This window comes from Phyllostomus hastatus, unplaced genomic scaffold (assembly GCF_019186645.2).
Source record: "Phyllostomus hastatus isolate PE091 unplaced genomic scaffold, TTU_PhHast_1.1 phas_scaffold_1066, whole genome shotgun sequence".
NCBI lineage: Eukaryota > Metazoa > Chordata > Mammalia > Chiroptera > Phyllostomidae > Phyllostomus > Phyllostomus hastatus.
Window position 1 is genome coordinate 28,736,687 of NW_025334004.1, and position 133,025 is coordinate 28,869,711.

At 47.0% G+C, this 133,025-nt stretch overlaps 1 protein-coding gene across 5 annotated transcripts; it reads right to left on the reverse strand.

Moving 5' to 3' along the window:
- Nucleotides 1–11,704: 11,704 nt before the first annotated feature.
- On the reverse strand, nt 11,705–119,981 carry ATE1 (arginyltransferase 1). Of its 5 annotated transcripts, none has more exons than XM_045854110.1 (12): nt 119,156–119,981; nt 116,150–116,213; nt 113,275–113,337; nt 110,857–110,960; nt 108,713–108,964; nt 105,736–105,965; nt 102,701–102,829; nt 79,902–79,934; nt 66,676–66,857; nt 63,379–63,478; nt 42,653–42,773; nt 11,705–14,835 (listed from the first exon to the last, which is right to left on the reverse strand). In XM_045854110.1, the coding sequence occupies exons 1-12, from the start codon at nt 119,235–119,237 to the stop codon at nt 14,657–14,659; spliced, it is 1,539 nt and encodes a 512-aa protein (XP_045710066.1). In that variant the 5' UTR covers nt 119,238–119,981; the 3' UTR covers nt 11,705–14,656. The 5 variants fall into 5 exon arrangements, with proteins under 5 accessions (XP_045710066.1, XP_045710062.1, XP_045710061.1 ...); XM_045854106.1 differs by lacking the exons at nt 102,701–102,829; nt 119,156–119,981 and adding exons at nt 103,762–103,890; nt 118,636–118,849; XM_045854105.1 differs by lacking the exon at nt 119,156–119,981 and adding an exon at nt 118,636–118,842.
- Between the last annotated feature and the right edge of the window lie 13,044 nt (nt 119,982–133,025).

Consider the following 133,025-nt stretch of genomic DNA (forward strand, 5'->3'; position numbering starts at 1 on the left):
GTTTCTGCCCTTCAAGGTGGCACTGGGCTATTCTGCGAGTTCCACGTGGTTTTCAGATTCGCTCGTTCCAGACGCTGAAACGCACCTTCCCGAACCAGCCCAATGCACAGCCAGGCTGCTGCGTCATAAGGCAAGCTTCATTTAAAACTTTTAAAAGTTGTGATAGACGCATAACATAAAGTTTACCATCTTCACCAGTCTTAAGGGTAGCGTTAGGTGTATGTACACCGTCGTACAATCCACCAGCCGATCGCCGGAACGATTTCATCTCGCAAAACTGAATCTCCGTCCCCACAGAACACCTGCCTGTTTCCTCCTCACCCCCCGCCCCCACAGCTCCTGGCAACCACTGTCCTCCTCTGCCTCCACGAATCCAAAGACTTCAGATACGCACGTGCACTCAAACGGTACCTGTCCTTTTGTGATGGGCTTATTTCACTCAGCACGAGGTTCCCGAGGCTCGCTCAAGCTGCAGACCGCGGCAGAGTCCCCTCCCTCCCCAACCAAGGCTGTACACGGCTCCACTGTATGTACTCCCACTTCGTGCGTGCATCGCGTGTGGGCACCGTGCCCCCGGCTACGGTGACTCATGCCGCCATAAACGTGCGTGTGCAAATATCTTTTTGAGACCCTGCCTTCATTTCTTTTGGATGCACACCCAGAAGTAGAACTGCTGGGTCATATGCTAAATCTGTCTCTAATTTTTTGAGGAACCACCGTGCTGTTGCTAGCAGCTGCAGCGTTCTACACTCAGCACAGCCACTGTGGGCAAGGGTTCCGATTTCGCTGCGTGCTCACCGGCACTTGCTGTTTCCTGTTTCTTTTCTTTTAATTTAATCTTTATTGTATTTTTTCCCCATTACCATTTAATCCCCTTATACCCTCCTACCCTCAGCAATCACCACACTGTTGCCCATGTCTCCGAGTCCTTTTTCCTTTTTGCTCAGTCCCGCCACCCCTCACTCCCTAGCCACCCTAATGGGTGTAAGGTTAACAATTTAAGTTTAGTATCGAACTGTGTAATGCAAAGCTGACTCAGTCACAGAGATGTCAGGAATCAATGAAACGGTATAGAAGGCATTATGTTATTTTAGGAGGAAATGTCCTTTGCCTACGATTCAGCAAGATGTTGGCGGGATTAGCAGCCAGCCCGCCCGGTTAGGAGCCTGTCCTGCTAGCTGTGCTGAGAGCTGATGCGCAGGTGAACCTCACGGGCATCTGTCCATCCAGCCACGGCCAGTTCCCACCTCCACTGAAAGTGCATCGTGGGGTTGCCAGGGGTGTGTTCCTTGCACACTGTACAGGCCCAGCCTCCGTGACACGCCCCGAGGACTGACCTATCCAGCCACGTCACCCACGATTTTCTTCCAAGTTCTCTGCATTTCGGCCAAACCATGCTGCACGCCACTTGCTCCCTAAACACGCCCTGTATTTCTGCCTCTACCCAGGGTCGTCCCCCCTTCCTCCTGCTAGCAACGCCCTGCCCCTTTCCTACATTTCACTGCGGGTCCGACATCAACTCTGTCAAGAAACCGCTTTGGCTGCCTTCAGCCAGAGGCGAGCTGTCCTTCCCCAGGACACGCACGGGGCTTCCTCTGTGCTCTGAGACGGGCCGCGTCCCATCTCACGGTTCGGGGTCTGCCCCCCGAGACGGCAAACCCCTTAAGAGCCAAGAACATGACTGTCCATCCCTGAATCTCCACTAACTCCGTGTGTCCGTGGGTTCACAGTTCTGCTCACACTCAACCCACATCTCCTGCCACTGCTTCAAAGGAGCCGCTGATTCCAGGCAGGGGCAGGTCCGAAGGGCGGTCGGTTGTCCAGGAGGGTCAACTGGCCGGAAGGCGGGCTGAAAGGCCTCTGCGATAATCCGGGTAAGAGGCACCCGAGCCCACACCAGCCCAGTGAGGCCGGGGAGAGGGAGAACACGCAGGAGACACTAGGGTGCTGTGCTAGGCCTGGGGTTCGAGCACCTACATCACAAACTGGCAGAAAAGGCTACAGATGAAATACCTGCATACTCCCCCCACCACTGTCTTAGATGCAGAAGGAAGAATTAATTCAAAGACAACCCAAGTGTGAAGTCAAGATATGCCAAATGGCAAATACAATTGACATCAAAAACATTGGCCTGGATGGACCAAAAGAAAGGTTTACCTTTCCTTGTAGAGTTAGAAGGTTTTTGGTTTTGGGTTTTTGGTTTTTTTTTTTTTTTAGGGTAAGGAAGTTTCTTTCTGCCCCCTGGTGGCTTTTGGGAAAACTTCACGGAAAGGGCAGAAGACGGAAAGGGCCTGAAGTCTCCAGGCTGCACTCAAGGTCAACTGAGCAAACGCCGTTCTCGGTATTAATGAGGACGGCTCCGACTTGCCCCAGCACAGCTCGCTCGGAGCTTGGCCACTGGCTGTGAGGCCACCGCCAGTGTCCTCTGCTAAGGCGAGCAGGTGGCTCTGTCCCCTCCCAGCCGGACAGGGGAGTCGGTGCTGAGACTCTGACTCCAGCCGCACCGGGCTCTGGGGCTGCAGCTGGAACAATTGCCAGGAGACAGCCCGCTGGCCTCCGTCACTTCGCGCTGGCCCGGGCGCCGGCACACAGCTCTACACCCTCACATACGATTTTTTTTTTCCGCTTAAAAGCTAAAAATTTATCTCCAGCTCCCACCGTCCACCTCTTCCCCAGCAGCATTCCACAGCCCCACATGACGTCATCCCTGATCCCATCAAAAACGTGCGCTTCCGCCGCCCTGGCCCTTGGGCGGTGCTCGCTGGCTAACCTGGGACCCTGGGGAACGCCGATTGGAAGGCGTGGTGCCCCTTCAGAGTCTGCCGTCCCGTGGAAGAACCGTGCAGGGGGAGGAGGCGAGGCAGGAGGCCTCCTGGACTAGCTGAACCCGCCCTCCCGGGCCGGGTTGCTCTGTGGCCGGATCTGCCCGCCTGCTGCACCGGCGGTCAGCGAGCCTACTGCCTGCGCTGGTTTTCCAGACACCCTGTTGTTCAGCTTCGTCTGCAGCAAACCAAACAGAAATGTGCATCACGGTGCCAGGCAGGCCTCGAGCCCCGTCTTTCTCTGCCGTTATGCCAAGGGAAGCCTGAATGGCGGCGTCACCGGGGAGGGGCTCTCTCCCAGGGGGCCCGCGGGTCACTGTTTACCCGCAGTCTGTTAGCAAGGCCGCCATTTGAAAGTTGTCAGCCTTCTAAGATTAAAAGTGTCCTTTGTGAATGGGTATTTTTTAAATATATTTTATTGATTATGCTATTATAGTTGTCCCATTACCCCCCTTTCATTCCCCTCCACCCTGCACACCCTCTCCCACCCACATTCCCCCTTTAGTTCATGTCCATGTGTCATAAGTTCTTTAGCTTCTACATTTCCCATACTATTCTTGCCCTCCCCCTGTCTATTTTCTACCTACCATCTATGCTACTTATTCTCCGTACCTTTTCCCCCTCTCTCCTCCTCCCACTCCCCTGTTACTAACCCTCCATGGGATCTCCATTTCTGTGGTTCTGTTCCTGTTCTAGTTGTTTGCTTAGTTTTTTATTTGTTTGTTTTAGGTGTTGTTGTTCATAATTGTGAGTTTGCTGTCATTTTACATGTTTTTTATCTTTTTTTCTTAGATAAGTCCCTTTAACATTTCATAAAAGAAGGGCTCAGTGATGATGAACTCCTTTAACTTGACCTTATCTGAGAAGCACTTTATCTGCCCTTCCATTCTAAATGAAAGCTTTGCTGGATAGAGCAATCTTGGATGTAGGTCCTTGCCTTTCATGACTTGGAATATTTCTTTCCAGCCCCTTCTTGCCTGTAAGGTCTCTTTTGAGAAGTCAGCTGACAGTCTGATGGGAACTCCTTTGTAGGTTATGGTCTCCTTATCCCTTGCTGCTTCTAGGATTCTCTCCTTCATTTTACCTTGGCTAATGAAATTATGATGTGCCTTGGTGTGTTGCTCCTTGGGTCCAACTTCTTTGGGGCTCTCTGAGCTTCCTGGACTTCCTGAAAGTCTATTTCCTTTGCCAGATTGGGGAAGTTCTCCTTTATAATTTGTTCAAATAACTTTCCATGTGTTGCTCTTCCTATAATTTGGATGTTGGAACTTTTAAAGATGTCCTGGAGGTTCCTAAGCCTCTCCTCATTTTTTTGAATTCTTATTTCTTCTTCATTCCTTTCTGTTTGGTTGTCCCTTTCTTCCTTCTGGTCCACTCCATTGATTTGAGTCCCAGTTTTCTTCCCATCACTATTGGTTCCCTGTGCATTTTCCTTCATTTTACTTAGTGTAGCCTTCATTTTTTCATCTAATTTGTGATCAAATTCAAACAATTCTGTGAGCATCCTGACCACCAGTGCTTTGAACTGTGCATCTGATAGGCTGGCTATCTCTTGATCACTTAGTTGTATTTGCTGTGGAGCTTTGATCTTTTCTTTGGGCCATTTTTTTTGTCATCACACCTGTTGCGTATGAGGGGTGGAGCCTCAGGTGTTCACCAGGGCGGGACAACACGTCACTGGGTTATGACGCTATATGTGGGGGCGGGGTCCGAGAGGGAACAATGGCGCTTGCTCCGCTCTGTTGAATTTCAGTCCCTTCCACCTCTCCCCCCAAGCAAACTGGGCCTTCTGGTGCTGATTCCCGTGTGGGTGGGCTTGTACACATTCTAGGACCCCGTGGGTCTCTCCAACGAACTCTCCTGTGAGGCTGGGAGTCTCTCCCTGCAACTCACCCCCCACAGGTGTTCTCAATCAGTGCCCTGAGGCTCCTTTTCCCGGCGCTGGGGCCCTGGGTTGTGCGCAGTGCCTCGCTCACAATCGCTGCCTTGCTGGGTCTGCTGGTTACCATACCGAGCCCAGGGTCTGCCAGCCGCTGCCTGCTCACCCAGGATCCACCCGCTGCGGCCTTGCGCACCCGGGATGCCCTCTGTGCCCGGTCCCACCGCTCTTTGTGCCTCCACCCCTCTCCGCCTGGCTGCCCGACTCCGCCCCTCCTCCTGGTCTGGGTGAATGTGTCTATTTTAACTCCTTGGTTGTCCGACTTCCACACAGTTCAATGTTCTGTCAGTACTGGTTGTTATTATTTCTCAATTGTTGTTGTCCCTGTCTTGGTGGTGCGAGGAGGCACAGTGTGTCTACCTACGCCTCCATCTTGGCCGGAAGTCGTGAATGGGTATTTAAACTGACTCTGCCCTGGCCAGGTGGCTCAGTTGCTTGGGGCATTGGACTGTGCACCAAAAAGTCGTGGGTTCAATTCCCAGTCAGGACACATACCTAGGTTATGGGTTCGATTCCCAGTCAGAGCCCTGGAGTACACAGGAAAGGTAACCGATCGATGTTTCTCTCACATCAAAGTTTCTCTTCCTCCCTTCCTCTCTCTAAATCAATGAGCATGTCCTTGAGGGAGGATTTAAAATATTAAAAACAAATAAAATAAAATGGATTCTAATTCCTTGCTCTTGAAGACCTGTTCCAGTATTGCCAATCTACAGATAACTACCAGTAGAATCTCTTTTTAAAACAATTTTGAGTGGAAATATTTAAACACCTTCTACATTTTCCTATAGGAGACAGTAGACTGGATGTGTTTTAACTGCTCCCTTAACACTTCAGCTAAGACAGCGTCAGCATCTGCTCTGTCCACCCTGCAACTGCGCTGCGCTCAGGGGCTGTTGAGAAGTTCAGGGTTCTATAGCTTGCATTCCTAGGGTTACTCTTTCTAGACATTTTGTTAAAACTTGATCCCCTTTCTTTCTGCTAACGCCTGGAGAACAGGGAAGCGGTTCTTTCTTTCTGCTTGGGGCCGGAGAACAGGGAAGCAGTGAGACAGTGAGCTATGCCTTCCACACAGGCCACTGCACCAGCTCCGACCACAGGGGCCCCACCAGCCCACGTCACCACTCCTGATGAGGATGCTCAGGTCTGCTGACCTATGGCCCTTGTCCAAGGTCACACACTTAGAAAGGGATCCTCAGACTTGAACCCAGTCCAGCTTGCCTGGAGCTGGGTCCAGGTTCCCCCCCTTGACTGTCTTCCACTTGCAGTTAACAAAGGAACTGGCTGCGGGCAGGAGTGGTCAGCAGGTTGCCCCAGGACCAGGTCTGCTGCCAGCACCCTGAGCCCACAGTCCACCTGCACCCCTCAAGCCCAGGCTCCCAGCACAGCTGTCCAGGGGGCAGCGTGGAGTGTCGCTCTGTGTGCACAGCAAAAGCTGCCCAGGAGCTGGCGTGCACCCTTCCGTGAGTGCTTTACCCCTCACTTTGGCCGCACAGCCCTAGCGGCTTTCCCATGCGTAAGACGTGAGCCTTTGTGCCTGGATTCAAGCCCCTGTTAGCTGCTAGGAGGGCAAGTTGGCTTCTTTCCTTTTTAAAAAACCTAACCTTTTGATATTCCATTTATGTTCCAGATGGTGAAGTGGCCGATGAGCGCCCTGCAGGTAGGCGAGGCCCACGCTGCATCGTCATGCACCGGTAATACTGACACGTAACAGCGTGCGCATCTCAACAAAGGCCTCGCAGGGGTAACAGACGAGCCGCCTGCTTGCCGCAGTCAGCTCCAACTGGGGTCCGGATTCTGTCCTTTCGAACTCAGCTCCTTCGCGCCCCACCTTTCCCACCAGCATCTTTGGTGACATTATCGGAAACATTAATGACCTCAGGCAAGAACCACCGGCCATTGTGGATGAAGAACTCAACTGCACACAGGTGGCCACGCACGGTTGTTTTTCTGGCCTTGGGAGGCCACGGGATAGTTAGAGCACAGTGTGGCTCTCAGGCAGAGTGGGGAGACCGGAGACAGGCCTGGCAAATTCCTGCAGCTACTGCCCCCCTCGCCCTGTTGCAGAGCCCCTCGCAGCCGCACTGCTGGCTCCGCTCACGGGCGTCGGCAGCCAGTGCCGGTGAAACGACCACACTAAGGTCTCCCTCACCGGCCACGGGCCTCTAGTGAGATTCCCCAGGAGCTCCACGTGGAGGACAGGGCCTGAGTTTGGGTTAGAAGTTGCCCACATTAGGTTAAAAAATCAGTTATCATAATTACCCATAAAAATACAATTACGGAATAAACATTCTTTTAAAAGCAGAGCCGTAAACCTGATCTGTCTTTGGACGGACTGATGCCAGAAGGCAACCGCCAGCTGGTTCTTACACAGCAGGAGGGAGAGGGTGCAGTGAGGATTCACTGTTCCCACTTTTCTTTTCTTTTTTTTTAAAGATTTTATTTATTTATTCTTAGAGAGGGAAGGGAGAGAGAAAGAGAGAGAGAGAGAAACGTCAATGTGCTGTTGCTGGGGGTTATGGCCTACAACTCAGGAATGTGCCCTGACTGGGAATCGAACCTGCGACACTTTGGTTCGCAGCCTGCGCTCAATCCGCTGAGCTACGCCAGCCAGGGGACTTCCCACTTTTCTTTTGCAAAGGCAGCTCACTGCGTGTTTTGGGGTAGATTTCCTTTGGGAGCAGCATTTAAATCCTTTTGTCGCTAAAGATTTATTGATACATTTATACATTTTTTTCTACTTGATGACAATAATCATGTAACTAGAATTAGGAACCTGAAAAGTTGTTGCCCTGGCCAGTGTGGCTCAGCTGGCTCGAGCATCTTCTTATAACCGAAAGGTGCCGGTTCGATTCCTGGTCAGGACACGTACCTAGACGGCAGGTTCAGTCCCCAGTTGGGGCACTCGCACGAGACAGCGGATTGGTGTTTCTCTCACATCGAGGTTTCCCGCTCTCCAATGAGAATAAAAAAATCAATGTTAATAAAAAGAAACCTGAAAAGTTCACGATGCAATGCAAAAATGGAAATAAGGAAACAGCAGGAATCCCGTATAAATATTTCTGAATTCATCAGTCATTCGGATTGTTCTTTAAAGAAGCATTATCTCTGAATGTAGTTCACTTCCGGATCATCACGACAGTGACCTCAGGAAACTGACACGGCCCCATGGTCGTGAAAGGACAAACTCACATGTGTGCTTTGCTGCACTCACGCCGGAGATTAACTAACGAGTTGGCGCAGCGGAACGACAGGCAACCAGAAAGTAAGTTGCCCAAATGCTGTGCTGTAACAATTCCATAGCGTCTTGCCATATGGAAACTTGAAACAAGCAATGGCACGTTTACACTTTCTACAACCACCTCACCGCACGCAGCGCGACCCCAAAACACGCTGTGATGAAGGAGCTGTTCCAGTTTGTGGGGGTGGAACTGTGCCCCTTCTCCCCATAAAAATACGTTGAGCCCCAACCCCAGATGTCTGGGACTGTAACCTTATTTGGAATTAAGGTCGACAGAAGTATCAAGTTCGGGTGTGGTCGCACTGGACTAGAGTTGGCCCTAAATCCAATACTACGGGTGTCCTGCTACGATGAGAAGACGCCGAGGGAAGACCTTGGCCGTGGCACATGCAGGCAGAAAACGGAACGACAGAGCCGCCAGCCAACGCCAAGGATTGCCAGCAACCACCACAGCGGGATGCAGCAGAGGAACAGGGCCCTGCCAGCACTTTGATCTTGGACTTGAAGCCTCCAGAATGGTGAGAATGAATTCCTGGTGGCGGAAGCCGCCCAGGCGCTGGCCACTTGCTAGGGCAGCCCTAGGAAGTTAACACAGTGGCCGTGGCCACATGGGGTCCCTGGGCACTCAACTCGTGACTAGTGAGGCTGAAGGACTGAATTTTAAATTTTAATTAAATTAGGCACATGTAGCTAGTGGCGGCCTTATTGGACTGGGCTACTCTCTTGGTCTGAGTGACTTCTACCATAGTCTTGTAAATCCAAATGTCTTACGGGGCTGGTTCTCTGAATCCAAAGTGAGAATAAATCATACCGTTACTAGCGAGTTTTAAGCCACACACACCTCATACACACACACACATTTGCTTTAATGGTCAGGAAAATAACATAGTAACAGTTTCCAAGTTACAGTCTGGTCATCTGTCAGTCTTTTAAATGATGCTGGAAAGGTACACAGCACTGTCCACACGCAAACGAGCTACGAGTCTTAAGCTCTGAATCCACAAACGTAAAGTGCTGTTTTTCTCCTTTCATGATCAGAAAGTTCCATTAGTTAAGACTCACTGCTATTCAGACTCGCTGAATACTGAATTAACAAAGTGTGATGAACTGGACTTCATGAAGTATTCATGAGTTCTCATTTCATGCTGATGAGTTGTTTTTTTAAAGGCCTATGTGCAATGATGTTAAGACTCTGGCACAAACTGGACAAAAACATGAAAAAGTAGGGTTCAGGGGAAAATATGATTCAAAATCATATGGTTGAATTACGCCCATTAAAGAGCACCTTTATCCCTTTTCTGTGTATGGTTCTAGCTGGCGAACATTTAAATAAATAAAATTAAAAAAACACTTTTGCATACCAGCTTTAATCAAACTACAGGGATCCAAGAAACAGCTACTTCTGCCGGTCATTAGGAGTCTGCGGTACGCATGCCAGACAAGCAGAGAATGTCACCTCTCCTCCAAGGTGGCTGAAACAGTCCTGGTGAGCGCCATATGAAAGGGCAGTTGACTAGTAAAACTCCCAAATGCCGCAGAACGGTCAGATTTGCTATGCTGGGTCTTTTTCAACAGCACTTCTGTTTGGAACTGTTTCTTCACGTTGCACGTGAGATCTGATGAGGAAACCAAGCCATAAAAATCTGCAAGCTGTTTTCAAGCTCCAAGAAAATAAAAATTTGGCATGCACAACATATTCATCAACTTTGATTCTTGGTCTGATTGAACAGTTAATGGGAATGTTTCCTAGATTGGACTGAACTGAGGCTATCAGCTGTGACAGCCACCTGGATACAAAAAATGCAGTTTTACTTGGAACTAAATCTCAAATATTTTTAAAAGCAAAAAACAGCCCTGGCTGGTGTGGCTCAGTTGGTTGGAGCATTGTCCTATAAACCAAAGGGTTGCGGGTTCAATTCCTGGTTGGGCGCATACCCACACTGCGGATTCAGTCCCTGGTTGGTTGGGATGTGTAGGAGAAGGCTCCCTCTCTCATCAACGGTTCTCTCCTTCTCTCTCTCTTTCTCTCCCTTCCCTCCTCTCTAGAATCAATGGCCATGTCTTCAGGTGAGGATTTAAAAAAAAAAGCACAAATGTATTTTTGAAAGTAAAATTTAGCTACATTAACAACAGTGGTGGTCCAGTTACCCACCGTCCTCACCACACCCATGCAAAGGCCTGTGTTCTATAAAGAATCAGTGAATCAGAATCTCAGTTCAGTTTAAATAACTTCAAACTCTTAAGACACACATTTTCTAACCGAACATTTTAGAGGTGTACAAACTGTCAGGTTAGTAGTGTAGGTCTCCCAGAAGAGAGTTAGTGGAGGGAAAATGAGAGGAGGTGAACACACTTTTGAAAGCTAGACATTTTCTGAATCGTCAAGGAAAAGGAAAATGCCTCCTGTGCAGTGAAGCGCAAAGGGAACCGGACAGGAGGAGTTAAGAACGTGACCAAGTTTTACAAGGAACTGACAGAAACAACTGTTGCTGGTCAGTTACAATCCTACATAGTAAGGGGCTGACGTCTCAGGTTCCCTTTCCCAAAAAAACAATAGATGCCATGGAATATTATGCAGCCACTAAAATGACATTCTTTCCTCATTTATTTGCATATTTGCAACATAGTAAGGTGCTCAAATATATCAAATAGCTAAAAAAGTAATGAAACAATATACATAGCATGGTTTAAATTTTCTTTAAAAGCAAAACAAAACATATATATACGTGCGGACAGAAAAGAAGTTTGAAAGGATACACACCCACACCGTGAGTGGCTGTAGTAGCTGTGATGGGAGTGGGACTTCTATTCTTCTGTGTATTTTTCTGTATTGTTGAAATACCCTCTGGTGAACACCGTCCATTTCTAGAAAGCAACTAGAAAGCTATTTCTATTCTGGAAAAAATGCCAGTGGGAACTGTAACTAATATTTAAATAACTTAGAAAATTGGATTCATTTAATCACAAACCTACCAGGATCCTTTTCACCATAAAAAGACAAACACTTGTAAATGTAGTCCACCAATATACTGTGGGCTACAAACAATTAAAACACACTTTGCATAAAAAGGCACAGTTCGCTTTATGAGATATTTATGAAAATTACTCTGCAAACTAAACTTTTTAAGAGACATTATATTTGAGTTTGTAAATGAAATTTTAATTCAATCCCTCTGGGTAAAATAATGTCTATTTCCTCACTTGTGGAAATCCAGACTTTTTGCATAAGGAGACATTTATTTTACTTGCATTCATCCCTGAGAAAGGGATCCATCATGCGTTGATTTAAGTAGCTAAATGATCCGGAACCCCAGGCACTGAAAGTCAAGGATCACGAATCGGACGACCGAGGCTTCACCTCTGCTTGCTGCAGCCGCTGCAGCTGAAATGCACACAAGAATCCCAAAGGTGACAACCCACGTCCTTTACATACTGACCAGCAAGAGCCACTGTGGATAGAAACAGCTTTATTTTTTTTCCATTTAAGCATTACTGACTGGACTGTTCAAAAAAAAAAAGCACCTATGAGAGCAAAAAATAGAGCATGCAATGATAAACCTGTTTGGACTTACACTTACTGGTCTTCTCTTGAAAAAGAACACGTCTGAACAACTTCCAATTTAAACATCTCCCAGTTACATCCATTTAGTTCCCTCTTTTGCTTTGAAGTCAGCAACCAAGAGATTCATTTCAGGCAAATGGTCATCATGTCCTTTTTCACCTTTATTCACACTGCATATAAAGCCCATAAAATCAAACTGTACATTGCTCAGAATTCTGAAAAGGTTCGTTTACACAAAAGATGCCAATATGTGAAGCAACCACACACAACTGATATTTTGCAAAATGGACAGAAAGTAAGATAAGCTGTTTGCAAGCAAACGTAATTTTAACCAAATGAGTAATGTATTTATCTGATAATAGCTTCTACTTTTTAGAAAATAGAAAGTGCTCAGAGCACACTTTTTAAAAATAAGAGAATAAAAATCTCTCAACGGAACTGAAATAATTTCAATAAAGATGGTAGCATGAGGAATCCCTATTACATTTCTGCCCCGAGACAGGAGCGTAGGCCTGGGTTTATCTGAAATCAGGAAGGGCCTACAGCGCTAAGATTATGAACGCAAGCTTCCGGCTCTGCAAAGCTGTCAGCTGTCCTCGAAAGGGTCTCGAGTCCGTCTTCAGGTGACAGCTGTTAACCCACGGCCAGATGCCTGTCAGCTGCCCAAACCAGCTCGCTCCCCCCAATTGTCCCCCTTTGGCCCACTATCAACACTCAGCTAGAACTGAGAAGAACTCGAGTCCTTTCAAGAAGTGTTGCTTATTAGGATCAATACAATATCTGTTCTCAAGAAATAAAATAAAATAAACAAAAACCCAACACGTGAATATAGCAACCACCCAAGCAGAAGAATCACCGTGTCCCACCCTCCCTGGAGCATCACAGGAACCGACCAAATGCCACCTGCAGGGACAGCACCACGGTCCCCAGACAAGGGTGACCAGTCCTTCTCCCCTGAAGGAACCCCAGGGGGCATTCTGCAGGAAGGAACGAGCACTGCTTAAGACGCTAGCTGTCTCTTCACTGGCCATTCGAGAGCTGTGATCTCTGAACGCCACTCCACACACTGCCCGCTCAGATGCAAGCAGCTGCCACGCCAGCCCGGCCCACCCCCACGCCGCGGACCCCACGGCCGGACCCTGTCTCACTGTGATGCTGTTCGTTCAGGTCGCTCACAACACTCCTGAAATGCTAGCTCACACTGCTTCCCAAGTTCAGGTGTCTGTAACTTACTGTTGAAAAACAACACAGCAGTGTTTTCTCTCTATAGTGATTCTCTCTATATTAAAATTATATATATATATATGTGTGTGTGTGTGTATATATATATAGTGTGTGTGTGTGTATATAGTGTGTGTGTGTGTATACAATTCTCTCTCTGTACGGCAGGATTTCCGATTATTTTTACTTTCTTACTTATATTTTCTTAATATTGTAATTGCCTAAAGTACCATTTTTGTAATAAAAAATGTAAGCTATGTTCATTTTAGAGGGAAAAAGAAAAACTTTTCCACAGATTCTAAAGGCAACTCCAAATAAGAGTCAACTGAATGCTCCTGGGAGACTACTTTGAAAAAGAAAATTCCAGAAGTAGTAAAATCCACACTATCAGAGAAAACGGCTTTGCTCATGGCTCCATCCCCAGTCGGCCAAGTAGGTGCACGTGGCAGGTCTGAACGAATGGTGTATTTGGATGCTGGACTTCCAGACACTTGACTTTTAAAATCATGGTTTTATGAGCCTTCCTTTCCTTCCAGCTGCCTGCAATTATTTTATGTTTCATTCAGTGCATTTAGAAGGACAGTTTTAAATCAGCAGGGAGATTCAAACCATTAGGCTTTATGATCGGCTCCAAAGAGATCCACCCAGACAACAGACAAGTGGGCGAAATGGGTGAACCGGCTGAGCAGCCAGCCAGGGCACGGTGGGTGGGGACCCGCTGAGAAAGCGCCCAGGGAAGGAACGCTCTCTCCGCACTGCCTCCAAGCAGCCCACCAGGACTTCCTCCTGGCACGGTGCCTGCCGCCCGGACAGTGGCGGACAAGGGGCATCTGCTCGAGGGGCGCAGAGCTGAACAGAAGGAGGTACGAGGAGAAGGCGGGCAGCTTCCGCTTCAGACAACCAGCGTCGCACCTCCTCCACACCCACAGGCGTCGAGCTCCACCCCACCCCCGGAGCAGAGGCCAGGAGGACTCCCCCCTAACTGTGACTTGTAGCACAGGTCTAACTGCACGCAGTCGGATCATTAACCAATTCTTAATCACCAAAGACAAGTGTCCTGAGTTCAAGAAAAGAGGCCCAGGGGCCAGCATTTTTCTTTATAAACCTCCCTTTCTTGAATTTTTTAAAATAGGGCAAATTCTGTAACGTATAACAACTTGGGCAAACATGTACTGTACTGTCCCAATCGGGTGCTGTGAGAGCACGGGAACACCAGCGGTCGTCCTCCCGGGAGAAAGCCAGGCCGGCACGGCAGGCGTGAGCAGGGCCGTCCCGGGGGAGCGGCGGCCGGCGCCAGACACCGCCTTGTTCCAGGGGCAGACCCTGCTTTTCCGAGCTCTCGGGGGTGTCAACCACCTGACACTCCGCAGCGGCCCACTTCTGCGCGCGGGGTGACGGCGGTCCAAGCGATGAAACAGGCTTGGCCACTTTCTTCCCCACACTTAAGGGTTGTTTTTTTTTTTTTTTTTTAAAGCATAAACCGATGTTTTAAATGGATCTGAGGAAACAGTCTGTTTTGGTTTCTAACAGAACAAAAAAAAGCACAACTGTAATCTGAGTTATTTGAGATTTACATACTGATTTGACTTTCCAGGTATTAACAGTAAGAGCAGTTTACCATTCTTTGTTCATAAAACAAACTTCTGAAGCGATGCACCCCAATTCCGAGGCTAGGTCATATATATTTTTAAATATATTAACCATGAGATTCTCACAAATACATGGCCACAAACAGCTTAGAAAAGCCATGTAATAGTCAAAATAAGAAAGTCCGATCTGTGGGTGGACACAGGGCTTCCCCCAGGGACGGACGCACGGGGCGGGGGCGGGGCCACCAGGCAGCGGGCGGGTGCGGCCGGGCAGGGGTGGCGGGCTCAGCTCCGGAACAGCAGCATCCGCTCGGAGCACGCCTGCCCCACCAGGCTCGCGTACTGCAGCACGTCGGCCTCCTCGCCGGCGTCTCTGCGCTGCTTCCTGTAGACGCCGTAAGGCAGGATGGCTTTCCGGTAGAACACCTGCACGCGGTCGGGCTCCGTGCTGCGACCTTCGTCCACTGCAACGACAGAGAAGTGCCGATGAAAGAAGTCACGTGCACGGTACTTTCCGTTCCCTGGTTTAAAAACACTTACTTGAAAGACAAAAATCCAGTGCTAAGATGTCCTCCTTGAGCACAGGTTCGGACGGCGTGCAGCGTTCACAGTAAGACAACCTGAATGTGCTGGAAGGCAATGAATTAACACCAGGGAGAACACAGAACTGCATGCAATGAAAGAAACGGGCCCTCAGCACCGCTGTTCTTTCCTCACAGCAGTCAGGTTCGCGGCTCTGGCGTCTGTCCTGAGTCGGCCTCAAGTCTGCTCTGCGTCCCCTCCAGCCAGCACTGTCGGAGGCTTTCACCTGAGCCGCGCTCCCTGCGGCCTTGGCTGGCCCCGGGCAGGCTGGGCTCGGGCAGGCGGGCAGATCCTCACCGCTTCCAGGGAGGGCACAGCCCAGACCGCCAGTGGCTGCTACTAATGCGGACCCCCCCCCCCATCCCCCATATAAAAGAATGTCGTTTTGAGCAGGGCCTCCGGGAGAAAGCCTGCTTCCCAAGCAGCTACTGGGTGTGGCCCTGTGACCAAGCTCTGGCTCAGAGAGCCCAAGCTGGAGTTCCGGTGAGACTGCCTCCCCTCTGCGGCGTGGTGCATGGGCGTCCTGGCAGGAGACCGAGCTTCGGTCTTGGAGCTTGAGGTGAGGAGCTCCCCGGCCTCCCAACCCCTGATTATACTAACAGCGGCTAGACATGTTCCGGGCAGACCTGGGCTAGTGTGTTCTTACAATAAACTGAGCTAGAGGAAAGGAAGCATTATCAATAAGCCGGAGGAAGAGGAGGCGCACCCACAGCACTGAACTGCATCAGCACCGTGAGTCTGCACCACCTGCTCACCGGGGGCACGGCCAGCGCCCACACCCACACCGTCTCACAGAACGCAAACGCTGTGGATTTCGTGTCACTAACACTAGACGTCAAAGAAAAGACAACGTAAAAAATTCATATTTTCAGGCCAGACAGTTCACGTATTGCTGACCAAAAAAAAGCAGCAATTCGGCTCTTCCATGGTATCCTAGCCTACACACTGATGAACAAATCATTATAAACTTTTTATGGCACCCAGTATTACAGCTATATTCTTATGTAATTCTACCAGAAACTTAAAACACTGAAAACAAATTACTTGTTACGGTTTACTTATTACTCAAGTTTAAAAAGCGCACCCCAAGTCCTCACAACAGCCTTTCGTGGCCGTCCCGCATGGCCCGCCCGACACACGTCCTCGGGGCCGAGCGGCAGAACCGGCCCGGCTGGGCCCGCACAGCGCCGCAGGCCCCTGCCCGGGCGGACCGCTGAGACAGCAGAACACAAGCCGCTCTGAGATCGAAGGCCACGCACCAGCCCATGGAAGGGAAACCGCCAGCACACTGAGACGCCTGGGAGAAGGGCGCCAGCAGGAAGTTCCCCCGTCCCCCCTTTTTCTGACGGACCCCAATGAACTTCACAAAGTGAAACAACGGAAGGCAGCCCTGCCAAAGCTCTTCCGAGATGCGCACTGGATACAAATGGGCTGTCGACTCTATGACGTTTTAATCTTCGAGAAAAACCCTAGCCACCAACAACTGCTTGATTTCCCCTGAACTTTTTATTCCCGGGGCATGCGCTGTACACCACAGGTGCTTTCAGAGGAAAAGAATCTAGAGATTAAAGGTTTATGCCTCCTTCTTCGGGGAATTTAACTCATTCATTATTCTCACGGAGACTTGGTAACTTCTAGGCTTTCCAGAAAATCATGAAGCGGTCTATTTTCTTAACTTCATTATTTACTGCCGCAGCATGATTACAGAGCCGTGAGAACCAGTCACGTGCCGCAGAGCGTCTCACGAACACGGCTGCAGAAATGGCAGCGCGGTCATGTCAATGAAGCTACATATACTTGGGCAAAAGTGTGATGTGACGAGAGAACGTGAAATGCGGAAACAAATGCGTGGTTGGAACGAAACTCAGGAATCAAGCTCGGCTCTGGGAGACCCAACGTCGAACAGGATTTAGAGCATTGTACAGACGGTGCTCACCCGTGTTTCCACGGCCGCGAGGGCAGGAGCGGAGGCGGTGGGGAGAGAGGGAGCCCAGTGCGGGGCAGCGGAGGGCTGTGCAGAACAGAAGGGCACGCGCAGCAGTTACGACGAAACTTCTTTCACGCCCGTTCACTCTGGGAACCCACCCCGGGAATCACACATTGCCCCACTCTATAAAGAACACTGCTGTCAGTCATCTCACACAGAGTATTTTTTGGTAAAAGTGAAAACTAAAAAAAACCCCACAAATCTAAATTTAGGTTATTTGTAAAATACCGTTCAACAGCAGCTTTTTTGAGCTATAATTCCCACACCATACAGTTCAGCCTTTTAAAATACACAAATCAATGTTTTTTTTTAGCATAGTCACCGTTGTTCAGCCATCGTACCCACTTTAGAGCGTTCTCCGCACCAAGAAACCCCAGACCTACCTTCTGTCACTCCTCCTCCCCCAACCTCCCGAGTCCTCGGCAGCGCCAGCCCACTGTCCGTGTCTGTGGGAGCCCATGGCGTGTGACTGGTCTTCTTCACCTGCCACACTGTTTTCGGGGCTCATCTGCGTTGCGGCACACACATCAACACTCCGGTCCTTTTAGTGGCCAAGTAGTATCCTACTGTGTGACTCTGTCACTTTGATTTACCATTCAGCAGCTGGCAGGTACTTGGGTTACTTACACTTTTCAACTATGGCAAACCATGTTCCAAACACCTGTGTGCAAGGCTGTGTGTGTTTTCACGTCTCCTAGGAGTGGGGATGCTGGGTCATATGATAACCCCATGAGGAACCTGCTGAAGAACTGCCAGTCTGTTTCCCACCGCGGTGCACGCACCGTTTTACATCCCTTCCAGCAGCGTGACAAAAGCTCCGATTTCTTCACAGCCTCATCAACACTAGTTATTATCTGTCTTTTTTTAAAAAATATTTTGTTTATTTGTTTTTAGAGAGAGGGGAAGGGGAGGCGAAAGAGAGGGAGAGAAACATCAATGTGTGGTTGCCTCTCGCACACCCCCTTCTGGGGGGTAGCGGGGGTTCCCTGGCCTGGCTAGCAACCCAGGCATGTGTCCTGACTGGGAATTGAACCAGCGACCCTTTGGTTCATAAGCCGGCGCTCAATCCACTGAGCCAAACCAGCAAGAGCTGTCACCTGTCTTTTTGATTACAGCCACCCTAGTGTAAACTCATAGCTTGTGGTTTTGGTTTGCATTTCTCTGACAGCTAATGGTGTGAATTTCTTTTCATTTGCTTATTACCCATTTATTTATCTTTTGTGAGGAATGTCTATTCAAATCATTTCCCCGTTTTTTTAAACTGGGTTGGCTTTTCACTGAGTTGTAATTAAACTGGGTTGGCTTTTCACTGAGTTATTTAAATGTTCTGGACACTAGATCCTTACCAGACACACTGTCGGTAAATGCCCTCTCCCATTTTCTGGGGTGTGTTTTTACTTTGTTCATGGTATACTTGGAAGTATAAAAGTTTTTCACTTTGACAAAGTCTAATTTCTTTCTTGTGTTGTTGCCATATCTAAGAAACCAATACCTAATCCAGCATTTTCAATGGGTGTGCCACAATAATGTTTTAAAATTTATTAATTTTTAGGGAGTGACAGGAAGGAAAGGAGAGAGAGAGAGTGATTTGTTGTCCCCCTCACTGATGCACGCACTGGTTGATTCTTGCATGTGCCCTGACCGGGGACTGAACCCACAGCTGGGACCACATTCTAACTAACTGAGCCGTCTGGCCAGGGCCCCATAAGAATTTCCAAAACATGTGATTCCTGACTCTTTAAGTCAGGGGTACCAACTTCTTTTCGTCAAATTTAAAACAATAGCTGTTTGGTGTGAATGAATCAAAATTATACCTATTTTTCTGTGTGTGAGATCAGCAAAAAATGAGGTATTTTTTGCTGTGCTGCAGAATTTTAGTAATTCATTTACGTGTGCCATGAGATGACAAAGGTTGAAAACTGCTGGCCTAATCCAAGGTCATAAGGATTTGCTGCTGCTTCTTTTTTTTTTTTTTTTGGTAAGAGTTATGATTTTAAGCGCTTACATTTAGTCCCAATCCATTTTGAATTAATTTTTGTATATAGTGTGAAATGGAGAAACAATTTCTTTCTTTGCATGTGGATATCCAGTTGACCCAGGACCATTTGTTGAAAAGATTATTCTCCCCCCATTGAATTATCTCACTATCATTTTTGAAAATCTGTTGAACACAAATATTAGTTTATTTTTGGACTTTCAATTCCAGTTTGTTATACGTATCTATGTATATGTGCCTGAACCACACCATGTTAACTTTATTATTCTTTTTCAAGATTATTTTGGCTATTCTGTTTCTTTTAATTTTGATGTACATTTTAGGATCAACTGTTCAATTTCTGCAAAGAAGTCAGCTGGTATTTTAATATGTCTTCCAACCCACAAATATGTAACATATTTCCATTTATTTAGGTCTTCTATAATTCCAACATTTTGTATTTTTCAAAACATAAGTTTTATACTGCTTTTAGATTTATTCCAAAAAACATTGTTTTTATAATAAAATTATTCACTTAACTTTTTATTATAAGTGAAAGTGTTTATTACTTAAATTCATTCTCAGATGGCTCATTGTAAGTACACAGAAATAAAACAGATTTTTATGTGCTGACCTTTTACCCAGTAACCTTGATGAACTTGTTCATTAGTTCTGATAATTTTTGGTACATTCTTTACAATTTTCTACATATGAAGTCATGTCATCTTCAAAAAAAAAGTTTTATTTCTTCCTTTTCAAATTGGATGTCTTTAATATCATTTTCTTGCCAAACAGCCCTGGCGAAAATATCATTTTTAAGGGAAAAAAACTATTTAATTTTGTTAAACTAGTGATAATGAGGATGACGAAGAAGAAAAACTTCTTGGCTCCCAGAGACCATGTGACCGAATGCGAACCACAAATCACCAAGGTAACCCTCACCAGAAAGAGCCCCAGACTAGTTGCCGCGGTGTGGGCGCCGGCATCGGAGTCCTGAAACGGGAGACCGGAGGAAAGCAGGCCCGCGCCAGAGCCCCGGCCGAGGGCACGCAAAAACCACGCCCCTGGCCTCCCACCTCCGCACGGCTGCCGGCTGGACTCGTCCTTCACACTGCCGATCTGCGTAAAATGCTAATAAAGTCCCTTCTGACGAGGAAGAGGGTTGGATTCTCTCAAATTTCTACTCTTGGCACTCTGACCCTTAAATACTCTCTTAAATGCTTCTTACATCACCATTAAGGTTACGTTTGAACACTGACAACAATGCAGTGAGAGAAATGTAAATTCAGCGTGCAAAACGTGCCCCTACAACCTCCCAAAGGCGAAGGGAAGTGGTTTGCACAGCTGCTGTGTGCTGTGTGCTGTGTGCTGCGTGCCGGGGCCGGGCCCAACGAGACAGCCTGTGGGCTCAGACATCTGTGGCCTGTGTGGGCAAGACATGAGCTACATACAAGGGGACTGATCACATACATAAATACACTGGGAAAGATGAGAGTCAGGTTTCTCTGTCCTAGGAGGGAGGTACAAGTATACAAAAGGAGAAGATAACACAGCAAATTCTGTTGTGTTAGATTAGAACTGGAGGTGCTGGTGAAAACGCATGGTTTTATGCGCTGCACAGACATGCAGGTATGAAGGCAGGTACGAGCGAGTGGGTGGGTGACTGGATGTGTGTGCGTGTGTGTGCGTGTGTGTGCGTGTACAGTCATGTATTTCCTAGGTCTGTCCGCTGCAGGGCTTGGACGCGAGGTAGCCTCGGGGACAGTGAGCGCTCGTACTGCCCAGGCCTCACTTTCCAAATACTACCCTCGGCGAAAAGAAACTTGAGCTCCTGGGAGAAGTGCCTAATTGCACAGCTGGGTCAGGGAAGGTACAAGATGAGCCTGGAGTCCTTTGTGCCAGAAGGTAAGCAAACGCTCAAAGAATGATGGGACATGTCAAAAGAACACAGGAGTCACCTTGAAAAGGTTCCCGCTGGCCGAATCTGAGACAATCTGAGCATTCAAAATAAATAATGCGAGTAATGGATTACAGTGCATAGGCTAGAGTAAGATTCCATGAGTCCACACTGACATAAACAAGCAGGAAGAAGGACCGCTCTCTCCTGCAGCAGGATGCCAGCACATGAACGCAGGCATGGGGAATGATGGGACTGGGAAATCCTTCTTTGGCAGCCACCTCAGCAATAAATGACTCAAACAGCATTACCAACAGATGTAAAAAAGTAGCATATGTTCGGTAAAAAAAGAATATTTACCTTGTCTCAAAGTACATCCCTACAAAATACTTACTGATTATTTATTAACAATTTCAAAATACTCATTGATTGTACACTTAGTATATATTACTTTACCAAGGGAAACAAATTCAAGCCCCCGGCAGTGAGATGAATTGACAACATGTGTCTCCCCAGATGCCTCCTCAGAAACGCAGTGTTGGCAAGAATGCCCTAGGAGGGTACCTCTGTATTTGATTCATAACCTGAATCAAATGATAGAGAAACGTTTATTTGGAAAGATACGCGCAACTCCTAGGCTCACTGCAGCATTACTCCCAGTGGCCAGGGTGGAAATAACCCGAGTGTCCTTCCACGGGGGACAGGATGACGACGACGTGGCATACACACACACACGACCCAACACCACCCCTCAGCCGGACGAGAAGATGGGACGCTGCCACTTACAACGCAGACGGAAGCTGAGAACATCACGCTAAGTGAAATAAGTCAGACGGAAAAAGCTAAGAACCGCATGGTCTCCCTCACACGGGGGACATAAAACTGGAGCTCACAGACACAGTCAACAGCGTGGAGGTTACCAGAGGGCAGGGCCGGAGGGAAGAGCAAAGGGGTCAAATGCATGGCGACGGAGGAAGGTTTAACTTCGGGTGGTGGGCACGCAATGCAGCGCAGACGTCACAGACCACAGAAATGCGTTCTTGAAACCTATGTAATCTCATGACCCAATGCTGCCCCAATAAATTTAATTAATTAACTAATGTTTAAAAGTTCTAGGATTCTAAACAAATTATAGGGAACATTTCATGAAATGAGGACACACTCTACAAGGTAACTGGACTGTGCTCTTTAAAATGTGACGGTCATGACACTAAGAGAAAGACAATTACAGGCCAATGTCCCTGATGAACACAGACGCCAAAACCCTCAACAGAATACCAGCAAACCGAACACAGCAATGCATCGAAAAGATCACGCACCATGATCCAGTGGGATTTATTCCAAGGGCACAAGGTTGGTGTAATATCCGCAAATCAATAAACATGACACACCACATAAACAAAACGAAGGGTAAAAACCACAGGATCGTATCAATTGATGCAGAAAAGGCACTTGATAAAGTACAGCACCCATTTACGATAAAAACTCTCAGCAAAGTGGGAACAGAGGGAACCTACCTCAGCATAATAGAGGTCATGTGTGACAATCCCACTGCCAGCATCATACCCGATGGGTGAAAACTACAACCGTTTCTTTAAGATCGGGAACAAGACAGGGATGTCTCCTTTCACCACTTTTATTCAACATGGCCCTGGAAGTCCTTGCCACAGCAATCAGACAAGAAGAAGGAATAAAAGGCATCTGATTGGAAAGGAAGACGTAAAACTGCCGTTATTTGCAGATGACATGATATTTTTTTTGATGGAACCCTAAGACACTGAAGGAAGAAATTGAAAAAGACACAAATAAGTGGAAGCATATACTGTGTCCATGAATAGGAAAAATTAACAGCATTAAGATGTCCATACTACCCAAGGCAATCTATAGATTCAACACAATTCCTATCAAGATACTGTAACAGGGTGCAGCCAAGAGGGGAGCCCCAAACAGGGATTTGTAACAGGGTCCAGAAGAGCTTGGAAATAATCGGCTCCACACCACAAGCCACACCTGCCCAGAATGCGGGCAGCTGTGGCCAATTGTGAGAGGAGGCGGAAATGGGGCTGCAGAGGAAGACTGGTGCTGGGATTTAAACGGAGGCACAGCAGCGATTGGGCATCTCTCTTTTTGGGACCACGCGTCAGTTTAGGACCATGTGGCTTTGGCGTCTTGGCTGGGACCATGAGGCTTGGGTGAGAGTCAGGACCACAAGGCTTTGGAGGTGCTCCCTTTTGGTACGTGGAGGGTGCTAGGAGGACTGTGTGCCATGTGAGGAACTTTAGTTTGTGTTATTTCAAATGAATAATCAATTCCTTTCCTTTTCATGAATCTCGGGCATTGAGAGATGTCTTTCCTTTGGCCGCGGACATAACGAACCTGGGGGGTTCCTTTCGGCTAACAGTATATTGCCTCGGCTGCCCTTGCCCCCCCCTTTTGTAATGTAACAATACCAATGGTATATTTCACAGAACTCAAAAAATATTCCAACAATTTATATGGAATAACAGATTCTGAATACCAACAGCAATCTTGAAAAAAAAGAACAAAGTTGGAGAAATCATGCTACCTGGTATCAAATTATACTACAAAGCCATAGTAATCAAAATTAGCATGGTAGTGGCATAAAAAGACATTTAGGTCAGTGGAACAGAATAGAGAAGCCAGAAATAAGTGCACACCTTTATAGTCAATTAGTATTTGATAAAGGGGGCAGAAACACACAATGAAGTAAAGACAGTCTATTCAATAAATGGTGTTGGGAATGTTGAACAGACATGTGCAAAAAAAATGAACCCAGGCCACCTTCTTACACCACACACAAGAATAAACTCAAAAGAGATTAAACTCTTAGATGTTAGATTCGTAACTATAAAAATCCTAAAGGAAAATATAAACAGTAAAATCTAGTACGTTTCTCATAGCAATATTTTTTCTGATATGTCTCCTTGGGCAAGGCAAACAAAAAAATAAACAAGTGAGACTGCATCAAACTAAAAAGTTTTTGTACAGGAAAGGAAACCATCAACAAAATGCAAAGACAACCCACTGAATTGGAGAAGATATTCACAGATACATCTGATAAGGGGTTAATATCCCAAATTTACAAAGAACTTATAAAACTCAACACCAAAAAAACAAACAATTCAATTTAAAAAAAATGAGCAAAGGACCAGAATAGACACTTCTCCAAAGAGGACACACAGATGGTCAATAGACATATGAAAAAATGCCTGACATCACTAAACATCAGAGAGATGCAAATTAAAGCCACAATGAGATATCATCTCACACCTGTCAGAATGATTGTCATCAATAAATAAATAAATAATAAGTGTTGGTGAGGATGCGGAAAAAAGAGGACCCTGGTGAACTGTAGGGAATGCAGATCGGCGCAGCCATTGTGGAGAGCAGTATGAAGTTACTTCCTTTTTTTGATTATTTTTGTCCACTTAATTATGTATTTTTTTTAATTTTATTTTTTTATTGTTGTTCAAGTACAGTTGTTTCCATTTTCTCCCCCATTACTCCGAGTAAGAGGGAGAAAATAGTAAAGCAAAGGCGGTTAACACGTTATCACATGGGTAAAGGGTATGGAGTGGGCCTTTGTATTATTCTTACAATTTTTCTGTAAACTTGAAACTACTTCAAAATAAAAAATTAACAAATGAGAAAACTATATTCTTCAGACTCCCATTGTATTCCCTCACGTTTGTGTGTGGTTTTGTAGTCCAAGCATTACTCACACTCTAGACTTGGTTACATTTTGTTCTGACAGACTTCCCACCACTCCAGCCTGCTGAGGCATTCTCACCGTTTTGTTTCTTCTGCTATGTTAGAGCCCTTACCAGCTTCACAGCCTGCAGAAATTTAGTGATCAAAATAACAACGGGCCTAGGAAAAAGTAATACTATATTTAATGTAACTTAATACGTGGGTAGTCGATGGTTGTATTTAGGATCAAACGCACCAAATCAGTCCATCGTAGTACCTATGGTGCCAGCTGGCTCCACAAATTAGGGTCTTTGAATCAGTAGCCTTAGATCTCCGCATGTGTGACTGCTCAGAAAACCCAGTAACACGTGGGAACAGGTGATCTCATCGGGAACCTCCCTGGAAATCACACTCCCGACAAAAGCTGGGCACAATACTACTTTCCAAAGAGTGAATTCGGCATTGGGATGACTGATTCCTTACAAGGGAATCAGACTAGAGAAACCTCCAAGTACCTTTAAGCAGTAGAACCTCTGGGCATTCCCTGGGGTATAAAATGAAATGAGAAACCACGGTATTCACCGCAGGGGCAAACACAAACGGACTTTTCTTTGCCGGGGGTCTCTCTTAGTCCAGAAGTCTGTTCTCCCCCCCATTCTCGGTCTCACGGCAATTTGCACACAGTCTCTGCAGGTGACAGTTGTCTCCTGTGCCCGGTTTCTCCCTCGCATGGTCCCTGTGCGCCAACTTCACGAAAGTCTACTGAGACGGCCGTCTGGCCCAACCACACACCACTCCCTGTAACCTCCCCCTTACCCTCCATTACCGCCTGCTGCACTTCCTCCCCTTGAAAGAGTGTTTACTTAGTGGCCTTTACTGGCCATTCCCTCGCCTCCCACTCACTCCAGAACTGACCGCAATGTGTGTCTCGGCTCCGTCACCTTCCCTGTACCCACCAAGGTCGAGGGGCCTCCTCCGTTAACACAGTGACACGTTTCATCACCCTGAGCAGAGTGTAAACCCGCAGGGCCACTCCCTCCTCCCTGAAGTCCACTCCGCCGTGGCCTTTCCTGACCACTCGCCCTGGTCACTCTCTCTCTGCCTGGGCCGTTCTTTCCGTGGCCGGTCAACGGTGGAGCCCCACCGCGTCCTCTTCCAGGTCGTCCTCTCCTCTCGCTCTGTACTTTCTCCTGAGGAAATTTCACCCATGTCTGTGGATTTGTATCTTTTAGTTTCACAGGTTTTCTTTACTTATCTTAGAAGGGAAGAAAGGGAGAAAGAAGAGGGAGAGAAACATCTATCTGCAAGAGAGACACAGACTGGCTGCCTCTTGCACTCCCCAACTGGGGCCCTGGGCCGCAACCCAGGCACATGTCCTGACTGGGAATTGAACCAGTGACCTCTTGGTTCACAGGCCAGCACTCAATCCACTGAGACACACCAGCCAGGGCCATGTCTCTGGGTTTTTAAAGTCGGACCTACAGATTACAGTCTTTAAGTCTGATCTACAAATCCCCAGGTCCAGCCTAAATCTTTCTGCTGAGCCTAGGGAGACTTGGTAATACTGTGTGCAGCTGAGGGTAGTACGCTAGGGCTAATTCACCTTTTCTCAGAGTAATCTCACTTTTAGGAATATGTCCTATGGAGACTGCATGCATGCAAAAGGATGTGGTATATTTAAAAGTACGTTGTAGTATTATTTGTAATAACAAAAATAAAACTTCAATGTCCATCAGTGGGGGCAGTTATTACCAATAATACATACTGCAGAATGCAACCATTAAAACAGAACAGGTACACACAAACTCAGCCATATGATTCAGTAACTGTGCTTCTTCATATTTACCCTAAGAAGCTGAAAACTTATATCTACACAAAAACCTGCAAACAAACATTTATAGCCGCTTTATTTTGTAACTGTCAAAATACGGAAGCACCCAAGATGTCCTTCAATAGGTGAATGAATAAACAAACTGTGGTACACCCAGACAACGAACTATTATTCCGTGATGCAAAGAAATGAATTACCAAGCTGACACGCAGGAACCTTAAATGCACATTACCAAGTGAGAGAAGCCAGTCTGAAAAGGCTACATACTCCATGATTCCAACTACTCATGCGTAAGTACGTTTTGGTCAACAAAAATGCACATGTATGTCGTTGGTCCCCTAAAATTATACTGGAACTGAAAAAGTCCTGCCGCCCAGCGACCCTGCAGCCACCCCAGTGTCGCAGCACCACACACCCCTCACGTGTTCGTGGCGATGCCAGCGCCACCAAACCTGCTGTGCCGCCGGCCGTACAGAGTAGAGCACATGTCATTAGGGACAATGTGTACCTGATCACAATAATCAACGACTGTTACTGGTTCATGTATTTACTATACTACACTTCTGGTCGTTATTCTCGAGTGCGCCCTGCCCACTTACAAAGGAGGCGGGCTGCAGAACAGTCCGCCGGGTTACGCTGGCAGCAGCCTCCCGTGTCTCGTGTTCACTGCACCTGCTGACTGCGCCATGCTACCGTGTGCTTGATTTGAGCTCGTGTCGTGTGCACAGGAACACGCAGTCCAGGCGTGCGGCCCAGCACGGCGAGGCGGACCACGCAGTCCAGGCGTGCGGCGGGCCGACCCGTCGTGGTCTGTGTAAGGGCGCGCTGTGATGTTCGCGCACGACCACATCGCCCCAGGACACGCTTCTCTGAGTGTGTTCCCTCGTTAAGTGGCACATGACCACATACAACATTCTGAAAGATGCAACACTGGAGGCGGTGAAAAGGTCAGTGGTCGCCAGGAAATTGGAAAGAAAGGTAGGGATAAATAGGTGGACCACAGGGAATTCTTAGGGCAATACAATGACTCTGTGTGGTATTACAGTGACAGATACCTGTCACTATAGGCTTGTCAAAACCCACGGAATGTACACATAAAGAGTGGATCTTAATGTAGACTCCTGACTTCAGTCCATAATAATATATCAATATTGACTTATTAATTGAGCAAATGTATCTCACTAATGCAAGACGTCAGTCCCAGGGAAAACGGGGGCGGGGGGCATGTGAGAACGCTCCGTCCGTGCCACTCGGCCCCTCTGGAGACCTGCCACTGGGACAAACAGTCTGTTAGTAAGAAAAAGAATGAGAAGTATAAACCCTCGGGGCAGAAACTGGGTGTGGGGTATATTCATTCAAATGCTCTACGTTATCTCTGCAATCTTTCTGTAAATCTTCAACTATTCTAAAATAGTTTATTTTTTTTAAAGAATGAGGAAGTTTGTTACGCAATGATAAAGATTTTCAAGATATCCTAATTTTAATGTAAACAAGCCACAGAATGTTTATTTAGAATTTTATTTATATGTAAAATTGTTTAAATATGTGATATAATTAAAAATTGCATGTTATCAAGTTAAATCGTAAGAAACTAAAACACACACGACACGCACAGAAAGGACCCGACAGCCTTCCTCAGCGCACGCCCCCCCAGAGCCAGGGCTGTGAACGCGCTCGAGGGCGCTGGGACGTGCGAGCGATTTTCACCTTCCACGTCAGTTTTAGCAGCAGGCACACAATCCATCATGTCTCTAGCAGAAAAGTTCTTACACAGGAAGAAGCCGTCTGGGGAGTTACCGGGCAGTGAACAAGCATGGCGTGCCCAAGGGGCCCTGTAACGAGCAGCTGCATCAACGCCGATCGCAGCCCAGGCAGTGCTGCTGTCTCAGCGCAGTGAAGAGCTGCCCCTCCGGCCGTGGCCCCAACCCCACGGGAAGACAGTGCTGGAGCTCCTGCTGCCTTCACCGGTGGCCGCGGTGGGCCGGCGCTGGGCGGAGCAAACGGGGCAGCCCCTGTCAGGGCCCTGCCCCTGCGGTGTCCTGGGCTCATCCCCTGCTTGGGGAGAGAGAGGAGGGAGCTGCTGGGCCTGATCACCACGCCGAGCCCCCCAGGGGGTGCTGGTGGCCGGCCGGGGCCTGCGTCTGCCTCTGGGGATGAAGTCACCTCCGCAGGCCTGTCTGAGCACCGGCACCACGGGCCTGGAGGCAGCTGCAGAGAGCTGTGCCGGGTCCTCAGAGAGGACGGTACTGAACACCTGACCAGGCCTGCGGCCGGGTTCCAGCGCCATGGGTCTCGACCTGGGGCGCACTAGAATCGCGTGGGAAGCTGTAAGAAATTCCGGTGCGCAGGCTGCACGGTGGGGCCATCCGTCTCTGGGAGGGGGGCCCACAGACGATGATGTAGAAATGGACACCCCTCATCACGCAGACAGACAGGCACACGAGACCTTAAAAAAATGCCAGCACACGAATGTAAGGGGGCGTTGACAATTTCTTGCCATTCTGGCTATAAAACAGTGCTTCAGGGCTGAGAATTACGAAAACCCACAGCAACACACACGAAGATGTAGCACAAAAACTCCCGCGTTGCCACGCACACACACGGCTCCTTTCACTTCGGCTCCCACTGGAGCTTCACGGCAGACGGCGGCACTCGGCAGCGCCCTCACCACGGAGCAGGTGAGAGCGCGCGAGACGGCCTCGTCTTACATCTCAGCACAGCCATCTGCACCAACGTGTACAGATGTTCTCAGTGCAATCATCTGTTCCCCATCACTGCTTCTACTGTGGAACTCAGCAGACTCCCATCTCACGTGACTTGTAATTCGATAAAGTGAATCTGTGGAGAATACACAACCTGGTATATTAACCATAGATGACAGAGAAAAAGAAATGGGAGCGAGAGATTGATGGTCCCTTAAAAATCAATTTAAGAACATCAAACCCTCAGGAGGAAGGGACTGTCAGAGTGGTATTATCTGTTACAACTGTGCTCTGTTACTGTCACAGCTTTACCCCTCGAAAACCTGGCTTTCTTTTCTGGAGTTTTAAACCGCAAACTGGTTGCTGGGATCTCTCTGAAACAGTGCAGATTAGTAAGTAACATCAGAGTGACACGAAAAAGCCTTTCATAAAACCTGAATTAGATTCTATCACACTGGATTTTGACCAGGCAGTAAACTAACTTCAGAGTTTCTCAATTACCCATTTACTATAGATTAACCCCCTATGACATCTATAATTCCTTCACAATATAGTCAGAAATGCACAGCGAAACGAGTGCTAGTTTACATGCTCCCCACTAGTAAACAACAGTTCTTTGAGGTTTTTGTTGTTGTTTTTTAATGAAAGACAGGACAGGAGGGCTTCCGGGAAGAGGAGAAAGGCCTACTTTTCCCTACCGTCCCACCGCCCACACCAGCGTGTGTCCCCGACACTGCGTGTCGCGACCTGAGACGCTGAAAGGGGGCCGAGAGGGCAGCCCCGGGCGCTCTGAGCCTGGAGGGAGCACATGGCGGGACGTTTTCTGGCTCCTCCTTCCGGCCACCCTGCGGAGCCAACACACACACACCGAAAAAGAGAGCCACGAAAGGCCTTTCCCTTCTAATCAAAGCATCAGGAAAGGACAAGCCTCTCAAGAAAGAAAATGCTGTGGCAATAACCTTGAATGATACAAACTGCCACAACTCACCCAATATGAAATAGATAATGTAAACAGCCCTACAACTAGTGAAGACATTAAACTCGCAGTTAATCTCCAGACAAGAAATCTCCAGGTTCCAACGGTTTCACTGGAGATTTCTATGGAACATTTAAAGAAGACTGAGCCCCAATTCCACACAATCTCTTTCGGAAAATGAAGGAGGGAACGCACACCAGACAAAGAGAGTACTGAAAAGGAAAACCACAAACCAGTCTCCCTTATAAACGGGAATGCAAACACCCTTTACAAATTATTAGCGGAGTTCAGCAGCTGCATTTATTCCAGGATACAAGAGTGATTCAGTATTTGAAAACAAATCAATGCAGTCCACATATTAACAGTATTTATTTATTTGAGAGAGAGAGATGTAAGAAACATTGACTGGTTGCCTCCTGTACCTGCCTGACCAGGGCTCAAACCCACAACCTACGCATGTGCCCTGACCAGGAATCGAGCCTGCAACCTGCTGGCTGGTGCACAGGACGATACTCCAACCCACTGAGCCACACCGGCCAGGGCTCAGGAGTTAACAGTTTAGGGAAGAAAACTCACATGATCACGTCAACTGATGCACAAAGTACAAGTGACAAATTCAAAAACCATGTACGATGAAAACTCTCAGAAAACTAGGAATGGAGGAAATCTATCCGAAACTGGATAAAAAATAAATGCTCCCCTCCCTCTAATACCAGAAGCAGGCAAAGATGTCGGCTCCCACCATTTTTACTCAAACGCTGGAAGTGGTCAGTGCCATGTGGCAAGGAAAGAAGCGAAAAGAAAAGGTACACATACTGGAAAACAATGAAACTGCTCCTGTCACCAGGCAACACGACAGTCTCTGCAGAGAAGCTCAAGGACTCCACAAAACGAATCCTCCCGAGTAACACGCGAGTTCAGCAGAATCCCAGGATTCGAGGTCAACATACAAAATCGACCATGCTGCAAATCACGTATCTCATAGGGATTAATGTCCAGAATATAGGAGGAACTCCTAAAACCCAACCACAAAAACACCAAACAAGTTGACTAAAAAACAGGCAAAAGACCTGAAGAAACTGTATTCTCCAAAGATATACAAACGGCCAATAAGCACCCGAAAGGATGCTTAACGTCACCGACCACCAGGGAATTGAGAACTAAAACCACGATGAGATACCACCGCACACCCACTAAAACGGCTACTTTCAGAAAAAAATAAGTGTTGGCAAGGCTGTGGGGAAACGGGAATCCCTGCCAACACTGGCCACTTCTTGGCGTTTCGATGTCGGCCGTCCTGAGTGGGGTGACGTTCACAGCTCCCGGTGGCCTGGACACGCACCCTGATGCCGGTCAGTGATGCCGGCATCTCTCGGGTACCCGTTAGCCTGCTACACGTTTTCTTCGGAAAACACCCGTTCACATCTTCTACTCTGTTCAAATTGGATTGTTTGATTTTTGCTGTCGGGTTGTACAAGTTCTTTATATGCTCTGGGAATTCGCCCCGTATCGGATGTATGACTGACTGGCAAGTGTCTTCTCCCATCCAGCAGGCTGGACACCCCGCGCTTCAGTAAGGTATAGTTGACAAATAAAAATTCAAAATGTATACACTCCAGGTGTACAATGTGATTATTTTGATACACGTACACATTGTGGAATGATTACCACAATCGAGCTAATTAACGCCTCAATCAAAATGGTGCTTTTTAATGAAAAAAAAAAAACAAAAAACAAAAAACATTCTTACGGACAAAATTCTGGCTGCTCTTTACCATCTCGCGTGTGGAAGGAAGCCTTCCCAACCGACAGCAAACCACGTGAGGAGGCCGATCTTCCGCTGCTTTTACTTGCAGGGGCCAGGCCCCGCCTCCTCGGACAAGACGGGACAAGACGGACAGCGCAGCGCTGGGCAGGCGTCCAGTGAGGGGCGGTGGTTCTCGGTGCCGACCTCACTCGCAGACTCTTTGGAGACGGGCATTAGAAGGCGTATCTTCAGAGCTTTCATCGGCTGGCTTGTTAATTAGTCCCAAACGTTTATCACTCAGTGTCTGAATTCTCAATTCACATCATTCTTGGACTATTTTCCTTCGTTTCTGAATGTGATACAAATGTTGGAATTAATCAGGTCATAAATAGCTTTAAGTTGTGCCGTGCTGATCCATCTTTAGGACAGGGATGGGACCTAAAATCTTCACAAACTCCGGTTAACTAACCACAGTGAGACGTAAGGGAATGATACCAATGCAAACAACCCACCGCACCACCCTGGGCTCATCTAGGGTGGACGGCTCTGCCTCAGGCCTCACACCCCAGACCAGTCTATGTCTGCTTCTCCAGAAAGGTCAAGGACTCCAAAGTCAAAGACATGGCGCGGAGAACACCCACGCTCCGGGTCTTCCAGTAACTGGCAAAGCTCAACCACCGGTTTGTCTGAAGAATCCGGGCCCAAACCCCACAGCGACCACAGCCAGTGTCACCTGCGTGAGCTGAATTCACAGACGGCTTTTGGAGAGCCGCGAGCCACAATCCACTCTGCAGCTGCTCCGAAGCCTGGTGGTCACCGGTCCCCACCTCCACGCACACAATCGCCTGAGTGCTGTGATTCTGTCATCTTCGGAGTGTTTACTCCTTCCACAGAGCAAACTCCCCTTCCGAGATGATGCACAGACGTGCTGAGTAAGCCCTGCCATGCTCCTCCTGCTGCATCCTTCTCCTGCTTAGAGGGAAAAATGCTTTCTTTTAGCCCCTTATAGCCACAAGAGGATTTTACATTTCTGCCTTAATCTTTATTAGATGCTCCCATCCCTTTCTTGTACCCCAGTCCAGTGGAATGTTCCATGTGGTTCCAGAGCTGCTGCTGTGCTTTCCTTAGCTCACACTGGCTCATGATGGAATCCACTTGTGACCTGCTGACTCAGATCTCCCCAGATGACATCATGCTTTTGGTTTTTGTTTCCGTTTCATTACACGGCACTGAAAATGTCTCCTCGGAAGCACCATGTTTCGGCAACGAGGAGGTGCAGGGGACGCTATCATGAGAACGCTGGAACCCCTTCTCATCATTAAACACGCAGGCTCACCCGGAGCCAGGCCAGCTGAGACGGAATTTTACCGCGGACACGCCGACCCTCGACCCTCGGGAGGACAGCAGCAGCCGGAGCAACTGTTGTGCTCCTGGCCGCTCCCGGGACTCTCCGCTGCGTCCCCATCGGCACTGATTCCGGCACGGAAACCAAGTCCTCCTCATGGTGCTCGCCAGTGATTCAGTCACAGGTCCCTCGATGAGACTTTCTAAATTACAGGTCTTTAAAGTTTAAAATACGTCTTGAAGAACTCTTCTTATATCCCGAGTATTTCTTCATCATCGTGTTAACACGGTAGGTCTGGCTAAATTGCTGGGGAGCAGGGAAGACCCCAGTGCGAGGGACCCCAATCCTGCCAGAGAGGCCCCTCCCACCCCCAGGGGGAAGAGACGGGGAGGAGGGAAGCCCCAAGGTGGCAGGTTGTAACAGCAGCCCGTGAAAGGCCTGTTTCCCCCGGAGGAAACGGAAGGGTCGCAGAGGAGGCTGCTGCCGCCTCGGCCAACTGCGAACAGCGCAGCACCTCTCAGGAGGACAACCGAAGGTCATGGGACCGCAGCTCCAGTTTTATCTGTGCACACAGACGCCTGTCCGCGGAAGCGCTCCCTGTCCTCTCACACCCCGGTCCCGTCTGGTGTAGGACCCCTCCTCCAGGGGGGCTCAAGTGCACCTTCTGTTCCCCCGCCCCCTCCCCGCGACGCCACTTGCCCCGCCCGACTGAAACGCCTCGGTAACGTCCGCGTCCTCCGCTAAGTTCCCCGAGGGCTGCGGTGAGTACTCTGCCACCCCATCTTACGGCGTAATACCTGGCTTTATAAATACTTGCTGGGCGAGTGATTTTACGAATTCTTCAAATTTATGCTTCCCATTCTGGGTTGCTCCTCGGACTGTATCAAATGAGCCAGCGGGGTCCACTGCGTTTCCGTGTCCGGAGCCCTTCCTCTCTCTGCCCCAGTGCAAGGGACGTGGTCAGCTGACACCAGGGACGTGCTACCTCATTCCACTCCTTTCCTACATTAGACGCCTCATCCCCTTGGCCCCGCTGCCGACGCACGACACGGCCGTGGTGCGGGGTCCCGCGAAGGCCAGACGGACGAGGTGCGGCAGCTGCTGTGCCCGGAGGGGCCTGCTCCGCGTCTGCACGCGCACGAGTCCCAAGGGCAGAGGCCCGAACACCCCACCCGAGGAGACACCCGTCAGCTAGGGGAACATGGAAGCCGGTGGACACGTGCTTCTTCCTTTGTCCCCAAGGCAGCCGTTTCTGAGTCCCACGTTCCTAAGTTTCTAAACGGGCCTGAAGTCCAGCCCGCAAAGTGGTGGGACGCCACAACAACACATCTGTCTTATACTGTCTCCTCCTCCCCCCTCCCTCTCCCCAGCCCCCCGCCCCCCACTCCTGTTCCCCGGGACCCTCTCCCAAGCAAACTGCCTGAATGAACGCAAACCCGTATGTTGGGATCCGCTTCTGGGAAGAAATCAGGCTAAGACAGTCTCTGACATGACGATCGCTCAGATTCTCACTCTTGTTTTCTTACTTTGACAGGGGTCAGTAAAGAAGGTAACTTTAATTCTTTCCCATTGTCAGCATGTCCTTCCTATTTTTAGCCAAATTCCATGTTCTTATCAGGGAAGATGCCACAGGAGCACGGACAAGTCAGTCTCCCCTAAACCATGTCCACTTCAAATGAACGGCAGCTAGGAAAATATGTTTCTTACCAGAACAGGAATTCTACCCCCGTTTCCATGTTGATATTAAAAACATTTTGCTAATATCATATAAAAGAACACTGACAACATAAACCGACCTTCTCATACCTTCGTATTCTATCACATGCTTGTTTTTCTGCAGAGAGAATGAATATTAACATCCATGAAAGAAACCCTAAACAGTTCAGTAATACCTTGCAGAGAAATGCAGAGACTCCGTTCTTGTACTGAAGTTGGGTGTGACTGGCCTAAGAGACCGTAAGATCGGTGAGTCTGTCTCTGGTTGGTTGCTCAGTGGTTGGTAGACACTGTATTGAATATCAGACGCCATGAGTTCCAAAATATATGAGTAAGTCCGGGGATTACTCCATTTTTGAGTCCGAGCTTCCTGTGCGGTAAAATGGGCGCAACACTCTCTCTCTCTCCAGTAATCACCAAAGTGAAATAACACAGTAGCTGGTACAGAACCACCCTGAATGAACGTTCTCGTCACGACCAGTAGCTGTTACCGGTCTGAGATTCTAAGGCAAGCAGCCTCAGCCCTGAGGCTGGGTGAGGTCTTCCTGAAGTTCCCAAGACAGTAGTCCATGCAGGGCTCCAGGGTGACCGGAAAATAAATAAATAAGACCAACAAGATGTCCCAGTGCCACAAGCCCGGCAGGGACAGCAGCCAGAGCGAAGAACCTGCGTCCGTCACTGGAGCCCTGGCTGGGCCCGCCTGCCACCCTCCCTCCCGCCCAGCGAGCCGCCAGAAGCGTGGACGGCCCACGTAAAGCACGGCGTTGGCGGTCTGGCTGGAGTCACGGTCAAGGTCACACCTGTGCTGAGCGCCGTCTCAGGAGGCAAGGCCTCCTTCTGCAGCCACGGTCTTCCCCTCTGCAGGAGCTGAGGGGGTTCCCAGCAGCCAGGTCTCCAAGAGCAAGCAGACGGTCTCGGCTGCGGGTTCGAACCACAGTGACAAGAGAGATCCCACTCCAGGGCGTCACAGCGCTGAACCTGTCTCACCACAGACATGTCGCATCTTCCCCAGTGAGGAATGGGAAGACTGGGGATGGAAACACACTCCTGTTGTTGCTTTTAAATGAAGGCAACCGAAATCCTGTTTGGCGGGGTCTTGGGGGCATGCTGGTATCAGTTTTTAAATTTTTATTTTCCCTTTTAAGTATATTTCTCAACTAAGCTAATGATTCATGTCCTATTACTACACAGCCATTGTTATTAAAACAACAACGTTTACTGACAATCCGCATGTTCGGTCAATCACAGACCACGTCAGGGCTGACGACAAGCGTGCTGACATCCCGTCCCGGGGCACCGTCTTCGGCCCCTTCTCTGTTTATTTAATCTCTAATCATCCCATCCATTGGCAGAAATCACGAATTTATTGGCCAAAGTTTTTAAATTCTCAACTTTTATTGCTGCCTTCCAACATCAGAGAAAGTTCTCAAATTTGTAAAATTGGTTTAAAACCAGAATGCATAGATATCATCAATGCTTAAAGAACTTTAACGCTTTGGGGGATAGCAACAGATTTTTACTTGCATTACAACAAAATATCCTTGTAAAGTAGTTACGTGTCTCAAAAACTGTTTAAGTACCTAGATCAGAGTACTGAAAGAACTCTCAGTCAAGGCACCATCGCAGGCACCATCAGTCAAGGCCAGCGATCTTATTTTCATATAAGCACCTGCAATCAATGCCTCCCAACTGCTGCATAAGCACAAGCTCCATCTACGGCATGTCTGGTGCCTAGAATTAAGATGCCAACAAGCTCCCTCACGCAAAAACCAGTCTCGTGAGCACTCCCAGCTTTGCCAGACGAGGTGCACAGACTGACCCACGTTTCACCTGTGTTAGGACTCACGTTTCACACACCTTCACGTTTCGGAGGCCCAGATGCATCTTACAGCCGGCACAGGCGCAGTGTAACTGGCGATGTGTTTTTCTTTCTTAGTGGCACATAAAATACAGGACTTAATATTGACAGTGTATCACGTTCAATACACTATTATATTTCAGCCAGCACTTAAACAGCAGGTAGGGGCTTTATTCTGATCCCTTAACTGATAGTTTGGGCAACCCTCTCATTATATTTAAAAACGATCAGTTTTTTGTGAAAATAAAGCAGCACTGTAAGATGCCACACGTGAGAATGAGGCCAGACCGGCATTCACAGACGTGTTCTGGAGCACCATGATACTTCTGAGTCTGCTGGAATGGGTTTTATTATGTATATTACAGGATTAATTAAATTTAAAACTGAGTGACTGCAGAAGGAATTGTTTAAAAATTTTTACCTACTCCATAAAAGAGAGAAAGAGATCAGAGAAATGTCTCTTTAACTGCTAAATAAAAACCCTAAGTCTGCTTTCGAACCCCTTCGGAGGCAGTTTGGTCCGCTCGCCGCCAGGGCTCTGAAGCTTTCGGCCGCTGGCTCACTGCTCACGCCGGCTCACTGGGCAAAGACTGGGCAGCACAACTTTGTGAGACAGCATTTTAAAAATGTCTCTGCGAGACTGGCTTTAAAACATTCTTCAAAAATGAGAATAGTCGTTGATAACTATTAACGTTTGGCTTAATAATTTTTAGTTTCACATTTTTAATAGAAAATGCAAGTTACAAAATGTTATAAGACTTCAGTCTTATACACAAATATTGTAGGAAAGACTGAGCGTCCTCATTAAATACCATGCAAACCAGGGGAATCTAGTTTCTCGTTTTCAAAGCACAAGTCGTATTAGTGCTGCACTAACACCTGAGTAAGAAAACACGTATCTGAAAAGGAGCTAAGTGGGGAAAGACAGTAATAATACTATGAAGTGGTATTTTTTAAGTAGATAGGAAGCCAACTGAACCGAAAGTTACAGGAGACTGTAACTTTCTACATTTTCCGTATCAAAACATTTGTCATATTCGCCGACTACACGAGCCAAATTTCCAACAATTTTCTTGTTCTGATGCCTGCTTCCTCTATGACACGCAGTAGGCTACAAATGGGTCTATCTCCAGCTGGCTACTGGAAGCAAAAATATATGTTTATTAAGTATTCAACGATCAAAATCATTTCTTTTGCAGAATCAAGTGGGTAGGTCAACCTCCAACTAGATTTTACCCAAAAGTTTTACCCAAACCGCAGCGCATTTTCAGGGGCCCCAGGAAGTTCTGGTACATTTCCTTCCCCGTTTCCCAGGGATTGATGTGACGTTTTGGCGGAGGTGCGCCCTTTTTGAGGGAGCGTAAACACGACATACGGGAAGTAATTCCAGGCTCGGAAAAACCAGACGAGCAAACACAGGACGGAGCTCTTACGAACCGAGTTACTCCACACAAGGGTGCGGGCAGAGTGGGACTCGCTGCTCCCATGGCGCACGCGACCGGAACTGCAGGAGGGTGGAAAACATGCCAGGGAGCCATGACAGGAGGGAAAAAGAAAAGAATGGGCTAGAGAGAGGAGGAGAGAGACACACGAAACAAGGCAACACAAATGGAGCCCCAGGAGTTCGTTCACAGGATTGAACTAGGAAAAAGCTGTTCATGTTAGTTTAGATTTTCAGCACCTACTGTGTACCAGAAACTCTCCAACTTGGGCAAATGCACAGAGCACTAGGCCAGAACTAGGTGCTGTTATTTCTGTGATAAATTTAAATTCAATATCCTTACCAACAATTTTCAACTTAGTTACATTAGAGACAAATTAGGAAATTTCTTCAAACATTTCCAAGTATATATAAAAAAGAGTGAAATCTACACTAATCTGTGGTCAAATGTACATACATATTAAAGATTATTCTAATTAGCTCCTTTGTAATAAATACTAACAATAAGTACTATAGAGCAACGAGTTAAAATTATCTTAAATCTCTGATTAAAAACAGATATTGGCTGTCATTGTTGCAATAAATAATAAGGAAGGAAGTGCAGAAGGCCCTGGCCAGGTGGTCCAGTTGGTTGTAGTGTCATCCAGTGCATCAAAAGGTTGCAGCTCGACTCCCAGTCAGGGCACATACTTAGGTTGCAGGTTCAATCCCTCCCTGGTCAGGGCGCCTACGGGATGAAACTGATCGATGCTTCTCTCTCACATCCATGTTTCTCCCTCTCTCTTTACCCCCTCCCTCTCTCTCAAATCAATAAAAATACTAAGTGAGGATTTAAAAAAAATTACAGATATATGTACAAGAAAAAAATATGAGAGCGAGCATAAAAATATTAACAGTGATTAGTTTTACACAAAGAAACTATGGGTCATTTAAATCTTCTCAGTAGTGGTTTTATGCATTTGAACAAATTTTCTCCTAGTGTTCCCAATAAATATTTTTTAAATAATTTTTTTTAAAAAGATGTAACTGTGATGCAGAAATTTTAAAATATACCCATATCCAACCATGAATTTAAAAGCAGTCTAAAAGACTTTTATTAAAAATTACTGAGAAACTTTTGAAATCCGTCCTTTAGAGTAAGCAGAGGTCTTGAATGGAAAAACAAAAGGCCTATTTATGAGTCAAATGATTTCTTTAGACTTTTCCAAGCTACTTCAGTTTGCCAGCTCCTTCCTTGTAGTGCCTTAAAAGCAGTAGCACAATAGGTTTGGGTTGTTACTCAGACTTCCTAGTTCAGAAATAAAAATAACCACAGAATCCGAACCTGCAAAGCATGCATGTGTGGAGGGAAGGGAAGAACAGGATTCCCGGAGGCTCACAGCAACCGGGGGGCAGGGGAGGGACTGCACCTCGTCTTGCAAGCGGCCGCTGGGGCACCTCACAGCTGGACCCGGTGTGGCAGAGACCCACGGCGGTCAGCTGTGCCTTTCGCACAGTAACTCAACTGTGGAGACCTGGTGGAAAAGCACCACGCCGACTGACAACATGGCCCGCAGTGAGCTCCGTGTTTTCTTGGAGTCAGAGTCTGGTCAAGGAAAAGTAAAACCGGCCCCAGAGAAGAGGGCCATCTCTCACTCACTGCCATTTAAATCTCAAATGACCGCGTTTCACAGCATGCCCAGTACACTCCAGCACGGAACTGCATTTTAATTTCCTAAAGCCACAGGATGCAAGTCTGATTTCAAACAGTGTCTGCACTGTGGTATTCGATGCTGATGAAACTGCATGGTGCGCTGCTCTTGGAAGTTCCAAAGATGCAGCACACAGAAACGGATCTTCGTTTTCTTCTGTTAAAAACGAGACCACAGGCCACAAATGGAGTCACATGTGCCAAGCCCTGTGTCAGCAAACGGAGACCGAAGACCTAACTTAATTGGTCTCAGCTTCCCCAGAACAAAATCTTAAACCAGTGAGTCTGGAATGACCTGGTCAGCACTACCGAGGTAAACGGCCCGACGTCCCCTAAGGGCGGTGGCCTTGCCACAAGCTGCCGGTTCCGTGCCGGCGTGCCTCCCTGTCTCGCCCCCCCCCACCTCCGCCTGAGAGAGCCCCCCGCTTCGGAGCAGCACTCGGGGCTCCTCCCCGCCTGCTCGATGGAACGCTGCCTGATTCATTAGCCGCGGAGTCAAGTCAGTAAGAGCTTTAAAATTTACCATGGAATCTGTTTAATACTTTACAGCACTATTTTCAACGAAATTTACTCCTCTGATTTTTGTAAATGAATTCTAAGCAATGAGCAGTAAGAGCTAAAGCTAATGCCATAGAAAGGCAACGCGGCGGGTCACGGGAAAGAGGGAGCTCACTGGGGACGGTATACAGCTGACAAAAACCAGTCAACGTGAAACCTCACTTTCCTTGCCCGGAAGTGCTCATTGGTGCGTACTTTGGAAAATGAATTAAAGACCTGTTGGCATGAATTAATCTCTACTTGAATGTCCATTCAGTGCATGGAAATCACTCAGACACCTTTCCAACTTTATAAACCAGGGAGCCTGGGATTGCTTGAGTCTCCAGGTACGACACTGAGAAGAGAAGCAACTGTTAAAACAGATCAAGGAGGAGAAACAAAATGTGAAATTGTGTCATAAGTTTGGGAGTCAGAATGCAATTTAAGATCCTATTATTTATTTAGTTGGGAAGACAAAGACAATTTTTTATATGTGAATGTGAAATAATACAAAAGATGTTCAACAATTTTCTCCATAAGGGACTGGCTCTGACTTGACCTTGAGAAAAGCCGAAAAAAAATAAATTTCTTTTTGGGAGGAGAGAACAGGTGGGTATATGCTTTCCTTTAAAGCACCTTCGCCTTTGGCTTTGAATCCAAACGTACCCATTTGTTTGATCAGAGCCTAACATTACTTAGAACAAAGGGGTAAGGTTCTAATTAATGATTTAAGGTGCAGGAACTATAAAGCCCTGGTTGTTCTATAAAACCTCAACATCTGGGAAACCTGGGCTAGCTCCCAGGTACCTGGTCTATGAGATGGGTGGGTCCCTATGGCCACCATCCGTCAGATTCTAAGGTATCGTCTTGGGTAAGAAGTGCACACACTTAATTTCATAACAGCTGAAAATAACAAAATGCAATGGTCCATGAACCAATTTTTTATAAGAAAAAAACCCTAATTTGTGGGAAAAAAAATGCACCTCTTAGAAGAGAAGAAATTATTATTTTTTTCGCCCCCTTTGTCTTCCTCTTTGAATTTTCCATTTCTGCCCTCCCCTCTCCTGGCCTTCCCAGCTCTCTCCTTCTCTCCCCCCAAACCTGGGCCGCCGGTGGCTGGCAGAACAAGGTCTGCTCTCCTGACCAGTGTGCATCGGGCACCTGGCGGGTGGGGAGGACTCGAAGGGAAAGGAGGCGCACTGGAACACTTGGGGCGAACATCCCTCTGGGGAGGACACACCAGTCACCGTGAGGGGACCAGCACAGGAGCCCGGAGGGCAGCAGGGCGGGGCCGGGTTAACCAAGCCGAGGTGCCCAGGGGTGGGGGTGGGGGGGGTGACGAGGAGGACTGCTGCACCCCGGGAGAGAAATCAGGCACAGGGAGGGGACCAGACCTGCGCACTTGTTCAGGAAGCAGAGTCGGCACCCACAAAGACAAACGCCAAGGAGAGCCTGTGGCACGCGTGGGAAGCGGCACGCGTGGGAAGCAGCTCCCTAAGGTGCCTAACCACCGCCAACTCAACAATAATGGGGGGCTGTTGTCAGTGTGCTCATCTTAATGTAATCCTTGCTACAGCTCAGTAGGGCAGGTCCTACTATGATCTCACGTTTGAGGGCCGCGAGTCTGAGGTGCGGCCCGCCGTCTGGAGCCAGGATCTGCCTGCAGGGGTCCGACCCCAGGCTGTGCTGGCAGTGTCTGGACACTCCACCAGTGCCGAGCACCCCAAGGCGGGTGAGGAGAGGGGAGGCGGCTGGGACTGTTCTGGGCAGGAGGTGGAAGAAGGGACAGAAAAGGAAAGCACCAGAGATCCGAGAAGAGCCAAAGTATTACCACAAAACCCAAAGCCACCACAGCCTGCTGCCCAGCTCCGCCCCTGCAAAAGCGTTCCACCACTTTATCCAGTCCAGCTGTTCAGTATGTGTATCTTATTGGCTAAATGATCTACGGAATAATTGTTATGCACTGGATAGTTGTACAAGCAGTAGATAACGAAGTCAGCCCTCAAAACATGATGTAAAAACTAATGCGTGAAGCTTGGCATGCTGAGCAGCACAGGCGCGTGGGGTTTCTGCATTTACCTGCACAGCTGTGATGCTGTTTGTGTGCGCCTGGCCCCTCTGTCTTACACACACACACACACACACACACACACACACACACACACACAGAGGTGAGCACAGAAAGCTACCGAGACGCTGTAACAAAGAGCCGCAGCCACAGACAGGGGCACGTGAATTCTGAAAACGAAGTCAGCGACGTCCAGTCGAGCTCTGTTCCGAACGTACCTGCCCTGGGGTCCTGGTTGAAGCGGCAGTACTTGGAGCTCTCAAGTGCGGGCAGGCACTGCTCGATGGGCACCCACACGTATGTCTCAGGACACAGCAGATCAGACGGTCTGTAATGACCCTAAAGAGACGTGGGGAGAACGGGCACAGGCATTACTACCACAGTCACTTCCAGTTACAAGGCTGCAGAGTTCCAGGAAAGGCTGCAATCACAAATCTAAGTCAGTCCACCAGAAGCGGCTTGACTGCAAACACCAAGTGACACGATCAGCAATTGCATTCCTATCTCAAGAATGCACAGTTTATTCAAAGGCTCTTTAAAAGTAACACATGACCATTTGGGAATGCTTGTGAGGATTCGGAAGATCTGAGTTTCTACTATCTTTTGGGAGAACAATAACATATGATTCTTGCTGAGATGATGGCTCAGAATTCCTAGTTTCAAAGTCAAGTTGTTTTTTAAATGCTGGTTAATAACAGCAAAATTTCTTTTCATATATAAGAGCATTATAATTTATACATGAAGTAAACTTACTGTCCTAAATAAAATTTCATTATCCTAAGTCACAAATTGTTGAATTTGTAGACTCAGTTGATAATATTCATTTCATTCCAATATATCAAAAAGTGCTGTCTTATGCCCTGGCTAGGTAGCTCAGCCAGTTATAGCATCATCCCGATATGCCAACATTGTGGGTTCGATCCCTAGTCAGGGCACATACTAGAATCAACCAATGAATGCCCAGATAGGTAGAACAGCAATCAATGTTTCTTTCTCTCCCTCCCTTCCTCTCTCTCTCTAAAATCAATAAACTTTTTTTTTAAAGTACTGTCTTGTCAACTACTTCCACAAGCAATCTAAACTAATAAATGTAAATACAGAGAAGTCTAAAAAAATTACAGAAATTTCAGAGAAACATCTGTGACAATAAAGCTCTGAAGCGTCTTCAAATACTTTTTCTATTTTGGAAAAAATGATTTATATTTATAAGCCAATTATGTACCCCAAATCTAAAACAAAGACCATACAACAGATGCTAAAGAAAATTATTCACCTAAGGGTAATTTGGTAGACAACATTTAGTGAAAAATTTCAGGAATAATTCATTATAGAGGTTAAAGTCTAGACAGTGTTTTTCAAATATTTTATTATTATAACCTAGGTAAACACATATACAAGTATAAAACCAGAAACAACCCTTTTGCTATAGAATGCTCTTTTCCTGTATAGAATGCTTACCCATGTCATGTAATCCTTTACTCCCTATTCTACTATTTCGTTTTTTAAAAAACCACTGCAAAGAACACCGCTGCCTGAGGGCTCGCACTGTGACACACGATGGCTTTACGTCGGACAGGGCTCGATGCCGGCTCGCCGCGCGCCGGCAGCCACACGAAGCACCACTCAGACATACAGTGTGCTCTCAGAACCCAAAGCACTCAGAGGTCTGTAATCCAATGGAGAGACTACGTAAAACGTGCTCCAACGGATTCCTGCTTGAGAGGCTGGGGGAGAGAGAGCTCGAGGGGAGTGTGGCGTTTCGCTGGGAACTCAGCGGCCAGGCTGGACGAAGCCCAGGGCAGGACGGAAGGAAGGAGGGCGCTCCAGACGGAGGCTACGGCGCGAACACAGCCGCGGAGCGGGGCCTAGCACGACACTGCGAAGCAGGACGCGGCAGGGCTGTGCAGAAACGAAAAGGGAGCTCGGGATCCGAGTCTGGGAAGCCTCCAACACCACGTTTGAGGCTTCATTCTAGATGGAACGGGAGTGCCTGCTGGCTGAGAGCGCAAGTGTGCGAGGATGCCGACCGGAGCTCGGGTCTCCGATGGATTCCCCGAGTATTTGCGAACTGCCGATGCCCTACCGCCCTGCCCAGGGCAGGTCCAGGTGGTCCACGCGCTCGCCTATCACACAGTTCGCACCAGGGGAGTATGCCCATGCACGGTTTACTTAGGGAGTGAGATACAGCCAGATATTCCACGGACACCATCTCCACTAAAGCCATGTCATTCTCTCCATCAATTCAGAAACTGTTTTACTGGGGGAAGGGACAGAATTGTGTAAATCTGTTCATATTAGTAACAAATCTGCAAAACTACACAGCAGTCAAATCAGTGGTTGTAAATCTTTTCCCCCAATTTTGGTTATAAACCATTCTGAAAACCTAATAGGGGTTAATAAAGCTAAATATAAAAGCTAAAGATATAAAACTTCTGGGGGGAGGGGAGTTCATTTTCTTGAAATATACAAAAATTTCTTACTACACAAAAAAGAACCACAGAAAAAACCTGATGAATTAGAGTTCATCAAAATTACACACTGCCTTCAAAACATTATTAACAAAAAATAAAGCCAAAGATTGGGAGACTATTAACGAAAGATATATCTGACAACAGATGTATATCAAAAACATATAATTTAACCCAATAATAAGAATGCAATTTTTTTTAAAAAGGCAAAAGACACTTTGTCTAATATGCACATGAAAACATGTCCAATATCAGTTACCAGAAATGCAAACAAAACCTTAAGATACCACTGAAAACTCTCTAGAATGGCCAAGATTAAAAAAGACTGAAGAGCCAGTTTTGGCAAGGATTTGGGCTATCCAGAACGTGGAAACTGCTGGTTTAAAATGGTACAACCATCTGGGAAAAAATAGATATTCTTGCATACATCTACCATTTGTGCGTGTGTCTAGGATCAATCCCTTGCATTGGAATTGCTGGGCGCACGGGTTTTAGGTTTTATAGCACGAAAGCGTTTCCCACAGAAGCCGTGCTGCTCCGCAGCCCCAGCAGCGGTGCGGCGCGGCACGCCAGAGTGCTCATCCCCCCAGGCTCACCCACACAGGACGCTGCTGAAGTTTTTAGTCACCGCCGACGGGGGGAACGACAGTTCGCGCTGGCTGTGATCTGTATTGCCCCATCTTTCCACGTGTTGAAAGAACTTTGTTCTTCCTTTTCTATGAAGCTGGCCCATTGTGTTGTTAGGTTCCTGGTCTTTGCTTACTAAGAACTCTTCACACGCGAAGGAGGCTGGCCCTCAGTCTGTGAAATGTGCTGGGTCTTCCCAGTCTCCGTGTCCTCTGACTCTGTGTGCCCTGCTCTTTGTCATGCTGAAATCTAGTTAGGCGGTAAAGCATACCATTTTTGAAATACGGTGTCTGCCTTTTCCAATATAATTAAAAAGGCCACTATCACTCAAATATTACAAAAACATTTTCAAGTTTTTTCCCTAGTACTTTCATGGTTTCATAATTTTACATTCACGCTCCATCTGGAATTTATTTTGGTGTAAGGTAGAAGAAAAGGATCCAACCTAATTCTTCTCAGATGTTTACCAAATGGCCTCAACATCATTTTCTGAACAATCGTCATTTCCCCCACTGATTTAAAATACCTTTTTGATAACTTACTACATTCCCACAGATATTTATATCTCCTTCTGGACTTTCTATTTATTTGGTTACACTGATCTGTCCGTCTACTTGTGTGCCTGTGCCACACAGTTTTAACTATTAAAGCTTTACATTATATTTTAATACTGGTAGACCCCACCCATTGCTATTTGCTGAATTTTCTGGCTCTTCTTGCTTAATTTTTCTAGGATTCTGTATTTAGTATATAAAAATATTACTAATATGAACAAGAAAATAGTAATAAAAGTAGAATGATCTGTCTTCTCTATTGTGATGGCAAAACATAAGAGAACCCCAAGAATGTCTAGTAAAAAGAAAATACATGTATCATGTTAAGTTTAAAAAAATCCCAAACATAAACGACACCATTTGCTAATTTAAGGTGGAACTGAGAGGTGACTAAGATGCACAGATCAGGCATTGAGGGGCCGAGAGGGAGCAGGCTTCAACTTTGAGACTTTGCGGTTAAAATGGACATATTTCACGTGGATATGCAGACTCATCAACAGCTAACTGAGCCCCGTGTCTGGATCCAACAATGATGCTGGCAAAAAACACCCAGCCGATGACCACCGTCTGAACCTTCGCCATGTCACAGGTGCTGCAAACAAATGAACCGGTGCCCGTCTCTAGGGAATCCGTCCGCCGGGCGTGATGGACCTGGATGAAGTCCACACGAGAATACCCCCCAGGTGATCGTGCAAACTGTCCGGGGCTCCTAAAGTTGCACGATGTTCTATTTAAGGCAACACGTGCTCATAGCAATGGGTCAGATATTTTATTTTTAACTCTTTACTTAGTTTATGTCACTGAAAAACCGTAAATGTACTCATTTTAACTTCTGCTCATCAGCAAATATGATTTACAGATTAGATTAAAATGTTTTTTTCCCTAAGTATAGGCTTATTACAGTGCCACAAATATTCTCTCAAGCTGTCAAAGAATTCAAAGAATTTTATATGAAATAAAGCACTTTGAAATGTCATGCCTTAAACTTAGCTGGTTGAGAGTTAAGGGACCACAGCACTTAAAGTCCAGTTAAAGTTGCCATCTCGCAAATGGAAACGCAGGTCTGAAAGCCACGCTGCCTTTGCGGCTGGGGTGGGAAAATGAGAAATGTCTATGTTAAGAATGTAATTACTTAAGGATTTGGACATACTTTCCCATGTTCAGAGGGGAAAAAATACTTAATCAACCTCTAAGTACATTCCTTCACACTGGAACAATGAAGTAAAAGCAGATTAATTCTTTCCTAGGGTGCTCAACTTTTGGTAAGTAAGAAGAAATCTGAGTTACCATGAATTTTTAAAGGACTCTAAATTTGGAAGTGGTCTGACAGGGTTAACTCACAGTTTTTAGAGCGTTCTTGCAGTGTGATCTACAGCTGTAGGTGACGGCGCGCTCTCGACGCCCCCCCCCATCTGAGAAACACGCCCACCACGGACAGCGCTGGGGCACAACCGCACCCCGTGGGCGCGCGGCCCGGCCGAGGAGGGAGGGAGGCCGCAGCGCAGGAGGATGTGGTTCCAGGTGAGGTGCCTGGAAAAGGGAAAAGCTGTCTCCTAAGAAGCCTAGACACAGAGAAGGGAATGTATATTTTTCAGTACTAAATGAATTTCTGGTGAGGAAGAACTACTGCACTCCCAGTCCTCGAAGGGAGGTAAGTTCAGCAAACTGTGCTCTGTAATAGTCGCCAACTATCCTAACTCCCACGGCTGCTCACAGACTGCTCTAGAACCGAAAACAAACCCTTCTGTTTGTACAAACAAAGCACTTCTGTACCCTGAGTTGCCACAGAAAAGGGAACGTTTTGCTCAGAATATGATCATAATAGTCAACGGTTTTATTTTCTTTCAAGAAAACCACTTAGACAATCTATAAAATCCAAATTATACTACACTTCTCCCCACGAGAGAGAGAAAGAAAATTAAAATATGATCATAATATTTCAACCAACTTTACTAGGTTGTCATGGAATGAAATTCAAGGAAATGCCAAAGTTAAATCTAAAACACCAGCGAAAAGAAATCTAGCTAAGTACATTTCTTGTTCTATTTCTATTAAAAATAACTGCCTCTTCTGGAAGAGATCACACAATTTTTGTTTTTAGCCAATGGAATGAACAGGCATTCTTTTCCCTTGCATGCTTTGACCACAATTTGAAGAGCATTATCATACTGATCAAATTTTCTACCCTACAAAAGAAGGAGACTATCCTGGTTTAACACACGTATATTAGTCATATTTCAGCCTAAAAATTATATTCACTTTGGTAGCCGGAAGTTAAAAACATCTCACCACCATCTCTTAATGAGCATAATGAACACAGGTGTCTACAGTGCATATGAAAGGGACGGGCGTCCGGAAATTTTTCACTGGTGACGTCAGCGAGTTCTAATGAGAACACAACCAGTAACACTAAGAGACTCCCACAGTTCAGGTGTAACGAGTCAGCAACCTGGATTTTCAAAAGCAAAAGTTACATTAAGTAGATGGAGAAGGGGCAAAAAATGGTTCCAGCAAACTCTGGTAATCAATTTCTTTCAGTATTTTTTAAAGACGTAATTCACATAACATAAAATTCACCCTCTGATGGTATGAAATTCGATTGTGCTCAGTGTATGTGCAAGGCCGTACAAATCAACGTACTGCGTAATTCCGCAGCATTTTCATCGTTCTGGAAAGAAGCCCTGTACCGTCTGTTAGCGGTCACTCCCCGCCCCTCGCTCCCCAAGCCCCTGGAACCACTCATCTACGGCAGCCCATTTTTAAGGGGAATGCCTGTGGACATGGCCACACGTCCTGTCTGAGGCAGTGCAGAGGCCGAGGCCCAGACACGGCCTCCCGGGCCCTGAGTGAGGGGCCCATGCCCCCTTTCCGGCCCGTCCTGCACTCACTTCCTTCCTCCCCGCCTCCTCCCGCCCTGGCCGCACAGGCGCCCTGGCCGCACAGGCGCCCTGGCTGCTCCTGGAACACGTCAGGCCTGCTCCCACGTCCACGCTTCTGACTGCTCTCTCCCGACCTCAGGCATCCCCATGGCTAACCCTGTGGTCCACTGGAGGTTTCTGCTCCGATGTCGCTGCCGCAGTGAAGCTCTGCTACGTTTTTCTCTTCCTGAAGCTCACCTACAAGTTCTCTTCCACGGGACCCACTCTGTGCAACGCTCCTGTTAACTCACCATCGTCGGTTGTGCCCGTCGGACACTCCCTGCTGGAACGCAGAGACCGGGGCGGGTTTGGTCTGATTCGCTCGCTGACATACCCCCACCTGCTCGGTGAACAATGCGGGGTGAATGGACGATGATTCCGGCACAACGCCCCATCCATCTTCCACTGCCTCCTCCAAGTGCGACGGATGTCACCTCAGCACGCTGCCTTGCACACGGACACGCTCACACGAACCAATCGCTATCTGCTGAGGGCACAATGCAGCCCCACCGTATTTTTACTGTATAAGAATAGTTCCCAACCCTTAGGAATTCAAGGAATCATCGAATACTGAAAGTATAAAGGCATTATCATGAGAGGGTCCGTAAGAGTTACTGAAATGGAAAAGGGGTTCGCGTACTCAGGAGGGTTAGAAACTACTAATTCATGTCCATTTAGGTTTTGTTCCTCAAAACGGAAAACACTTTTCTTCTTATTTCACTGACACGCACTTTCTCAGTTTTTCACACGGTTTCGTCCTTTGAAAAGGAGGGGGCGATGGGACTTGAGGAAGCGCCCCTTCACCTGCCCGGAGGTGAGCGGTGACGGTGACGGTGACGATGACGAGGAGCCCCCTGCCACCCCCCCCCCCCGGTGTCTGCTGAGAACACGGTCCTCAGGACAACCCTGCGCATCTCCGGGAAGCCTCGTCATCTCCAGGGAGCCACGGAACCAGACACGTCTACTGCACAGACGGAATGAGATCACGCGATCGTGGTGATGAACTCAGAACTGGACTCCCAATTCCCCTTCTCTTTCTAGGCCTAAATTAAGAAATAGTCACAATTCTTCAAAGTGCTTTCAAAGTAAGTCATCTCAGAATCTTGGAAGTCGTAACAGTTCCGTCCGCACAGGGACCGCGCCCAGCATCGGGGTGGGGGAAGACGCGATGAGCCCGTGAGGCCGCCGCCGTGCGCCGGCCACTCCGCAAGCCCGTGCGGGCGCAGGCTCCGGGCGCGAGGGTGCGGGAGCCACAGAGGGGCCGCCACGGAAGACGGCACATGGCACACGGCACGGGCCACGGCCCCGAGCGGGCACGAGGACCACACGCACCCGGGGGCGGGGGCGGAACACAGAGGGGAGAGGACCAGCGTGCCCGCGAGAGCCCCGGCCGAGGGGCCTTTGCAGCGCGGCACCGCGGCTGGGAAACGCACCAGGCAGGCACCCGAGCGAGCGAACACGGACCACGCCCCGCACGGCCGGCCCCCTCCCGAGCTCCGGAGTGCGCGTCTGTCAGAAGGCCGCTGCGCAGGGGAAGAAATGAGAAACAACTGTTTCGACTCTGCAGACCGGTATGTGGTCCCGCCTCTCCGGTTGTGGGAGCTTCGAAACTGAATGCATCTTGAACTTCACATTCAAAATGTTAATGTTAGGTTACTCATAAAGAGCGACTCCATCTTTTCTTTGAACAAATGCCAGTTCCCATAAATTCACATTTATTACCAGTAGGTAGCTTTCTTCTTAACACAGAATGATGTATGGGAAGCAACTTCCAAGTTCATGAATGGATCCCATTGTAACCTGGTATTATCTGGAGAAACGCTATGAAACCCGTGGTTTCAAAATTACATTCTTGTTCCTTTTATCTTGCTACATCTTCCTAGAGTCCTATAGAAATTCTTCTTACAGCTGAACGTAAGACTGACCAAAAATGAAAGAAAAGCTTATTACTATTTACACTATAATAAAAAATTTCCTATAACCCTGAAGAAAGCACCAAAATAACCCATCCTTTTTAAACCAATTCTTAGTGTTAAAAGGGCTACTCTTTAATTGTAGTAAATCCAAATATATTATTTTAATTTCAAAAAGGCTTTACCATCTTTAAAAATCTTTTTTGTCCTTTATAAGACAGTTGTGAACCCCTATGTATTCAGGATTATATATTTGCAAATCTGACATGAAAGAATTCTCCTTGAATATTACAATTTCTTCGTATAAGTTTAAACAATATGCAAACGAGAAGTTATTTCTTTAATTAAAGAACGAGACTTATTTTTCTCAGAAAAAAAAAGAAAATCAGAGAGAAGAAATGCTTTCACATGATATTCGCCCAAGTGAGCGTTCTTGGCTGTTAATTGGAAACATCTGGGGATGGGCTCGGCCGATCGCAATAAAACTGAAGTTCCCAATTCACACCCTGCCATTTCGAGGGTATTTTGTTTTTACAGTTTTCAAATTAAAACCAAACGGACTTTCCTTTGAACTCTGGTCCTGAAGCAAAGATCTTTATGAGATTTCACTCTCAAGAACACTTTATAAATATTTTGAAAAATATGCAGGATTTTGTGAGTATTTGAGAAAAGGATAAGCCAGCAGTTTGTTTTGGAAGTTGAAAGTTCAAGTTAAATTAAAATGTAAGAACGTTCAGAGGCAATATTATTTAAATACAGAGAGAGAGAGGACCAGTAGCACTGAACAAAAAGAAAGATTAAAGTCTTTTAACAGTTAAAGCCGATATAGGTGTCCCATTTTTTTGCACTAAACCTGCTGATTTCACTAAAACCAATCACTTAAAGAGAAGCTGCACCACTACATAAACAAAACCAGTTCAAAACAACCCGTCGGAGCGAGCTGCGTCTCCGTCTCCGAGAAGGCGGGAGAGAACAGGGGCTTACGACGCCCAGCCTCCCCCTGAAAGACAACACCCATGGAGTCCCGTCCCCGAAGCACTACAGCAGACCCCTGCCCCCGGAGTTCATTACATAAACAGAGACTGACTTATCAGCCCCCAGGAGAGTGCTGGAGAAGTAACTCGAGCTGCTCTGTTTTCAGAAACTGTGTTTGGACTGCGCCCCGCTCAGCTGCGAGGCGAGCCAGGACCAGGAAGACAAAGGGCCTCAACATCGGAGCCCATCTGTGCTGCCCCAACCCTGCAGGCCCACAGATGCGCTCCATGTGCTGCCGGGCGCGGCTCTGAAAACGTGCAAATACATATTTTTCCCACTGACAAACAGAAGTGGCGGTTCTCTGTGTTTCCTTAATTAAAATCCAAGGGTTCGCAAAGGCTGCGGGACTTACTCTAAAGCTTCCTTAAGACTGGGCTATTTATTTTACTATTAGAGAATAATAAAGATTCTAATTCAGTTTTAATCACAATCTTTGCTTTTATTTTGGCAACCCTGGGTTAATCTTCTCTTCTAGAAAATACAAAGAAAGCTTGTGAAGAAAAGATTCAGGGAGTCAACTTACAGCCCAAATTTAATTTCAAACTGAAAGGGTCATAAGTTGAAAAGGATGAAGAGAAAGAAAAAAAAAAAGAAATAGAATGAAAGATTAAGCCAAAGAAAATAATAAAAGAAAAAAATGAAAAGCAAAATCCAAGGCTTCTTTAATTTTTGTTAAAGATTAAATATGTAAATGAGTACTTGTGTATGTGCGTGCTTGCATGTATATTAAACTCGGCCTTTGCCGCACGGGTAAAACAATCGGTTGAGGTGTCTGCTTTTTTAGGCGGCTGCTGGGAAGGCGGCACTGAGAATCACTGGTCCTGCCACTGCGGTGCAGCGAGGCCACCCTTACCTGCGCCGTAGCGAGGGGGGCCGGCCCCCAGCTCTCCCTCGAGAATCCACCTCCCTGCTGCCACCAGAGAGAAGGACTGGGCAGTTCCTCTATTCACCCTTCCGGGCTCTCTAATATCTAGAATAAAGTAGGATGACTCCTTTCTAAAAAAAAAAAATCTAGATTCCAGAAGCCTGTGATTTTAGTTACAGCTGATGGAAAATCACACACGACGAAAAGCCACCACGAGTTCATCAACGCTCTGAAATGAGCTTCGAGGTTGCTCAGCACGAGACACCTACCTGCAACGCCCTCTCGCCCCTGGTTCGGAGACACCGCGTGCATGGGGTGTGGGGTGCACAGCTGCACCCGTTCCCCAGCAGCCCCCCGGGGCACACCCGTCTCAGCACCGGCTGTGGGGCCCTCGGGGACTCCTCACCTGCTCTCAGCGCCTGCTGCACGTTTGATACCGATTTCCTTGGACTTGGCTTCACCTCCCCACCAGCTACCCCTTCCCCTCCCCAGGCAGAACCTCTCTGCCCCCCACCAGCGCCCCCTCATTACCCCTGCAAGTCAGCAGGTAATTTACTGAATGTCTACCACCTGCCAGGCTCCATGCTGACGTCACGGGCATGCCGTGGTGAACACCGCCACTGCAATTCCAGTTCTCAGGGCCCTCTGTGGAAACGCATCATCACGTACTAAGGCAAACGCGTGAAGAAGAGTATCCGTGCGACAGGGAAGCCTACTTTCGACTGGGCTGGGTGGCGGAGTGAGCGGACACCTCCGCTCAGGGAGCTGCAGCAACCTGCTCGGAGCACAGTGCCACCTGCCGCGCTTCTCCCACTCGGTGCCGCCTCCCCGCCCCTCTCCATGGCCCTGGCCTAACGCGGCCCAGGAGCTGGAAAGGGCAAAGTGTTTCTTTGCCTTCCTCAGGCCCGGGCAGAAGTCCCTGTGGGAACTGAGTTCTCAACGCACACTTACTGAGTACTCGTCAAATTAATCTAAATTGTGTCATGCTTTATCCCTTAAAAATAGAAAATCAGACAATTTTAAAACTAGAAGAGCCTTAGACCTGCCTCGGTAGTACTCAATCTCATCTTCATATTTCAAAAAGGGGTGGGGAAGAGAGAAAAGTTAACCTGAGGGCCAGCTGGTTAAGTGGCTTACTGGCTAAGCTATGACTAGAAGTCTGATCTCAGTATTTCCTTTCTTTTAAAATTCCCGAGCTGAAATTAGACATTAAGACTGAACATCTAAGGTGTATCAGCAACGGTCCTGTTTGTGAAGATCTGACTAATCTGAGTCACTTAGGAAACACATCAGGGCCTTTATTTTTCAACATCCGTTTTTCAGTTGATATGCCTTGAGTCAAACAAATGCCAGAAACAGTTCATGAAAAACACTCGGCTTAAAAAAAGTCGGGGGACTGTCTCTGATGGATCACGTCTCTAACTAAAGCTATTATATTTTTCCAGTAAACATTTTTCAATGCCTGAAACCCTTAATCGTAAAAGTCTGTTTAATTACACCCGTGAGGGAAATAAGAAGTTAGCTGTAACCTCATATTTATCCCAGGGGTGTGATTTTTGGTAATCATTCCTTTTTTTCTGCCTGATGGAAAATTCATCACAAATGATTTAAACGCCTCAAGTTCAAGGATAACCTTTCCCCCCTCAACCGTGCAGCCGCAGGAGCCCTGGGACAACTCACACCCCGTCGCCCTGAATGCCATCCCCGGCGAGGAGGGGCCCGGCCGAAGGCTAACGGAGCAGCTCCGCGGGGCAGCCGCGCTGCCGCGAGCTCAGAAGACGACCAGGAATTCGCTTCCTCCCTTTCTCAGTGGTCATTTGTGTCAGGAGAAACACAGCCACTTTTAACTTAAACACAGTTATTCACCGAGTGGGAAAACCAAGTCCATTCACAGAATTTTAGAACAGTTATTTAGTGAAGAATTTATCATGTTACAAACACCAAATCATCTTGGATGACACTTGAGAAAGGCTTACTTATTCATTCCACCTAAGACATCCAGCCTAAAATATCATATTGGTCCAAACTCAATTAACCATGTCGTTAGAACAGAATTTAAAGACCCTCCGGACGGCAGTAATTATTAATGTCTCTATAAATGTTACACTACTCATTGTTAGCCCATTCTAAAACTACACACACACCAAACAGAGAAAACCTTCACGATGTAACGATTTTTAGTATTTTATGTGTGGCTTGCAAAGGGCTTAATTTTAAAATACATATATATCCCTGGCTGGTGTGGCTCAGTGGATTGAGTGCTAGCCAGTGAACTGAAGGGTTGCCAGTTTGATTCCCAGTCAGGGCACAAGCCTGGGTTGTGGGCCAGGTCCCCAGTGGGGGACGTGTGAGAGGCAACTACACATTGATGTTTCTCCCTCCCTTCCCCTCTGTCTAAAAATAAATAAATAAAATACTTTTGAAAATAAAACAAAATACATATATAAAGGGAAAGTTATCAACAGGTAAACCATTAAGTTTCTTCTATGATGGTGGCTATGTGACTATACACCAAAAATGCATTATCTTAAAATTTAAGGATTCAATCATCACCTTTACATCCAGTAACAGTCTGAAGGGATCAAAGCAGCCTAATTATCATGTCAGAACTCTCTGGAAATAATATAAATAAAATTGAAGCTGAAATCTACAACTTCCAGATGTGGGCAAGTATGATTTTGACAAGTCACTATTATGCAGAGCCTGAAATCACGGCACGTGTACGGTTTTGGAGCGCTGAGAATGTCTGGAACGAGCGATCCACAGCCCGTCTGCGAGCTCCCAGGGACGCCGCCTCTGAGCAGCCCCGCGTGGCGCAGAGCCCGGGCCCGAGTCCACAGGCAGGCAGAAAGAACCAGGAGAGACCGGGGACCCCTGAGGACCAAGTAAAGGAATCTGGATTGAACAGAACTGTGTTAGAAACCACCGATTTTCCAGCAAAACAATTCTCCCACATTGTAGACTCCCTTGCACAGTTCTGCGGTGGAGGCTGGACCCGGGACAGAGGGGGGTTGCCGCAAAGACACCTGGGAAGGCCCTCCCCAGGTGGACGCCAGGCGGACGCCAGGCGGTCTCTGCGTCTCTCTCGGCGTTGTCATTTCCGACTGACTGAGGCCTTTCCAAGGTAAGTTTGCTACTCAAGGCGGCTTCCCGTGGGCTAATGCCGCAAACACAGACAATGAGGTTCTGAAAGTGCCAATTATAAAACCCTTACAGCTGCCTGCCTGGGTTTCACAGAGTGAAGACGTAAGCAGCAGGAGAGCACGGACAGGCGCAGGAAGAGGAGGAGGCCTGAGCCGCGGTGGAGGGCCCTGCGCGAGGGACGGCTGGGAGCCGGCCTCCCTCTGACCGCACCGCACGGCAGAGCGGCAGGTGAGGGAGACAGTGAACGCGTGTGCACACGTGCACACGTGCTTCCCTGAAACAGCTCAGTGCCCACAACCAGCCTTGGGCGGGCCAAACGCCTCTGTCCCCACAGAGCTGAGAGTGAGTGTAACCCCCCACCCTAACACATGCAAGCCAATAGCGTGCCCTCTGAACTACAAAAGACGAACTGAATTCAGCTGCTAGGGCAAGAGTAATTCAATTCACTTGGTTATTATGAAGCTTGCACTTTCTTTTTACTTCTACAAAGCAAGGAAAACAGAGTGATTTATAAATACTAAAAACAGACTCTACCACGCACATCAGAACTAGAAAAAGAAACATCGCACTGTGGAAATGTTAACCTTATTTGCTGGGACTGCTCCTCCAAGGGGCCTCGAGATTCGCTGGCTAGATCTCATCGTACAAAACCCTAAATTACCTTAAGTTGACACGAAGGCCACACATAAGCCTCCCCAAGAAAATTTAAGACAGTCCTGGGGTCATCAAAGAGTCTCTGGCTGCACAGGGTCATGAATGAGCACGAGAAGGTCCTCTCCGGTGTGTCACGCAGGATACTGTATTTCAGCACTGTTACGGGGAGCCTAACATTAATCTTTCTGACGATTCCTCCCTGACAGCAGTCATCACCACGTTACCCCGGTAGCTCGGCCACTGTGGAGCCCTGCAGGCTCCAACGGCCGGCTTCCGCAGGGTTTCCCAACCCTCAGCACCACTGATGCTTTGAGCCAGAGAGTTCTTTGCTGTTGATTCATTTTCTGGGCGCTGGGGACAGTGACAGGTAAGAAGACAAGGTCTGCTCAAGGAACTGATGAGCACGGACCACGTCTGACCCTGTTCCTCCTGCCGTGGCGTCTGGCATGCGTTTCGTGCCGAGTGGGCCCCCCCACCAAGCACGGACTGGCCCTGTGCACCTACACCCAACTAGAGCTCAAGGACAGTGGCAGAGAGCGCACTTAGAAATGTGAGAGTTCGCCGAAACAGAGAGCCCCCGCTCCTTGCCGGCTCCGGCTCACGGGGAGTGGGGCGGGTGGGGCTCCAGGGAGCGGAGGCAGAGAGGGGCTTCCCTGAAGACCTGGCGCAGAGGCTGGGTCTGGAAGGGAGGCTGCGGGCTGCACGTGCACAGGTGAGGGAGCGAGCGTTCGGAAGTGAGAGACAGCGTGCAGGAAGGCAGGTTCAAGGTGTATAAACGCGTGCCCACAGTCAGGGGACACAGAGGGAAGCAGACCAGCTTCCTCAGCAGGTCAGGACGGAGCTCGATCGCTAGTGTTTTTCAAAAGCTCCAAAGAGGATCGAAGTTGTGAAGGGTTAGGAATCGTGGACTCCACCGAGGTCTCTATTTCATTGTGGGAAAAGAAATGAGAAGAATGGGGAAAATAAGGAACAGAACTACATATGCTTCTAGTCCCCAGTTAATATTTCCCTTTAATTAATATGCAAACATTTTAGGATTCTCCAAAATTAGAAGTTCTATATACCTCATCATAAATCTGATAAACAGAGCCAGTTATATGCATTTCAATTCTTCAAACTCCCATTTGTGTTGCTGAAAATAAAATGTGAGTTCATGGAAACTCTGGGCAAACTGACCACAATGAACTTCAATTTTCTAATCGGTAAAGAGAAGCTCAGAACACAAGACTGAAAGGAACTGCTTTTGACTCTGATGTGGCAAAATCTGACATGTGACAATTTTAAAAACAATAATTTGTGATGAGCACTGAAATTTTTTTACCTCCCACTGCCAGCAGGAGGCCTCAAAAATCCCTTACTAAAATCATTCCGTGGTCATTTTTTCTCCTGACTCTGTCTAACGCTGGACATTTACCACCAGGAAAAATACCTGTTGCAGTGTTCTGTCCTGTGCTGTGGGTGACTGATGAGATCATCTGTATTTCCTGCAGACCAGCAGTAGCAAACTCACTACCACGTGGACCCGAATGCATCACCCTGGGCTGCAAGACTGTAGTAAAGCGACGTTTGCTAATTTGGTCAGAAAACCGAAAGGCTTGGGAGCTTGGGGGGTCTCAGCGGCACGTGACTGTGCAGATGCGGCTCTGTGAAGTCCACTGTTTTTGTAGGTGCCTTATAACAGCAACGCCGACTACCTCCTTTTCGGCAAACGCCCGCAGAATTCCAGGGCTGCTGCTAGACCACAATCAGGCCGAGGCACCGAGTTTAAGAATGATCAACCACAGATGAATTGGCCTTTTGTTCCTTTTCCGACATTGCTGAACCCTTTCTGCAGTTTCAACTACCTGACGTCTGGCCATGTCATGATGCTGAAGCCGGCAGCCTGAAGTCGTGTTTACTCTGGCCTACGGACCCGTCTGCAGAAAGGGGTCAGTCAGAACACCTCCTCAGACCGCAGGAGGGCCTTGCGGAGGCACTCTGAGACACCGTGCAGAAGAAATCCTGAAAAAACTGTACCCAACACCGTTTCTGTATGTGCCAATTTTCCTCTCAAAGGAAACCGAGTATCTTTGAAATGTATGGGAAGGGGTCAAGATAGAGAATATAAATTAAGCTTTACATGCAAATATTGAACATTTTGAAAACATAAACTTAATTTTAAAAAGGCTTAGAAAACAAACAAAGCATATTTACAACAAAAGTTCAATTTAAAAAGTATGTATAACCATGATGTATAAGTCCACGCCAACGGCTCGGTTTAAAAGCACTGGTTGCTAGGCAGGGTGAGAGAGAACAAAAACCTGGTCGGGCGCGCACCCCCTGCAGTGCCACGCGCTCCAGGAAGTGCCTCTCCCCGCCCCAAACCACAGCTGCCCTGGGACCATTCCATCCCCTCGAGAGAGTGCTGCCTGGGGCCCAGACCAGAGGCACAACTCTGACAAATGAGATGAGTGACGTGGGCTGGGAGGTCTCTTGGTAAGGTTTTCCCTGATCTTCCAAAGGGATGCAGACCACTTCACACACACACTGGAAGGGCCACTGTCAAAACTTCAAACAAAGCCAGAAACACCACGTGTCGGTGAGGATGTGGGGAAACCAGAACCCGCGTGCACTGCTGGCAGGAATGTGAAACAGGAGGGCCGCTACAGAAAGCAGTGTGGTGGCTCCTCAAAAATGTAAACATAAAATTACCATGTGACCCAGCAGTTGCATTTTGGGGTACAGGTGCAAAAGAATAGGAACTTGAACAAGATATTTGTACACATTCACAACAGCCGAAGGTGGAAGCAATTCAAATGTCCATCAACAGATGAATGCATAAACGAAATGTGGCCTGTACATATAGAAGAATTATTATTCAGCCTTAAGAAAGAAAGTTCTGACATCTGCTCCAACGTGGATGGGCCTTGAGGACAGTGAAACAAGCAAACCAGTCACACGGAGATGGACACCGCACGCTTCCCCCTGTGTGAGGTCCCAGAGCAGGCACAGGCGCGGACAGAGAGCGGACTGGCGGCTGCCGGGGCGGGGAGAGGAGGGGCGCTTACTCAATGGGTATCGAGTTCCAGTTCTGCACCATAAAGAGAGTCCTGGAAATGGATTAACTAACACCTGTGAACTGCGTCATTAAAATAGTTACAGTGGTAACTTTTACGTGTAATGTGCCACAATTAAAATAACTGTATAAACAAGAGACGGAGGAGAGGAGAGGCGAGGAGAGCACGTTATTCCTGAGTTCAGCCACGACGGACGGCCCGCGGTGCCCGACGGCCACCTCGGAACTGCGCGAGGAGCGCACGGGAGGGCGGGCCTCCCTGAGGACGGCGGTCAGAACGCTGGGCACTCCCTCCCGCTCCGGCAGGATAGCTCCTCCAAGAAAAAACTCTTCTGAGTTGAAAATATACCTTCCGTTCATTTCAGCAATTCCTGAGTCCCACGCTGATACCAGTGGACGCTAAAACAGTAGCACCGAGTCCCACTGAGGTGGCCACTGCTGTAACAGTTAATGTGAGCAATGACAACGGCAGATCGAGACAACTTCCTTCCAGTGGTGACTGTCCGCTAGCTCTCATCACACTCCTTTGTAACCGCGCCGTACCTTACATCTGAGACTACGGCCGCAGGTAAAACGTGTCTTACGTAACGTGTGTGTAAACCAGTCTTGGACACACAGACAGGCACACAACAGGAAACCAAAAGAAAGCAGGGAACGTGGTGCTCAAGGCCATAACCGCTACAAACCACGGCCACAGGCTCTCTGGGGGGAGCTGAGCCAACACCGCGAGGGGGACCGCTACAAACCACGGCCACAGGCTCTCTGGGGGGAGCTGAGCCAACACCGCGAGGGGAACCGCTACAAACCACGGCCACAGGCTCTCTGGGGGGAGCTGAGCCAACACCGCGAGGGGGACCACGTGCAGCTTCCACCTCGCGGGTGCTCGCCGCCAGCAAGAGAAACAAAACGAAACTCTGTCATCATGTCACGAAATGTCTTGCAGGCTCAAGTCAGGGTGTAAAATAACATGCCTCACAAAGATGAACTGTCATAAGCCCAAACGGCACATCTCAAGGTATGACTGACTGCACGGCGAAATTCAGTGACTTTGCAAAATTTTCTCAAGGGAGCCCCTGGAAACTTCTCTGATCAGCTCAGCTCAATGCAGGACATGAGTCTGCACAGCTCAACACAAAATGATTCCCACCTACAGGGAAATTCCGCATCTAGTGATTTCTACCCGACCCCATGTGTTTTAGTCATCCACTGCTGAGTAACTAACCACCCCAAAACCTAGTGGCTTAGAACACTAATAACTGAAAATTCCTCGTGATTCTGGGAGCTGGCTACAGCTCAGCTGGGGGTTCTGCTGCTCTCTCTCGGGCCCCATCGTGCAGCTGCATCCAGCCAGGGGCCTGGCTGGCGCCGAAACACCCGAGACGGCTCCAGGCCTCCCAGGTGGCCTTTCTCTCCTGCAGGGGAACTGGACCTTTTACATGATGGCTGGCTCCCAAGACAAGAGGAGGAGAGAGAGGCCAGCCCTCTTAAGTCACAGAGAGCTACATCCACAGAATCCATCAGTCAGTGCGAGTCCCGAGGCCAGCCCGGCCCAAGGAAACGATCTACCTCCGGCGGACGAAGAGCATGCACACGCAGAGCGAGGGGAAGTGGGGAGGGCACCCTTGGACACTGTCCATCAAGCCGCAGTCCTCCCTACACACGATGACAGACTCGTCATGTCAGCGTGCCTCCGCGACAGCTCATCACTCAGCAGAGCACGGTGGGTAAGATCTGCTCTCATGTGTCTCAGACCTGCTGTTACATACCTTAGTTTGCTCTAAGTATGTTTTACTGTGCGGATCATGCCTTAACATGTCTAAACCTACACAAGAAAATCCAGATGAAACCCCTCTCGAGTTTCAGGCACAGGTACGTGTCTCTAGGTGCCACTGCATGCACCTGTGTTACAACTACCCGCGTGCCTCCCGGCTGCAGCCTCCACTCGGGCGGAGCCCTCACCCGCGCTGCCTGCAGTGGCATTCCCAGGGCCTCACGTGTGCTGGGCTGTTAAAGGGCTGTTCCTTCTTAGTTACTGAAAATCACTGCTATTTAAAAACATGTTCCTTCTTTAATACCAGATAGGAAAACTCCTGTAGATTTTTCCATGTATATTTTACAATGACAGAAAGCGTGTCCTTCATTATCAATGCTTGAATAGTTAGGCTCTAAGAAAGATAAAATTTTAACTACTATTATAGTTTTATGCTAAATTTACCCTCACTCAAACTTGAAAATGAGAGGTTTTACAACAGTGTACGACTCATTTTCTGGGAATTACCTTTCATTGGTCTCTAGTTCTAGACCTTCAGCTTGTAGCGAGAAATGTTCGTGCCTGCACCAACATCTCTCTTACAGTTGTGAGCAGCACGCTGTCTGATTGAAAATCCCATTGTTCTAAGCAGTTGTGCTATTCCTTCATAACTGAGGGTTCTCACTTCCTCAAAATATAAGAAAATAACATTAACTGAAATAAAAATATACTGACTCCTCAGTTACCTAGAATGACTCATCTTCAACCATAATGCAAAAATAAATTTCTTAAACTAACAATATAAAAATTAAAGTCACTATGTTCTTAAAGACCCAGAAGTGTTCCAACAACTGTGCCAGGAAAATGCTGGCTTTAAAAAATTTAGTATTCACATATATTATCATTATTACCTCACAAATATCTACAAAGTCACTCCCAAGAAGACATACTATAAATACAATGATTGAGTCCCCTCCCTTTCACTCGGGGCTATAATCTAATTTTAAAGGTTGTAACAGTGTATCCAAATTCCCAACAGAGATCAATTTTGGGGACTTGAAAGTGAGAAATTAGGAATCCTGAATTCTAAGTTATTCTCAAAATAGTTCTACTATTCATATTTTTACTCATTAATATGGGTATCTTAAAAATTAGTAAGATAAATCAAGTTTAGTAGCATTAAAGAAGAACTAGCCTACAGATATTATTAAAACACTGGAAAATGCCAGCAAAATTACTAGGTACTATTTCCAATAACATAACATTTGAATTTCTTAGCCTGTCAGTAGCAACAGGAAATCACAAGTTGAAATTAACAATTTATAAACTTACTTTGCTTCTGAAACTTATTTCTTAGAACACCACTCCTATACTCTGCATATACACGGATGAATACTAAGTTATTTACACTGCTGTTTACATTGTTAGGGGCAGACAGGGACACACACCCGTCACGTGGCTATAGCTGCGAACAAGGCTGACCAATGAGCCTGTGACTCCGCCCAAACTCCTGTCCTCCTCCTAGAAGTGTCAGCGCTCCCTCATTTTAGACTTTATGGAGGTGGGTCCCTTCAAGCCCGTAACGCTGCTATGGTGATGGCTCAGCTAATTCCTGTGGCAGAATTATGATCCACTCCCTCAACTTCCTGAATTCTGAACTGATTTTCCTTAGGATCCATCTGAAAAATCATGTGAATTATTTTACCCAGAACAGCTAGGATTTCTACATGTTCAGTTAATTACTGCAGATTATCCTATATCAACAAGCAATAAGTACCTATGTGTCAGCACATTTCAAAGCAATAAATAAGATTCCAGGAAAAGTTTGAAACATGTAAAAATAATTCATGATTTACATTAGAAACATACAAGCAAGTTAAACTATGATGATGAGGAACTACAAAAGTACTAACTTTCATAACCTGAATCTACAGCAGACTCATATGTGAAACCAATTTTACCTTATATCTCATCTTGGGACATGAGTGAATGTAGAAACCCATATAATAATAGCTGAGTTGAGGTGTTTTTTCATGCAGCTGCTTGGTGAAAGCAATTTCCCTGCCAAAAGAACAAAGATGAAGATACAGTTAAATCTAGTTCCAACATTCAAAGTACTACGTAATTTGATGACAAATATTTGATAAAATTTGATAGTAAGCTATCAAGAAAATCCAAGTGTTGAAAGGATTGAATAGTTGAATCCAAACTATTTTAAAAACACTATAAGATTATTTTCACTAAAAAGACACCAAAGAAACTCTAAATTATTTTGAGCAAATGCATCTAAGTTCAGGTTTTATGCTTTCTTGGGCATAGATAGTAGTTCACCTGAAATCTAAATAGCACAAAATCAAAGAGACCTATTTAATACGGCTCATTTTTATTCATTAAGCAGACAGGTAACCTCACCAAATGCTTCTCCCACGCCCTGGGTTGGGATTACACTTACATGAAATCCAGCCTCCCTGCCGGGAGCACAAGTCCTGCTCCCTCTGCCCCCCCCAGCGATGCCGCCTGCCTCTCCACCCTCCTTGCACAGCACCGTCCATCCAACCCGCACCCTAACCCCTGAGACCTTCCCTCTCTGTACTCCCGCCACCTCGGGGTGCACAGGCCGCTGCCCCTTTACCCAGACTCCTCCCCTCAGGTTTCTTCCACAGCCGGCTCCTTTTCTTCTCTCTTTGGATCCTCAAATGTCCCCTATTCAGAGAGGTCCTTCCTAACCACCTGTGCAGAAACAGCCTCAGGCCCACCACGACTTCACTTTGGCCGCAGCCCCACAGAGTACCCAGCCCTCTGTTCTGGGTTTCCCGACTTGCCGCTCTGACAGCGCCGAAAACCGTGTCTGGTGTATTAACTCCACAAACGCTGTCCGGACACAGAAGTAGGACTCGAGCCAACTGCTGCTGAACAACCTACTCACAGTACTACACGTCATCTCTCAGAAAAGCAAAGGCCATGATCAAGATCTCCAGTTCGGGGTACATGTACACAGTGGAATTCTATGCAGCAGAAAGAAAGAAGGACCTCCTACCCTTTGCAACAGCATGGATACAACTGGAAAGCACTATGCTAAGCGAAACAAGCCAGGCAGTGAAAGACAAATACCATATGATCTCACCTTTAACAGGAACCTAAACAACAAAACAAAGAAACAAGCAAAATATAACCTAAGACACTGAAATAGAGGACAGGCTGACAGTGACCAGAGGGGAGAGGGGAGGGAATTTCAGGGGAAAAGGGGAAGGGTTTACAACAGGAACAAATTTAAAGGACACATGGACAAAAACTAGGGCTGAGTGGAAATGGGAGGGAGGTGGGGAGGGCTGGGTGGGTGGGCTGGGATGGAGTGAAACATAGAAAATTGTATTTGAACAATAATTAACATAAAATTAAAAAAAAGAAAAAATGATCTCCAATTCGAACAATTTTTTAAATCTGCAGACTAGATTACATAAAAATCTATACTGATTACAGACTAAAATACACAAATCTACATTTCTTAAGTGACCGCTCAAGAAACTGAAGAAACGGAGAGAAAAGTGCCTCATCAGGGTTCACCGAACTGCATTACAATCAGTAGTGGCATTGGCAACGTGCAACCTGCTCCCCCACCTTTGCTCTGAGATGTCGATCCCCTCGCTCTTTCCCCCTCTCTAGCCTCAGCAACTCGCGGGGCCTGCTAGCACGGCTGGGAGGGGCCCGGCTGCAGCCTCGGGACAAGCGCCCGGCTGTGTTTGGTGCTCAGGCCCCGCTACCGCCCCAAAGCTCTCTAGCTCTGGAACTTTCAAGAGCAATGCCAAACAGTAAGCCGAACTCTTTCTAACTGTGCTGGGAATTAATTATTTATCTCAAATGCAGTATGATTTCTACATCTTTTCATTATTGAGACATGAAATAACATTTCATACACGGGACGGGATGTATTATGTAGAAATCAACATAATTCCTAATATTTATCTGCAAAGTCTAGATAAATCCATAGCTATGCACTGTAAAGTGATAGATACAAAAATGACACAAAAATGGCAGTAATTTCAAAGTATTAACTGATTTTTGCTACAAAAAAAGTATCTTCTGAAATAAGTAGAATACACTTGTAAAGTACAAAATGTGACTGCTTCAAATTATCAGTTCCAATTTCAGTTATATCACCAAGAGTCACGAGTATTTTTAGTTTATTTAAAATGCAATTAACTGCATGAGAAGAATGAGAGAGTATTACAGAGATCAGTTGTAGCCACTGCACAACGTAAATTTGCTCTAACTTGGCAGGAAGAGACAGGCTGGGTTGAAAACACCAAGATGGAGAACTTCTTCATATTGTGGGCCATTGAAACACACACACACACACACACACACACACACAAAATCAATCATGGACCACACTTAAAAAAAAAATCAAATAGTGATTAAAGAAAAATGTCAAATCTTCTGTTTTTATAATTCAAAAAAGCACACACACAATAACTAAAATAATCTCAGAGTATATTTTACCATGATGTAAAAACGTGACCACTAGACAGAAAGACTGGGAAACGCAAAGAGAAAAGAGTGACACAACGACCAAGAGGGAGAAAAAGAAAGACTGGAGCCCCCAACGGAAAACCTGCTCTCGATTCTCCTCCCCCTCCCCCACCACGTGCCTGCGTAAGCAAGCAAGAGTAAATGCAGAGACAAGTGTTTCCACGGAGGAAGACCCCAACCTCTTCACTACTCGGGCAATGGAGGTGTGCTGCGGCGCACGCAGGTGCAGCCACGGACACACACGGGAAATCGCCGTCTGGTGAAGGTCACGCAGTCACGCACAGGCAGGGACTGCCCGGTCCTGCTCTACCACTTTATACGGCTACGTATTTCTTCCAACGAACACTCACCGCTTCAATTCATTTACACCAGACCCGTTCAACCTTACTAAGAAATACACAACAGTGATGATGAGAAAAACGTGACACTTAGGGAACGCTAAGTGGTTCTGCAGGGAGCTCACACGAACGCACAAGCGAGACAACAGCAGCCCCACAAGGACAATAACCCCTCACACACTGGGCTGCACGGCCCTCGGAAAGCTGGGAGCTACCTAGACGCGGGCCTCAGTTCTGAAAGTGGTATTTCCAAACGCCACCGCATAAGAGCCCACCACAGCAATAAACTACTACACACGATCACAGGAGGGCTTCTACTGTTACACGATGAAATGCAATCAAAACGGCGGCCTATTATACGACCCAGCACAACCGTGAAAGCAACCTTACCGTAGTGCAGAGTAGACCCCCAAGGAGAGAAACGAATAATCGGGGTCGTAGTACAGATACACAGAGGACACGCAGTACGGAAGGATGTCAATCACCCCCACGGCAACGATCCTGCCGTCAAGCCAATACTGCTGGTGAAATGAGCCATAACCACAGTCTGGTCCATTCGGGGGGTTCTCTGCCTGTGGAAGAGCAGACACGCAAACGTGAGCAGCTTGTCATAAAACACGTATCTGATTAAACTACTGCGGTACTCAAAAATACAAGACTTTTACATTCAACAATAAGCAAATAACCCATCTGACAAACAGGCAAAATACCTGAGCAGACGCCTCACAAAAGAGTACGTACAACTGGCAAATGAGCATATGAAAAGATGCTCAACATCATCTGCCGTCCGGGAACTGGAATTTAAAAAACAGCGGGAAAGCACCACACACTGTTACAACGGCTGAAACCCGGAGACCGGAATGCTGACGGCCGAGGGGGGCGCCGAGCCGCCGCAGCTCTCGCCCACCGGTGGTGGGGGCGTCAGCCCGCAGCCCCACGTCGGAGGCGGTTTGGGCGAGCCTCACAAATCCAAACAGTCTTACCGTACAAAACAGCAATCGGGCTCCTAATTATTTACCCAATTAGTCTGAAAACTTGGGTCACACAAAAACCCAAAGGCCTGCCCTGCTGGTGTGGCTCAGTGGATTGAGCGCCAGCCTGCAAGCCACAGTTCCGGCTCCGGCCTGGGTGGTGGGCCAGGTCCCCAGCGGGCAAGGGGCAACTGACTGATGTTTCTCTCCCTCTCCTCCTCCTGTCCTACCCCTTTCTCTAGAAATAAATAAATATACTCTTAAAAATAAAAACCCCCAAGGCCTACACACAAATGTTTATCACAGTTGTATTCATAATCTACAAAAACTGGAAGCAACCAAGATATTTTTCAGTAGGTGATCAACTGTGGCACATCCATTCCCTGGAATATTATTCATCAATAAAAAATTAACTATTGATACATACCGTATGATTCCAATTACATTCTGCGAAAGATAAAACTAGAGAGACAGTAAGAAGATGAGTGGTTGCCAAGAATCCGGGGGGATGACAGGAGGGATGAGTAGAACCCGGCACTCAGCACAGCCCAGCCCAGCCCAGGGAAGTTTGCAGCTGAAACTGCTCTGTGTGCTACTGCAGAAGCAGACACACCATATAATGCGTTTGTCCAGACTCACAGGACTTCACACCACCAAGAATGAAACTTAATGTGTGCAAATTAAAAGAGAATCGTTTAGGAGGTTACGGGATCCCAGGAAGGACTGGGGAGAGATTCTGTGTGAAGCGACCTTTGAAAGAGGTCGGAGCGGGGAAGGGTGCTCACCTACGTAACTTTTGGGGCCTGCTAGGGCGAAGGCAGCAGGAAGTCCGCACACAAGCATCGTCACCTCCCTGACCAAGATTTTCCCCGAGAGCACTGCAGGTTAACAATCCCGATGCTGATGCACAGCCACGCTGGAACTGACCAATTCAGCAAACGGGTGCAGGATGGCAGAAGCCAGGGCACTCACTGTTCGAGTGGGAGTTCACAGATCAGAAGGGGGAAGAGGCTAGGATGATCCATGCGGTCATGACTAGAATTAGAGACCTGAGTAAGAACGCACGTTTAGCTCAATACAGACACAGACAGTTACATACAGAAATACTTGTAGGTGTGTATCTCTCACAGACATGTTCATTCATACAAAGGTCAGTACACACACATCTGTTTATTCGTTCTGTCAGATGATAAGGCCTAAAACACCGACACCCAGCAGCAGCAAGCACACCGAATGCCCCATCTTGGTGTCTCGACTCTGCAATAAAAGGAACAAGAAAAAGGAACCATTTCTCTTTGGAGAAATGGCTGATTCCAGGACTGGGGCAGGAAATGTACACGATGAGCCCAGAGTATCTTGTAGGCGCCCAAGAGGAAGGAAATACTCAAAAAAAGAACAAACCCCCAGGGATGGAGGTGTATCAAAGGGACAAGGGGGTCAAGTGAAAGAGCTCCCAAAGGTCTAAATCGAAATAATTTGGACAACAAAATAAAGTAGTATTGGATTATAACCCAAAGCATAAAATAAAAATCAATGAGTCCACACTGATATATATGATTGAACAGATTAACAAATGAGGAAGAAAGACAAATCACCCAGGAACCCCAGAAGTTTATGCAGACACTCGTTCATGCCCTAAAGGGAGGGAGCACAGCCCCTACTGCCTCTGTGCGGGCCGCACCAGGGACCTCCTTCCGAGGGGGGGGGTTGGGGAAGGGGGAAAGTACCTGCCCAGGCGGTCAAGGTCAACGACAACAAGTTAATGAGGGTTTACTGAGGTGCTACCAGTATCAGTAATTTCCGTAACTTCCACTGCTGTAGACAAAGTGTTGTTTGGGCAATAACAACATCTTTACACTTTCAAGAGCTTCCACCAACTATAATAATAAATTACGTCAAACCCAGATTTCAGCATTCACTTCCCACACAGCTTCACCCTTTTAAAAAGTCGAGATTATTTCCCCAGAAACAGTTTCAAGAGAATAGGTAAACGGAAGCATTGGCCAAAAGGAAACAGGTAAGCGCACTAACCTGTCACACCTACAAAACCTGGCCTGACCCCACCTGCTAACAGACCGGAAGCCCGGTGACCTGGGCCAGCACCTGGGAGGCTCCACCCACGCAGTCAGAAGTAAACGAGTTCCTACGTGCTGTGCAACTGCATAAAAACCACCCCCCAGAGCGCAGCCGAGGTTCGAACGCCGCCGCTGTCTTCAGAATCGATGGAGCAGGAGGGCAGCCCCAGCTGGGACGTGCAGGCAGAGAGCAGCTGTCAGTTCACGAAATGTAAGGCGGGAGCTGTCAACTGTCAGAAACCTCCAGGTCAAAAGCTAATCAAACGACTTGGAAATGAGTCTAAATTCATTCACGACTTCAGTTACTGCCTCATTCTAGGTCGCTAATCTCTCTGTGTATTCATTCATTCATTTAAAAAATGTACTTATCACCCTGGCTGGCGTAGCTCAGTGGATTGAGCGTGGGCTGCGAACCAAAGTGTCGCAGGTTTGATTCCCAGCCAGGGCTCATGCCAGGGTTGCAGGCCACGGCCCCCAGCAACCGCACATTCCTGTTTCTCTCTCTCTCTTTCTCCCTCCCTAAAAATAAATAAATAAATCTTTTTAAAAAATGTACTTATCGAGGACATAAGAATGGACCCAATAAGCATATTCTCAATAAATAAATGACCACTGTATTCTTTTAAGCCTAGAACAGACATCAGTTCTACCTGTTGTACCAGCTTGAGATATTTTTTAAAACTGCAATTACCTCCTCAGTGTCCAATACCCATCTGTCTGTTTCGTTCCCCGGACCTCCCATTTAATGACCTGCCCCACGGACTTCACTGGCTTCAAGGAGCGGTTCTTCTCCCGTAGGCATTATTCCCTTCTCTCGGTTCCCTCGGAAGTCAGGGGTCTTCCCCATCTGCAAACACTTGATAGACACGGGCTGCCTCACGATGACTTACTCGGGAAAAACCTAAGCCCCATACCCACCTACTCTGACTCCCACCCCGTCACAGACGAGGAGACCTAAAAGCCAGGAGTCAATGAAGCAATACAATCGTGAAACCACGGAGTTATTAACACACTGACTCAGAGTGATTTAACTTTTTTTTAAGTGTATTTCTGCATTTTTGAAAGAGAAATGACACTACTCCTCATCTTCAAGGGCGGCTGTAAGGAAATGACCACGTGCAAATAAGAGCACCCTGCAGACCGTGAGCGAATTCGGGCCAGGTGCAGCTTCTGGCTTCAGGGGCCTGAATGGCCCACACCAAGGGACTGTGTCTGTGAAATTACCGCAGTAGCTCGCTCACTTAAAATGGTCAAGTTACACAATAGCAGTGGGCTTAAATTTCCTCATAAATAAGTTGGTGATGTGATTAGCAATATTTAATAGTTTATCTCTCTCATGCCTTTAGTTTATTTATACAGTTGGGATTTGTGAAAGGACAATAAGCAAAGTTATTTCTCAGAAGTTACTCAGTTTCAAGGGTTTAGCTGACAACAGGAAAAATACAATAAAGTGCACCACAAGCTATACAAAAGGAAAACCGCCTTCCACCTTGGGCAAGGACGGCACGGCTCTGTGATTAATGAGCTGTGCAGCACAGCACCAGAGGCACTGTGCAGAAACGCCATCCACATTAATAGCGCAGTTCAGGCTTCTGGTCAACCGCTCCCACCATGAGCGTGTATTTGCTCTGAAGAAGTGCGCCTGTCTCCTGACCCATCAGCCTCCACGTACCCAAGTGAAGCTTAAAACAAACACTGCTGAGCCTCAAAGGAACAGGCAAAGGGCAGCACTGGGGGCTTAACCAGGGGTGCAGAGACGGGACTGAGAAGGTCTTCAGGGTCTTTGAGAGCAGGGCTTGTGTTCTTTCCCCTAAGGCATCCGAAAGTACCTCCCCCCAAAGACCACTGCTCACACACGAATCTATGATTAGCTAATCGGTGTCCTAAATAGTGTTTTTATTTTTAGAGAGAGGGGAAGGGAGGGAGAGAGACATCAGTGTGCAACAGATACGTGGATCGGTTACCTCTCACTTGCCCCCAACTGGGGACCTGGCCCGCAACCCAGACGTGGGTCCTGACTGGGAATCCAACGGGCAACCTCTTAGTTCACAGGCTGGTGGCGCTCAATCCACTGAGCCACACCAGCCAGGGCCTGAACTTTTTTTAAACAACAGTTCATGGAGGCCCCTAAAGGTAATCTATTTAAGCACCTGACTGAAAGTCTGCACTGGTTTACAATAACTTATTTCTTGTTTTGCCTTTTGTTAATAGTTTCATGAAACATTGTATTAAACATTGGATTCATTTTTTTAAAAAAACCCCAAAGGTGTGTTAAACCACTATGACATCAAAATCTACATTATCTCTTAAAAAAAAACAACTAAATTTTGAAATTAACTTTTTAAAAAGATGTCTAAACTAAAAAAACAACTAAATTTGAAAGTGTCTCTAATAAGAAATAAAATTTAATTTGCAAACTGCAAATAGCAGCACTCGTGATTAACATACCACATGCTTTTGTACACGTGATTTAAAAATCAAATGCAACCAATTCCTAATTTTCTGGCAGACAATCAGTACACTAAAGAACCAAATTAAGCAAAATCATAAAATAAAGTAAGCTAATTACAGTACATTCACATGAGTAACTGTCATGTAGTAATTAAAAACTATTTTTATCAAGCCTCTTTAATAACACTGTAAAAATATAACCCTGTACAATGGAAGACACAATCCTAATCATATGAAAAATTAGTGGGTGTCGTTCAGTGCGCCTCTGGGCTGGATTTTCTATTGACCAGGTTATTTCATCATGTGGCTGGGGCAGAGGTTAACTTACAGATCTGTGTCCAATGGCACAAATCGCCCAGAAAACCACAGTTTCACGCCCTGTGAGAGAATAACCAGTTGTTCCTACCTAACAGCCCCTCTCAACCCCTGATTAAATTGCTTGTATATTTTTTTTCTCAAATGCCTCTTGTACCAGTTGTAATGCCTTCTGACCAATCCTTAGATTAGTTAATTGAGTCAAATGGAATCGACATATGTTCATGCTCCATTTGCATAAAGGTCATAATTTTAACTTTCTGAAAATTATAGTTGGACAGTGTGGAGGGCATGTGATGTGAAGCTTGAGCGGGCTCGCTAGACGGAGCTGGCTAACTCAGAAGCGCCCTCACCGTCTGTGACGCCCTGCGCGTATTTTCCTGCCCGCCTGTTCCCGACTCTCATGGAAACAGACGCGCAGCTCTGACTTTGCTCTGCACCCTTTTCTTCCTCTCCACAGGTCTGCAGTTTGGTTTTTGTTTCTGTTTCTGGTTCTCGTACAACCCGTGAGTTATCCCCATTAACGGTGGCAGTAGCTGGATTCCATTCATGGTCTCTGCTGACAAAGGACAGAGACCTACTCTCTGTCGGATGAGAAAGGATAAAGAATCTGGTTTCTTTGTTTTTTGCCTGTTTGCATATTTAGGAGTTCAATCGATTAAGGAGAACAGCTCTTTGAGAACGAAATCGATGAATTCTGTGTCTACTATTGAGCTACAGCTAAAGTTACAGAACCGAAGCTAGGAGCTCTCTAGCATGTTTGTTAATCTGTAATTCGGGAAAGTTTTTACTTCTTGTATGTGAAACATTTTCCACCTCCAGAGGGTATTAATAAATCACACAGTTTCATCTCTTAATTAGAGGAGCTCTGTAAAATGGATCTTTAGAGATAAGCATTTACATAAATCAAATACTCTCCAAATTCATAGAAAATAAACGAAATAAACTCCTTACAGATATTACTAATTAGAAACATTTTTGAGATAAATCAAACTGGTTTAATCATTTTGGTTTAAGAAAGAAAAAAAGTTGGCCTTGGCCGGGTGGCTCAGTAAGTTGGAGCATCACCTCGTTCATACACCCCAAGGTTGTGGGTTCGATGCCCAGTTGGGGTGCATACGGGCGGCAACTGATCCATGTTTCTCTTTCACATGGATGTTTCTCTCTTCCTTCCTCTCTCTCTAAAACCAATAAGCATATCCTGGGGTGAGGATTAAAATAAAAAAGAAAGAGCAGTCCCCAACCTTTCTTTGGTACCAGAAACCAGTTCCAAAGAACCAGAAAATGTGGAAGACAATTTTTCCTTGGGCTGGAGTGGGTGGCAGGACAGGAGGCAGAGCTCAGGCGGTAATGCAATGGCGTCCACGGACTTAGATCAGGGGTCCCCAACCATTTTGGCACCTGGGGCCAGCATCGTAGAAGGAGGATGGGGCGGGAGAGGGGCGGGGACAGGAGGCGGCGCTCAGGCAGTCACGAGAGTGGAGCTGTGCTCCCACACCCACGGCTCACCTCCTGCTGTGTGGCCCCGGTCAGAACAGGCCACAGACCAGTACCCATCGGCAAGCCAGGGGTTGGGGACCCCTGATTTAGGTGACTGTGTGACTGCGCCACTCTGTTTCTAGACATGTGTGCTCCTAATTTCTTTAAATGAAGAGGTAGTGACTGAAACTAAATCCCCCACGTACTGTATCCCAATACAATATTCCCCAATCCAAAAAAACAAAAGAAAAAAAGTTATGTCTTTTCTTGGATTTACTGGTATTAAATACAATTCATGAGTGAATCTTAAAAATAATATATGACTTGCTTTCTAATGAATAGTTTAAACTGCCGAAACTACTCATTGGCTTACTAATTTAAAAAGTTAACAATATTCTTACATAATGCTTTTGATTTTGAAAAATGTAAATCTGTGTTCCACTGAACTGAATTATAATTCTGACTTACAAAAATTTTTAACTGTGGTAAAATACACAACGTAAAACTACCAGTTTGAGCCATTTCTGAGGGTAGTCAGTGGCCTCAGGCAGACGGACACTGTCGGGCAGCCATCACCACCATCACCACCAACACCACCATCACCACCGTCACCACCGTCACCACCGTCACCACCGTCACCACCGTCACCACCGTCACCACCGCCCCTCGCAGGGCTTGTCCATCATCCCTAATGGAAGCCCCGCCTCCAGGAAATAGTGCCCCACCCCTCCCTCCTCCCCCTAGCACTCACCACCCTACTTCTTTTTAATTAAGTTTATTGGGGTAACACAGCCTTTTACTTTTAAACTAGCCATGTCTTCACAGTTAAGGTGGATTTTGCGATTTCCCTCCCACCCAGTCTGACAACCTCTGGCCTGTAATTGGGGTTTCAGACCTGTATTGTTCACCAGGATGGCTACTGGCCATGTGTGCTACGTAAGTTAACTAAAGTTTAAGAAAATTGAAAATTCAGTTCCTAACAAGCTCAGGAGCTACGTGACCACTGGCTCCACACACGTTTTAGGTGCCGCGGACACGGAGCAGAGCTCCGGTTCAGGCCGTTTACACTTAATGTGATGATCCGTACGGTGGGATTTAAGTGGCCCATCTTGCTGCTTGCGTTCTATTTGTCTCACTCGTTCTCTGTTCGCCCTTCCTTCTCTTTCTGCCTTTTAAGAGACTGCAAATGTGTCACTGTTGCTATTATCTTCACTACTGGCTTATTACTACGTCTCATTGGGGGTTTTCAGGGCTGCTCTAGGGCAGGGGTTTCAATAGGTAATGACGAGTGAATGAAATTTCACCAGGAAGTTTCAAGCCAATTTCCCCCCTACTTCCCCCAATTTGGCAGAGTCGGGAGCTATTGTGTTTCAGCTCAGAGGGAGGATGCTACCGGCCTCGACGGAGCAGAGGACAGAAATGTCCCCGAGCATCACACGACGCCCAGAAGAGCACCCACGCCCAGAGGTAACGGGCCTGTGTCACCCATGCCCAGGTTCAGAAACCCTGCTCTAGTGTTTACAAAACACATCTCAAATGTACTTTGATAATACTGTATCACTCAGTGTAACCTAAGGATCCTTCCATTTACTCCTTCCTATCTTGTCCCTGTTGCCTCATGCGACTAGCTAGCTGTGACACTGGGCGTAACTAATCCACCTCTCTGGGCCCAGTTTTCCTCTTAAGAAAGTTGAGAATGTCTACCTCACAGGCACTTTGCGAGAATTAAAACAAGGTAAGCAGAGAGCTTAGCACGGTGCCCACGCACTTCCGTTGGTAACTTCTCAATGAGCCGTAACGACTGTAAATCAAGAGACTCTAACGGATCTGAAACGAACGGAGGACGTTTCTGCAGAGAAATCTAAGTGACCTGCAGTCAGTCCCCCACGGCTCAGCGTTTCTCACAAATGCCCCTCCCGTAGCTGTCCACCTCCAGCATGACGACGAGGCTGCGCCCTGCCGGACTGGCTGGCCGTCTGACTCAGGAGGGAATTTCAAGAATCTTTTGGCCTCTGATATATAATCCCTTTTATTTACCTACGTTTAATTGAAGACATGTGCAGGTGGTGCCACACAAAATGCAACTCAGACCTGGAAACGTCAATAAAAGCGTCTGTGCGGGAGGGGCCGGCGGGGAGCTGGTGGGGCGCGCCCGTCGGCAGCCTCGGCGCTGCACACAATCAGGACCCGGATGGAAACCCGCTGCCCGGCTTGACGAGGTGATAAAAGCTCCTTCCCCATAAAGCGTAATGAGCTCCATTAGTCTTCGGCTCCCAGGAATGGAAAAGGGTCAGCCCCACAGAGGGAAGTAACCGACTCTCCACACATGGCCCCGTTCAAGTGACAGCGGATCACGTTACTGATGTGATCACTGTAACTTGACAATTTCGTTAGATCCATGTGGCAGTTAACTGCTCGGGACTCACAACAAGGGGACGTGGTTCATTCGCAGCAGCTTGTGTGGACGCAGTGAAATGTGAAGTCTCCTTCACGTTCAACTCAAGTCCCACGTACTTGATTGTCCCTACCAGAAGTATATTTTTTTATTCAAAATTAGCGAAGGTGTTTGGGTATCTACCATATTTGTTATTTTTCTTCTCCAACTGACACACTAGTCTGGTGGCGACATTAAACATTTAGGGACTCCCGCCACTTGCCTGCCTGGGCTTCGCTTCGGCTCTCGGGCCCTGCGGGGGCAAAGGCGCAGAGTCCAGAGTGCCTGCTGCCGGGGACTGGGGGGCAGCAGCCAGTAACTATGTCATCGGTGGCTCCTGGGAAGCCCCAGGCTAGAAAAATACCCACAGAGAGCCCTCAAGTATTTCCCAAATACTTCAAGAGAAGCAAAGCCAAGTGGTCACCTTTAATTTTGACTTTGTTCCCTCTGCCCATGTCCATTAAGTCCCATAAGAAACAAATCAATTTGGCCAAGGGAAAGTAAATACAGCTCCAAGTCCCTAAGTGGAAAGAGCGGATCGGACAGAAAATGACAGAAACCATCGCAAAGCTTCCATCCTGATGATTTCCCTTCTGATTTCACCCAAGGTTAATGCTTGTGCACATAAGGTCCCAGTACTTAACCAGAGTAGCAAGACGCGATGTAAAAACATGTATGTGCACGGCAAAGCTCTGGAAGTACACGGTGGACACGCTCCGGTGTAGCTTCCTCTACAAGGTGAAGAGCACGAAGACGTGAGGTAGCTGCGATCAGCTGGGAGGACAGAGCATTAACCATACCAGATACAAACATTAGGCCTTTTGTGCTTTCAGCTGCCAAAAGGCGGTAAAAGCCTGCTATACTCAGCCTCAGGCACCCTAGCTTAGTCATTCATTCATTCATTCATTCATTCGACAGCTATTTACTCAGGGCCTCCTATGCACTACACTGAGAGTGGAGCAAGGGAGCAGGAAAACCGGGTCTCCTCCCTGACCTTCCATTTGAGAGAAGCCCGTTAGTGAGGTCTGTTCAACAGCATCTCCAAACGGCCACTTGGCCTGCTGATGTGGACGTCAGCTCCAGCACCCTGATCCGCTCCCTCCGGGGCGAGTCCACTCGGCCTAACCGTCTTCCGTTCACAGCCCGCACTCTGCTACTCCTCTAGGTTCTTGCTGCAGTGAGAACCCAGCCTTGAACACGTTGTCTCCAGCCCAAGCTCCTGCCAGCCCCCTTCTTCCCAAGACTGGACCCGACACCGGTCATTTCCACACCCATCAGAGGATTGCCCCTGACTACCTGGCACTCACACACGGACTCCAGGGGCCATCCTCAAAACCTGCCCCGGTGCCTCTCGCCCCCAGAGCGGCTCCCTCATGGACGAGCGAAGGGCAGAACAACGTAACATTCTGCAGTGGATGTTAACATTTTGTGCGCCTCCTTCCTAATTTCTGTATGCTTAAGTTGTTTTTAAATTTAGATCCGCATGTACAGATTTGCATCCTGTTTTTTATCTTGATACAGCAAGTATTTTACACTGCTATTGCTTATCAGTATGTACTCACGCACATTTATGTACAGTCCTCACTTTATTTTTGTTAAAGATTTTATTTATTTTTAGAGAGAGGGGGAGGGAGGGAGGAGGAGAGGGAGAGACACACGGATGTGTGAGAGACCGCGACCGGCTGCCTCTCGCGCGCCGCGCACTGGGGACCTGGCCCGCGACCCAGTCCTCAATCGAGGGGCTCTAGTGTGCTCTGTCGTGCGGCCGGCTGCACCGTGACTTATTTTACCTTTTCCTACCGCCGGACGCTCACGTTGTTTATAAATGTTTGCCATTATAGATAATGCTGTAGCAAACATATGTATGTAAGTTTCGTCCCCATCTTTGATCATTTCTCTGGCAGCGATTCACAGACTAGAATTACTCGAGTACAAGGTAGAATTTATATAATTCTATCTTTAATGTGCATGACCAGACAGACTCCTATTGTAAAGAATGAAGTTTAAAAACACACCACATCTTCCCATTCACTTAAAAAAAAAAAAAAGCTAGCTTCATAGGTAAAAAAAAAAAAAACTATACATCACTGGTTTTTTAACCTGCATTTCATTGATTGCTTATAAGGACTTTTTTATAAAGATTTTATTTATTTATTTTTAGAGAGGGAAGGGAGGGAGAAAGAGAGAGAGAAACATCAATGTGCGGTTGCTGGGGGCCATGGCCTGCAACCTAGGCATGTGCCCTGACTGGGAATTGAACCTGCGATGCCTGGTTCACAGCCCGCAATCAATCCACTGAGCTATGCCAGCCAGGACTTGCTTATAAGGACTTTTAAGACATTTATTACCATTTGTATTTCATCTCATCAACTAACTGCTAAAATCCAACCAAATATTATGTAGCAGGAAACAAGACATTTTAAAATGAATTCTAAGAGGTCACGATAGTAAGTATAATAACATTTTCATCATACTTCCCCAAACTGCCTTTTAACTGTATATGATGTTATGAACAAAATTATGAATATTTTTACAAAATCAAATCTAATGTTTCCATTCTTTCCTTTGATACTTCCCTTTCTTCTACGCTTAGAAAGTGCTTACTCAACTAACAAGCATATTACACATAATTTATACTGTCTCATGATATGGTTTCTGTTTTTATTGTTTTTACACTGAACTTCACCTAAAACTGCACGCGACACGCCTTGTGCCCGTGCTTGCCGCACGTCGCCTCACTCTATTTTAATAACCTGTCAGTCTGCGTCATCTCCATTTTTAAGCTTCTCAAACGATGAAATGACTTGTTCATGGGACTCCCTCTCGCTCTCACTCCGAAGCCCAGACGCTCCCCACCGTCCAGACGGCAGGACACTGCACCCCGACTCCTCCTGAGGAGGGTCTGACTTCGGCAAGCTGGGAGTGGGGGAAGGGAACACAAGGTGACAAGGACGCCAGAGGCAACACGAAGGACAAGTGAAAGGCAGGGAACAGAGTCGCACTGCGGGGACTGCTGTGAAGCCTAGGAGGAGATACAAACTATCGCTAAGGTGCGAGCAGCATTTTATAAACTGCTCCCCTGTCCACTGCTTCGTCTGGAGGTGGGAAGGATTACACCCATTTCACAGGGAAGAAGGCTGAGGCTCGGAGAAGCTGGGATCTGCCCGTGCGGCCCAGAAGGGATGATGTGATCTTAAGCCCCGGCCGGCTCTGAACACAGTCATCGCTCCACAGACTCCGCCGCCTCCCTCTCCCGCTCCTTCCTCCGAGTCCTCGCACCTCCACGGGTCGCTTGCTCCTTGCCACCCGTAGCTCACGAGGACTCCTGCTTCTCTGAACATCCCCTCACAACTCCATCACTGGGTTCCTAGGTGTGAACTGCAGAACCACTACAGGCACTGAATGGGAAAGCGAGCCAAGCGCCCAGAACAGTGCCCAGGCCACAGGAACGGCTCAGGAAAACTAAGTCCTTTTCTCCTCCCCGATCCACTCGCAGACTTTCAAAAGCTCTTTCGAACCAGATGGATCTTCCTGCGTGTTAGCTTCTGCCCACGGCTTCTCCAGCTCTCTCTAACGCCGGGGCAGGTAACAGAGAATAAGGCCGATGATAAACAGTTGTAAAAGTGGGAGATACAATAGTGCTCTTCAGTCTACTTGTTAAAAAAAAAATGTACTTAAAAAGAAGCAATGACCGATTATGAAAGTGAACAGCTCTGGAACTTATAGAAATTCATATTTAAAAAAATCTGTATTCATCTCCTTACTATTACTGAAGAATGAATGTGCCACAATAAAACAATCACTCCTAAATTATCAAGTAAGTGCCCAACAAAAGGTATGGATAATCACGTTCAGTTAGTGACCCCAGTACTCGTGTGCGTGAACTCTTACCTCCAAGGGGGAGCTGCAAAGGAACCTTGTGAACTGCAGGATCGAGTTTGAACAGAAGCAGTTTCGTCCAGTAAGTGGGCAGCAAGAGAGAACAAAAAAGGAAAAATTATTACACAATGTTTCAATTAGAGCATCTAAAGTAAACCTAAAAATCAATGTAAAATTAATGCTCTCATACACTGTGTATTTCATCCGAAGCCTATGAAAGTTCAATTTAGCCCACAGTAGGTATTCTAGTTATTTGAACTGAATAAGCATTTTTCAGTATCTGTACAAAGACAAATAAAACAAGTAAGTCCTAACACATTTCATTTCTTAAAGGTTCATTTCCTAACGCCAGTACAACACAGCATCCTCTTCAAAGGGAGAAGCCAGCCACTGGCCTGACCGTGAATGTCACGGGCCCCGCTGAGTAAGTGCCAAGAAAGAGGAATCGAAGGAGGGTCCGAGTGAGGGCACGACCCAAAGCCAGAGCGAGCAAAGGGGGCAGTCGCTGCTCTGCAATCTGGGGCCTGGCGACGTTCACCCATTTGGCCTGTCCTGTGTCTCTCGGCCCCACCTTCCCTCTGAAGGTGATGCTCACCTTCCCTCTGTCCTCTCTCGGGCGCGCAAAGGGGCGGACAGCACTTCGTGGGAAACCGAGCGTGCTGCCCCGCAGCCCTGAAGGGCAGATACGTAAACTGTGGAGGTAGGGAGCCACTACAAATGACAAAGCAAACGGCAGGCTAGCTCTGAACCAAGGACTGTCACACACCTTCATACATATTCATGATGGCAATTCACAATGTTTTCTTAGATGTTATTTACAAAATCAACATTTCAAACCCTTTGAGGTTTACTGCAATAATGAAATGCCCAAGTAGTATAAACTCTCGATCTTTTTAAATGCAAATTAACTACCAAAACTGATGGCAGGCCTATTTCAGGAAGTGTCCAGCTTCCCCTCCACAACAAAGCTGGCGAGCACTCACAGGGAATACAAATAATTTTATTTTCTTTTGGAGACACACACAGAAATATTTCGCAATGAGATTACATGATGTCTGGGATTTCCTTCAAAGTCACCGAGGGGTCAGGAGGGCAGTGACGGGGGAAGGGTGCAGACGAAACAAGACTGGCCATCACATTCAACCAGGGAGGACAGACGGTGACTTTGAGAATTCATGACACGATTCTCTCTGCTGCATGAATGTTTGAAGTTTCCATGATAAAGCTTAAAAAATATATCAGACACTTCCTCCCCTAAATACCAAAGTAAAGATATTCCTGAAATATTACCAGTACATGCCAAAGCCATGTAATTAGTATCACATAAGCTCTAGATGACAGGGTATACTAAAATCAGAAAACTGTAAGAATTTTTCCTTAATGATATCAATATGCAATTTGATATTAACTGTTAAGAGAACTTTCTGAAAGTGCAAGGTATTACAAAATTTTAAATTTTCATAATGTAAATTTAAAACAAATAAACAAAGTGAAATTGAAAGTGCAGCCTTTGTGGTCTTGGGATTCTTTTCACAGTCGCCCAACCTAAGACAGCCCCGCCCCTCCCTCCCCAGAGGAGAAGGTGAGAGCTGAAAGACAAGCCAGTTCTACCAGTACAGAAAGATGAGGCGTGGAGAGACTTTCACTTCGAAAGGAGAAAGCTGACACTGAGGGGTTTCTATGTTTCCTCTGGCACGTGCATGTTAACTATATCACAGGCACTGAACTTGAGAGTTTGGGGATGGTTCTAGTTCAGTAGGAACTGATGCCCCAGTCAGGAAGGAAGTCACTTTACATAACACTAAGGGTACATAAATACTCTCCGAGAAAACTGGCGTGTCTCCCTGAAGCTCCGATAATGTACATACATCTCTGTCCGGTGCCTATGTAACGTTCTTGTCACAGCTTTTTCAAAACAGACTTACAAATTCTTATCCCGTTTGAAGCTGCCAAAACATGAAATACGTAAACGTTCTCAGTCCCCGAAATAGTAAAAACAGAAAAATAAATCACAAGACACGCATTCATTCTCCTAGTTGTGGGACATGAAAAAAGTCCAAAAATGCTACTTCTCAGTTAGTGTTCCCAGGAAAACCCACTGCTATTTCCCTTTGGCTAATTGCTTAAGTCCTTTCATAATGAAACTGCACATGTATTCAGTACCAACGGAATACTTTGAAAAACTAACAGTTATAAAAGGGCAAGCAGAATCACAAAATACATTTTGTATACAGTGAAACTGACAGTAGAAATACATGCCTTTTAACAAATACCACCATCATGGTATTTTAACAAATACCACCTGACCAGTATAAAAAAATGAATCAATTTTGCTGTGAATCTAAAAGTTCTCTAAAACACAGTCAGTCACAACAACAACAACAACAACCACAACAACAACAAAGACTGGCTGCAGCCAGGAGCCCACAGTAACACCACTCTTCTAATGTAGCCATTTTTATACGGCCGTTCAAAAGTACTGTGCCATGCACGGGTATACTCGGTTAACAGATTTAACAGATTTAAGAGAAAGATCCTATCCTACTTATTTAGGCAAAATGTTGAGAAAAATATGTTTTATAAAATATCTTACTGACTTTACTGACAGGAATATACACCGTCACTCCGGAAACCACGTCAGGTGAGCACAGCCACACTTCTTACCTTCCTGGGACCCACTCTGAAGATGCCTTCCAGGAAACACACCTGGACTTCCTGCGGCTGAAAATCCAATGGCCGCCTGACATGTGGATTTCAGTCTCAAAGAAGTATGTTGCTTGTCAGTAACAGTATTAATAATGTTAATTTGATTCACTTGATAAATTTTAAAAAATTTTAATTGTGAGTTATTCTGTTTACTCTTGAATGTTTTAAAACAACATAAAGATTACATCTATATTTAGAATCCAGACATAAAAGGTGTCGGTGCCTTTTTTAAATCTTTCCGGTCTCTGTAGAGAGGAAAGCAACCCAGAGAGATCGGGGCTCGTGCTCCGCGGCCCCGCTGCCCCTGCGTCTCCTAAAACACTCACACCCCCATCCCAGTGCCATCACCCTGCTGGTCCCCCATCCCGGTCCCGTCCCCCCCGCCGGTCCCCCATCCCGGTCCCCTCACCCCGCTGGTCCCCCATCCCAGTCCCATTCCCCCGCTGGTCCCCCATCCCAGTGCCATCCCGTCCCCCTGCTGGCCCCTGGCACCTGTTTCCTAACCCGTCCTCACCGCTTCCGGAGAGGCCTTCCAACAAGCTTAACAACATTTTCTACCCAGTTTTCCAAGCACACACAGTTTATGATTACTAAATTCTTCCCTTTTTCCCTAAGACTTGGTATTAACCACGCCATTTACTTGGGGTGGGGTAAAGGATAAAAAGTAGAGGAGAACACACAGCTAGCTTTGTCAAAGTATTCCATTAAAACTATAATCAGCCATTTATCTTTATAATACAAAATATTGAAACACATAATTATGTTCCTGAAATGCCTTTTCTATTTAATAAGAAACCACTTTAAATTCTTTCACTTTAAAGAAAAAGAAACACTGAACAGCAACTTTTAAAAAATAAGCCACGTTCTTCTCCCTAAACCGAGGAACACGAGTGAGGCGCACCCACTGGTCGAAGTGGAACCTCAGGACTGTAACCGCTCGCTCAGGTCGCCGGGAATGTCCCTGCGTTCACAGGACACTGCGGGTCCCATTCCCTCGGCCTTTCGCCCCAGCATGTGGTACTTGCTATCTTACAGAGCGGGGTCAAAGCTGACTATTTTATGCTATAATTCAATAAAATCTTTGTTTAAAATTTTGTAACTAATCAATCTAAATCATACCTTGAGCCTCGACTGTTGTGGCTCAGTGGATTGGGCATGGGCTGCAAACCAAATGGCCGCCGGTTCGATTCCCAGTCAGGACACATGCCTGGGTTGTGGGCCAGGTCCCCAGCAGGGGGCACATAAGAGGCAACCACACACTGATATTTCTCTCCTCTTTCTTCCTCCCTTCCCCTCTCTCTCAAAATAAACAAATAAAATCTTTTAAAAAATAAATAAATCATACCTTGAAGAGTCTAAATTTTGTTTAGTTACACAGTGCTTTAGATTCCTATCCCCCTTCCCGAGAATTTCCAGTCCACATATATCCTATTTTAAATTAACTGTTTTTGAGGCAATGTGAAAACTAAGTCTTATGTTAAGGATGTGTCTCCCATAAACCTACAATTCTTAGAGGTTAATGTGATTACACAAGAAATGAAGTTCCATTATTTCCTATTTCACTGCAAAAAAAGGAAGAGAAAACTAAGATCCTGTTTATTCTAATTTTAGTGGGAAGTAAACAGAGTGGATTCAGGTAATTCCTTCCATTCATTTGCACAGCTCTTCTCTATTCCAGTTGTTGGCGACGTGGTCGACAGCTAGCCCTCCCTGCCTCTTCCCGTTAGAAGTAGATGTTAGGCTTAGACCAGACATTAAGCTTCAGTAAATTTTAAAAGTGAAGACAAAAATCTTACTTACATTTTAACATTTAAAACCTTGTCTTCTGGACCATGAAATCTTTTTTGCCAATGGACAGAGCAGTGATCTAAGAGTCACGCAGTCTGTAATCTCACTAGCTATAGTTACCCAAGTAACAAATTATTTGGGCTTTAGTTTTTCATCTGTGAAATGATGGCCACCGAACCACTTCCACCGGCTGGTGCCCTGTGGCATGCCAACTTCCCAGGACACCCTCGGAAAAACGATTCCATGGCCAAGCAAGCCCAGATAAGTTTGGGAAAGGCCGCATACCAGTGGTGTCTCCCCTCCCCTTCCTCCTCCTGGGAATACAGGGTGCAGTGATAAAGGAAAGGCTTCAAGAATTCCCGCAGTCAGAAACAAAAAACCCCAGAAGGTGAGTCAGTCCTAGAAATCTAAAGCACAGCATCACGATCATAGACGACTCTGCAGTCTATACTTGCAAACGGCTGAGAGTAGGTCTTAAATATTCTCACCATGAAAGAGAAACGGCAGTTGTGTGAAGGAGGCGTTAGCCAACAGCATGGTGGGAATCATATTGCAGTGTGTGTGTGTGCACCCTGAAGGGACATAACGGTGTGTCGATGTTAGCTCAACAAAGTTAGGAGAACAGAAACAAAACACCCTTCAACTTCATTCAATCTGGTGTTTTCCAGAGTTACCTGACCAGAGGCGGTTTGTCTTCTGGCGTGTTTTTATTTCGTGTAACATTTATTACCATTCCACAGAACTAATATGCCACAAAACCCACTCTAGGAAATGCTGGTCCCTGCCAGCTCTGACTCATGTTCCCCGACCTGCACTGAACAGAAACACTCGCCGCAAGCACTCAGGATGGCCGTTTACAGTGTAGGAAATTCTAGCGTGAACTATCAACAAATCATTGGCCCTGTTTTTATTTTCCCTTTAAGAGTTATGGCTCCTACCCAATAATTCATTCAAGGGGATCCTTGTACGATTTAGCACTTTAGGTTGGTGAATGGGCTAATGTTCAAGCCAACAATATGGAAGGAACCGTAACAAAGTGCCTCTTGTAAGATTCTACTATCTGCCCAGAATCACAACAGCCTGCGACACTAATACTGAGAATGAGCTGTAACTGATTTGCTCTCAGGGTTGATTCCAGTTTGCTTACACACAAATCCTTATTGCTGAGCCTTCTCAATGCATCTTTCTTTACTACTTGTAACTCTCTCTCTAATTTCCAAAAGCAATGGGGATGTGGGCTATAATTAAGTCATTCACTAACACCTACCTCATGTGGTCCCCATAATAATAACTGTATGCTTTATAAATAGTGGCTTTATATCTGTTAACACAAATAGCATACATTTAAATTTTTAAATATATTTTATTGATTACATTATTACAGTTGTCCCATTTTTTTCTCTTTATCCCCTTTGCCCAGCACCCCCATTCCCTCCAGCATTCCCCCTGCTCAGTTCATGACCGTACAATTCTTTGGCTTCTCCATTTCCCACACTATTCTTATCCTCCCCCTGTCTATTTTGTACCTACCATTTATGTTTCCTATTCCCTGCACTTTTCCCCCATTCTCCCCTGTCCCACTCCCCAGACAACCCTCCATGTGATCTCTATTTCTGTGAATCTGTCCTACCCTAGTTGTTTGCTTAGTTTGTTTTTAGTTTTGTTTATTTTAGGTTCAGTTGTTGATAGCTATGAGTTTGTTGTCATTTTACTGTTCATATTTTTTATTTTCTTTTTCTTAGATAAGTCCCTTTGACATTTCATATAATAAGGGCTTGGTGAAGATGAACTCCTTTAACTTGACCTTACCTGGGAAGCACTTTATCTACCCCCCCAAACAATAGCTTTGCTGGATAGAGTGATCTCAGAGGTAGGTCCCTGCCTTTCATGACGTCCGATACTTCTTTCCAGCCCCTTCCTGCCTGCAAGTTTTGAGAAATCAGCTGATAGTCTTACGGGAACTCCTTTGTAGGTAACTGTCTCCCCCCCAACTTTGGTGTTTCTATTCCTAAAACTAAAAGGTTAAGTTAACCATATGAATCTATAAATACAGATAAGAATAATTCTATAAGTTGAAGAGCTATACTCAAAGAGAGTGGATTCTAAAAGAATTCTATTGCTCTTCAACATTATCGGCAGCAAACAAGACTACCACAAATGGAGGTTGTATCGAAGTGCAAAGAGAAGGAACACCCACTGAGGAAACTCAAGTGCCGTATCCTTGTGTGCTGACCCAGGAGCAGCTGCTTCTCTAATGGGAGTCATTCTGCCACAGGACCCTAATGACCTGCAGATCTGCTTGTTGACAACATTAAATCAGTTGAGGGCTTGCATAAAATAGTAATACATCTCATAAAAAGTATAAAACTAATTTTAAAAGTGTGTTTAAGAGAAAGAGTACCTTAAGATGTTTTTAAAGGTCAACATCAGAACCAAAATTTTATACAGTAAGAGAAATCTTTAAATCTGTTCCTTCCTTAATCTGTAAACTAAGTTCTAAGGAATGCATTAAAACGGAAAAGTTTAGCCCCTGGCTGGTGTAGCTCAGTAGATTGAGCACGGGCTGCAAACCAAAGGGTTGAAGGTTCAATTCCCAGTCAGGGCACATGTCTGGGTTGCGGGCCAGGTCCCCAGTGGGGGCCACGTGAGAGGCAACCACACATTGACGTTTCCCTCTCTTTCTTCCTCCCTTCCCCCTTCTCTAAAAATAAATAAAATCTTTAAAAAAAACTTAAAAGTTTAAAAAATTGTATGCTTCTGAAAATAATACTTTACTATCAAGTATACCAAGAAACACCTCTATCAAGTATAGGTATTCCCAAAACTGGGAGAAGACACATAGAACATACATGTTATGTGCAAGGACTCGTACCCAGTGAGTACAGAGAACTCTCACAATCAGTCAGGAGAAAGACGTGAGACCCAGTCTGTTAAAGGGCGGGGCGGGGGGGGGGGCGGTGCGAACTCGGCTGTCTGCCCCTCCTGCCAGGCGGGCAGCCGTGCTTGCCTACACGGCGCCAGGTAAAAGCAGCCGCAGTGTTTTATCAGTATCTCAACATCTTAAACCTTAGTGCAAACCTATTAAAAGAAGTTTTTAAAAGTACTTAAGGTTTTATTTGTTAGCTAAAATGTGCAAAGGACCATGACTTACTCATCTACACGTCCCCACAACCTCCTACTGGAACGTTAATTCCCAGCATGACTGGAACACGTTAGGAATTAAATGTTTAGACAATTGTCTAACATTTAAACAGCAAAAAATTGTATAAATACAAGAATCACCCTCCACAGCCAAGGAGAAAAAACTGGGAGCCATTCTAGGCATGAAATTTTGAACTCGTTCTAAAATGACCATTACAGAAAACTTTTACATACGTGTGTATGTGTATATATAAACATACATCAATCATACTTACAGAGCTACACAAATACATTCCCTTTTTTAACACATTTTTAAAAGGAGAATTATGCTCTGGGTAAATAATCATGTATGAGTATATCTACTTTACGTTTATAACTATTAACTAGAAGAAAATCAACTGCGTTCTAGTCGTGCGAGCAGTTTCCTGAAGTTGCCTGGCATGTTAAATGAACCACCACAGCAAAGACTCCGGCTTCCCTCGGTCAGGCCCGCCATCAATAGGCAGTGCTTTCACCTGCCAGGCCATGATGGGGGGGGGGCGTAAAACGCGAGGCCCCCAGGGCTGATGGGAAAAGCAGGCTGGAAACACAGCCTCGGAAGACAGACTGCGCGGGGGACACGAGCATCCCCGCCGCAGGCGCCCTGCCATCACTGAGACGTGCTTAACTCCTTGCGGGCAAATGTCTCAATGCTCTCCGGAAACCGAAAGCAGTATTTGCTTGTGGAAAAACCAGGTCAGGAGCCTCTGACACCACCGGAGTTTCCCTTTCGCTCCCCGCTCCCCGCCACGAGTCCCAAGAACACTGTTTTCTCTCTGAGCGGTTCCCCGTCTGGCAGCCCGCTCCCTCCCCGGCGGTCTCTTAGGGCCGCCCCGCTGCACCCTGCACGCACGCTTGGTGCGTGTTCGCCGGCCTCGGCCCCCGGCACGCCGCGGGGCGGTGGGTACTTTCTCTAAGCCGGGTAGCTGCACAAGCACGGTGCAGACCACGGGAGTCTGATACAGCTGATTTCTCAAAAGCAGCCTCCAAGAATAGGCAAGAACCTCGATCACCAGGGTAAAAATTCAGAACATCCACAGTGCCTTTGTCTTCAGTTCCAAGTAAAGCAGTTAAGAAATACACATATAAATCTTCCCCAAATAATACCTCTGGAGGGTTTATGTGGTATAAAAGTAATTTAAAGACTAAAATTTCATGCTGATGAACCAAACGGAACAGCTAGCTTTCAGTATTACTTTTTTCCTGTGAAAGGACTCATTCGAATTTAATATTAAAATTTAAAACATATGCAGTCATTTAATTTAAACAAATAGCTGAATTAAAATGGAAAAACAAAACAACAAAGGAAAATATAATTTTAGCTCCTGGATGGCCAGAAGTACCACGTGCCTGCCCTTGACCTCCTTACTCCAGGTGATGCTTAACGGCGTCTCATCCCCTGCACCGAGCACCTCGGGTTCAGTCGGTGACCACCTAGCCAAGCCCTGCCCGTTATTTAACCCTCACAGCAGGCCCACTGCACTGCCCCCCCCGCCGCCAGTTTACAATGAGGAGCCCCACACGACGACAGCTGAGGAGTCAGGAACCTGCCTGGACCCACACAGGTGATGAGCGGGGAGGCTGAGGTCTAAGGCAGGGGTGTCTGATCGGAGTTCACTGTCGCCCTTGACACTGCTCAGCCTTCACGGCATCGACAGTCCCACCCACAAGGCAGGAAGCTATGAAGGTCAGGAGCACTGCTCGGTAGTACTGGTACCATCTTCACGCCACTCAGTAAATGATTTACCGCTGGGCACGTGTGTCCACACGCAGGTGGTTCATCAAGAGTCAACGTCCCTTCCCTGCCAAACATTCCATTTCTCTCTCTCGTTACTCAGCCTTTGAAACACAACGAAAGTACGTGAGTGTTAACTGGAACAGTTATTGTTATATTAAGTTATACCTTAATCAGAGGTCAATTATCAAGTTATTCTAGAATTCCAGACATTCAAAGCAAAGATAAACCCCAAAAGAAAGCAATAAAAGTTAATACAAAGTTAATTCAAAGCATTTCCTGGTGCTTACGCCCCCAACTCACAGAAGAACCCCTCAATCTCCTTCTGTAACTTCCTCTGGTTACTTTACTAACAACCAATGGGGAGTCTAGTTTCTGAGACATTCACTAGCCCTGCCACTCCTCCCCTGGCCCCACTCCGCTTTTCCTCAGCACCACCCCTGCTAACCACACTGCCATTGACTCGCTCATTATGCTGACCATTTAATGACCATCACTGACCCCTCCCTCTGGCCCCAGAAAGTGAGCTCCACAAGAGCAAGGGATCCTCACCAGACTTACATGCTAATTATCAAACGCCTCTGGAACAGGGCCTGGCACATGCTATGTGCTCAATAAATATATTTTTAAAGATTTTACTTATTTTTAGAGAGGAGAAGGGAGGGAGAAAGAGGGGGAGAGAAACATGGACTGGCTGGCTCTCGCATGCACCCCCAACTGGGGACCTGGCGCACAACCCAGGCGTGTGCCCTGACCAGGACGCAAATCCGTGACCTCAAGGTCTGCAGGACACCCAACCCACTGAGCCACACCAGTCAGCACGCTCAACAAACATTTTAGCAAACACATTAAGCAACCACAAATTCAAAAGGTAAAAGGTAAAGTGCTAAAACTGGATGAACAGGCACAGCAAAAATGGACGGCAGAAGGAGAAAGACTGCAAGGGCCGTTTCAGAGGAAACAGCAGCAGGCGGGGGGCGTGTGGCTCAGGGAAACGCAAGAGCAGGGCAGGGCCCGCGGCCGAGCCGCTCCGCACTCCGCCTCAGAGGGCAGGGAAGAACACAACCCGTTCGAGAAAGACTCGCTCTCCGGGATCTGCGTACATAAAACCTTAGCAATAAACATGTTTCCGTTATCTGGAAAATTTGCTTATGCTGAACATTTCATTCACGGATGTCAGTTATTCGACATAAATTATTTAGGCCCACCGTAACTTTTCCATACGGTAAGATGTGCTGCAGTGTAAAAAGCACTTAAATTTGTAGACGTTGCTCCCACTGGTCACCCCCGTGATCTTGGACAAATCACTTTAATTCTCCAAATAAGGGAAGTCAACCCACACAGTCACTAGGGCCCTTCGTCTGATGCATGACGCTCCGGCGTTTTGATCTGAGACGGGTTTCTGGAGATTACCGACCAAGACAGACGTTAAGGGAACAGGTCCCCAGGGCCAGCTTTAACTCGACCCCTTTGCGTCGCCCCCCAAACTGGCATTATGCGCAGAAGACCGCAGCGCCTCTGCTCTAACTTATCCAAGTGCCTCAAAAGCTCTGATAATCTGACTGCTGTCAGCACAGTCTCACGACACCTTAGGACAGAGCACAACCTGAATGCCCTGAATTAGGCCTTGCTCATAAAAAGTGGCTTTTCTGTTTGAATTACACCAATAACTACCTACGCCCTCTATTTTATTCAAATAAGTTAGCCCTGGCCTTAAAAATACATAAAAAATAGTTCAAATGCTCAGAGCTTGCCTTCCTTCAAGTTCAGTTAATTATACGATGGAGTTAGATATTTACAAAATAGTACATGCCTATATGTGACTGCGTAACAAAGGAAGCGTCAGTCTGATACAGTGAATAATTTCCTAAACATAACTTATTATTTTCATAGAGTAAAACTATTAAAAAGGGAAAAGGAAGCTAAAATCTTCTGTTAAGTTTCAGAAAACACTTAAGTCTTTAACAAGACAAAAATCATTTGCAATCATCGTATTCAATGCCTCGATGCAAGTCACCCCTAACAAACGGCAGAAGGAAAGCAACTGTCCACACTCTACAGGCTGGGAAAACTCCATGTTCACACCCCACGCAGGGACCGACCCGGCCAGGACCCAGGAGCGAGCCTCTTCTGGATCTCGGGCGCCACCTGGTGGCTGGAGTCACAACACTCCAGGGCGTATTATCCCCTTGCCTCTCTCCAGAGGGTCCCAAAGGACCCACTGGGACTTTTTCCCCTTTTCACAACCACATTTAACGTCTAACCATATATGCGTAACTATAACATAACGTTCCCCAAAATAAGTATCCATCAGAAGCGCAGGTCTCCTTACATCTGAGTCTCTCACAGGAAGTTCTCTGAACTAATTTAGGAAACGGTTTCCAGGGAAGCACAGTACCTGCAGCAAGTTCGGGGACTTGTTCTCAGACCACCCAACAGACAGGAAGTCGGCAGGGACCAGGCCAAGGGCTGGCAGTGCAGAGCTGGGCACGGGAGACGCTCGCTACACTGTTTACTACCTCCAGGAAGGCTTAAAACTTTCAATCTTGCCGTCTCTTTTAAATTAAAGTAAAAACAGACCGTTCAGGCTTACTTACTAACCGTAGGACAGTGTCTTTCAAATGCATGAACCGAACTTTCAAAAAAAAAACCTTTTAACCTAAAACTTCTCTTTAAAAAGCTTATTAATTTTTTAAAGCCTTTCAAAGATCTCTTTAAAAACAAATGTTCACACTGCAGACATCACGCGTCTACAAACAAGCAGAGAAGACCTGTCCCAACGTCATTCGCCTGGCTGTGTGGACACCAGCCCCGTGAGCCGCCCCACGGGCTCAGAGCTCGGGTTCCACACTCGGGCTGGAGCGAAGATGGGCGCTCTGCAGCCCTGGGCAGGGGCGGGGGAGGGGGAGGGGGGCAGCTCCAGTGCTGACACAGAGGCCTCTCGGGCCGGCCGGGCGCACCCCTCTCCTCCCCCACAACGCTGCCTTGTGTCTAACGTGCGGATGTGCGACGGCGGAGGAAGAATGAAAACAGGGAACAGGGGTGACCATGAGCCCAAGAACCTTCGCCTGCCCAACTAGACTGGGAACGGCATTCTCACGAAGGGAATCCTTCCGTAGTGAAGATCTTGTTTAAACCATATTTTATTGATGTTATTACAGTTGTCCCAATTGTTCCCCTCTGCCCCCCTCCACCCAGCACCCCCTTCCCTCAGGCAATCCCCCACCATTGTCCATGTCCGTGGGTCACACGTGCAAGTTCTTTGGCTGCTCCATTTCCCGCACTGTACTTTACACTCCATGGCTATTCTGTAACCGTGTGTCTGTATTTCTTAATCCCCTCGCCTGGTCACCGGTACCCCCCCCCCCGATCTTTAGCAGGGACTCACTGAGAGCAGGCAGGTGTCCCCTGCAGATAACAAAGCCACGGGACGAACAGTTCCAGAAGGGTTCTAGTCCACGCCGTGGAGGAAGAGTGAAGTCAGGGGGTCGCAATCCAAGGGCGGTGGCTGTCCAACACCTCACCCCAGCCCCAGGGTCACAGGCGATGAAGAGGGGCACAGGACAATGCCACCAGAGTCCTCCTACCTGACACTAGATACACCCCGGTTCACGGCCACACAGTGCCTTACAAGCAAATCACTCAAGCCAGGCTCACTTCCTGTCCTCCCTCCCTACACTTCAGGTAAGAGTCAACCTCACAAAAAAAGATACATTCCTCCTAGAATTTAGATCAGTGTTCCTTTCATTCCGTTACAATGTGACTATGATATTACATACACACTCACATGCACAAATCCCATCACACGCCCACCCTACAGAGGGCCACCGGGGCTCACCGCAGCCTTCCTCCGCAGTGCAAACAAAACACTTCTCGTGCACCAGGCGGACGAGGCCCCATTGCTTGCTGCTTAAATATTTTATTAAGACAATCACCTGGATTCGGCCACTCGCCTTCACAGGACAGGTTCACGTTCTCACTGAGAAAACCGTTAGGAGTCGTCAGAGATGCCGTCGGGCACCTTCCACCGCCACAACCTGCACTGTCCATCGTGCCCCCTGCTGTGAGCGGTGCGACAGCACTGTCATTTGCGCCCGCTTTCAGGCCGCCCTCAGACCGCTGTCGCTCACCCCCTCTCACGTCACCGACGCCGTCAGCGTCGGCCACTCACATGCCACAAAAGTGCACGAAACAGAAACGCAGAACGAAGTGCGTTCTGAACCCTGGAGCCCACAGTCACAGAGGCTATCCGAAACAAGACGCTTCTGCCTAACACCTTTTCACCAACTTAACAGCGAATCAGGCGTGCTTCTCGCGCGCTGCCAAAAGCCAAGTTCAATGCCGCACTGCCGGCAGTGCTGTGGGGAAAGGCGCTCGCACAGGGCGCTGGGGTCTACAGGGAGTGCCTCGTGTGACTGGGAAGTTAAACAGGAACTGTGAGGTCACAGAACTTGTTAATCTTTTAGGAATGGTGAATACTGTGGTTATGTAGAAAAAATATACTCTTTCTTAGGAGAAGCACACAGAGTATTTACAGGTGAAGCGTTATCTACAACTTGTCAGTTTGGCCAAAAAGTCAGTTTAGCTTTCTTCCCCCATAAAATAAAAGACACATTTTTCATTTCCACCAAGAACTTTATTGACTTGGATATTCTGAGTGTGTAGTCCATCTCCTGCATGGCAGAGCACTGACTGTTGTCCATTAATGTCTCATTTGATCGCTATCAGCTTCACCTGGTCCGCCCGACCGTGGGTGGAGCACCACCCAGCGAGAAATCTCCGGCACGAAGCTTCGCAAACCACTTTGGACACATCTGATTAGTCATGGCACCTTCTCCACACACCGCACAAATCTTTTTTTGCGTTTCTGCTGTGTTTTTACCTTCCTTGAAATAATAAAGCATAACATGCCGAAAATGTTGTGTATTTTCTTTCATCTTCAATATTAAAATGGCTACACAGAAATTCACCGATTTTGGTAAGTTTTTTTAAATGCACACGGCCATGACAGCTGTCCCAATACAATCTAACAAAATTATGTCAAATGAAGTTGGACAACCAAGTGCTACCAGAGCCATCTTACGGAAAAAAACTAAATGAACTTTTTGGCCATCCCAATACCTCCAAGTGATTCCACTTAAAAAAGAGAGAAAGACAAAGCAAATCTGACAAAGTTAACCACTTTGTGTTTACTGTTTTCTTTCAACTTTTCTGTCCATAAATTTCAAAAGTTTCAAAGTAAAAAGCTGAGGGAAAGGAGTCACTACCACTAAAAGTATTTAAAGGATACAAGTGATTATCCTACTGCTCCGCCCACTTTCCTTGTGTCTGAGAGCCCGCCCCTGGACCTGAGAAACCACCGGCCAAGGCCTGAGGAGTGCCACGAGACCCCTGGGGCTGTGACGAGACCCCTGGGGCTGCGACTGCGGTCCGTTTTCCAAGCGGCTTCAAAAAGCTGAGACCGATTTTAATTATGCTAAGGAGCCAATGGCACTGAATAGATACTATTAGGTGATGTTATTTACGTTCGATAACATAACAAGTAAAACTTAAAAAATCCCCAAGCTGGTTTTATATTGTACTATACAAAAAGTAGGTCACAAATTATTCCCACTTTATTTTATTTACATTGCATTCTTTTTTGAAGATCTGGTATCTACCTGCATGATTGAAAACAGTCATGGAAACAAACACAATGGAGTAATTTACAAAGTCCTATACAATCTCGCTATCTTCAGTTATGTGCAGCTCTTCTAATGATGTTACCAGAAAGGACTGAGATGCTATTGTGGATATCAAAGCAATCTATGTTTACTTACCTTTTCATCAAATCTCTCAAGAAATAACCTACTTTACAGAGTGTCATTTCACGGTTACCGACGGAGTTAGAATGGATTTCACGCACTGATATGGCCACTCCAAACCCCAACCGAGTGGGCTGGCTGTTAGTTAAATGTTTTACAAGAGCAAAACCTGTATTTTCTCGAACGTGATTTAGTTCTGCTCCTTGTACTAACACAACCACACCACGGCGCGCCACTGGATGGAGCTCCGTGTCTGGAGCAGGCACTCCCAAGGGCGCCCCGACAGCACGGGGAGTCTTGTTGATGAACCGGAGGACAAGACACTGAACCGCAGGCCGGCGGGTCCACCGGAGAGGAGTGGGAACAGAGACAGCTCAGAAGAGCCCTCTTGTGGTAAGAACACACCCCAAAGACTGACCTCCAAACAGGCCAAAATTTAATCAAATCAGATGATCTCCACATCCTCGATTTGTGCCCGAGGACACTGTTGGAGACGACAGAGCCAGCAGCCAGCAACCAGAGGCGCCTCGGCGCTGGGTGTGACACCCGCAGAGGCAAACTTCTTGACAATGAAGAGTAGATCGGGGAAAGAGACTAGGAGAACAGGACGGAGACCAAGGGCATTCCAGGGAGACTCTGCAGTGTCCAGGACGGAACCCCAGGGCGTGGCGTCAGGGGCTTCCTGCGTATAAATGCAGATTCCCCTCTCTCCCCTGACCTGATTCTAAAAGCGACTGTATAAAACAATATGTATATAATTGTATGGCTGGGACTGTAACACATACAGAAATAATATATACATTTGACCGTGACATCATACAGGAGGTGGATGTTGTGGATAAAAAGGGGTGCCCCAAGAAACCACAAACCCCTAGCTAGGCAGGTCACAGTGGGGAGTCCAGCCCCCGCCCCCACCCGGCCTGTGACTTCCCTGGGGAGAGGTTTTCAAGCAGCCCTGTCCTGTTCACTGTTTCTCTGCATCCAGGCTAACATCCCTTTGAAAGGCCCCCTTCCAGGCCCCCACTTCTAGAGCATGACCACCCCGAGACCGCACATCATCGCACCGACCCTGGACCCCGAGCCCAGCCGGGCCTGCCCCACCTCCACTCACTCCGTCCGTAACCTCACATGCAGGAGGGACCTGCAAAGACGACTCTCCCAAGCACCTGCAACCTGCCCCCCAGCACCTGGCGGCAGTTTCGGCCCAAACGAACTCTCACAGAACACACACAGTCCACCCAGTCCTCCCGGCAGCACCCCACCCCCACGGGGAACCACCCACCTGTTCCCCACACAAAGCAGCTTGATGTATATTTCTTAGATCTCACATATAAAAGAGACTACCCGGTACTCTTCTTTCTCCGACTTACTTCACTTAACAGCCTTCAGGTCCATCCATGTTGTTACAAACACCAAGATTTCTTCCTTTTTTATGGGTGGAATATCTATACATCTACATATCTACATATGTACATAAATGTGTATGTACCTGTATATATATCGCTCAATGTATATACCACATCTTCTTTTCCCACTCACCCACCAGTGAGCCCTCAGGCTGCTCCCACATCCCAGCTATCGTAAATAACGCTACAGTGAACACGAGGGTGCACACACCTTTCGGGTAGCGTTTTCGTGTCCTTCAGATCAATACCCAGCACTGGAACTGCCGCCAGAGCCCAGGGCAGTTCTATTTTTAATTTCTGAAGAAACCCCCACACTGCCGTGGGTGACAAGGGGGTGCTGTAACCAGTCTAAGTGAAAGCAGCCTCACAGGTGATCTGGCCATAAATCACTGCTGGGCAGGCCGTGGCAGAGGCCGTGCCCAGGGCTACAGCTTCACTCGCATCAAAGAAGGTTTACCTTTGCCTTAAGCCAGCCCCGTCCTGTTGTTCTGGCTTCTAGGTTAACACACCTTTAGAGTGCCTCTTTTTCAGACCCCTCAGGACTTGCTGCGCTAGCGACAGCACAGAATCTTGTTAGCTATCCTGTGATCCAATCCCCACCTTCCTTTCTCCCGTCCCCATGTAATCGTCCTTCTGTTCCCTGCTCAATTCCAAACGCATAAAAGAAACTCCAAACTGTCGTTCTGGGAAGAATTCTCCTCACTCTGTTGAGATCTTGCTTCTAGGTGTATCCTCTGTTTAGCGCAAACAGACTCTGATGAACTTCTCTGAAAATTTCTCTGCCGGTCTGAGCATTCTTACATCGACAGCACTGATGCAGTGGTACCTCGGGACTAGTCGCTAATTCGTTCTAGAACTTGGGCCAAACGATGAAGCGTTTTCTCTTGCTCGACCCAGCGTGACCAGACCCGGGCAAGTGCCCAGCGCTGCAACATTTCTGTCTCGTCAAAACGCAACAAGTACAGGGTTTCATGCATTCTGAAGCTGGTGAGTACCGAGATATCACTATATTAGACAAAACAGATTTTTAAACAAAAAGCCCACCCTGGCTGGGTAGCTCAGTTGGTTAAAGCATCATCCCAATATGCCAAGGTTGCCGGTTCCATCCCCAGTCAGGGCACATACGAGAACCAACCATTGAACGTATCGATAAGAGGGATGCCTCCCTCCCTCCCTCCTTCCCTTCCCCTCTCTCTAAAATCAACAAAATACATAAAACAAAAAACCCTACTAGAAATAAAAATAACCCACAGAATGAAAAAATATTTGTAATCATATATGATAAGGGACTTGTATTTAGAATACATGTAAAGTCCCCTACAACTCAATAATATAAAAACAACCTGTTTAAAAATGGACAAAGGACCTGAAGAGACACATCTCCAAAGAAGATATACAAATGGCCAAAAAGCACATGAAAAGACGATCAACATCATGCAAATCGAAAGCAGGAAGAGATCACACCCACTAGGATGGCTAAAACTAAAACTGGAAAATGGAAAAAAAGTGAGTGTTGGTGAGCATGTGGGGAGAGTGGAATCTCGAGTATTTCTGGTGAGAGTGCAGAACGGTTCATCGTCGCGTTGAAAACCCGTCTGGCCGCTCCTTGAAAGGTCAACACAGAGTCACCATGTGACCCAGCAACTCCACTCCGAGGGCTACACCCAAGAGAAAGGAAAACTATGTCTAACATAAAAACTTGCACACAGATGTACACAACAGAATTTTCCATAAAAGCCCAAGAACAAAAATCCGGATGTCCAGGAACAGGTAAGTGGAGAAAGAAAATGTGGTGTGTTGTCTATTCACACCATGAAACACGATTCAGCATAAAAAGAATGACGCACTCACCCACGCTACACCACGGGTGAACCTTGCAGACCCTAACGCTGCGTGAAAGACGCCAGTCAACAACAGACCACACACTCTATGATTCCATTTACATAAAACGTCCAGATCAGGGAAATCCAGGGACAGGAAGCAGGGCCGTGGCTGCCCAGAGCTGGGGGCGCTGGGGAAGTGAGGAGTGACTGCTAGCGGGGTTGGCGATGAGAATATTCTGCAGTTACAACAATACAACATTTATTATTACACATTATGTAATAACCCCCCAATACAGTCACACAACCCTGTGGACAGACGGAGAAACCACTGAACCGTACAGCTGGAAGGGGTGAACTGAACCCTTTGTGAATTATATCTCAATAAAGCTGTACTAAAGAGAAAACAGCAAAGAGTCTTGACTTGCAAAGCGTTATTTCATGCTGTTTCTTTGAAACTACATTCAGTGAGATGACGAATCAGCCCACATGAAAAACAACAAGCTTCAAAAGTCTTTGAAGACTCCATGTCTATTCAGCTAGCTGTCAGGTACATAAACGCACGACTGATCCGGAAGTCAAAGGGTTTATCAAAGCCAAATACACCACCTTGTACGAAATCAAAGTCGTCTACTGTCAAAATGTTTTCGTCAGTACACATTTTTTGTATGCCATCTGACCATATAAAACGGATCATTATGGTAAAATCATTGGGTCACATTAATGTAATCTGGTCACAATAAAAACTATTTGGTCACATTAAATCCATTATATATTTCCATTTAAAAACAAGCTCAAATCACATACCCAAGTTCAGTACTACTGACAGGAGTAAATGTAAGTTAAAATGTATAGTAACTGAATTCAAAGGAAAATAAAAATCTGAATGGCTCACAATAAAATTTACCAGCACGGGCTTTTCATTAAATGCTATCTTCATCTTTCTCTAAAAAAAAACACCACTTTTAGAGTAGAGGTCACTGCCCTGTACCACGCACCATTTAAATTGCACATCAGAGTTGTACCGTAACACAAGTTTGAGAAAACGTGACCCCGCACGACACCAGGAGACAAGCCTGTCTCCAAGCCTCGCCGGACCTCGGAGCCTCCGGTGCTGCCTGCCGGGGCGGCTGTGCGGCCGCGCCGTCACTCGCCCAGCTGTCCCTCGAGCTCTCACCCTCGGCCTGCCCGGCACAGGGCGCATTTTCTGTCCCCGAGGGCACACTTTCTTCTCCCTCTTGCACTTCTCACCCAGGTAACGTCGCCCCAATCTACCCAGTCACCCAAGCCAGAAATTCGAAAAACTGACCTGGGCCCTTCGCGCTCCTCCCTCCCCAACTCCCCAGACGTCCCTCAGGTCGAATACCGAATCCTCGTCCAGGCTACCTGCCCGGTGTCCGCCGTCGCCTCTTCCGACCACTGCCAGTGCCGTCAGCCCTCGTCACCTGGGCTCCGCCCGAGTCCCGCCTCCTGGGAACAGAAACCTCCCAGCACCCTGCAGCAGGCAGGGGGCCGGAACCCCAACTGTACGGTGGGAAGCTCTCCGCCCGCCCGCTGAACACGTGCGGTTGAGCTCAGGACCCCCTCCACCTGGGCTCTGGGGCGGGCACGCGATCACACGGCCGCCACGAGGAGCGGGCCTTCTCACAGCTGCCGGCTACGAAGGCGGACGACTCTGGGCAGAGACCCCTCTGGAGGGAAATTTACCCCGACCCAGCAATCTGGAGTCCTGTAACGATCACGCACTGAAGAAAGCACAGGAAATTCTACGCGCAAGGGTCCTGCTCACTGCACCACTACTCGGGATAAGGGCTGGAAAGAGACAAGCCGACAGCAATGGAAGCCGACTGGGGAACCACAGCGCCTCTGCGGAGAGAGGGAGAGGGCGTCTCTATGGAGAGGGCGTCTCTGCGGAGAGGGCACCGTGACCCGGGGAACCGAAGGACGACGGTCCCCTCGTGCATGGTCCCGCAGCGGCCCCGAGACGTGAACCAGTCTGACACACTGCCTCTGTGTCAGGAAGAGGGGACCGTGTGCATGTGTGAGTAGGTGTGTGTGCGGGGACAACGGTGTGTACTATAAACCCTATGTCAGAGACACAGAAACACACACACGTACATATACATATAAAAGCAGGCAATGAGAGAAACATCTGTCACACATACAGACACCACACATATACTCACTTATACAGTAGTTTCAAAATAAATCAAAAGAAACAAAACTAATTCCAAAATAGATCATGCAGTTTCTTTTAAAAGTGCTGTCAAAAGCATAACAGAAATCCGTTCTAATTAAAAGATGTTTAAGAGAGTATCAACCTTGCCCTGGCTGGTGTGGATCAGTGGACTGAGCACCAGCCTACAAACCAAGGGGTCGCTGGTTCGATTCCCAGTCAGGGCACATGCCTGGGCTGTGGGTCAGGTCCCCAGTTGGGGGCACGCGAGAGGAAACCACACATTGATGTTTCTCTCCCTCCCTTTCCCCCTCCCTTCCCCTCTCTCTAAAAACAAATAAATAAAACCTTTTTAAGAGAAAGAGAATATCAATCGAATGTGATGTACAGATCTTATGTGGATACAGATTCAAACAAATTGACTCAACTTGATTCAAACAATTAAAAAGACATTTTTAAGAAAACTAAAGAAAATTGAACATGTACTGAATATTGAATGATATGATTATTGCTAATTTTGTTGAGTATGGGTATGGTATTATAGCTACACATTTTTTAAAGTTTTTAACTTTTAATCTGGAGCAGACTTCCCTCTCTTTTTCTAAACAGGGTGGGGTTTTTTCACTTCTTATGTATTTAAAGAAACGAGGTCAACTGTCTTATAGAATTGCCCAGATGTCATTTTAATATATTCCTTTATCCTTCATATTTTTTGTGAACTGATCATTGTACGTTTGTGGCTTCCGGTTCAATTTCTCAAGAATTTTCCGTAAGGGGCGCCTTGAACTTCTTCCACACAGTCCTGTTGCTGAGAAGGCTCTTGTCCCCTTCTGGCCTGACCCTCTTGTCCGAGCTGACTCAGCTGCGAGTCCTTCAGAAAAGCCTCTCTGACCTCCCGTCCCACACGCAGCTGGCTTTCCGCACTAATGCAACAGCGAACCGGAACCGCACTGGACCTGCTCCCCGTCTGTCTCCCGATCACACTGTGAAGGTCTCTCGCCATGAGCCCAGTCTGCAGGAATGGGGTCCCCGGGGGCCCGAAGCCTAGGGGCACAGTCCTGGAAAAGCGACCTTCACCCAGGAAACACACGGGACCATGTCGGCCTGTTCTGGCCCAACCATTACCCCCAGCGAGCAAGCAGGCACACAGCCAGCATCCCCAGGGTGCTGGTAGGAAGGAGTCATGTTCACAGAGGAGTCAGCCCCCCTGCGAATATCGAAGGGAGCTTCTCGCGCCTGGCAGAATCCTTACTCTCTGTGAATGCTCCCACCCTCAGCTGCCTGTCCGAGTGGGGGACTTATGGAAGCGCTTCCCAAATCAGGTTGTGCGCATGCATCACCTGGAGACAGGGTTCAAAATGCAGATTCAGGAGGTGGGGGGGGGGCGCTGAGAATCTGCACAGCGGAGGCTGTAGGTCTGCACACCACACTTGAACTAGCAGGGCTCTGGGAGACCAGAAGTCAGCCCTCTCTTAGGACAGGCATTAACCCCTGCCTTATTAATCATCGCTTTTAAGTTAACACTTTCTGTCATTAAAAAAAGAAAAAATCAAAACTTTAATTCTTCTGTGTCTGTTGGTATCGTTCTCCTAACACATCACTGTCCCTCTGTGACAACTCTGCAATCTCTCATTCTTCTGCGTATCTCTAGCCTATAAAAGAGGCCCTTATTAATTGCTTGTGAAATGGTGCACTATATGCACCTGAAACTCATACAAAACATTGAATGTAAACTGTAATTAAAGAATAACACTTAAATTTAAAAATAACGATGCTCTATGTAACCTCAACATAGTTGTGCTTTCTCACTTGCTTCTGAGGACGTCTGTTTACCGGCCCGTCCTTCCCATTTGACCACCGCCTCCTTGAGGACAGGGACTCGTCCCTTCGGCCCGTGCACCAAGGCCGGCAGAGAACGAGCACCTGGTGACATCTGCTGACTCGGCCCGGTGACAACAGATAAAGACACAGCATTCGGGCTCCTGGACAGAACACTGAGCAAGAACGCCTCCTTTTTCTGGGGACTTCGAATGCTTACCTGTACGGCTGCTTTCACAACCACCAGCGATACACACTGAGTGCAGAGAGGACTATATGCCCCACTTAACGGAGTAGAACACTGGCGTAAGAACGTTACGTTATGCTTCTTCACAGACAACCTCATCAACATGGGAGAAAACGTTTAACAAAAGGTACCTCCGTCTTCCCACATTCATCAGGCGAATCCTGGTGGACGGCCGTTTGATACTTGACATACAAAGAAAGTGACTGGCTGAAGGACAACTTGAACTCTGGGTCCTCAAAGGAGACAGGTACTAGCCTCACCTTCAGAGCAGGGAAAACACAAGCAAATGCTATTGAAACATCTCCACCTGGTGACACGCTTCTGAAGGTGAGGCTAGAGTAAGACCTCCGCGAATCCACTTCCAAAGCTCAGCACTGGCAGCGTTCCTGGGCTGCATCAACCCCGGAACGAGCTGATGGCACCGAGCCCGTGCCACTCACTTTATGCTCCCCTCTGTGAAAACGTCACCTCATCGAGGCCAAGGTGATGTGTCTTTCTTTCATGTGGTTTTTTTCTCTACCCACCTGGCATGGTTTTCGGCATGCCCTCCTAGAGTGGTTTTCTGCACGCACTCTAGTAACGCTGTTGCTAAGGGTGACGGCCACTACCGTCGCCATAATATAGTAAGTGAATCCAGCTTTTTTACCCTTCCAGATTTCTCCTGGGTAATTTGATTTATAAAATTATAAACAAATGAGGACTTCTGTTAAAATTTCTATCTTATTTTTCCAGTTCCACTCAGTTGAAAATGGGTAGCACATCAACAGAGTAAGTTGGCTGTTATGAACCCATTCTACACGGGGCTAAAACAGGGATAAAGCGTATTAACTATGTTGTGTAAAGTATGCCTGCTATAAAAATATAAAGCTTTTTGCATTTTTCTCATTAATATTTGTACTTAGTGCTCTATTCCTTTTAGATAAAGACACCTAAACACGGTGACTAGAAATAGAGAGAGCTGATTTGATGTGTTACTTTTCCACTCTGAAATTACACATGACTGGCACTTAATCGTGGCACTGGGTAAAACTTGCACTTTCAGAATGTTCACTAACCCAGTCCTATCTCTGCGCAGATACGCTGCAAACTGAGTCTAAACAAAATGTACCACAAGTAAACCCAGAATTCACAGTGATATCAAGTGTAAGGGAAAGTTCCACTTGCCCAGAAAAATTACACTTGGCCTGCTGACCTGGCTGATAGTTGGTTTATCAGGTGGTTGGTTGTGAATAACCATCTGGTAACGTTTATAGACCTGGTACGACTCCAGCATTGTGGCTTTGAACTGAGAACTCGGTGGAGATGATCTCACCAGCCTCACCTTCAGAAGGAGTTAAAAAACAATGTTCATTAATTCATTTGTTTATCCCATGACTATGCATTAACGATTACTCCCATCCAAAAAGAACCAAATGTTTCAATACAAACACTGAAGCATAAACATATAATATTTTAACATTAAAAATCAACAGGTAGTAAATAAATCTGGAAAGTTATTTCTCCAAAGTACAGACTCGTTAAGAAGGCAGAGGGTGCTGTCTGAATTTTAAGACCAGTTAGAGTCTATGACCAAATTATGTCAGCCCACCTCTGCTGTAAAACGACAGAATACTTCCAGTACTCTGACACAAACACGAATAAATACCCTTGGATCTTAGCTGCATGCAACTCACCTTCAGTAAATTGGTCAGAAAGACTAAAAATGTGAATATACTTTTTTGGACCCTCTTTCACGAGTTATTGCTAACACTAAACGACCTTTTTTTAGTAACTCTAAAAAAACAAAGTGTTCCTATGTCATAGCATCGTTAAGAATGAAGACTCCAAAGTCACATTTCCTCTCCCCAAATCTTACTGTCGCCATCTTGGTCAAGAATATGAACCACCCTCTCTGCGCCTCAGTTTACCCTCGTGTAAAATGAGGATGAGACGGAGACAGTAGCCGCAAACAATCACGGCTGACATTTAACACGAATTATGTGCTGACCAGCTAAAATGTGTTGGCACAGCAGGGGGTAAAACAGAAGATCAACAGCAATCTAATAAAAGGCCCTCATTAGTGGAAAACTTTTCCCATGTGCCTTGAGAAGAAACTCTGCTGTGAGGAAAGACTGACCCCCCAGTGGACGACCAGCCTGGACCCGCCCAGGGGGTCACTGCAGCAAAAACGTCAGAGCCGCGGGCTGCAGAACTGGCGTGCGGGGTGCCCTGAGCGCACTACTGCTTACGACCACAAGACACGGGACTCCTCCTCCTAAAGGGTTTGAAATCGCATGTTGATACCCTTTACGGTTTGGGAAGGAGAAAGTCAGTGACAAAGAGCAGCCAAGGAATTATCCTAGCCAAAGCTGTTAAAACTTATGTCTGATGACACATATCGTCCTAAGGTTTAGACTGTGTCAGAGTCAACTTTTAATATCAAATGTCTAGTGGTAAGTGATGTTCTTAGATGAAATTAAGCTACAAATTCCAAGGCTGACCAGTTACTAATCATGTATGAGAAAATGGCTAATGTTTTAGAAAAAAAATACAAATGAATATACTGAGAAATCTAGACTTAATCTGGAATGTAAATCACTTTGGAAAAAACAATGGGGACACTCTAAAAGCATTCACCTGAAGCTGAGCTGGTTCGGAGGGACCTGAGGAAGAGTTTACGAGAGTGGTGCAGTCTGGCGCTGTTGCGTGGGTTCCGAACTGCTGGCTCGCAGCCCAGATCGATGTTGTCTGCAACTCCGACCGAGATCGGAGTGTCAGAGGAGCTAAAACAGTGACTCACCTAGTGCGATCTGTTCTCTTTCACCATCTACACCAAAATTGCCAAAAATAAAATTTGCAGTATTTTTTGTTCCACTTTACTAAATTTCAATCAAGGAATAGGAAAAGCCAGAGTACTTCACACATCGTAACACGCTAAAACTGGAACTGCTTTTGCAATGTCAGTCAAACTGCCTGTTTTTTCATCTTAAAAAGAAGTGTCTCTTAAGTAGCAGCTGACTTAGTAAATACAAATATCACTCTGTCCCAATGAACTTTAATCTCCCACTGATCAAACAGCAACATTACCAGTGGATTAATATAACCTCAAATGGAAAATACACAAGGGACTGGACCAAAAAAAGAAACAATAAGACAAACCAAAAAAAGTACATATTCTTCAAAGTACCTCTAATTTATGGGACGCATTCTCCGGTAAAGACTCAAAGATCAAATCTTCGAGCGCTTTGGGCTGGTTGGACTTGGCCTTCGGGGGGGAGGAGGGCGGCGGTCCCCGCGGGGCCTGCAGGCCCGCGTGCTCGCCGGCTGCGTTCTGCTGCGCGAGTTTCAGCCTCTTCCTTTCCTTGCGGAGCTCCTTCGCTTTCCGACACGGCGGCTTACTCAAATCTGCCCCCTTGCCTGAAGAGAATTTCAAAACATTAGGTCTATCACATCTGGCCCTGGAGATCGTTTTCCAAGAGTCTCAAAGATTCTACTGAGTCCACAGCGTTCCAACGGTTGGGTCAGCTTTGGGGTCGATCCTGCGGGAGGGTCCAACCCACAGCCCATGCGTCGCATGCGGCCCAACACAGAACTGGAGATTGACTTAAAACATGATGAGATTTTTTTGTGATTACGTGCCGCAAGGTATTTAGTGTGTGGCCCAGAGAGAGACGCCAAACGCTGGACACCCCTGCGAGGATCCTGGGACAGAGCTCTAGCTGACCTTAAAATTCTCCCTTAGAAGCAGGAACTGCCCAAGAAAGTAAACAGGCACAGAACTTTCCGGGCAGCTCTGATGGTTTAAATCTCTCACTTTTAAAAATGATCTGCCTGTTCTCTGCTTCGGAAGTAGAAAGAACAGAGTTGAACACCTTCACTCAGGACACTGCTGGCTCCGGCCCGCAGTCCCGGAAGCACTGGTGACGCCCACACACGCTCAGCAACCGGGTGTCAGTGACTGCGATCCCAGAACACCCTGGGGCAGCTCTGCCCATGAAAGACCACCCTTGGGTGTCTCCCTCCACCTGACTGAGGAGTCACATACAGTCAGCTCCGATTAATCGCAAGTTCTGTTTCAACCAAGTCTCTTTAAAATATAAAACTTTTAGCCGGCCAGTGTGGCTCAGTAGGTTGGAGCATGGTCCCATGCACCAAGGACTGTGGGTTCAATGCCCTCTCAGGGCACATGCTTGGGTTGCAGGTTCAGCCCCCGGGAGGGGCGTGTACAAGAGGCAACTGATCGATGTTCCTCTCTGGAATCAATATGTACTTAAAATTTTTTAATATAAAAATTTTAACTATCATACACCAAATATTTTAGCAAGTACTCTTTATAATCTATTAAGTCATCCTCAAGGAAGCTATCCTGAGAAAATCCTAAGAGATACAGGCAAATAACACAAATGAAAACCTCAAAGTAATCTAAATGCCCAATTATAGAATTACTATACAATTTTAACAATAACAGAATATCATAGTCATTAAAAATGCTTTAGATATGTTGGGGGGGTTTGTCATTATACAATGTTAAAAATTATTCCAATTATGTATGACTATATACATTTAAAATAAGTCTCCTGAAAAAACACCTATCACCCATGAAGTAGCCTAGCCCATCCTCAAATAAATAAATTGAACCCAAACCTGATTAAGATATACGCCCTCCAAACAGAAAACAAAACAAAAACTGAATCCTGATCAAGGATCGAGATCAACTACCAATCTCCAGGCAGGCAGACAGCACGTTACACTGCCCTGCAGACAGTTCTGGGCGAAGGCAGGGAACAGCAGCACCAACAACCCAAAACGAACCACCCAGCTTCTGTAATGAACAACTGCCAATCAGAACGTGGGAGCTGATGCACACAAATGTTTACAAACTGGAAACTTAAACACTGGACATTCAGTAGCAGGAGGGCATTTTATTTAGGTGTAACAGTACTGAGAATGCTTTCTGAAGTTCTCCTCTGGTGGAGATGTATTCTGGAAGATAAGATGATAAAATGCCTGGAATTTGCTTCACTATAAAACTGGAAGGGGACCCAGACGTGAGCACAGATGAAACAAGAGTGGCCGTCGTGAGCTAACGATTATTTCAAATTGGGGGTGGGGTGGGGGGCAGGTCATGGGAGTTCATTCCGACATTCAGTCCATGCAGGTCTGTTTGAAATTCTCCAAAATAGACTTTTAGCTCTGATACATGGTAATTTTTACAATAAAATATTAAAAATAAAAGAACTAACCCTATTGCTTGAGAGTAAAAGTTGAAAGACATTATCTAAATCACTAAAAACATTTTATTGCATTATTCTTATTAGGATGAAATTTCAGACCAACATCAATTTAACTGCCATGAAAGTCTCACATTAAAAAAACATTCAATAAAAGCACAAAGTTTTCTGTGCTTTTACACATGTAACAAATAAAAACTGAAACAGTACTAAAAGTCACTCCCTTAGATCATTACGTATAAATAAATATAAGAACAAATTCAGAAACTCAAGTATAGCCATTGAGATTATTTTACGATAACTTAAAAGAATCATATATACACACTCATGCACACACACAATAAACCCATTCACTGATGAGTGAAATTCTTAAAACTAATTCTTTTATCAGTGAAAATATAGAAAAAAATCTTACCTTATCAAAGGTGAAGTTAAATATCAAAATCTGAATATTTTTAAAGTAAAACTTATTATGATTAAAGAAATCTAATGATAAAATGAGGAATGTTACAATGTTTGTATTTTAGACAAAACACCTAAAATTTACTTTGTCTTACCTAATACCAAAAATAAAAATGCTCAGCAGATTTTTTCACATAAATTTGGATCTCAAACCTCTAGGGCCCTAAGATAGTAAGAAAAAATGGAGCACTTTTGAAATGCCTGTATTTCAAAAATACAGGCATTTGAAATGTCTGTATTTCGTGGTAATACGGCTATTCTGTCAGGCTTAGCAAACAAGGGAGTTTTTAAAAAGGTGTGATTTGCCCACCTAAATCCAGGGAGTCAGCTGTATAAGAGAGACCTTAAACGTTACGGATTTCATGAGAAAGCCACACTTTCGGCTGGCGAGGACACCCGCGGGCGCCCTCTCCAGCACGGGGAAAGGTGTTTCAGAAGCCCCTGGCGGGACCGGTCCCAAACTCTCACTACCTGGCTTCGGAGCCGCGGGCACTGCCACCGAGTGGGCTGGCTCCCCCGAGCCCAGCTTCGCCCTTTTGTCTTGCGACTGAATTAATCCACTGGATTCTTCTTTCTTTGCACTCTTTCCTTTCTTCTCTTCCCGCTCCAGGCTGTCTTTGAGGTTATCGCCGAGCTTTTTAAGGTCGCACTGTATATCCAATTTAGTGATCAGTGCATGGTCACCGGCAACGGCATCCTCCATCGGGGGCTCCATGGGCTCATCTGCGAATCAGAGGAAACCGAAGCCCATCAGCCAGATACAGTCAAGATACATAAAGGAAAAAATGTCCCTTTTATCCAATGTGACAGAAACTACTGCGTGTCCACCAAATCTCTCCTCGGGTCTTCCAAAGTCACAGAGCTGCAGTCAGGACTGTGGCAGCCGAGCCACGGGAGGAGCTGCCAGTCCCTTTGCAAGTGGTGGCCAAGCTCCCACCAATAAAATACAACCAACCGATAGGTCTAATTGTGCCTCACTTGCTCTAAAAGAAATTTGTGACCCTGACCTTCCAACCTTCCCCCTCCCCACTGGCCAGCTGAGTAAATACCAGGGCGACCCTGGAAATCCCACGAAGAGAGTTCCAGAATGGCCGACCTGGAACACGCACCCCAGGCAGCTGTGAGAGGGACGGACGCCTGTGAGAAGGACGGACGCCTGCCATCTGTATAGTCGCTGCGCTGGCTGTCCCTCTGTTACCGTTACCTGGGCCTTTATCCTAATGAGTGCGTCACTCCTAATAAGTAAGTTGTAGACACAGATGATTCGGAAGACCATGTAAGTCAAATAAAGAACCAAACATAAAAGCTACATGAAAAGACAGGCAACCATCAATTACACACGGACGGCATCCTCTAAGCTTATCTGAATATTAATTTTTGAAACTGAGAACATGATTCCCAGCCAATGAAAAGTTTATATTGACTACTGAACAAAAGCTGTTCAACCTTTACGATCACGTACTGACAATGCTAATCCGAGCTGCACCGAACTTCTGATGTTCCCCACGCGCCACCCGCCCTGAACCTCCATGGCCCTGAGCCTTCCAGCCTCTTTGTCATCCCAGCTCTGCCAGGTCTGCTCTGGGTTGCTCTGAATCCAACCACCTGTGTTGCAGGCCGCTGCCTCTCCAGGGCTTAAAACTGGGACTGGCACCCTCGGCCCTCAGAGCACCCTGGGGAATGGCTTCCCAAGCGCAAGCTGGGCCGGGAGGCTCCCCGGACCAGGCATCTCCTAGGACAGAGGTGAGCAAGCGCTCGAAGAACAGGCAGCATCCCCAGTTCCTATGTACGTGTTTAGGCACTGCTTATAAGTCTTTGGGGTTTTTTAGCAACAAAACTGAAGATGCAAAATATCTGTACCCACAGTTAATCAAATGTTACAAATTATCTTTTAGGGAATTCACTCACAATTCAAAATTTACCAGACAAGTAAGAAACAGAGTTTCAGGCAATGTAATTTCCTTAAGCAAGTCTTACTTACACAAAAAATCTGGGCTTCACTCAACAGTGAACGTGACGGTGCAATCTTACGTAAGCTGCATATAAGCACCTGTGTCTCCAGAGACAGCACCACTTTCTATCTACCTCACAAGGTACTGCTGCGACCAAGTAAGCTAAGAGCTGTCAAAGGCATTATGAAAACTAAAATCTCAATGAAGTCCAGGATATCACATCTTAAAAATAATCCTAAATCTTCTTCCCAAGCTAGACTCGCCTTAGCATACATTCCCCATCTCCCTGATTTGGGGCCAGCGGTCACAGTAACAGCAGTCCTAATAATCATCATCATCGTAGTAACCGTGGTACCCGATTAGAGTAAGGACCCCCTTTCCCCTACCTAACTTCAGAAAGGACTGAAAGTGAGAAACTTGAAAAGATACACATTTGAAAGCCCTGGCTGGGTAGTTCAGTTGGCTAGAACATTGTCCTGATACTCCAAGGTTGTGGGTTCGATCCCGGTCAGGGCACATACCAGAATCAATCAGTGGATGCATAAATGAGTGGAATGAATCAATGATGTTTCTTTCTTTCTGTGTGCGTGTGTCTCTCTCTCCATGAAATCAATCAATAAATTAAAATTTTTGAATAGTTTTTAGGCCCCCATCTCATCTTACCCTCACAGTTTCCTCTGGAAATCTCCCCTTTAGCCAGAAATTTCAACATTTTTTTCAAAACCTTCTTGTGAGATTTCGACGGCTGGAACTGTAAAGGTCGGCACCTAGGAAGGCAAAATAAATTAGAAAAGTGAACCCGCACTTCAAAGCAGTCAAACCGGCTATGAAGAGTATCCAGGACAATGCAGCACGGCTCAGGCCAGAAATGTATGCCTGGGTAAAGACAGGGCTTACCGGAGCCTCTGACTCACCCCAAATCACCCTAAAACTGGTCAAGGAATAGGAGAAGAGGACGTAAACCACCCGGAAAGAGAGAATGGGAGAGAAGCTAGAAGCTGGACAAACAAAGGCCAGCTGACTTAGCAGACCACACAGAGTAGAACCCTAAGCCAACAGTGAGGGAAGCCACAAAGATACCCGATTTTCTCTGCACTACCCCTTAAAGTCTGAGGGACTGGTGGAACCCTAAATACCCCACAAGATATGCAAGAAGGTGGGTCTAAAACTAGGAAGGCCCCCTGAAAGTCTCTTTTGAAAGCAGTTAGATGTCAGATGCCCTCCCCCACTCTGCACAGTTGATTTCCTATACAACCCAGCAAAAAACTGCCAAGTTTTAGGGAAGAGTAAAAAACAGAGCCTCTCGCACGAGGGATACAGCACAGGTGAAGGCTATGGAGCCGTACTGGAAACAGGAAGCTTAAATCAAAGTCTACGAACTGGATGCTGAGACCTGAAACCCACTTCCCCAGCCCAGCCCCGAGCACCAGCAGGGCACCTCCGAGAATCAACCGATGAATGCGTGGCTGGGGAGAAGAGCAAACCGATGTTTCTCTCTCTCTCTTTCTCTCTCTCTTACACACACACACACACAATCAATTTAAAAAAATTAAAAACAATTTATCAGAAACCACATTCTGCATGTGACAAGCACCTAATAAATTACAGATGCTTTGTATTTTTCTTTAACCCACTGAACTGGCCTTTTCGGGTTACAATTCCCAGGGTTCAGGCCAATCAACTTCAGACTTACTTGAACAGAACTGTAGCCGTAAGCCAGTAATCAAAATTGCTATCTGAAGGAACGTGACTTCTGCCTTTGAAGATGTCACTGCTCCATAACCACGCAAGTTGAAAGGGCCCAGCACTGCTACTCTGTGATGTTCTTCTTTGTGTAATAAATGAGACGCTGTCAGCAAACCAGACAGACACCCACCCTCCTCTTTACCGTCCCAGGTCGGTGATCAGTTAGAGGAGAGAACGGATTCTTAACCAGGAGTCAGTGGAACTTTTGGGAATGGGTGATCATTCTAAATGTGTCCCCTCCCCTGTTCGATTTGGTTGCAGGAGGGCCTGTAGCTTTCATCAAATTCTCAGAACAGTGCACCAAACAGTGAGCACAGCTAAGAGCAATGGCCATGAGGACCAGTCAGAAAGTGATGGATACAACCGTTTGCTTTTTTATCTAAAGTATACCTCGTTCATACACACTAATACAGCAGACAGATGCTTCGCACTGTTAATGTCCTCTCCCCATTTTGTACGAGGAGGAAGAGAAGGGGAGAGGAAGACAGTGAGGGAGAAGAGGAGGGGGGCCTTTATAATCGAAGGAGAAGGGAGAATCTTTCCAAGTTAGGGTGGGATGAAGAGGGCAAAGGGCAGACCCAAAAGATTATGAACAATTAATCAAATGCTTTGTAGGAAAGTAAGAGTTTTTAGTTTAAGTTTTCCGATGAAGACAAGCGGACTCCAAATGCACGTGGTGGGTCGCACTTCAGCCTGCTCCAGAACCCTACAGCACCGCGTGGGCGCAAGCACCGAGTCAGGAAATACAGTAGAGCAGGGGAAGCCCGAGCTGACACCTAGGAAAGTTTGACATCTAAAAATAATTTCAGTATTTACCAATATTTTCCAACTATTTCATGGTATCACTGACTAGACTGCCAAACAAACAGGTATCTTTTTCATATATTTATATATGAACCAATTAAACACTAATAAAAGCTACAGATCAGCATGTGAACATAGCATCAGTATGTACAAAAGCCTTAACTCACTTGCTTTTGCATATAAAGAATGTCTACCTAGAATGAAAATTAACACTTAAAACAAGTAAGATTCTACTAAAAAATTATACACAATCTTCTTATTATAGAGCCCCCTTCTAGCAATCAAAATTCTTAGCACATGCCCTGACTGGTGTGGCTCAGCTGGTTGGGCATCGACCCACAAAGCCAAAGGTAGGCAGTTCGATTCCCAGTCAGGGCTCATGCCTGGGTTGTGGGTTTGGTCCCGGTCAGGGCGAGTATGAGAGGCAACCAATCGATGTTTGTCTCTCACATCAATGTTTCTTCTCTCCCTTTCTGTCTCCCCCACTTCCCCTCTCTCTAAAAATAAATAAAATCTAGAAAAAACTCTTACCTTATCGTGTACTGAGGACAACAGGTTTCATTCATCACAGGCTTGTACACGTATTTCCCACTTCTAAAATTATAAAATAGTTTTGTTAACTTCTTACACCTTTCTCATATATGCCAAAGTAGATTAGCACAGAAGCACAAACTTAACTAGGGTAACAAGCTAATCAACAGTATAAAAGCGCCTTTAGGTTTAATCACTCTTCCTAAGCGCAGGAATCCCGCCCCGTGGGCAGTCCGAGGGCCAGAGGCCAGCCCTTTCTCCGCTGGACCCTCGCCTGCGCACTCCAAGGCTAATCAATCACCCCAGTCACCTTCCCGCCAGCGTCTGCGGTCCTTTCCCTGCTGGCCCACCACCCCAATGCCAAATGCCACGGGCAGAGAGAGCCGCCCAGAACGCTGTAGGGCCGCTGCACACGGCTGCCTATGGCCCCCACACTTGGGGTTCCATGCGCCACAGCACAAAGTACCCCCAGCCCGACCTGCTCCTTTCGAACTTTTTAGATCTCAGTGAATGGCAGAACCATCGTGGGCTGAATTTTGTCCCCCAAATTCATGCCGGAACCCTGACGCCCAGCACCTCAGAATGTGACTGCGTGTGGAGGTGAGGCCTTCAAAGAGGTGACTGGGCTAAAAGGAAGCTGTCAAGACGAGCCCTAATCGGATCTGATACGTGTCCTTGAGAGACAAGGGAACTGGAAACACAGAAAGACCCGGGCGCCAGGGATGTGCACGCCGACCGCGTGAGGACACAGCGGGAAGGCAGCCACGCGCGGGCCAAGGAGAGAGGCCTCAGGGGAAACCAAAGCTCTGGACAACCTGACTGCACACCTCCAGCCTCCGGGACGGTGAAAGGACAAACTGGGGCTGTCTGAGCTGCCCCGCCTGTGGAACTGCTGAGGCAGCCCGACAAACACGAGTTCAGTTCCCGAGCCAGGAACCTAGGGGTCATCTGAGACTCCTTCCCACCTCTAGAGCAGCTCTGTGCCCTATCGGCGAGCCTTCCACCTCCAAAATGAACCTTAAACCCGTCCCCTGCTACCTATCGCCACTGTCGGTCTTCGCCGTCTCACATCCCAACGCTGCGACCCCGGTGGCAGCCGTCTTCTGCCTCCAGGAGCACCCCCCCTCAAATCCCCCTCCGCTGGGCAAACGGTGCCTTCCAAAGCACACATTCCATCACGCTTCTTGGCGACACAAAAGCCTTCGGTGGTTCCCCTCTGCCTTCAAAACTGTTCCTCATCATGGCACGCACAGTCCTTCGGCGCGGACCTACAGCTACTGTTGGAACTGCACGGACCTACAGACACTGTTGGAACTGCACGGACCTACAGCTACTGCTGGGACTCGCTGTTGAGTTTAAGGCAAGTCAGGAAGTTCCGCCTGCTGCGCTTAGCCCGACGTCTCTCGGGGACCACTGGCCCAGGGCACTTAACACTGCTTATACTACGTATATAAGGAACTTCACCTAATATTCAACAGTTATTTTAAAACCATCTACATGACAACTACCAGAAAAATCTTAGCCAACTAAGGCAATGTGTGGACCTTAATGGAATCCTGATTCAAATAAACCAACTGTTAAAAAAAAAAGACAAATACTATATGATTTCACTCATACGTGGAATCTAATGAACAAACTGAACTAACAGGCAAAACAGAGACAGACTCACAGACAGAGAGCAGGCTGACAGCTCTGGACGGGGGAGGGACCAAGCAAAATGAGCAAGAACTGATGGACACAGACAACAGAGTGGCGACTGTGGTGGCAGGGGGGATGGGGGGAGGTGTAAGGGGGTATAAGGGGGATAAATGGTCATGGAAAAAATACAACAAAAAATAAACTATTAAAATCATAAAAAAGACATTTTGAGATGAGCAGAAAATTGAATCAAAATTAGGTAAGAGATGGCATCAAAGAATTATTAATTTTGTATAGTATGATAAATGGTATTGTGGATATGTTATAAAAGAAAAAGACTCCTTCTTAGAAACACGTATCTATTTATAGGTATATTGATATGACACCTGAATTTGCTTTAAACTATTTTGTAGGGGGAGAAGTGGAGGAGTGTCTCAGTCCCCTTGGGCTGCCATCTCAGAGTGCCACAGACGAAGTGGCCTCTAAACAACAGAAGTTTACTCCTCACCATCCTGGAGGCTGGGATGCCCGAGGTCAAGGCAGCAGCAGGTCCGGTGTCTCATGGAGACAAACTTCCTGGTTCCTCTTTTCCTTGTGTCCTCACAGGGAGGGAGGGGCAAGGGCACTAATCCCACTCTTGATGGCTCCACCTTTACGACTCCATCATCCCCCAAAGCCCCCTCCAACCACCACCATAAATGGGAGCTCGGATTTAACCCAGACACTTTGGTGGGACACAAACACTCAGCCCAGCGCAGGGAGCAAGAGCAACAGACGAAAGAAGGTTGGCAAAACGTTAACTGTTGAAGCCTGGTGACAGGTACATGAGATTCATTATAATGTGCTCCCCGTGTTTGTGCATACTTAAAATTTTCCAGCCCTGGCTGGCGTAGCTCAGTGGATTGAGCGTGGGCTGCGAACCAAAGTGTCGCAGGTTCAATTCCCAGTCAGGGTACATGCCTGGGTTGCAGGCCACGGCCCCCAGCAACCGCACATTGGTGTTTCGCTCTCTCTCTCTCTCTCTATCTCCCTCCTTTCCCTCTCTAAAAATAAATAAATAAAATCTTTAAAAAAATTTTTTTCCTAATAAAGATCCTTAAGAGAGAGACAAAATAATAAAAAATGTCTTAAACCTCTTTCCAACATCAGGAAAACATTTAAAAGGCAAACAGTATTTTTTTTTCAATTGTAAGAACCTGAGCAGCAAGAGCAGCATCTTTGCGCTGAGGAGCCTCACCTCCGCCATCCGCGGTCTATGAGATCCTGGTAGTCCTGCACGGTCATGGAGTGCGCCCACATGCCTGGAAAAGTAAGGGGTGTGTCAAGGACAGCAGGCTGAACTTCTTACATTTTTAAATTCAAAGCAGTAATTTTTTAAAGTGAACACAGAAGGAAAAAAAATCTAGCGCACACTGGAGGAAAGTATAAAGTTTGCATACTTTCTACTTGTTGGTTTGACATAACATAGCAAATGAAAAATATCACATATCACCTTAATTAAAAAAAAAACAAACACACATCAAAGTGATTGCTTTTAATTCAACATTAGTCAAGAGTCTCAATGACATCATAAATGTAGGTCCTCACTGCAACCAGATTATATTATATCTTAAACAATAATAATACCCCCAATAAATTATTAAACTAGTCTCTTCAGAAAAGTTAGAAAATGTTTTCCTGTGCATAAATTTCTAGATTTATATATATTTATAGTATAGTCTTGAACATCAAAAATAGGACAAAAGTGTAGTCATAATCCTTTTAAGTATAAAACTAAAAATAACCCAAATGCCTAGGAAAAGGTGATTACAGGTTCTATGTGTCATCGATACAATGAAATAATTCTGCAACCATAAAAAATGAAGACCGTAAGAAAGACATTAAAAGGTATACTTGAATTAATGTTAAAAGAATAATTTTGGCCCTGGCTGGCATAGCTCAGTGGATTGAGCGCAGGCTGCGAACCAAAGTGTCGCAGGTTCGATTCCCACTCAGGGCACATGCCTGGGTTGCAGGCCATGACCCCCGGCAACCGCACATTGATGTTTCTCTCTCTCTCTCTCTCTCCCTCCCTCCCCTCTCTAAAAATAAATAAATAAATAAATAATCTTAAAAAAAAAGAGGAAGAATTTTTCTCTTATAACAGCATCAGAGGCGTACAGAGACAGAGGCAGGCCTGAGGGAGCCGGATGCAGTGAGAGAAGTTCGGGCACAAGAGGGTGAACACTGACAAGTTCGCTCTGCCAGCTTGATGTCATCACCTGTAACACAGGAGTAAGAAAACCTCCCTACCCTATGGGGTGGGGTGTTCTATCGTAAAAATTATTATTAGAATTAAAATCAGGATAAAAATTTATCTCTTTAGGTAACTAAAGGCTCAAAAGCAGGTTTCTTCCACAAGACTTTAAACACTGAACATCTACATTAACCCGTTTTCTCTTAACAAAATTACTAGAATAATTCAAAATCTATTAAAATGTGAATTTTAGACATTTAACATAACTTATTTATCACACACATATTACAGTTTCAACACTAAAATTCTGAAAAAGGGAGGAATCCACTGAATACCCTAAGGCCTAACAGCAGTCACCACTTGGTGTCCTTCTGGGTTTTTGGCCTCCCAGCGACGTAATCAGGTCACATCATTTGCATCCCGTTTATTTTCTCCGTTTAACACTACACTGGAAACATCTTCCCAATTAGCTCACCGTCTTCATAGTCCTCACTCATAAAGATGGCATTATGTCACCTTCTACTCCCTCGCAAGCAGCACCTAATAAACACTTTAATTAATTAGTAAATGGACACACTATAATCACCCCAATCATTCCCCTACTGTAGGGCATTTATACTGTTTTCAACATGGGAACTACCTAAACTGACATCTTCGTGGACAGCCCACTTTCCACAATGCTGGACTGTTCTTTAAAACAGGAGATTCTGCATTTGCCAATGCATGCCAGTGCGGGATGCATGCTTTGTTCACAAACAACACATTTTTCGAAAGAAACCTACATCATGATAGGAAAGAAAAAAAAAATCCTGCAGGCTGTCTTTGCGTCGTCATCGAGGTGGGTGGAGAAATGACACGGCATAGAAGCGCCTGGTAAATATTTCAAACACATCGGTACAAACCGGTCCCCTCGCCAGCAGCGCCTACGGTCACCAGTTTCTTGTATATTCTTGCGGAGACCATTTTATTCATGGATGCCCAAGCACACGTGTGCGCGTACACCTGTTTTTTTACAGAAACAGCACCACCGGGCACTCCCTGTCCAGCACCTACTCCTGGGGATCCGTCCCACATCAGCGTCAGAGCTACAGGACAGCCCCAGCCGTAACTGACGACACTATAGGGCTCCCTCGCACGTATGCCATCGTCTATTTACCCGTCACTGGTGATGGGCATCTGTTTCCACACTTGGCTGCTGCGAGACAGTCACTATCTCGCGCGTCCGAGCACCCGAGTGAAGAATATGTACCTGGGAGCTTACCTGCTGCATCAGGTGAAGTCTGTTTTTATGTAGTGCTGACAGCCACGGGGTAGCTGCGTTCCGCACTCCCTCCACCAGAGAGGGACTGGGCTGGGGCTCCAGCCGCCGTGGGTCCCTCGAGCCGGTCGGCCCCAGCCGGGGAGCGGCGACCCCCGAGGACGCCCTTCAGCCGCGGAGCCCCCGCGGCCTCGGCGCCCTCCCCTTGCCCACCCGCCGGCCCGCTCACCATTGGAGCGACTTCCCGACTCGTTCTTGCAATAACCACAGCGGTAAAAGCCATCGCCCTGAAAATACTCCACGATGCTGGACGAAAGAGCTGTACAGGAAGCCATGGCCCCGGCTCTCCAAACGCCGCGCACCCCAGCCCAACGTCGTCGCCGCCGCCACCCCACAATGCACCGCGCCGCCCCGAGCCCGGGAGGCGCACTGGAGGCCGCGCGGCTCTCCGCAAGCCGGGCCCCGCCGCGGTCCCACAGCGTTGACGCCGCCCGCGCCATTTTGGTCCCGGGCAGCCTCTGCCTATTTCAGTTCCTTCCCGGAGAGGAACGGCCATCTTCGGTGAGGGTGAGGCTGATGGACGGAGTGTGAAAGGAAACGGTCTGGGAAGAAACGAGTGGGAAAGGGAAGCGGGAGTGGGAGAGCCGGACCCGTGGGCTCCGCCGCGAGGGCCTGGCGCGGGGCACGAAGGGCCGGGCGGGTGTTGGACGCGAGGCGGCCGCGCCAGTTCGGTGGACGGAGACACTCACCGCGGGACGCTTTGCCCTCCGAGTCGCAGTAGCCGCAGTGGTAGCCGGCCTTGAGTCCCTTGTACTCCACCAGCGAGGCCATGGCCGCCGCCAGGGTCTGCACGGGCGGGCCACGCCTCTCGGCGCCCCGGGGCCGACCTCGGCGGAGCGCGGGGGCCCGCGCCGGGGAGGAGAGGAGAGGAGCGGAGAACGAAGTCCGGCGGCGCTTCCCTGAGCTCCAGCCCCGCTCCCGGAGCGCCTCCTCCGGTCCAGTCCCTTTCGGGGTCGGGACACTCCGCGGCGTTAAAGTGATGGAGGTCCTGTACCCCGGCCCCTTTACATACTCCGTCGCCAGTCCTTCCCACCACCGCTGCCCATCCTCAGTCCCATTTTACGGATGAGAAATCGAGGCACGCAGGTCGTGATCGCTCCGAGTTATTTACTGTAGGTCTCAGTTTGAAAGTTACCGTCTCGGACCGTCCCTGGCCGCCGGGTAGCCAACTCCAGCTCCTTCCAAACCTGCAGGTACTCACACTCGCAGGCCTTCTGAATGGCAGGGGTAAATGAGTCGAAGACGACACATCGCGTTGAAAGGAAGCTGTCAGAGCTAGTTGCTGCCTTGTGCCACTATTACCCCGGTGCCAGCATAACTTACGACTTGCAAAGGGAAGCTGGACATCTGGATTGTTTACATACAATGTTGGAGGTGTTACTTTAAAAGAATTTCTGTAACTGTACAGCCAAACAAACTTGTATGCAGGCTGAATTCAGCCCGTGGGCCTCAAGAGTCTTACAAACCATTTGAAAGAGGGTTTCCTAGCGAGTAAGAGTCTGCGGCAAAGTATAAAAATGAGTACCTCCAACAAGGCAATATTCCTTAATCCTTACTTTGTGTGCACTGACAATTTCATTCCTTACATTTTTCCCAGTCTGTAATACAGCTAATTATCTTTCTGCAGTATTTTAAAAAGTGAAGTTATGAAACTTGGAGAGATAGAGGTAAACTTGAGGTCAGTTTCAACATTCTTGACTCCGAGGTCCGCGCTGCTGAGTTTGTGCCCAGTTGAACTGGAGAGCTTGCTTGCTGGCAGAGTAACCTGTGCCACTGCCGAGCATCCCCCATATGCCCGACAATGGGAAGGAAACAAGGGGTAGCCATGTAGCATGCAACAGGTTTTCAGGGCCCCTCTAGTCTTCTCCAGCTTCAGCCCCTTACTTGAAGGCTTCTTGCCAGATACCATATTCTTAGGACCAACTTCCTCCCTTTTGTTCATTATAACATTTGATTATTCTCGGTTTTTTCCCTAGGCGGGCTCTCATGTTGAATGAAAGGGTCTGTCGAATGAAACATGCTCAGTACAGAGCGTAGGAAGCCAGGAGGCTTTTCAGTCCTACAGTCTTGTCCCACTTCACTTGTCCTTTTGAAGTCCCAACCTTACCCCACACCCCAAACCAACCTCAGCCCAGGGCACCCCAAGACATGCCAGCCTTGAACTAGGAGAACGTCCGAAGTCCTAAGCATGTGTTTCAACTCATTTAACCCTTACAGCAACTTCACAACTTAGAAACCAGAGACCAAAGAGGCTAAATAACTTACCCAAGGTCATACAACTATTAAAAAAACAGAAGAGAGAAAAGGTGATTAAAATAAAATGAAAAGGAAAAAAGACCAACAAATACTAGGTCTGGACTTCTGTAGATGAGAAAACACAGACCATTTAGTTTCCCCCTTTGGGGCTGCGGGCAGGGGGGTTGCGGGTGGAAGCACTATTAGAATGTCCTTTTATTTATGAAATTGCCAACAACAGAGAGTCGTCTTTGCTTTTAATTATTTCAGTTATATCAATAATCACTTTTTTCAGTAACCACTTTAAACGTCAGTGGTCTAAATATATTAATGAAATGACAATGGGACTGGATAAAAAACAGGGCCCAACTGTATGTTATCTACCCAAAACACCCACTTTAAATATAAAAAGCAGATGAATTAAAAAGAGAGAACTATGTTAACACTAATCAAAAGATGGCTAGAATCTTGGTTTGTGTGGCCTGGTTGGAGAGTCATCGGCCCATGGACCAAAAGATCAGGGTTCAATCCCCAGTTGGGGTGTGTAGAAGAAGGCAACCAATCAATGTTTCTCACATTGATGTCTCTCTCTCTCAAAGCAATGAAAACATGTTCTCAGGTGAGAAACATTAAAAATAAAAAGATGGCTGGGGAGTAGCTACATTAATTTCAGACAATGTAAATATCAGAACAGGAAAATTTGGGATCAAAACATATGTTACACAGTAACAAGGGGTCGGTTCTCCAAGAACACACAGCAATCCTTGATCTGTATGCCCCCAGCACAGAGTGGCAAACTATGTTAGGCAAAAACTGATAGCATGGCAAGAACAAATCGAATTCGCTCCTACAGAAGCTTCACCATTCCTCTGTCGGTAACTGACAGACCCAGCAGGCACAAAGTCAGTAAAGACAATTGCACTCAGCACCACCGCGAACCAACACAGTCTGACGTCCACAGAACTCTTCATCCAGCAGCAAGCAGCGGGGTCCACATCCCCCTTAAGCTCTCAGGGTCTATTTTTGACCAAAACAGACCACATCTTGGGTCATCAACAAACACCTCAACAAATTTAAAAGAATAGAAATCCTACAAAGCGTGCTCTCACGCCGTGGTGGAATGAAACTAGAAATCAGTAACAGAAATGCAGCTGGAGAATACCACAATGCTTGGAAATTAAACAGCACACTTCTAAATGACACTTGAGTCCAGGAAGTTTCAGGAGAAATTTAGAAATATTTTGAACTAAAAGGACATGAAAATAACCCAAACGTGGCACGCTGCAAAAGCAGGGCTTAGAGGGAGATTTATAGCATGGAATGCATGCATTAGAAACTATCTCAAATTAGCAGTCTAAGCCTCTACCTCAGGAAACTGGGAAAAGAAGAGCATATTAAATCCAAAAGCAGGAAAAAGTAACAAAAATTAAAGCAAAAGTAAATGAATTTTAATATAGGAAATCAATAGAGAAAATCAACAAAACCATAAGCTGGTTCTTTGAAAAAAACAATCAAATTGATAAAACTGGTGAGGCTAATTAAGAAAAACCTAGAGCCCTGGCTGGTGTAGTTCAGTGGATTGACCGTGGGCTGTGAACCAAAGGGTCATCAGTTCAATTCCAAGTCAGGACACATGCCTGAGTTGCAGGCCAGGTCCCCAGTGGGGTGCATGCGAGAGGCAACCACACATTGATGTTTCCCTTCCCCTCTCTCTAAAAATAAATAAAGTCTTTGAAAAGAAAACTAGAAAACACAAATTACCAATATCCTAAATGAAGAATCCCGTGGACATTAAAAGGACAATAACTACCTACAGATAATGATAACCTAGAAGAAATGGTCAATTCTTTGAAAGACACAATCTACCAAAACTTACAAAAGAAATAGGACACTTGAATAGGCCTATATCTAAAGAAATAGAATCGATAATTAATGACCTATGAAAACAGCACCAGGCCCAGATGGTTTGTTTCACTGGTAAATTCTACCAAACATTTAAGGAAGAAATTATACCAACTTTCTACAGTCTCTTCCAGAAAACAGCAGCAAAATGAATTTTCTAACTCATTCTATGAGGCCAGCATTACCCTAACACAAAAGCCAGACAAAGACATAGCAAGAAAGGAAAACTCCAGACCAATATCTCTACTAAACATAGACGTAAAATTCCTCAATAAAATACTGGTAAATGGAATCCAACAATGTATAAAATAATCATACACCACCACCTAGTAGAACGTACTCCAGGTAAGCAAAGCTAGTTCAACATTCAAAAGTAATTAACGTAATCCATCACATCCGTAGGCTAAAGAAGAAAAATATCAATAGATGCGGAAAAAGCACTTGACAAAACCCAACACCCATTCATGATAGAAACTCAGCAAACCAGGAATAGAAAGGAACTTCCTCAACTTGATAAACATCTACGAAAAACCTGCAGCTAGCATCACATTTAATGGTGAGAAACTAGATGCCTTCTTGGTAAGACCAGGAGCAGTGAAAGGGTGTCCCCTCTCACCAGTCCTGTTCAACCGCACACTGGAAGTCTGAGCTAATGCAACAAATAAGAAAAGGAATAGAAGGTGTACATATTGGACAGGAAAAAATATATAACTTCACAAATGACATGTTTGGCCAAATGGAAACTCGCACATACTCAACAATAGCAAAATTCTCTCGGAACTAATCACCAGTCACAGCAAGGTTGCAGAATACAACGTTAATTGGAATTTGAAACTAAAAACAATGCCATTTACATTGGCACCAGAAAAAAATGAACTACTTTTGTATAAATCTAACAAAATATATATGTCTGTATGAGGAAAAGTACAAACTAAAGATGAGAGAAATCAAAGGCCTGAATAAACAGAGAGATGGTCCATGCTCATTGATAGGAGGGTGAATACTGATAAGATATTGTTTCTTCCCAACTTGACCTTTAGAGTCCAAGCGATCCCAGTCAAAATATCAGCACGTTATTTGAGGATATCAACAGGCGGATCCTAAAGTTTCTATGGAGAGGCAAAAGACTCCATATGACCAAAACACTGAAAAGCACTGTTAAAGAAGAACAATGAAATCAGAGGACTGACACTACCAGACTTGAAAACTCACTGTAAAACCAGAGTGGTCCCAACAGTGGAGAAAGGACAGACACACAGACCAAGGCAACAGAGTAGAGAGCGCAGAAGTGGATCGGCACAGATGCAGTGCACTGACCTTTGACAAAGGAGCTAAGGCCGTTCAATGCAGAAAGGAGAGTCTTTTCAACGAACGCTGCTGGAACAACAGGGCATCCACATGCAGAATAAATAAACCTAGACACAGACATTATACCCTTCACAAAAATTAGCTACAAATGGATCATAAACAAAGAGAATAACTCAAAATTCTCAGCAATAACAACCCAATTAAAAATGGGCAAAAAAATCTGCATAATAATGGACTCCTGGTATTATAAATTTGTCAAAACTGATGGAATGTACAACACAAAGAGTGAATCTTAATGTGAACTATGGACTTTGGTTAACAATAATATATTAATATTAATGCTTCATTTATAACAAATGCACCACACTAATGCAAGATATAAATGTTAGGGGAGCTTAGAGGAAGAGTAGTTTCTATCCACATTTCTGTAAACCTATAGCTGCTCTAAAAAATTAAGTTTATTAATTAAAAAAAGAACAGTGGTTTAAAACTTTTAAATTGATTACTTGTGAACTGATAATATTTTGTATATCCTGGGTATATTTTAATCTCATCTGGGTTGGTTTTTTTTTTTTTTACTTTTGTAAATGTAGCTCCTAGAAAAATTTTAATTATATCTGTGAGTCACATTCTGTTTTTGTTGAACGATGCTCATCCAGAACCAAGTTCTGGCGGCTCTACTCGGCCAACCCAGTTCTCCCCTGGTCTCTGCTGGTGGCCCTACTGTGTGAGGATCTTTTCCCTAGTGCCACTTCTTTGTAATCACTTTCCTGCTAACATCTCACAGTTCTCTGTTTGTTTTAGGAAGTCATCAAAACCCCCCGGGGCATACTGTGGCCCCAGTGCGCCTCCCCGCACGGCACTCTGCATTCCAGCCTGCAGCATCCCTCCCTCCGTACAGAGCGCTGCCCGTGCAACCTCCCCTAGTCGATAGCCACTCTGATTGAGTCACCTCTTGCTTCGAGGGTCTCAGGAGTGTTGCCGCTCTGCTCAGAGCGTGCGCCCCAAGAAGACCTTGTCCAGCCCCACGTCACACTCCCGACTCCCTCCATAGTAAGTGTCCCCTCTGCACCACGGTATCACAGGCGTGCGCGTGCATGCACTTCCCGACTCCCTTACTGGGTTGCAAGCTCTCCGAAGGTAAGGACGGTTTCCACTCCTCCAGTACACAGGTTCGTTAGATGGGACGGCGTGTGCTGCAGGTCACAGACTTTGCTTTTAGCTCTCCACGTTCAAGTTTCAGCCTCTCACTAGGCAGATGTGTGTGGCTTTGAACACACCCCTTGACTCTCTTAGCCGGCATTTCCTCACACGGAAAAACGGGGAGAAGAACGTGACCACCTAGGCGGGTGGCAGTGTCACGTGTTTTTTGTCTAGATTCCACGGAGCCACGTCTCTGTCTGTATTCTGTTTTTACAGTTCTGCAAAATGGAGACAGCAGGCAAGGTGCCGTTTCCAGCGCCAGAAGTGAATCTGAGATTACACTGTGACATTCACTTCACGTTCAGTGACATAAACGGTTAATAATAATTTCAGTCCAGGAAACCTCATTTGCCCACGCAGAACTTAAACATAGTTCATGTTTGTTGACAAAGGCTTAAAATGTAGGTATATAATAAAAGTTCTGTTAGCAAAGAGTCCTTTGTTTTTTATATTTTTCCTAGAAAAAACATAGTTTCAACCTGATTTGCTTATCTAAAGTGTTCTTTGTTTATCTCCCTGGCTTAGGAACATTCTTTGTCCTCCCAGTTCCTCTTATCAGGAAAGAGAAACAACTTGACAGCACAGTACTTAAATTAAAGTACTTTTGTGTCCATGTTATGCTCGGCCCACAAGCTTTATTTTAATACAGCCGATTCCTTAAAGAGAGGCTCATATTACCTGCATTCTTTTAATCCAGTGGGAGTCTTCCACTGCTGTTTTCACAGGAGGATAAACAAGGCATTGCCTTTCAGCACTCCACACAGTGCCTGGCTCAGAGTGAACACGGTCGTGCTCAGAGACATGGTGGGTCAGGTTCCAGACCGCCACAGTAAAGCCAGCTGTGCTGGATTTGCTAGTGGAAGGTCTTGCTTTCAATTTGTAAAAAGACACATCCGTGAAGTCCAGTAAAATGAGGTGAGCCTGTGTTAGGAACTTGTTACGGCAGTACGACGCTGTCACGTCTCAGGTATTGTAACAATTTTGGCTGAATTAATATCGCATGAGTTTGACATTCAAGTGGCGTGACTTTATCAGCGTTACAGTGGTATCTCACTTGGTTCAAGAAACGGGATTAAAATGTAAGTTGAAATTTAATTCATCAGTGCTTTGGTTTGAAATAGAAACCACTGTCACGACTTGATGTTTGAAATCCTCTCATTTAAGCATAAAATATTCATGGTTACTTTTAGAACCATTTTTTTTTTTAATTCATTTCCAAGCTTGAGGCTTCCGTTGCAGAGATCGGGCAGGTCCAGGGTGGTGTGGCCATGCACGCTGGTGGCAGCTGGGGCTACAGTTTCAAGATGTCTCTCCAAACAGTCCACTTTGGAAGGCAAAGATTTTAGTCCTAATAAATGAGAAGCCAATTTGTGATTAATTACCGTACTTTCTCCTTGTTGCATTTTTTAAAGAACTAGAGACAACTTAGTGGGCTACGCGAAGACTTCATTTGGACGGATGCAGCTTCCATATATGGTGAAGAGCATCTTGATGTGGATATGCAGAACCATTTTCATTAGTTTGCACTTCGATATCAGTGTATTTTCTGCTTCTTTGTTTTTAAGGAATGACTGGTTACGAATATAACTCAATAACGTGACTACAAGCACATTGAATAGGATTGGAGCCCAAAACCTCCCACGCAGCAGCGGTATTTAGCTGAGTGGCAATCCACACCCTCGCCCAACCTCCACCAACTACTGTTGTGTGCATAGGATCCATCCGAGGTTTCCCACTGATGCCATCCCTGTGGAAGGCAGACAATATATATTCAAAAAAGAAAAAGATTGCCTTGAAAGGCGCTCCTCTGACTGCCCCAGGACGGAACGCCCGTGCCTGTGACACAACCCAGCTCGCACTGAAGTTCCTTCCCTAGCGATGAGATGCTGTCTTCACCCACAACCTCACAGTCGTCTCTGTGTAGATAGTGATGACGAAAAGAAAGCTTGTGACTGCTTTTGGTTGCCCTAGAAATCAACCTAAAGCATCCTGGAGGACCAGCAATAGATGGTTGGGAGTCTGCTAGCGGGCCAGAAACTTCAATGGCTGAAAAAATGGTATTTTGCAGAAAAGAGAATGAGCGATTAGGGCGGGGAGAGCAGTTTAGGAGCACAGATGCTGAGAGGAAGATGGTGAAGAGCGAAGTTGTCCCTAAAGCTGGGGATCGATGGGGCAAAGGCTGAAACAAAAGACACCAAAGGGAAAAGCAGGAGGCTGCAAGGACCGTGGAAGTGGCTGGCAGGGTGCAGGGTGGGGTGGGGGGTCTAGGGAAGGACCCACCAGCAGGCCTGACCCCACCGCTGACCCCACCTCGCCCCTTCCTTAGGTGACAGGCGCAGAGTGGTTGCATCTGAGTGCAGAAGGACAGGAGGTATCTGCCTTCCGTTTCGAGTAAACGTGAGAGAATGTTCGTTACCTGGGAAGGAGTGGAGCACAGGAATGAAAAGTATGTGCTTTGGAGCCATTCAGGCACAAATTCCGCTTCCAAAACTCACCCTGGGAGCTTGACAAGTCTCTCTTGGCCTCTGCCCGCGCCGCCGTGAGGGGGCGATAATGAGCACCGACCCCATATGGTTGTTTGGAAGGTTGAGTGAAAGAATCCATTTAAGTTCTTAGCACAATGCCTAGTGTATAGTAAACTCTATAAACGTTGCTTTGGAAGTAATACAAGAATCTCTTAGGAAAGAAAAACATGAAAGCAGAAATATGAGTCTTTTCAGCAATTCGCTTTATTTAAAAGGCAAATACAGTTTTGGTTTCTTCCAGTTCTGTGTTCTAAAATCCTTCCCTTTGCTGCTTAGAGAAGTCAGAGAAACAAAACTTACAACCCAGACTGGTAAACGCAAAGCCTATTTGTTTACGAAGCAGGGGAAGACATCGCAGGTCTGGAGGATGCGTAAATACAGCTGCAGGGTTTTCTGCATGGCTGTCAAATCGTCGATCTAGAATGTACACCATTGACAAGAATCGAAACGTGTTACAGTGGCACAGCTGGTGGTGGGAACTAATGGTAGCTTACAAATGATACTTACTGTTAATAACTCTCCACACAACTTAAAATGGAATTACCCTACTCTGAACAGTATTTTCCCATCAAAGGTAATTAAGGTCATTGTTCCACCAACAATTAAACGCAAACAGTGGTTTGTGGAATTTGAAATAGCAGCTCAGCCTCCCCTGCCCAGGGTGAAAATAGAAGTACTTCTGACGGTTTCAACCTCAAACACGAGGTGACTCTTTCTACTTTTACTGGAGAGCATTTCTTCCTTGCTTCAAGGAAAAATAGCAGACACTAAACAAATCGTCGAGTCCTGCCTGTTGGCACAGAGGGGTGCCCTTTGCTACATGTGAAAAGTCACGTCCCAAATCACTCCCCAATGCAATTCACACTGCAGCGTGTTTCCTGAGACCCTTCTGCACGCCCTGGTCTAATTTCTCTCTTTGATCTTCCAGATCGGCCCGAGCCAAGAACACTCGGACCCTGGAATTGCAGTAGGTTTCCAGTCCCCACTAGAAAAGAAGATCCAGGTGAGGAAATACATTTACCATGAACTTTGGAGCCAGTAACAGAACCGTGAAAAGTTTATCACCAAGGTCACAAGGGCCCGAGCACCTGTTCTGCTTAGTTCAGCACGTGGGTCAGCCCCGAGCACGTAACCACGGCGCGTGTCCTCCGAGGGCTGGCGCGTGAGGGGTGGCCACGCTGAGTGTGCGCCGAGTGTGCCCCGCGAGAGGACAGGGTTTTGTTTGGATGAGTCCCCGAAGGGTCTGAGGAAGTGGCGTTAGGCTGACACCTACAATCTGCATGTGTAAGTGCCACAGTCAGAGCTGCCACAGTGTGTGTGTGGAACATTGTGATGGAAGATGTGAAAACACTCCGACGGGAAAGAGAACGTGGCTTTTGAGGACAGAAAGTCCACGCGGCCGCGGCAGAGCGGGCGAGCGGTGGGGACGAGAGGCTGCTGGGAGAGGTGGCCAGGAGCCAGACTGCGGGTGGCGTGCTGGGGCTCGGGGTTCTCTCCTAGAAGCCAGGGGCCCTCCCCCAGGCGTCCGTGCAGGGAAGGGCCGGGCTCCGATCTGAGGAACGTGAAGGCCACTCTGGCCGCCATGTGACAGGTCTTCGGGGACTCAGGACAGAGGGACAGAAGGGCGGCTTCAGGGAGGCCAGGGAGGCTACTGCCCTGGGGCAGGGGCGTTTTGAAGTCCGAAGTGAGGGGACCGAGAAGGGGACACTGGGGCGGTCAAGCAGACACCGTCCGGGTCTGAGGTGAGGGCCAGCGCAGGTAGCCCGGTGCGCCCCGACTCCACTTACTTGTTCCTTCCCCCGCACCCCAGAGCAGAGCCTGACACATGTAGGTCGCCTGGCCAGATGAGCGAGACTGTCTGTGTCCACAGAGGACAAATGTGACTGTGCTCTACCTTAAGTGACAATTTCTCCGCTATACTTACCTGCATTACGTTTAAAAGCCAGAACCAGCAAAGCAAGTGGGGCAGTGGCCAGGACGTGGGAAGGGAGCCAGGGGCCAGTCGGTCACCTGGGGACACGCAGCTAATGGCTGGACTAGTCTGGGGGTCCAAGAGGGCCTCAGCCACGTGCCCTTGTCCCGAGGATGGACACGTGTTTCAAAGAGGAGGCGATGCTGCTGAGAGGTCAAGTGTGGCAGGGACAGAGGTGGGCACACTGAATTCATCCGGGTCATGATCACGGGTGACCCAGCGGAGAGCTGTCTCAGAGACGGGGTGGGGGTGGCAGCACAGTCCAAGAGGGTTAAGGGGAGAACGCGAGGGGAGAAAGGACGGAGGGGCTGTAGGTAAGGGCTTCAGGTCACACGGGGAGGGGAGGAGCAGAGGCAGGCGCAGCTGGGGAGGAACGTGCGGTAGAGGAGGTCTGGTCTTGTCGGAAGCCGGTACGCACCGGAGCAGAGTCTTGATGCTCATGGAGCGGTCCAGTAGCGGGCAAGCTCCGATGAAGCAGGGAAGGGGACTGGGTCATTGCAAACGAGAGCTCTGGAAGCCCGGAGAGCACAGGGGGCGAACCGGCTGCTGATACAGGGGCAGGGTTCCCAGTCCGATACAGGCAGGAGGGCGGAGTCTGGGATCTGAGTTACTCTGTTTCCTTCCGTCTCCTTGCGGAGGCGTAAGGCTGAGTCTTCACCTAGGAGGGAACGCGGCAGGCACAGAACCCACCCGGGGAAGGGCCCGAGCAGGGACGTGGGGCAGCGGTGCCGGGCAGGGCTGCCGGCCTCCGAGTGACATCTGTGCCGTGGCTGCAGCCCGGGACGGCAGTTTACAAAGTCCCCACGCTCCCCTTTGCCGAGCGCCAGTCGGTGCCCGTTCTAGAGAAGTGAGGAACCTGCCAGCCCGAGTTTCAACAGGAGGATAATACCCTTCATAACCTCAAGGCCCTGTCTTTTGACTTCTGGTTTGCCAAAGCAGAGGGCTACTGCCGGCAGCAACATCAAGCAACGATGGAAGAGGTGTGGAAATACGAAATGTTTCCAAAATGGGAAATTGGCATAGAGGAGGAGGAAGAGGAGGAGAGACCGCCAAGTGCAAAACCAGAAGATGCTAAATCATGGGACTATCTGGTGCCTGAGAGGGAGCTGGACCACATAAAGAAACACATCCACCGAACACAAAGAGCTAGAGACCTCAGAACGGACACGTATCCAACACCCCCTGGAAAGGCCCCCAGAGAAGCGCCCTCCCCCAGGACGTGCCCCCGGCAGAAGAAGGAGCACACCGACAGTGCGCAGAGGGCCCCCAAGGTGAAAACCCCGAAGCAGCGGGTGGCCTGGGCGCAGGAGCAGATGAAGAGGCACCACGACCGCATGGCCCGGGGGCGGGAGCTGGCCGAGAGGGGCAAGGACCAGAGCACGCAGGGCCTGGCCGCCCCGCCTCCCCCTGTCCCGAGACCGAAACCCCGGGTGCGGGCAGAGAAGCGAGAGAATTCGAGTGGGTCACAGCCTACCCCCTGGCCCAGCCTCACGAGGACGCGCCCATCGAAGTGACCATTCTGAGGGAAAAGCCGAAAGAGGGCAAAATGAAAAGCCCGCTTCCAAGACAGCTCTTGAGCATACCACCGTTTCTGAAAAGTCAACTAGAAAATAATAAAGTTATTTTCTAGGCTACCGTTATTCCTCTTTTAGGCTAAGCTCACTCTCATAGTTGTTAGTGCGGTAACACCCCATACCCGAATTCTGTTTGTAAGGGCCTCACGCCGGGGAAAGAAAACATTGAACGGTAAACAAAACTACTGACTTAGAACCACCGTTGGATTGCACCTCGCAGTTCCTCACCAGGAATTCAGGGGAGCTCAGCGGGGCAAGCTTCTGCCCCATGTGCCACCGCCGGAGCCACCTGGGGACACCCAGGGGACGGCTGGGCTAATCTGCAGGGTCCCAGACTGCTTCCCCTATATGCATTAGGCAAGACCAGCTCAGAAGGCTGGGCTTAGCTGGGCTGACCCCCCTCCCGACCTCCCCTTCCCAGGCAGTTTGAGGGCCACACGGTGTGTCTTACATAGTGACCCAGGGCTCTGAGACACCTGTCAGACCCTGGAGGCCCCTTCCGACCCAGCCTCAGAAACCCCAGCACACCACTGCGGCCACGGCCACATTCTGTCGCTCCAGCGAGTCACCGAGCCCAGCCCAAATTCAGGGGGACAGGAAACAGACCCTTCCTCTCAAAAAAGTTGGCAACCATTCTTTACCACTCCAAAACTCTGCAAGGCCTGTCACGCACTAGGAGGAACGGAGCGGAACACGTCCCATTCTGGAGCATGAAAGCTCTATTGTGCGGACATGGACCGGAGAGTGGGGTAGCAATTCGGGGGCATGCGGAGCCGGAGAACGGCCCCTGGATGGTAACTCCCTAGGGAGGCAGGCAGAGCATCTGCGCTCAGCACTACTGCCTGCCTCCAGCCAGCGGCCGCCAGCGCAGAATAAGGCCCACCCCTGGCCCGGTGGGTGGGGGGGGACCCCAGAGGAAGAGGCATGCAAATGAGCAAGGTGGGGAGCACAAACAAGACAACCGAGGTAAAAACAAGGTGCTACTCCAACCCCGGGTTCTGGAGGAGAAGAAAGGCTTTGGGGACAGGATATGAGTTTGGTTTTTAAAAGAGAACATCCCTTAGTTTTGCTTTTTTCCCCCCCCCAAGTTGGAAGTCTAGATAAGTTCTGTTGATAATTTTTCAAAGCAATGAAAAAGTGCATGGTTAGAAAAGTCAGTAGTTACAGAAAGGTATGCAAAGCAGCTTTTCCCCCTTGGTCTGAAAACAGTAACCACTCAAGTTTCTTCCGTGAAGGTTTGAAACAAGCAGCAAGTGAGTGAGGGAAGGGGAGGAGGAAGGCAACATCGAACACACATGGCTCGGGAAATGACAACGCGAAGCCCAGGCGTGTGATTCCATGTCTGTGAAATGCCCAGAACAGGCAATTCTGGGAGACAGAAACAGGCATGTTTACAGACGGCAGCAGGTTAGCGAGCGGCTGGTTAGGGCTCAGGGGTCAGGAGGGTCGGGGAGGGCGGCTGGGCGGCTGCCCAAGGGCAGGGGTCAGGTGAGCCGGAATGTTCTAACACCGACTGTGGGGATTCGCAACGCCGTGAGCAGACTAACAATAAAACACACTTTAAATTGTAGGGTGAATTGTAGGGCGTGTGAGATATATCTCAACAAGGCTGCTGAACAAAAACGAGAGAGATGGCGAGAGCTCGCAGGACGAAGGGAGCCCAGAAAGGCAGGCGAAGGGCCGGGTCAGGCGAGGCTCCGGGCCCACCCGCCGAAGGGCCCAGGTGTCTTCCACCTCGAAGGCAGGGGCAGGGGTTAACTGAAAAACCGACATGTGGCTTTAAAGAAGCGGAGGAAATCGGAAGGCCAGACGAGAAGTGGGGGACACCAGACAGGAGTCT

What these genes read in the sequence shown, in the direction of transcription:
- ATE1 (XM_045854106.1), bottom strand. Translation starts at nt 118,741, where the DNA reads ATGGCTTCCTGTACAGCTCTTTCGTCCAGCATCGTGGAGTATTTTCAG. An exon ending in ATAGACCGCGGATGGCGGAG is followed by an intron (nt 113,338 to 116,149) that starts GTGAGGCTCCTC and finishes TTATAATTTTAG; the next exon opens with AAGTGGGAAATACGTGTACA. An exon ending in TTCCAGAGGAAACTGTGAGG is followed by an intron (nt 108,965 to 110,856) that starts GTAAGATGAGAT and finishes TCTGATTCGCAG; the next exon opens with ATGAGCCCATGGAGCCCCCG.